This window comes from Anneissia japonica, unplaced genomic scaffold (assembly GCF_011630105.1).
Source record: "Anneissia japonica isolate Jap-2015-1 unplaced genomic scaffold, ASM1163010v1 scaffold4536_len1192065_cov207, whole genome shotgun sequence".
Lineage (NCBI taxonomy): Eukaryota > Metazoa > Echinodermata > Crinoidea > Comatulida > Comatulidae > Anneissia > Anneissia japonica.
This window is the reverse complement of record NW_022703183.1, coordinates 604,269-748,447: the sequence shown is the minus strand read 5'-3', so window position 1 is coordinate 748,447 and position 144,179 is coordinate 604,269. Positions and strand designations below refer to the sequence as shown.

The 144,179-nt window shown below is 32.4% G+C and overlaps 5 protein-coding genes across 8 annotated transcripts in view; all 5 read left to right on the top strand.

Annotated features, from left to right (window-relative positions):
- Positions 1-1,098, top strand: part of LOC117104354 — a 3,335-nt gene extending 2,237 nt beyond the window's left edge. Inside the window, exon 2 of the mRNA XM_033245178.1 lies at positions 1-1,098. This exon is cut by the window's left edge and continues 800 nt beyond it. Coding sequence (XP_033101069.1) covers positions 1-1,090 — 1,090 coding nt within the window. The 3' untranslated portion in view covers positions 1,091-1,098.
- Positions 1,099-28,792: 27,694 nt separating this feature from the next.
- Positions 28,793-51,073, top strand: LOC117104319 (inositol-trisphosphate 3-kinase B-like). 2 transcript variants are annotated; one of them, XM_033245110.1, is made up of 7 exons: positions 28,793-29,731; positions 41,595-41,694; positions 42,254-42,394; positions 43,296-43,423; positions 44,223-44,372; positions 45,443-45,616; positions 46,422-51,073. In XM_033245110.1, the coding sequence occupies exons 1-7, from the start codon at positions 29,597-29,599 to the stop codon at positions 46,659-46,661; spliced, it is 1,068 nt and encodes a 355-aa protein (XP_033101001.1). In that variant the 5' UTR covers positions 28,793-29,596; the 3' UTR covers positions 46,662-51,073. The 2 variants fall into 2 exon arrangements, with proteins under 2 accessions (XP_033101001.1, XP_033101002.1); XM_033245111.1 differs by lacking the exon at positions 28,793-29,731 and adding an exon at positions 38,521-38,658.
- Positions 51,074-54,792: 3,719 nt separating this feature from the next.
- Positions 54,793-72,634, top strand: LOC117104355. The gene is made up of 11 exons (XM_033245179.1): positions 54,793-55,067; positions 59,937-60,074; positions 60,962-60,984; positions 61,638-61,669; positions 64,439-64,496; positions 68,105-68,204; positions 68,332-68,443; positions 68,654-68,696; positions 69,010-69,080; positions 70,874-70,982; positions 71,842-72,634. Exons 1-11 carry the CDS (start codon positions 54,824-54,826, stop codon positions 72,046-72,048), a joined length of 1,137 nt encoding a protein of 378 aa, XP_033101070.1. The 5' UTR covers positions 54,793-54,823; the 3' UTR covers positions 72,049-72,634.
- Positions 72,635-76,286: 3,652 nt separating this feature from the next.
- Positions 76,287-97,408, top strand: LOC117104362 (delta-like protein 1). Of its 3 annotated transcripts, none has more exons than XM_033245191.1 (7): positions 76,287-76,536; positions 79,416-79,760; positions 91,408-91,456; positions 92,207-92,337; positions 93,586-93,752; positions 94,536-94,737; positions 96,656-97,408. In XM_033245191.1, the coding sequence occupies exons 2-7, from the start codon at positions 79,664-79,666 to the stop codon at positions 97,087-97,089; spliced, it is 1,080 nt and encodes a 359-aa protein (XP_033101082.1). In that variant the 5' UTR covers positions 76,287-76,536; positions 79,416-79,663; the 3' UTR covers positions 97,090-97,408. The 3 variants fall into 3 exon arrangements, with proteins under 3 accessions (XP_033101082.1, XP_033101083.1, XP_033101078.1); XM_033245192.1 differs by lacking the exon at positions 76,287-76,536 and adding an exon at positions 76,607-76,961 and having other exon boundaries at positions 79,416-79,754; XM_033245187.1 differs by lacking the exon at positions 76,287-76,536 and adding an exon at positions 76,609-76,961.
- Positions 97,409-100,686: 3,278 nt separating this feature from the next.
- On the top strand, positions 100,687-131,071 carry LOC117104340 (pleckstrin homology domain-containing family D member 1-like). The gene is made up of 10 exons (XM_033245160.1): positions 100,687-100,931; positions 105,092-105,185; positions 109,527-109,616; positions 110,137-110,213; positions 116,870-117,014; positions 122,977-123,071; positions 124,141-124,234; positions 127,344-127,525; positions 130,218-130,308; positions 130,980-131,071. Exons 1-10 carry the CDS (start codon positions 100,822-100,824, stop codon positions 131,031-131,033), a joined length of 1,032 nt encoding a protein of 343 aa, XP_033101051.1. The 5' UTR covers positions 100,687-100,821; the 3' UTR covers positions 131,034-131,071.
- The last annotated feature ends 13,108 nt before the right edge of the window (positions 131,072-144,179 follow it).

The window sequence follows — 144,179 nt, the reverse complement described above, 5'->3', positions numbered from 1 at the left end:
TGAAAAGATTGACCAACATAGCTCCTCTGATATTAGTAGTGTAACTAGGGACATGGGAATGCCACATAGTTTTATATCCAATGAGCAAAAATCATCTAGCGAAGTTTCGGAAAACCAGAACTCATGGGCATTGCCTGTTGGACAATCAAATACAAGTACAAGTAACAATGTGAATTTAAGGAATTGCCTGTCGCCCTGCATTAGTCCAAGCAGTGGTTATGGGAGTGGGCGCTACTCCAGTAGTCCTGTAAACTTAAGTCCACGGTGTCATTCACCTGTCGCACATAGTACCGAGTGCCATGATGGTCTCTCTCAATCTATGCATACTAAAGCATCAAGGACACATAGTGTTGACAGTGGACACCATAGTACAAATTTAGACACTTCCGATTTTCAATTGCCAGAGATGTTTGATCGTAATATTAAATCACCAATATCTCAAAATTTCATGGATTCATCTTCCAGAAGATCTAAACTTCTATCCCGTAGCTCACATGTTTTTGATAGCACTGAACTGGATGTACCGGAGCCTTTAATATATAGACCATCATCACCTGTTGATGAAGGTTTTGAAGAAGGAAACAAAAGTGTGAAGACAAGCTCTGTAAATTCATCAAATAAAATTAAAAGAACGCAATTAACTGTAAGATTAAAAAATATAGGACCAGCAAGTCCAGATCTTCTTGGCTCAAGTCTAAAAACAATGGCATTATCGCCAAAGCCAAGACTCTGTGAGACATCTAACAACACGGTTTGGAGTTCTGCCAGCTTCTCCAGTATGGAGATGCTGCCATCTCCACCTGCTGTCATTGTCACTGATGATTATGGTGTCAGTCAAGACAAAGGCATCTTTCCTTCAAACTCATCAGTTGATCAGAATTCTGTTGGTGTTGCCATTGATGTCCCACAAATTGACATCCTACCTGCAGATGATCTCAAATCACCAAAAAAGAGTTTACTTAATAGGAAACTGTCGAACACTAGTACCTGTTCTTCCTTTAGCCTTGATGAATCGGAACAGGAAGATAACAATGAGGATTGTCAGATACCAACCACAGGCCAGAAAAAGAGGGTAAGTTGTTTTAATTAACCTTTCAATTAATTACACAGCCGTGTTGAATGCGAGACATACAGTAGAGAGCTTTTGATTGAGACGTACTGTAGAACAGATTCACACATCCATGTCTGTCGTCGCGTGCTTTTCTGTGTTCTGCTATAATTCAATTTTGTTTTGTTTTTTAAGACGCGTGCATCTTACGAAGGCAAAGACTGGCGAACCAATCTTTTCTACAGTATAGTCCTCATTCTGGCCTGAACGTAGATTCAGCCAACAACCATTTCAGATTTCAGTAGAGAATGCAGCACACAATGTTCAGACATATGTGTAGTTAAATTAACATGACGTCATTATGTTGTACATTCTATGTCGTGACAAATAAAAACTCCCTATTGAATTTGAATAACTCCGTAGTAATTTCCATTGTCAATATATTTATTTGTTAATAATTATCTTTAGATAACTCCTAACCTTCTGGCTTCTTTGTTGAAAGAACGAGGCTCTAATAGATATTTGCATACTACTGTATACATTGTAAAGGGGGTAGTTTAACAAACACATTTTGTTTATGTGCTAAGATTCATCCTATAAAACTGTAAACATCCTGGAATTGGCTTTAATGCAACATGTAACCTTGGACTAATAGATATCAGTACACTCATTTTGAATAACTCTACAATAAAGTAAACAATTTTGGCACTGCATGAGGCTTTGGGTTTCTTTCTAATTGCAATATTGGGGGTTTGTGAAGTCTGATGATGATTGCTAAATCAACAATTGTCTTTACTCTATCAGTGAGTACCGAGTAGGTTGGAATGCCACTGCTGTGTAGGCCTACATTAAAACAAAATAGTACCCATTACACCCCGGGTGGAGAAAGATAAAAATACCATAAAATTCCTTTTTTTAGGACACAAGAAATTAAAAGCGATCAAGAACTCTACCACAACTGCTGTAACAGCAAACTGCTTCCACATTAAATTCAATGTTTTCTTATAAATACTTTATTTGTTCTTGTTTATTTATTTATAGGAGTACTGATCCTTTGTTGTTTAACACCTTTTAAAATGAAAAACATTTGAATATTAGTTCAGAGAATTTGATAAGCTGAGTATCAAAGTTTTGTGCAGTTAAAACTGACATGTTTTGTTGTTAACCTCAACATTTAAACTACCAAGTTCAGGAAAAAAATTGAGAACCGATTACTTAAGTGTCATTGTACAGGTCTTTGCAACGCATTCTATTATGTAAAAAGCTCTACAAAGGTTTTGTATTCCAAGGCTTACTAATCCAAGGTAACTGTAAAAATGTTTGAATAGTACAGTAATAGAATCTCTAGGCAGTTTTCCTTTTATAGCACCAGGGAGTCAAAATATAATACAGACACCTTGGCAATGTTTTTTTTTTTCATAATTGCATAATTTTCTACTGTTGTGCCAGTCTTAACCGTTAACATCATTGTTATGTTGAGAAATTTTTTTTAGGCACACTTTCATGTAGAAAACCTGAAAGCCATTCCACCTCACCTCAACTCTCTAACACCCTCCTTCCTATCTTCAAAATACCGTCTCACAATACTTGTGGAAGTAGCCTATAGTTGAATCTGCTGTCCATATGTAGGATTTAACATTTAAGTGGATTTAGAGCCTGGCTTACAGGCTGTAAGCCATGTTTTCTCTGAATTAATTTGACTGAGATGAAGAGTAAATATATTAAACCTTGGACAAATCGTACCCCTGATTTATATACAGTACTTTAGATTTTGCGCATGCATGATCACTGTAACAACTAGGTTGCACAAGATTAAGACGGATTTAAATGAACCAGTGTTGTACATTAGCAGAGAACTTAAAAATGTTTAACTTTTCTTTATTTTTTTAAACAATATTATAAAGTTTTATTTTGAACTTTTAAACTCAGATCTTGGCAGCATTGTCCTTGAATTGACGTCATGTAGACAAAGTGAAAACGCTCATTGGACAGAATCTATTTGATCAAATGAATTGTTGAAAAATATTGAAGCAGTTTAGTGATAAAATTATCAGCAACCACCAGATTTTATCTTGAATTTTATACCAACATATTCAACACCGCACATTTTGCATGTTTTTATAACTTGTAAACGATGTACTGTACAGTAGATTAATTTTTAATTTAGATTAATTGATTTGAAAATTATATTTACAGTAGAATTGCTACTACCTTGTAAGAATACTAATAATGTATGTGGCAAAGACAAGGCAAACCGGTCACCCATCGCAAAAATTGATTTTTAGTTATTAATACAGGGTTAAGTGTAAAATAAGAGCTATAAAATGGTAAAAAAAATATTTTAAAGTCAGACTCCGGAGGAAAAACATTTTTTGATATGTTGTAGAACTGATTTTTCCAAGACAGAAAAAAGTTGTTTGACGAAAAACTGGGGAACGGTGAACGAGCTACAGATTTTTGAATATTTAAAATTTAAAAACTGGGGGAAAAAGGGGCGTAACCACCCATTTTTACACCTTTTTCCCCCAGTTTTTAAATATTCAAAAATCTGTATCTCATTCACCGTTGCTCAGTTTTTCGTCAAAAAACTTTTTTCTATCCTAGAAAAATCAGTTCTACAACATATCAAAATGTTTTTTCCCTCCGGAGCCTGACTTTAAAATCCGACATTTCCTTATGAAGTTACAAGCGTTTAAACATACAGCTGTTTAAAGAAAATGAGAAATCAGCCTGCAAAGTTCATGATTTCAGGCAATTCCATGCAGAAACTATCATGAAATCCTTAAAAAGTGTTGTTTTAACATTGAAAATTGGGAAAATAACAGCGTAGCATGATAGTTATATAAAGTTTAGTTTAGTGGAATAAAATAGATTTTTTAAAATTTGACATTCCAACATGTATTGTCTTTGTCACATAATAATATACCAGAAAATCTGCAACACCAGAAATTATGATTTCCCACTGAATTGGAGTGTGTTGAAGGAAGGGGTTCTAATATTTAAAAGTTGCCTCTGATGTACAGTATTACAATTGACATGTCAACAAGGATGCGAAGCCCGCCCACAAAGTCACAAAAACCTTAGACAATGGCGACTAGACTTACCGAGTCGGCGAACATTTTCTTTGCTATAAACCTTCTTTAAGAAAGAGAATTCAGGGTAGGCAGTATGGAAATGAATCATATATTCATAGTGTTAATCTATTTCATGGAACAGGCGGGGAAATTATTGTAAAAGCCTCTGTATTTCTCTCCCAAAGGAAGAGGGAAAAGTCGCATTTAGTCAACCTCGTTGTCGGCCAAGTCCAAGTCACTGATGCGCACTGCTCGTGTAAATCTGGGTATCTATAACCAAGCATAGACATCTAGGCCTAGGCTCACGTATGTTTTGCATTGACAAAAATGTCTGAAAAAAAGTCTTTGATCACGTGACTAAATGACGCTTGCTGATTAGTCGGTTTATCTGTCAATCAAATCTCGTCGAGATGTTAATTGGTTGTCATACTGTACCTTTCTGTGAGATAATTGTGACAACTGAATTCAAATGTAACTTATGTTGCCTTAGAATAGGGAATTATGATTGATAGTTGTTTAATTAAACAAAGGAGGTTGCGAGTGAAGAGAAGTATTTATTTATTTATTTATTTTTTAAAATTATTTATTCAGTATATAATTTACAATCTACAGCAAATAGCTGAATTTGATTGCGATAAAAACATATTAAGAAATAAAGAGACAGTGAGATTAATTGCTGTATCATTAAAATTTAAACAATTCAAAAAACTATTCAAAAAAATCCTTTCAATTGTTGTTATAAAATGAATGTTAAAAAAGCCTAAAATATTTAAACATGTCAAAGTTGCATTTGTTATTTATGTAAAAAAGCAGGAACATTTCTATTTTTAGTAATTGTACAACAATAGTGTTTTAAAATAAAATATTAGTCTTGTGTTCAGAATGTTGAAGCTTGGTTGGAAGTATTAAATGGCGAGTTTTGAAACTACTGTATGGCAAGCATAACTATTTTACCATGATTTAACAAACTATGCCCTGCAGGCTCATAAATCACAAGTAATTTCCAAACCTAAAAATAAAATAAAAAACTCCAAAGTCATCAGAGCTTTTTGTATGTTGTAAAAGTAATTAAATTTGCTTTATGTGTAGGCCTGTGGTAACTATATGAATGTATTGTTAAGTGATCAGGAGATCATATGTCCTCAAATTTTTTTTTGACTAATAACTATGGTATATTGCAATCTGGATTAAAGTACTTTTGTGAATGTTGTAATACCGGTAACTAGTATGTGAAATACTGCTAAGTCATTGTTTCTACTAATGATAATTACATTTCCTACTCTCCACATTGGGGTCTATAGTACTGTACTTTTATAAGAAAAAAAATTAGATTATCATCAAATTAATATTGATACACAATACAGTAACATTTATTGCCACTGTGAGCAACATTGAAATCACAAATAGAAATTGTTGGGAGGTATCCATTGAAAAGATTTAATATTTTAAATTTCAATTTGTGGATATGTATTTTCTCAAAATTAAATGAAAGTTTTTCATAATAAATTATAGGCCTACTATACTGTCATACTTTATACGTACAGTAATGTGCACACTGCATAAACACCTATAAAAGGTGTGTTCACAAATATGACAAAAAAAACTGCCATAGATCCTTTGTTTTATTGTTTGTTGTTAAACACTAGTTGGTTTGTTATACTCATACTTGTGTAGGTATTGATATTCGTACCAAAGCAACAATGGGTTGTGACTGGACTCAAGTCTGTTGTGTATTGTATTGGGGTGTTTCATGATTTTAAATTGTGTGACAAATAAATAATCTATTCTGTCGTTCAGTTGCTGACAACAGAGATTCATATTTGATAATTTATTAAAATTAAAATATCAGAGGTGATCATCTGGCGACAGCAGAAATTCTTTTTGCTTTTTTCTGCTCTTCAACATTCTATTATTTTGTGCTAAATTAAAAGAAGTAATAAAGAAAAAGCTGAATTTTATTCTTAATTGTGGAAATGTTGATGAAAATTATATTGAGACTGGTCTTTAGTATTATGTTTATTAATTCACTGATTGAATAGCTTGACTAACAGTGATAGTATAGCTTTGATAGTGGTGATGGTACTGTATCTTGTTGTAATACAGTACAGTCCTACCCAAGGACGTAATCATGGTAATCACAATTATAGACGACCATCAACGAGAGACTTAGAGCTGGATGATGTCATAATGCATAATTTAAATAATAAAAGTGTTTTTAAAGTGATCATCCAATTGTGTACCTTACTGTAGTGGCGTTTTGTATTTTTCCCAAATGAAGAATTATTAGTTGTAAAAATGTTGTGAAAAAAATGTCCAAAATGTACAGCGTTCATTTTGAAAAGAACCTCCCTCTTTAGTTTCGTAAAATTAATCTTGAAAAGTGGCCCATCTTTAAAAGAAACCCATACCCACCTAAAATACTGTTTCCATGTCATCAGATCTGCTTAAAGATTTTTAAACTAGCATGGATTGAAACTTTTTACCCAATGCAAGAGTTGGTCGACCCATTTTTGGATCTCCACATAGTTTGGGAAGCGTGGTCTTTAATTAATCTGCAACACGCTCCTCCTATGATGCAAACCATTCTATAAAAGTTGATTAACATTTCTTGTGTTATTAATCATAAGTGGGTTGCTTCTTGCTACTTTAATCTATTTTGCAGGATACAAAATGCATTAGCAAATTATTGTAATAAGTTTAAAGCAGGAATTTTTTTTGCTCATCCTACATCTCAATGTATTTCTCATTTCTTAACGATTTTCTTCTGAATAGTGATTAGTTTGTAAGAAGTAAGTATGATGATTCATCAAATTGATTACAGATGATATTGAAAATATAATATAGCTAATGTTAATTGGTGGCTCTTATACTTCTGTACGTATTGTTTGATAACTAATTTTGTTTAATTGCTTAAAATTAGTTTGAGCATAAAAAGTATCAAGGCACAGTAGTTTAGTCTGAAATTTTAGACCTAAGCCAGGCACGCACTGCGTCATACGACGAATCCAACGTGTTAGACGACGCAACGCCGTCTGCTGATTGTCGGTGGCAGTATGAACGGATCATCATTAAACACAATCCGTTCGGTGCGCGTTGTGACCTTGCGTTCTACAGAACGTAGCATTGCGTCGGCCGACGACCGTTGGCCGCATTCAGTTCATGGCTTTAGACTTTCTGATCACAACAATAGTTTATGAAATCTTGTCTACTGTAGCTGCTGCATGATTACAGTATTCTATTTTACAAAATTTGCATTGAGTGCATGGTAGTAACAGTACTGTAGGTAGGCTGTACTTGTGTCTAGTGAATTACTGTTTGGAGTTGAAGAACAATCAGTACTAATATATCTTCAAATAATTTCATTACTGTGAGTTTTACAAATAGTGAAGGTAAATCCATATATTGAAACCAATAATATATACGTACTTGCAACGTTTTGATCTACTACCAGTAGAACATTAGGCACTGACGGGGTGCTGGTGCTAGTTGTTTTGTGAGGCGTTACTAGGTCTTATGTAATGCCCTCTATCTGCTCTTCCATCAGAGTGGTTACCGAGGAGGGGGGAGGGCCCAGCTTTTCGGGGTTTAGGAGTTGGTCGTACATGTACATGTGAGAGAATGAAAGAAACTATAGAAAATTCATACTTGAAAACATATTTTTTTAATAATCTATTTATTACAAAATTTGTTCCTGTATTCTAAATTTGATCAGTTCTGGCTAGTGAGAAATTTTATTTTATGAATTTTTTTCTTGGGATTCCTCCTTTAAATTACTGTAGATTTTGTAATACTGTATTAATAATGTCTAATTCTAAAAACACAGAGAAAGAAAAGAAGGTGTGCACAATACAGGGAGACTAATGCTATACTGTCATACTGTGTATTGTACTGTAGTTTGATAAAATGTTTTCGACTCGTACAAAGTCTTGAAATACAAGCTGAATTCCATTCCTGGTATTGGTAACGTTGAATTTTACAACAAGAATTTGGTATTTTTGAAGTCCTTCTTTTTTGGAATTTCAAAATCATGATTCACAAAATCCCCTGTTATCTTTACATACCTTGATGACGTGCATGGTAGTTGTGTGTCACAACTCATGCATGATTGACAATAAAACTGTGGTTACAGTAAATATCCTTTTTGTAATACCTGTATCTCTATGTTAACAGTACGTCAGCTTCATTGGTACAGTACATACCTACTACAGTATTATAATAGGATTTGCATTAAAAAGTCCTTGTATGGTATTATTAGTTCATGTTGACTAGGATGTCAACTCACGGTAATGGTGACACCAGTTGGGGTCTGGAACACAGGACCCTTGTTGGGGAACCCTAAGCCCCCCTGTTAGCGAAGAAGCCAATTATATAGTAGGCCTATCATTAGGGAAAGGGAATACTGCTTTAAAATGCATTTTGACTTTCTTTGAGAGCACCATTTCTAGGCCTCTATTTATCCAACACAATGGGGCTGAGTGAATTTGGACCCCATCAGCAGCTTGTACCCCCAGTTATGGACCTCGTTATAAAATTTCTGGACCCTCGGTAGCTGCTACTAAAAGCATGTGACACAGAGGGAAAATGTTCAGCTTCCGATCTTATTCATGTTGTCTATTTCTTTCCAGGAATAATGTGTCCTGATTACTGTTACTGTATAATACACCCAGGTAGTTATAATAAAGTTCAATTTGTTACAGTATAGCACAAAATGCTGATGTCAAAATTGACCGCTAGGTGACAATTGGTTTGGTTTATCTTCAGAAGGTGAGTCATCCCAGGCTCGCATTGTGGGACTTGAGCCGACCTTAAAATTCGGTCTAACCAAATTTATTGGTTGTCATCCAAAGTTATCCTTATCTCACTCATTCCCCCAATCCCATCGAACAGCTTAGCACTCCCCCCCCTACCACCCCCCCCCCCCCGTAAATATTATCCTATAGCCGCCACTGTGTCTTGCTTAACCATAGATCTGAGTACGAGTCTATGTACTATATTGCATCAATTTCGTACCTCATTTTCTTAAACCACAACAGTTCATGTTTTGTCTGACTGTCTGATACTAATTCCTGATTACTACTTCTGCAGGTCATATTTGAATAAATCTGTATGAACTGGCATCCTTATCAGTGCTCCACCAATGATACTGCTGATCATCTTATAAATTTATCTGCTTTCTTTGTTCATTATTGTTTACTTTTACGATTGAACTTAATAAAATATGAAATGTTTACATTTCAATCTCAATCGGTGATCTTTTTCAAGTGACTGTGTTGTTATTACAGTTTGGTTGTGACATCATAATGACGCATTGTTAAGGACTACTGTGCGTCACTCAAATATGTATAGTGGCGGATCCAGGGGTGCAAAAGGGGCCCTTACTTCCCTGGCAACAACCAAAATATCACTAACCAATTGTGAATCATTTAGAGATTTGGCTAAATGACTAAAACTACAGTACAGTACATCTACAGTACATAGACAGTACATAGTTTATTACCAGTGGCATAATGCATCTCTTCCTTGAGATTATAAAGCACAGTTCTTTTCCCTAGTCATTTTATTTCATTTCATTTATTTCGTCCAAAAACATTGGGTCTACGTGCTTTAAGTATTGCTGCTAGTAGTCAGTGCAGGGGAGCAGGCAAACCCCACCAGGTACGGTACCCATTTTATACTTCTGTGTGGAGAGAAGCAATGCAGATAAAGTGCCTTGCTCAAGGACACTAAGCAAAATTCACAGCCAGGAATTGAAATCCTGACCTCGAGGTTGCCAACAACAGTTCCCAATGCTCCAAACTACCTCCTATTAGAGTCCTACTGTAGCTCCCTGGACCCCACAATAGGTAAGGGAACACCTCAAAAACCTTCCACTCTTGACTGTAGATTCCGCCCCTTCAATTCAATTGCCACTTGCACACTGGAGCTGATCATCACTCCAAAATAAAGGTGCTGTGACTGTCATGCAACATGAACAAATACCTAACTATATGGATGTAGAAATTCCGGGATTTCTGAGAATATGCAATGTTTTCAAGATAGAAAAACTGTGAATCTACTTTATTATAAAAAGAGAAGATAACAACATGAGCATTAATGAAGGCTCATATTAACTCGTATTAATTTGCTATACTGTACTTCTAAATGCATGCAACAGAAGCAGGTCGGACCCTGGCAAACAATCTGTACACTACGTCAATGGACTGATGACATCACAACCAAATTGAATTAACACAGTATAAGATCTTAGATTAAAGAAGTACTGTACATGCCATTATCCTAATTTCCACAAGTGTGATCGAGATAGTACTACCTATCTCGATCACAAATTTTTGTGTTCTAGACATCCAAAAATAACCTCAGAGGCGTTTTGGGCAATCATTTTTTTTTTCTTTCTTTCTTTTTTTCTTGATTTACTTTCCAAAATGTGGGAGGAGGGGCACTGGGACCCCCCCAAATCTGCCTCTGAGTGGGGAGGGGTTTTTTTTTTCCAATCAGTCTACAGTAATCTATGAATCCCCATTGGATTAGATGCTACTTTATTTTAACAGTGCCATGCCTAGACTACATGTAGGCACAACTTGGATTGCATAGGCTCACACATGTCCACTTAGCATGATCCTATTGTACATCATGAATAAAGTAAATCAAAACCAAGAAATTTGTCAAAAAATTAAATATTGTCAATTTCATTCAGAAAACAATAATGTGTTTTTCCAAGGCTACAATGTTAATATTACCCCTGGTTGGTGAAATCATCATATTGTTTTAATTCACTTAAAATATGTGGCAAAGACCAGCCACACCAGTCACTCGTTGCGAAAATAAAAAAAAAAATAAATTTTTAGTTACTAATTGTTGTTTTAACATTGAAAATGGGGAAAATAACAGAATAACATGATGTATAGATATACTGTGTTAAAGGTAATAATTTAGTGCAATAAAATAGATTTTTAAAAATGTTGACATTACAGCATGTTTGGCCATTATCTGTGAAATAGGATTTGCGACGATTGACTGGTTTGGCTTGTCTTTGCCACATACAGTATTGATTTTGAATAGAATTTCTTGGACATTATTCATTTATTTTCAGTTAAAATAAAATTTCCAACCCCCCCCCCCCCAAATTCAATCCTCATTTTTGTTGAAAGCTTAGCTGAAGGTATGAGAGTGGAGTGTACTGTATGTGGGGGAAGGGGGAGCGCTTAGAGGCTTTGTTAAGGCATTAAGTGCTATATAAGAACGACATATTATTATTTATTATTATTATTATTATGTCCAGTGTTCAGTAGTGTTGCATATCACATTTTATTTAATATAGTATTGTCAGCTCCTTTTGCACTAAATTAAGTTTATCTTAATAACCACAATTAGTTAAAAAAGTTATGTCCACTTCCTTTTCTGTGTTGACTAAACTTTGCATTGGTCAACCCATTTGAATTCTTTTTCTTTCAACCCACACTTTAGTAGAATTTCTTTTTGTTGTGTTCTTGCTAAATGTTACTGTCTAAATATCTTATAATTCAGGATTTAAATTTAAGTCCGTGTTCGTGACTAACTTCATGCATGATTTCATTCACTGGACATGCTCAGGTGGTTACAGCATGTCTCGTACCGGTGGTAGTAGATCTCAAGAGGAAGCGTTTGCACTGTATCCTGTTTGTCGTCAAACATACTGTACACTGAAGGATAGGTTATTGAAGTTCAACTTTGTAACTCATATTAGAATCTTATGTACTATAAGTACTGTATAGTACTGTAGATAAAAAATTGTAGATAGGCCTAAACTACTGTATGTATACATAAAGTATGTACATTTAATAATACTTTTAAACTTATATGCATGGTGTACTGTATGATAGTGAATCACTTGTAATAGATATTCTACTGATCTAAGTAATTGGGTGTCATTAGGGTGTATAAAAGCGTAGATCCTAAGTAGGTATTTTTTTTATGCAAATGAATAATATTATGCCACACAATTCACCTATCTGCCTGCCATTTGATATTTGAATAAAAAAAATAGATGAATTTAATTTTATATTACATTAAGATTTCATTGCTTGGTTGTTTTGTTGTTACTGTATTTACAATATGCTGTGTTTACACTACACACTATATTGTATTTGTGGGCAAACATTTTCGTTTATGCAGCACAATCGCAAAACAAGGTTTTATGGAAAATGTTGCAGTATACGAGTGCACAATGGGGTGGAAAGTTCTATCTCATAAATATGTAACTTCTGGAATATCATGAAGAACAAATGACCCACCGAATTAATGTTTAAATGTAGCTATTCCTTCACCGAATGTTTTATTAGAAATACAGTGTAGTACATAGCCTGCCAAACATTTTATTTTATTACCTCTGCTGCGGAGGTTATTACCTCTGTTTGACTGTTTGCTGGATTATGCAAAAAAACTTATGAATGGATTATCATAAAATTTAATGGAGTCAGTACATGGTATAAGGAAGAAGTAAATAAATTTTAGGGTGAAAAGGTCAAATGTCAAGGTCAAGTTCACAGAATTCGAGGGGATGAGGGCGGACCCACAAAAAACTCTAGTTCTATTCATATCTTATGAACATTGAGGTTCCATGTGTTATAATAGGAAACAAATCCATTTATAGGCCTGTGTACAAGGCCATAACAAATGTAGGCCTACACTAGAACAACATCAAATGTAATTACAATGTGCGATCTCTAGTGGGTTTGAATAACTACTAGAAACTTGCAATTATATTTTTAGAATATAGTCCCTGAAGTCAATAATTACCATCTCAGCATAATTGCTTTTAATGAAAATGTCGTAAGAGATACTTGACTTATCCTAACAAAATACACAATTATTGGCAAAATCCATTATTATAATATTCCTCATTGCCAGCCGTCAACATGGACTGCTACTGTAGGCCTGACGATAGCCAAGATTATGATTGAATATATAGTATTACTATTGCAGTATTATACTTACTATAGAGATTTTATTAAAGTTCAACTAACAAGGAAGTGTATTCCATGTCATTAACATACTGTGTACTATTGTAGCTACAGAACAGTTATAAGAGTGTATTATTATTCATTATTCTGATAATTAAATATTACTTGTATAGTATTTGTTGGTTTTTGCTACTATTTTTTTTTATTATAATAATTATTATATTTATAGTATTGTTTAGTTTGTTTTATTGTTATGTTTTATTATTACGTTCATTGTTATTATTTTATGAAAAAAAAAGTAGTTTTGTTCAGTCAACAGACAGTTATTTGGTACCAATATAGTACATTTGCATAAAAGTCTTAATATTAATAGTGAAAAATATTTGACAATATTTTACAAAATTATTTACAATGATATAATTAAAATGTGTAACCTACAGTATGATCTTACCAAGAATGAGATAAAGTATAAAATACTAATTCACTTTACGTTAAATGTGACATAAGTACATTGTCCTGTTGTATTTGCCATATTTATCCTAAATTTATTGTTTATTGTACACCATTTGTAGTAGTATTGTCTGGTTTACTGAGTTGATCATTTGTAAATTATGCCATAATTCATGTTTAATGCACCCAAGTGTCACTGACACAAATTCTCTTTCAAATATTTTATATATGGATATCCATTCCAAGAAAATGTAATATTCCTAGAAATTATCCTTACCAATTCTAAAAAAGAAAAACATTTGGAATTGACATTAGATAATTTAGCTATATTTTTTGTTGGCATGGTATTTATTCAGTCTCTCTTCCTTTTGTCTGAACCTGCACAAAGGGCTTCCTCTTCAACAGCCTAGGTACAGTACAGCTTCCTCTCTATTTTCAGTATTCTAATCAATTGCATTATTACATGCATATTGGAATGATATGGCTTATGATGAAATCTCAATTTAAATAATTTTGGTAACATTGATTGTTAATGAAAATAATGGTAGCATTAAAAGTGTTACAAATCAATAAAAATTAATAATAATTTGGTTTGGAATATTTTAACTTTAATCATTATCACTATTTTCATTATTATCCTTTAATTGTCATCATCATTATCATGAATAATATTATTGTTATTACTGAATTATTATCATCAGTATTAACACAAAAAAATCATTGTGATTATGGTACCAAACAAATGATATTGAGTTGCATTAAATATTCCATCAATCATTATTTTTGCTGATGTTATTTCATCAGCTTTCTTGAGCTATAATCAGGTCAGCTTTGCTTAGAATAATGATGTCATGTTGATAAGGTAACAAAAGCTTACGTTCAAGTCAACATTTCATCATGTTAGTTCTTACATTGAATAAATTTATTGATGATGATAATAATAATGTTTTATTATTATGTTCATTGTTATTATTTTATGGAGAAAAAAAGTAGTTTTGTTCAGTCATAAAAGTCTTAATATTAATAGACAAATATTTGACAATATTTTACACAATTATTTACAATGATATAATTAAAACGTGTAACCTACATAACAGTATGATCTTACCAAGTATGAGATAAAGTATAAAATACTTATTCACACTTCGTTGAATGTGACAAATACATTGTCCTGTTGTATTTGCCATATTTATCCTAAATTTATTGTTTATTGTACACCATTTCTTGAATAATAATGATAATATTAGCAAATGTTTGATGACAATAATATTTATTTAGATATTGATAAGAATGGTAATGATAAGGATAATGATTTTATGGTTAATGTTTTTCAAAGCAGAATAAAAATTTATTTTGTTTTTTAGAAAAGAAACCCAAAAAAATAATTTCAAAAAGGAACTGTTGATATATAAAAGTACCAATTTTAATGATTAATAATAATTTTATTGTCACATAATTGTAACTTCATTTTAAAAATTGAAAACAACTGTCCCTATTACTGATTATGGAATCACCCAATGAAAATGGATTTTCTCCTTTATGAATTATTAGAGGAAATTGCTTGTTTACCCAGCTCTTATGCATATGACATGTCATATTTGTGTTTTGCATTATTCCTATGCAACGTTATAATGCAGTAAATTGGTAGAGGCATATGTGATTTCAGGTTTAAGTAGGCCCATCTGTATAAAATTAATTCAACAATCTGAAATTTTTTCTATTTGTTAATATAATTTTGAAATAAGAGTAACACAATTTTTTGTAAAAGAAACTAATTTATGTTGATCAGGTCATTGTAATAACAAATATATTAAATTTAATATAAATTATTATTGTTTATAATTTCATCGTCATTGTTGTTAAACAGTAAAAAGTAAATTTTGTTCCAAATTAATTAATTTTTAAATTTGTTGGTAATGATGCTTTCTACAATTTCAATGTTTAGCTACAATGGAAATGTCATTTATTAAAATATGATTAGTTTGAATTAAAGGTACCAATTGTATTGATATACTGTAATAATAGTAAATAATGGTAGCCTTATTGTAGTGTAATAAAATGATATAACCATGTCCCCTTTATTTCCTACTAAATCCCTAATAATGCATTGAAATTAATTTTGTATAGGAAAACCATATGGTAGGATAAAATTAGCAGATAAGTAACAAAAGAACAATGGAGATAATTTTTTGAACAAAGAAAGCTAAAACTACTATATATAGGAACTACCATGTAACATACTGAAAAATGTTAGAAAATAGTGCAGAGATGCGAGGAAACACAATTTTGACAGAATAATTTAACACCCGATTATTAGATATTACAATGTCCTAAAAACCATTAAAAAATTGTTTTAACTACAGGTATGCATGCCAAAACAGTATTTTAGGTCAAAAAAGTGCAATTAATGTTCGTTAGAATGCAACTAGCATTCATTTCCCCATTGCAAGCTGCAAGTTAAGGAATCAATATGCATGTACACAGCCTGCTTATTTTCCCACTTCAGCTCATATACAGGTACTGTATATCCTTTTCTAGTCTACACAGTAGCATATCTTTATTAGATGATTGTTATTAGAGGAGGGAGGAAGGCAGGTTAAGTGGAAGGGTTTAAGTGTTAAGGGAAGTTGATGTATCATGGTTATTCCACTACGGTCCTATTGACTGCACATGTACATCCGTAATAAAACTATACATTATTTTAGAGTAGGGACATTACCCCACTAATGTCTGAAAGACTTCATGGTCAAAGTATTCTGTGGGAAAATATAATTTCTTGCTTTTATTTTCTTCAGTTCTGGATACTTGCCCTGAAACTACTGACTAATGATGGTACTGTAAATTGGCCAGTAGACAAGGTTCTGTTCAATAGATTAAATGTCTCATAACGAGAGTATCATATTCATCATATAGTTTTGATTTTTTTACTTCATAGTTTCTATGTCTTATGTCTAAGCTCATACTGTGCTATGGATTTTGACACTATATATGTGGCAAAGACAAGCCAAACCAGTCACTGGCTGCAGAAAACAATTTTTAGTTATTAATACTGGGTAAAACAGTATAATGAGAGCTATAAAATGGTAAAAGAATCATTTAAATCTGACATTTCCTCATGAAGTTACAAGCATTTTAACATAGAGTTGTTTAAAGAACAATACTTGGGAAATCAGCCTTCAAAGTGTATGATTGCTGGCATTTCTCAAGCAGAGACCATCCCCAAATGTTGAAAATGGGGAAAATAACGGCATGGCATGATGTATAAATATATGAAGGTTAGTTATAGTGCAATAGGTTTAAAAAATGTTGACATTCCAACATGTTTTGGCCATTATCTCTGAAACACAAGAAGGGATCATATGAGTGACTGGTTTGGCCTCTCTTTGCCAAATATAAATATATAGTATGTCTTTCTCAGTCTACAAAATATAGACCATAGAAACTTATTGTTGTTGATTGTTATAGGAAGTAGCTTCAATCATGTCAGTTATAGTTCATCTTTTCTTTCTATTGTATCTATTTTCTTTACCTGTAACATTTGTTGGATATGGTTTCCCGACAGAAGTTTGGGAAGCAGTTTTTCTATGACCTCTGTAGAAACACATCCTGAAAATCATAACATAATAAAAATATTTTGTTTTATTGTATTTTTTTCCCTAATATATGAATACCATTGCTGTTATTTTTGTCTGATTAGTTTCAATGCTTACAGTATAAGTAGGATGATAGGGTAACTAACAAAACTGTAAAAAATGAACTTTGAACCATTTTGGAAATTAGTACATTATATTGAAAGTGTATTTTAGAATTGAAAAGGAATGAATAAATGCATTATTTATTTTTAATGATTTTTGTATTGTTGGAAAATTTAATTCTCTTACCATTATGATGCAATAAAAAGTCTGTCCAGAATAAAATCTGGAAAATCATTCAATATAACCATTAAATTTCACAATACTGTGAATAAACCAGTAAGATATATAAATCAATATACGATTTTACTGATATCAGCAGTAAAGACCCAGATTGAAAAACATTTAGTGTCTGGTGATATTTTACCGTAAAAATTGTTCTCTTCAATTAAGCCAATTTGAGGGTCTTTCCAAAAACCAAAAATTAAAGAAAAAATTCTTAGTTTTGGTTTTTTAATTGTAAATTACTATCTTAAAATAAAAGTACAGTAAAGCAATTTAGAAATACAATTGTACAATATTGTGTCTTCTTTTACAATCCTTGTGTTCTGGTTTCAATAAAAGATTAGTTTATCCCCCCTCCCCCCAAACTTAGCCACATGTTTTTTATTGTACTGACAAAAAAAAAATTAATTTCTTAAAAATTTTTTTTATATTTTTAATAAATTTAGTAGATATTATTTGTTTTATCTCCATCATGTATATTATTTTGAATATCAATGCTCCAGCAAAAACCAAAGTGTGATATTTGGTTGTAAGCAAATTAAAGATAAAAGGCCTCCTTCCCTCATCACTTTTCCAGCCTAGATTGGGCCTTACTGTAGCTCATCACAAACCAAAAACTTTTGTGTCCAATCCTTGCCATTTCCTCTATATCCCAGTAATACTGTAGGTCTTCACAGCTTGTTTATGTCACTTTCTTTATAGTTTATTCAAGGCCGCCTGAATGTATTAGTGTTTTCATTTACGTTAATTGTTTATGTTTCAAGTATCAGTTGTTAAAGCCATTTTCTCATGATATTAACTAGTATAAGCTGTAGCTCACACTATTCCTTTGAATGTTCTAGTGATGTTATAATAATGTTGTTAGTACATGTAGGAGACCAGTCAATCGGTACTAGTACTGTTTGTAATTATTAAATTTCCTGTTTGTCCAGCGAAGATCTTTGTAGTGGTTTTGTTCTTTTTACGGCATCTCTAATAAGAATACATTTTTCACAATCAAATATGTTTTTTAATGGTTTGATTAAATAAGGCCAAGTAAAAAAAAAATTACTTGTTTCTCGTCCCCCCCGTGCATCCATTGCGCTGGCTCACTAATTTTTTTTTTCTTTTTTTTTTTTCTTTATTTATGAAACATTGAAATGTAACTTGCATCAGTAAAATTCCTATCGATCATTTTTGTGGTTGGGGATACATATGGTATGAATCAGGTCTAATGCTGCTTTTATTATCTTTAAATGTGTCTACATGGGTTTTTTTTTTTCTTTATTCAGCATCTCACATAAAAAAATTTCAATTTACATTATCATAAAAACAACACAAGAAAATTTCATTAAAAAGACATGCTTAAAAAATAAAGGAATAAAACAAGGATGTGTGGATAACCCATAAAGTTAAGAAAATTATTTCCAATGGGGTCCATATACAAAGGGAGAAAGTGCAGTAGTAGCTGTTTCGTATCAATTATCTTTAATTTGCCGTCTTTGAGTTTTTAAAAAAAATTGCATTCTTTCTCCTTTTTTCAAAAATATTATAATATTGAAACTACTTTTTTTTTTTTACCTGGTCTAATTCCTTATGCGTGTGATCCAAACAAATTTTGTCATCGGTAGACTGTTATTCATATTTTTATTACACTTTTGTAAAATAATTGTTAAATTTTCCCTACTGTACTGTGTAATAATTATTTGTTACACTTTTGTAACATAGTTGTTAAATTTTCCATACTATACTGCGTAATAATTACTTGTTACACTTTTGTAAAATAATTGTTAAATTTTCCCTTTTGTACTGTGTAATAATTATTTGTTACACTTTTGTATACATTGTTAAATTTTCCATACTATACTGTGTAATAATTATTTGTTACACTTTTGTAACATAGTTGTTAAATTTTCCATACTATACTGTGTAATAATTATTTGTTACACTTTTGTAAAATAATTGTTAAATTTTCCCTACTGTACTGTGTAATAATTATTTGTTACACTTTTGTATACATTGTTAAATTTTCCATACTATACTGTGTAATAATTATTTGTTACACTTTTGTAACATAGTTTGGTAAAATTTCCATACTATATAATTGCTGTCTCTTATACACATCTAGATGTGTATAAGAGACAGATATATATATATATATATAATGTATTTATTATATATTATGCTTAATGATATATTTAGGGTTTAAGGTTAAAATTTATTTGAGATGAAAGATTCACTGTGCATGTGGGAATGACTAGTGTTATTCAAATAACATTTATACAGTGTCCTCTTGATATCTCAAAGATTAACTATCACAGGAATCATGTTACTGTTAGCATTCATTATATTTAGTGATACAATATTCAGGATATAAGATTAACATAGTGTATGAATGGTAAGATTCATTGTACAAACACGACTAACCCTTCTATTAAATCCTTGATAATTACTATTAGTAGCATCGACTTTCATTTCATTACCGTCATGACTATCATTATGACTTTCATTTGATATATTCAAGGTTAAAGATTAACTAACATTACATTATTAAGTGTTATTTTATGCTAACGACGGTGTTATTGTAAAGTAAATTTTTGCCGAGGCTCATATTGGCTGGAGCTTATCTCTAGTTTCAATTAGCGTGAAGGGAATGAGAGTGTGACGTTCCCCCATGGTGGGATGTTGGTCCACCACAGATTAGGCCTACTCCTACAGTAGCAATTTTCTGGTACTCATTGATACAGATTGGTGAAGCAAAATGTAAATGAAGTGCTTTGCTCAAGAGCTCAAACAAAGTGCACAGGGAAAGATCAAAACCCTAACCTCAAGTTTGGGAAACCAAACCATTTCCACTTCGCCAAAACATTTCCACACGGTATTATAATATTAATACTTTATTCATGTATTTTGTTTGTATTTTGAATCGCCATAAGCATCAGATTGGTGGTTACATACATGCGCAATAAATTTTTATATCATTTTATTCAGTTTTTCATTATAGACTGCTAATTCAATATTCAAGTTTGAGGATTAACATTATCAGAATATGCGTGGGTGGATTCATTGTGCATGCGGGGGTGAAATGTGTTGTTTGAATAGTCAATGATAATAATTATCAAATAGTGTCGGAATTCATTTCAAAGGTTAGCCGTTGCAGGTGTCATGTTAACATTCAATATAATGTATTAATGTTTATAATTATAGAATTAATTAGCATTTAGGCAAAGGATATTTTAGCCGGTAGAACAAATTTGCACAACATTTTTTACAGTGGTTTGTGAGGGTGTACACTAATAGTAACATTAAAAATATATTAAGAATATTCTAGTCATTGCTGGTAAAATGTACACTCTGTTACATTAATTAACAACCAATTTTTATATGAATGGAATGATACATTATGTGTAGGGATGACTAGTGTTATATAAATACACAATAATGATAAGTGTTGAAAAATATTATCATCTGCTTTCATTTCAGTGGCTAGTCACCATTGATCATTCTTTCCATTGTGTCAAGACAATGTCTATTTATTTACCATACTTTTTATACAGCCAAAACTATTATTATTTCTATTATTCCTAACCAACAGTGATCAAAACTCAGAAACTATAAATATAGAAATTACAAAGTAAATAATTGTATGTGGAAAAAAGCATTGTGTTTATTTTAATGTACACAAATAGAGTTTTGTAACACAGTACTGTGTTAAGATTACAGTATTTGTAAGAATAAAGATGTAAATCACCAGAGAGTGTCCATTCCTTTTCATTGGCATTTGGGCAAGACTATACATACAATTATCATACAATTAAACATTAACATCTGATCTTAGTATAAACCATACATAAATTATTGTGGGAAACCTCTTAGTTTATGCAAGTACAGTATTTTATTAATCTGGGTTTCAAGCAATGCCGTAGCCAGCTGTTGGGACAGTCCCACACAATTTTCTATTGGGTCCACAAAGAATGGGTCCACATTTTTAAAATGGGTCTAAATTATGTTTTATGCAAAAAAAGAGTCCGCTTTTTGAAAAAAGGGTCCAGGTTTCTTATATTTTTAAGATAATGGGGCCACATTTTTAATTTTTTTTTGCACAGAATGGGTCAACTTTTAAGAAAATGGGTCCACATTATTTGAATTTACACGTAAAGTCGGTCCACTGTGATATTGTCCTGCACTGTTTGAAAATCCTGGCTACAGCATTAGTTTCAAAAACATAAATTTACACAATAAATTGAAAATTTTGTAAATTAGATCAGGTATCAGTTTTCAACATAATGTTGATTCAATATGTTGAAATATTGAATCCCAACATAATTTACTTGGCCTGTATACTGTACCTTTTTCATTAACATATAAATACGTCTTTTATGAAGGCTGTTAGCCAGGATGTGTTCCTACACCTGCAAATAGGCCGGATGATAATTAGGCCAAGAAACATGTGTCGTTTTCCAAGCAGATTGACAATTGAATTAGAATTACAGTACACCAAACAAACATGGCCGTACAGTATATTTTCAAGATTTTAGTGTCGGTCAGTATAGGGCAACAGGAACCTCTTTTTTTTTCTTTTTTTTTTTTGCCATTTTCTTTATCATATTGCTACTGTAAGTTATAAATACTTATTGTCCCTCATGTATTTATAAAAAAAATTTATTATAAAAAATCACATTCCCATAATGATAATTGACCGTTCCGCTAATGCCAACCACCTGGATATTGTTGCTAAGTTTGTACAAAATAACAGTAAAAACGTATGTAAAACTTGTGTGTTTGTTGGACACGTGTATATTCCAGGTCCTGTTCAGAATTAATAGTCAGTTGATAAAAATTTGGTTTTACAATCCGGAATGATGCATTATCCATTCAGGCACGTTATTAGGTGGGGATGTTACTGAACACAATAATATCATTCACCTCTCAGGGTGTTGTTTCAGCCTGCAGTACTTTATTACTTTTCTGTACCAAAGCCTTTCCAATTTGAAAATCAAATTATTTTATAGTATGAATTGGTGTATTGCTGTGAAGTATGATTGCTAGTAAAAAGTTGTCCTTTTGAAAACAGCACAGGTGAAAATAGCCCTGGTTTTGACCCCACTAAACATGAAAGTACTAATATACAAGGCAAAGTCCGGTATACTGTAGGCCAAATAAAATTAATTGTTGAGTTTCACGTCCATGATTTGAAATTATTTTATTAAACCGGTGTCCAAAAGAATTCTACTTGGAATTAGAAAGCATAAATGTATCAATTTCAATTGAATAATAATTGTAATTGTTTCATTTGTAAAGAAACTGTTAATAACATAGGATATTATATAGTAATTGTTATTGTTGTGATGGAATAATAGACAATAACTGGATTTGCGTAAGGAGAAACATGTATAGGTGTAATTTTGGCCTACCTGACGTGGAATTTGCCTGTTGAACAAATTCATACAGGTTAAATGTTTCCAAAAGTAGACAAAATTTCCCCGAAAAATAAATTGGTATGTCCATGTTTAAAGATTAAATTAAAAAAATATTTTTGTTTAGAAAAATTGCCCAGAAAAATAGCACTTGTACATAAAAGGCTCCAATTAACAAGGAATAAGTTTATAATTCACATGTAGCAAAACATATTTTGTCTTGAGAAACGTTATTTGACATTCAATTACAAAGAAGGTCATTGACATAGTAGCCCTACATGTATACTGTTTTCCCCTCAACTTCCGTCAGAGTAGGAGGGATTACTTTAAACACATGTACTGTAAACTACAGTATTCCAGATCCTGGAACTAACTATATACAGTTAACTTAAAGGATTTAGTAAAAGATCTGATGGTAGTAACTTGATCGCTTAACTTTATACAGAATGAGTTCATCGACATTTTTATTAGCATATTAAAATCAGTCCTACATTTACAGTATTGTATTTCAGTCATAAGTTTATATTGATATTTTTTTTATATAAGAACCAATAAATTTTGCCCAGGCTTAGTGGTTTTTTTTTTTTGTTTTTTTTTTTGTTTTTTTTTTTTGCTGATTTCAGTCTCAAAATGTTTTTATTTTGTTCTTATATTTACACACTTATTGTAATTTCACAGTAGTTATACTGTACTATATTATAGAGGGTATTACATATATTATATATATATATATTTTTTTTTTTTTTAAAGCTCATTTGATACTGTATTTTAACTCAGCCTCAATTTGTTCTTAATTTTTAAGCAATTTCAGCCTTGGTGTTCTTATAAAATGTGTTCTTATAAAAAAAAATGCAACAGTAAAATATTACCCAAAGGTTGTAGTATGTTAGCTTTAGGATATTCTATTCCAGAATGCACTTTTTTTAAAAGATTAAATTAAGAACCAGTAGCATTTTGCCCAGGTTCAGTGTTCTTATATGTTTTTGCTAAATTCAGGCTAAAAATTGTTCTTATTTTGTCACTTAATTTTACACACTTTTCAAACATATAAAATTATTATACAGTAAAAAATTATTGTACTGTATTATATAGGTAGAGTGTATTACAGCAGGACTTGAAATTCACACTTAGCAAACTAGCAATTTGCTAGTAGGTTTGTCGTAATTGCTAGGTAAAAATTCACAAACTAGCAAATAAAAAAAAATGGTTGCTAGTTGAAATATCTATACAAAATATCTTGTAATTAGCCTAGTAAGTACAACAAATTAAGTAAAATGAAATATGAAAGAAAAATTAGAAAAACTAATACAAATTTTACACGGAAAACTTAAATCACAGATACAAAATAAAAATTTAATATATTATATACCTAAGTTATTTTAAAAATGAATTAAGTAATATATTATTCAATTTTTATTTTGTATCTGATTTTTTTTTTTTCATATTAAAAATGTTCTGAAACTGCAGTGAATAAATGTACAAGGTATAGAAATCAATTGCTTATACTCATTTGGCTATTTCTTTGTGATATATTGTACTACACTTACCATAAGGCCAAATAAAAAAATATACTTCATCCCCTCAAAAATTTTCAGGGCTAGCCGCCTAGCCTAGGCCTGGTCATTTGGTACTGTAGCAAATAGTTTGCTTTGATGTGTTTGTAATGGAAATTAAACTGAAACCTTAATAAGGTCACATACAGTTCAAGTGACGTACAAATCTCTGATAATAATTATGTTATATAATCCTATTCTAGATGTAATAATATGATAACAGTTCTGAATTGCAGTGAGCCCTCTATGTTATAATTCAATACAATTTTATTAACCTGACCATGTGAGGGCTCACTCAAGTTTAAATAAAACTTTCTTTGTATCTGTAAAATACTTTCATGAATAAAAACATTAATTATAAGAATTCCAATTAATATGAATAAAAACATTAATTATAAGAATTCCAATTAATATCAGTGAAGACCCATGATCATTTATGAGGTAATAATTAGTATGTAAGTAAAACCTATATTTTATCATAATTTACTTAATTCATTCTCAATATTGATGAACCTTTCATTTAATAACTTCTTAATATTTGTAACATCACTATCCTGGCAATCTTCTTGGGCTTCTTATTTTGAATTTCTGGATCTGCATGTACAGAGTAGAAAAATTGCTTCTTTTTTAATTGATATCCCTATAAAGTTAGGACATGCCTGTACTCTCTGAAGATTAAACACTTTTCTGGGGGAAAGTGGATTTCCTGGTTATAAATAAGCCCATTTCCAAATCCCTCCCTAGCCTTTCAAAACTTGGACCAACTTGGTATTACAGTATATCCAAAAACAATGGTTTTGCTGTGCTGAGAAAGAATTGCATTGATGATATTAATGTTCTTAAAACTCCCTGTAAAGTAGGATATCCATTAAGTTTTGCTGTGGATATTTGTATATAATAATATTCTTTTCTGTGTCAATAATTACAATGTCAAATCATTCTGCTGAGATAGTCTCATATACTGTAGTAGGTCAATTTGGTTAAACTGGGCCGGATTGCCATTGAGATTATCTTAAACTGCTAGTACTAACTGATAATAGAAAGCTTTGTCACATGTTCTTACTGTATGATCTTTCAGTTAAAATAGTCATCCCTGTAATACTGTTGCTATAAACAGGCTTAAACTGTTGAAAAACAAATTATTACCAACTATGTTATTTTATAATTAACATGTATAATTATTATGATCAATATTGCTGTATGCTAACCCTTTTGTCAAGCTTCTTTAGCGCATAGGCCTGTATGAAACTATTGAAGGATAATAAAGTTATCTAGGCTTTGTCTTTCTTGTAGCAAATACACTGGTTATGTATGTCATAAATCTTTTCCTCTTTTTAGAATGTTCAATAAATTCTATCATAATAGATTTTTTTCCCCTGCAACAAGCAGTAAGGCACATACAGTAGATCGTAGACAGTAGATCAAAATATAACTAGCAAACTGACCCACTTAAATTTGACTTATTATGTCATGATAGACCACATATTGACTGCTTATCATTCTGGACCAGTTATAATCACTGATGTTGGTGCTGTTTAGAGAGAATATTGTAAAAATTTATCAACATTATCTATTTAAGCCTAGTAAATGTTTTTAAATAGTAAGAATTTGAAGCATAAGAACTTAATACTCAAGCACATGTACTATAGCATGTACATGTATTTATAGCGTATACATTGGTCTACCACCCCCCCTCCCCCGCATAATGATTGTGCACTTGCGAAAATGCTGACATTAGGGAGTGACCCCTTACAAATAACTGCTAGTACTAACTGATAATAGAAAGCTTTGTCACATGTTCTTACTGTATGATCTTTCAGTTAAAATAGTCATCCCTGTAATACTGTTGCTATAAACAGGCTTAAACTGTTGAAAAACAAATTATTACCAACTATGTTATTTTATAATTAACATGTATAATTATTATGATCAATATTGCTGTATGCTAACCCTTTTGTCAAGCTTCTTTAGCGCATAGGCCTGTATGAAACTATTGAAGGATAATAATGTTGTCAAGGCTTTGTCTTTCTTGTAGCAAATACACTGGTTATGTATGTCATAAATCTTTTCCTCTTTTTAGAATGTTCAATAAATTCTATCATAATAGATTTTTTTCCCCTGCAACAAGCAGTAAGGCACATACAGTAGATCGTAGACAGTAGATCAAAATATAACTAGCAAACTGACCCACTTAAATTTGACTTATTATGTCATGATAGACCACATATTGACCGCTTATCATTCTGGACCAGTTGTAATCACTGATGTTGGTGCGTGTTTAGAGAGAATATTGTAAAAATTTATCAACATTATCTATTTAAGCCTAGTAAATGTTTTTAAATAGTAAAGAATTTGAAGCATAAGAACTTAATACTCAAGCACATGTACTATAGCATGTACATGTATTTATAGCGTATACATTGGTCTACCACCCCCCCTCCCCCGCATAATGATTGTGCACTTGCGAAAATGCTGACATTTGGGAGTGACCCCTTACAAATATACAGACAGTATACAGTACAGTATTGTATACTTGTTTAGGAGTATGCCTGTATAAAAATTACTCCATACCTTTAATTTTCAATGGTATAATTTTTTTATTTGTATTGTAGTCTTATTTTGTATGTACAGTTTATTCCGTGTTTATATGTATATTTTATCAATGATTGTGTAGAAGTGTGCTCCATCTTTAATTTATTTTTATATTTTTGTAATTAAAGCTGAACGCACTCTTATGTACGTCATTCCAGAGGCGTATGTTCTCAAAGTAAATAAATAAATAAATATAGCTGAATCACGTCACTTTTTAAATTAAGTTGTTAACTTTCAATAAGCAAATTAAATATGAAAATGCTTTGTTTGTCCAAAGTATAACAGTGTAAATTTGTATAACGGTTGAATTGACTGATATTAATCATTAATTTCAGTATTTTGTTATCAACGAATGTCTGATAAATCAGCGACAACAACTTTTGTTTTGATTCTTATAACAATGATATTTTTTTTCATCCGTGTTTTAATTTAGTGTTTCTCCAGACCATACTCAGGTTCTAAGTCCACCCTCTACTTTATGTCCTGATTTCATATACAGTACCAGCATTTTCTAGGCCAAAGCCCCAGGGTGTCATATAAACGAGTCCTATACTGTAGCTCAGCAGCAGCTGACTACACCTTTTTTAATGGCTTTGAATTTTAAGTTGACATGCAGTGTTGAAATAGCGGCAGTTTGGCACAATGGTTGACGTTTGGGCTTTCAATCGTACGGTCGGAGGTTCGAGTCTCCGCTGTGCAGATTGGCTTGTGTCCTTGGGCAAGGCACTTTAGCTACTACATTGCTTCAGTCCACCCAGCTGTATCAATGGGTACCAGCAAACTGCTGGGGACTAACCTGTGATGGACTAGTATCCCATCCAGGGGAGTACAACTCTCATCCGCTTCACACTATAGAAACTGGGGATAAGCTCCAGCCCTATGAGCCCCAGTGGCTCGGAAAGGATTTAGTTAGTATGCAGTGTTGAAATGCATTTTTTTTTTTTTATTGACCATTTCTATAGAGTTGAAAATATTTTTTTTATTGTACAGGAGATTTCTTAAGTCCACCCAAAAATCAGTCTGATTTCGTGTTCAAAATTGTGAGGAACTACAGTAATTCTTATGCACAAGATTTTCTTTATAGTCATATTTTCATTTTTATAATATTTAATTGGAGGTACCAGTAAGAAAGTGTTAATAACTAAAAGATTTTGCTACAAAATTAATACAATGTGTTGAAACAGATTCTTCAAAAATACCTCGTTGTGGAAGCTCTAGGGATACTGATTTTGAAGGAGTAAATTCTTAAATTATTTAATAGTTTCTCTTTTACCCCACGTGTAGCATCTTTGAAAAAAGTTATATTTAGATAGCACTATTTGATTGGTTTGTTGGTTGATTGATTGATTGATTTTAATATGTCAAGAACTGTTCTTTGTTTTTGTAATTCTTACCTATGAAAAAAAAAATTGAAATGTAAATTTGGGATGTACTTTTAATTCTGAGTAGTGTCATGTTTGTCCTAAAGTTTTTTTTTCTGCTTGAAATAAGTTATATTCTGGAGATGAATGAGAAACAGGTCTTTTCAAACATACTGCCGTGCCGGTATATAATTGACTTACATCAACAAAACTATTCACACTTTTAAAAATTTGCTTATTTTTTTTACCCCCTGGAAGTAATTCTATTGTGTTCTTGTTCCGAACTAAACCAATATGACATTTTAATTCCGATGTTTACTGCTTCCCTAAGAATAATTTCTCCAGGCTACTGATGACCTTTGACCCTACCAGCTTAACTAACAACTTCGGCAGTGTATAAGGCTCTGTTTGTCAGGCTCTGTTGACGTCACACTCAGTGTGATCACTGTTTAGTTTGGTGAGAAAAGAGAATGGATGCCTAGCCTTGGTTGGTGTTGTTCTTGATTTAGCAGTTAGCCAGTGACATTGCAGATAAGTACAGTAGAAGGTTGTGAGACAAGGAGGAGGGATTCCATCTCTGCAATTGATCAATTAGGATTGGAAGCCTAATAGAGCAATTTTCTCTTGGGAAAAATATACATAATATTTTGTATACTGTTTTGATAGAGTCATCTATAAAAAAACACTGACAAATTTTCTGCCTGGATTTGATGTTCTTGATAGTTACCGGTATTCATTCCTGGATATGTTAAATTTGTTCAGCTGGTTAACGATTTTTACTCATTACTGATAATTTCACTTCAGTGCTGTTTCCCTGGTTAGGTACAAGACAGTAGAACAAGGACAATTGTATGCATTGTTTCTCAAGTTGAAAAACTTTTCAGCAGACTGAATACATCTGTTTATTATTTTGAAGGACAACGTTTTTAGATGCTGAACACTAGGAAACCACACAGTTAATAGTTTCAACAGTCAAGTACTACCAACAAGCGATTGAGCCTTCAAATGCTAATTGTTTTGACTTTAGCTGGTAGAAATATAGGTTTATATTGTTTTTCCCACTGATTGCTTTTGTAAGTACATAAAAAGGGAGTGTATGATACAGGATGCTCAACTGATAACCTTACTGGCTTTCTAACAAAATCCTGTAGAGCAGACAACAGAACTAATTTTTGGAAAACATATAGGGTACACTTTAAATGTAACTGTGTAAACCCTCTCATATTAAACTATCGTAATTTGTATGCCTGCAATTTTTGGAACATTATGAAAGATGAGCCAAAAATCAAAACAGCAAGGATGAGATCCCATCGTGATTCTTCAGATGACGATAGCTCAGAGACAGATAGTCTACTTGGCGATTGTATGTGCGATGATTGTCTGCTTGAGGAGAAAACTCCGGTAGGATGTCTTTCGGTTTTTTTCTAGTGTAGGTCTCCTTAGTGGCGGATCCAGGAATTCAAAATAGAGGGGGGCCGGCCAGCCCAGGGAGGGAATTTTACGGATGGAGGGTCTAGCCTACTTCAATCCCACTATATTAGGGGCTCAGGTACAAAATTTTATGTCAATGGCAAAACATTCAGACTACTGTAGTTACAGTAAATTTGAATATAATATGTTTTTTCTCCATTTTAAAAACATGTTCAAAAATTTAGGAATCCCACTTGAATCTCCCTATCATTATCACCTTAACTTTCCATCAATGAAAAAACATTACATATCTAGTCTTTGCTGGTTGCTAAGAACATTAGCATCTCAGCATTGTAAATGATAGATACTAGTAGATAAATGGTATCAATTGATTTTCTATACATATTTCCCCAGAGTTCAATCTCTTGCTAGATTTTTTTAAAATGATTAGATAACATTTTGTTTGAAATCTAAAACAATAGATAGTTCATCATCATTATTTATCACCAGCATTATTTTAGCAAAATATAAATATCTGGTAATTAAATATTAGACTGTGTTGAGACTGTCATTTTTTTTTTTCAAAAACATGTGACATGCCTAAATATGGTCATGATGACATCATATCATGACCATATATAGACACATCATTACTATATATAGGCATACAACAGTGTTTTGTCATAGAAAATGTTATAGGCTCTATAGAGCTTAAGCATTCAAAGACTATTATTGTTAAAAGTGCATCATTACAGTATACCTCTAACCTTCACAATAATGTTCTACCATATATAATTAGATCTATCACTAATATGATAGGTTAATAAATGCTTATAACGCATATTATGCATAAAGTCTCCATTATACTTGATATTTAAGTACAAAGATAACAAAATTTATTATTCATATTCATGTATGAATTTGGATAATTTATATTCAGTACTCCCACCCAGCATTGAAACCTCTTGGTTAACCCTTGTCTATAGAATATTCATACAGTATACTGTATGAATATTGACAGGAGGATTCTTGGGGCCTCAATGATTGTGTGAGAAGGAAGGAACCTTCTAAGGAAGGAACCTTCTATAGTTTGCAATAGAAGGTGATTATTAACTACTTAGCAAAATTGTTTTGCTCAGCAAATTCCCAGTTGTGATGCATTGGGGACTAGAGGTGCTAGATTTTTTTCAAAGGGTTATTTGTTCCCTGCCCTGGCGCGGATGCAAGATTTGCCGTTAGGCGGTGCGTCAGAGTTGACACGAAAATTTTGAGAATGTGGCCTGGAAATTGTACTTGCATAATTTTTTTTTAAAATCTTACCGGTTCTCTGTTCATAATGATAAAAATAATACTGTATATCAACAATACAACTATTTTTTATTCTTAGGGATGTGATCGCACGTGTGCATCTCCTTACAGCAGCCCCACTGTTGTCACCCCACACTGTAGTCAAGTCTCGTGTGGCATACATGTAGCATTGCAGTCTCTCAAATGCCTACTTTCCTAATTTAGACTTATTCAGGTTTAATTCATAACGGCTATGTTCTCACACGGCTCCTAACGGTTAGCAGGATCCGGATCCTGCTAACCGTTAGCTGCCATGCGTCCATACGAGAAAATCCCGATCTGGATACCAAAAATATGACGATCGAATCATTGGTCAATAAGAAACTGGAAATTGTAAATGCGTACGTGTAATTTTTTGATGATAAAAACGCGCTCAACTTGCTAACCGATAGCGCTTGCTAACCGTTAGTGGTATCCGGATACTGTTAACAGTTAGCGCTAACGATCAGGCGTTCTCACGCAGGTGCTAGCGGTTAGCGCTAACGGTTAGCTCCCGATCCGGATACTAGGGCTCTCGTGAGAACCAGGCTAACTAGAATTAAACTAGAAATTGCAAATTGCAAGTGAAGTGCTGCGAAGTACAACTGCATATAAATGTTCTTCGAACAAAATTATTTATGCGAGTCAAGTGAAAATAATGAATAATAAAAATATAACAAATAATATGAGACACGACCCACTGTCTAGACAGATCGATTCGCCAGCAGCGAGTCATCGCCAGCTGCAGTGACATCTCGCTGCTGGCGACTCGCTGCTGCTGGCGATGCTCGCTGCTGGCGAATCGATCTGCGCATGTGTATAAAATGGTATTTATATCCGAAAACACTGTATGCCAGTCTACAACAAGCGTCGCCTAAATGTAATAATTAGCACATTGAAATAGGCTAGTAAATAAGTTTAACTGGGTTCGTAAATAATATTGGCCTCAAAATATTGTGGCTGAGACATGGGCCGATTAAACGTAGAAATAGGAAACCTAGAAATATAGTAAAAATGCTGAATAGTAATACTCCTGCGTCGTGACATGCGGACGTTGGTACGAGTAGGTTAGTCTACAAACGTCGCCTAAAGTAATTAATTTTACCTGGCAGAACCAAAGAAGGAAACTCCGCTTTTCAGTTGTCTTAGGCCCTTGTTTTTTGACAAACAATGACCTTTCAGAGGTCAAATTGCTGTCAAGAATAGGAATTGGCTGCTTCCCAGCAATTAAGGTTTTTTGTGAGTAAAATAAAACACCTGTAGCTTCTGATTGTACTTTTATACATTTATAAAACTAGCTGTTTCAGTTCTCATTGGTCTTGTTTATATGTCATTTGTCATCCAGGTTTAGTAAATTCCTGCTGTGAAGGAATTTGCTTTCTAAATGTCAAAGTTTTTTACCCAGTATATAATAGCTTCTGAATCTATTCACCACATATTGTCATCAGAAAAATAGGTGAAGGAATGTTCCTTAAACATAAAATAATAGTTGGATTTATTGTCTATATTATCATTAAAATCGTTTTCACTTCTATTCCCATGTGTCAAAATCAATTGGTGGTATTTTAAAACATGCCTGGTATTGAAATGGGCTCCAAAAATTTCTAATCACAAATTGTTTGCCAGAAATAGTGTAGTACTGGAATACTAGAATTGTAAAAACATGGGCTCATCGTCACAAAGTGTTAGAGAATTACAGTGAACCCATTCGGTGCACTTTTTGCAGTTCAGGCCTGGGGGGAAAATATTTTGTGCACTTCCAACCATAAAAATTATCTTGATATAATTAATGCCTACAGAACCAAATGTATTCTATACACTGTAAAGCAAAAAATCAGTGGTGTGGAGCGAGAAAAAAACCTGAAAACATGTGAAATACCACTGACCCTAGTCGCACACATTTTTCAGCCATTATCGTGGTCTAGCCCACTATCAGATTCTGTTAGGCTGGTATAAAGCATACATTTATTTCCCAAAACACTATAGGCCTGTCACATGATACAGTACAACCCTGGTAGAAAAAATATATCAATGTACCAGTACCCCTTTTAGCAAACTTTGTGGGATTATTTACATACAATGTAAATATTTTATAACAAAAATAAACAATATAGACATTTTATACCCCCTTTTAGCAAACTTTGTGGGATTATTTACATACAATGGAAATATTTTATAACAAAAATAAACAATATAGACATTTTATAATGCATTAAATTTTTTGATTATTTTCTAAGGCAATAATAATTGTTCTATATAATATTCATATCTGAAAATTATACCTTATAGTTTTGTACCTACTGTATTGTAGTTCTTGTATTCTCTGGTTTTGTATTTCAGTATGTTGCTGGTCTAAAAATTAAAAGGATTTTAGTTTGTTTTTTTTCGCTTCACCAAGCAAGGTATACATTAATCGCCAGCTCTTCTAATTTCAGTATTCATAATTACTGTTTGGGTTGAAGCTTTTGTTGACTGTCAATGAAGGGAATGAGCCGATTTTTGCGTTATATGAAACCTATTGTGTTTGTTTGTTCAAATTTCAAATTCTTTTCTTTGCGTTTGCTTCTTGAGTCAATCAAATTAAAAGCATGTGGTGAATTAGATTTCGTACGTGATTGTGTCGTTACTGTTGAAATTATTAACAATTCCATCTATCTTGATGAATTCGTGGATGAGTTGAGATCTCTGATAATTATACTATTCTCTATTTTGCACCTGCTTCCAAAGTTGTGGAATTACTTACCTGTTCATAATTGAACAACCTGTAAAAAATAGCCAAAAAACACAATTTTTTTACTTAAACCATATTTTATACCGTGGTGGTGCTGGGAGGGGGCGCAAGGGTATTTTCTTCCCTCCCTCCCAATTTCTCCCTCTCCCCCCCCCCAAAAAGAAAACCACAATTTATGGTGAGGGGGGAGAAAGAAAAAATGTATTTTTGGTATGGTAGACAATCTACCTATAAAATCAATTAAGTAAGCCTCTGAAACACCTGGATTGTCATATTTTTTGGGGATTCGTCCCCTGGACCACTTTCAAGGCATTTTGAGCAACTCCCAGCCACACCCACTTTGGGCTACCCCAGCATATTTCTCCTTCCCCCTAAAATTTTACCTTGCCCCTCATTTTTCCCTCCAGATTTCAGATGCTAGTACCACCACTGCAGTCTTCAGTTGGTCAAAAGCCCAGTGTATTTGTGTAGCTTATCTGTCTTACAAATACTCTCAGATTAAATCAAAGATTGACTTTGATTTCCTGAAAAATTACCATTTGATTGAAAAGAAGATTCCATGAATATACACTAGCCCACCCCAAAAACCTGCCAAATTTTGTGTTGAAGGTGGGGGCCTTATAATATTGGAGGAGTTATTTCATTAGGGATCGTATAATATTTGTGCATAATATAATGCGTTATAGCATGAGATACTATTTCTATAAATTATGTTTTTGCGAGGTCAGTTGACCTTCAAGGTGCGAAAGAACAACACAATAGTCCTGATTGCCCTTGGCGCATAACTACTACTTTCTAAGTTCACCCGATTTATTGTTCTTTATGTAATCAATTTTATCAGTACATTTACATTTTTGTACATATAGCACATAAATTGATTGATTAATCTCATGATGTAATTCTTGTACAAGGGCATCATGGTATTTGCTATAGAAAGTGGCTTTGATTGAATCTTGTATGTAGTGTGATTAATACCTTTTAGATTTGATAACACAATTGCTTAATTATTGTGTGTGCATAAGTAGTAATTGCAGTGTTTATGGGATAAACATATTATATACAAAGCAGTGTTTTGGTACAGTAGTAGAAGGTAAAACATAGGCATTGATTTTGAAACATTCTTTATTAAATATTTATTAAAATTGTTTATAGAACTAATAAGAAGAAATAAAGAGTCAATCAGACTCATCCTTCTTGATTCAAGAAAATAATATTTTTATGCATTTTTTCTGATATCAGAAGAGGTCTAGATTTATCAATGCAAACAATGTTTGTGATATAAAAGAGAGATACATGTGTTAAATTCATTTAAAGCTTAACAACTAAAATTTTGTAAATCAAAAATATAAATTCTCTTTGAAAATGCAGTGTCGATGTATTAAATAAAACTTAATAAACAAAGGAAACTAAAATTAAACGAAACCGAAACTTGAAGAGGAGTTATTTTCTGTTGAGAATATACTGTAATCATCCATTGCTCAGACATGGCCCAGGATACAGGGCGATTTGAAGACATAATTACTAATAACATCCCATTTAAAAAGGGAAAAAATCAAATTTGGTCTCAAAGCATGGTACTTAATGTAAAGAATATACACAAAATCTTAATTAATTGTCAGGCTTGAGCCAGCATCATTGATTCAGGATTTTGTATCAGATAATTTTTTTGTAAGTACGATAGGATACGATACAATATATTTTTTTGCATCCAAAATGAAACTAGATGCATTTTGGGGGTCGAGACCAGCCTCTTCAACCCATCAAATCTCAACATGTGTATCCATGTAACTATGGCTATATATGGATTATTTATATTTGCTGGTGCTGTGCTACTTACTCTAAAACTAGTTCTACTTATTGGCTGTTGTTCATCCTTAGTTAGGTGTATCTGGTCTCCTATGCTTTGTGTAGCATGTAATCAAGGATAATTGTGTGGGCTGCTTTGCCTAGCCTGTCACTTTTGAGTTTTTAAAAATTTTTTGTAAAATTTTACATCACAAATACGGAATATGAATAGGCCTAACAGCTTGTGGGGGTAGGGGTGTTACATAGACGTCCTTCATATTATTATACAATACATTGATGTAATAGTACCAGTAGATCGCTATCTTTGACATATACCATATTGAATGCATGCCAAGTTGCGTAGGCCCAACTGAGATTGGTTGAAATGGTGGAACGGGTACAAGGTTATGTGTAGGCGGTTAGTGGGTGTATTGTTCGATGGTGAAATACTATACAGATGGTTGGCTTTTGTAGTTGACATGAAATCTGCACAACTCTGCTAGAATTTGATTATACTATGATTTCAATTCCAGGCACTTGACCTGTTGATGTATTTGCCTGGATTTTTGGTAGCAGTTTGTGTTCATTCTTGTTCAAAAGATATGTTGACTTTTACGACTTTGAAGTGTCATCAGGCCATTGTAATTCATACATTTTAAGTAGATATCCTTAAAATTTGACTTAAGGCCATGTAAAAAAAGTAGTTGATCATCCTTTATTTTTATCTTTTAAATCGGTAGGGTTGGGATTTTTTTTTTTTTTTTAATGAAACCACCCATCGATACATTCAATTCAATTCTTTAAATTCTTTACTTGGCCTATTAAGACTTGCAGATCATTTTGCTGATAACCTTAACTCAAAAATTTTGTCCAGCAAGGGATAGTTTTACCTCTTTTAAAAAAATTGTCAATGTTTTTTTTTTCTTCTGTATTAAGTGCTTAATACAATTCTATTTAATACATAGTAATGCTTAAAGTCTACTTATTATATTTATTATTTTGTTAATGTTTTTACTGTGTTTTTATTATAATTATTATTATTATTATTATTATTATTATTATTGAGTATATCAATTAAAAAGGTGGGGGGGGGGGGGGGAGGGGAACCTGAACAAAGTTCAATACCACTAGCTAGACTATCAACTAACACTAAATGTTTATAATTTTTTTTTTTTTTAGTTTAAGTTTTTAGTCCATTTAAGAAATGTACACAAAAAGGACTCAACTCTAGGACTAATGGTATTATATTAAGACAGTCAGCCAGTATTATTAAAAGGAAAATATATTCATTTTTTTGGTGGGAAAAAGCTTTCAATTCAATATATAAATAGCTGAAACCATCTAGGTTCAAACCTCTTCCACCTCTATAGGGTATGCTTCTACATACAATACTTCTACCAGACCAGATCCTACTCTACGTTGGTAGCCGTAATTCTAACTGTAACACTGATAATAAATATGCTATATTACTGGACAATTAAAATATTGTAACAAAAACCTAATTATTATGATAAGTAATGTTTTTTTGCTCACAAAATGTTGTGTTTTAATATATAAAAATAGAAATTTTGTAATAAAAACTCGGTCTATTTCTGTCACTGTTGTTTATCTCCTTGAAACCTAGTACTTTGTATTATGATAAATCTGAGTGAATGCTGTTTTTTCCCATTGATTGACCAGAATATCTACCATAATGGCAATCAGCATGGGAAACGTTTCTCATAGTTAATTGAAAATACATAACAGTATGTATTGAAATATAAGGCCCAATAAAAAATATGATTAGTTATCATCCTCACCCGCATGTATTGAAAAAGAAAATTGGGAAAAACATTTTTTTTTAAATTTCCTCCGCCAACGAAGTTGGCAATAGGTTATGTTTTTGCGTGGTTTTTTATTTAGTTTATTTATTTATCTGTCAGCATATTTTTTGTAAACAGACTACAGCCCATAGTTTTTATCAGAATTTCGTCAAACTTGGCCACAATGTTCCTTTACCAAGGATCTAGAGCTGATTAAATTTTGAAGGGTCAGGTTCAAAGGTTCACAATCAACAAAAAACTATTTTTTTTATTTACTTGTCTACAGCCCATAGATTTAATCACATTCACAAACTTGTCAAACTTGGTCACTATGTTCCATGACCAAAGATCTCACTACCTCCACCAACGAAGTTGGCAGGACGTTATGTTTTTGGCCCTGTTTATTTATTTATTTATTTATTTGACTGTTGGCATATTTATTGTGAACAGCCTAGAGCCCATAGTTTTTTATCAAGAACTTTGTCAAACCACAATGTTCTTTTACCTAAGATCTAGAGCTGATTAAATTTGGAAGGGTCAGGGTCAAAGGTCAAGGTCACAATTAACAAGAAACTTTTTTTTATTTGTCTACAGCCCATAGTTTTAGTTTTAAGAATTTTCCAATAAAAAGTAGAAAAGTATTTTAAAAAATGAAGAGAAGTATGATCAATAGATTGTCACTTAAAATAGAAAAAGTTTCCATATATAAAATACTTGGTCATTTTTTAGGTTTCAATAAGTCTCCTTGACATAATATGTTAAAAATTCATTTTTTTTTTTTAATCAAAAAGTCTTTAAAAAAATAAAGAAGTATGATCAATAGATTGTCACTTAAAATAGAAAAATGCTCCATATATAAAATACTTAGTCATATGATTATTATTGTATGTCATTTTTTTTTTCAAGTTTCACTAAGTTTCTCCTTATCCATATCCATATCATATGACTGTTTTATTGTTGGGGAATACCCTTTGCATAATAATAGTGTGTGCTGTTGAATGTGGGATGTACTATTGTGATGTCATCACTTGGTGTATGAACTTTATATGGTACTCCGTTACTCACTGGTATATTATGCAGTAGTATTTTTAGCCTTTGCTATCATAGCTAGCAGTGATTGGTGGAATAGGTGCGTTCTATCCCATAGTTTCCTGGTGAGAGTCAGATCAAGGATTTAATTTGTACCGTACCAGACGGATTTTGTTGTTCAGCGGTCTATGGCAGTGAATTGCTAGAGCAAAAACCTAGGCATGGGATATACCTTGAAAAAACAGGTCTGAGTTTTATGAACTTGTTTTGTTTCTTATTAGCATGTTGTAGAAATCAATTCTTGTAAGGAATTAGGCTCTTCCTCGAAGTCGTAGGAATATCTATTTGTATTTTAACTACAAGTAGGAGTAGGAAACTGCAATAACTGTAGGAGTTTCAACTGTCTGGTATGATAGGTGTTCTGGAAAAACACCCCACCACAATTAATTCCTGTGGGAGTAGGCATTATATCCAATAATTGTAAATTATGGACCCTATCCAAAGTAGCGGTATGTCAAATTTAATATGAGAACCCTTGCCATACTGCTTTAAAAACTTTCTATAACTTTTTCTATCTCTTGTGTTTTGTCTTGAGAATTAATTTTGTAAGTGATATTTATCATCTTCATCAGTATTTATCACTTTTGGAATTCCAGATATATGTTTTTTTATTATCTTAACAATTTACACACTTTTCAACGATGTAAAATTTGTTGTTAATATTATGGCAATAAAGATGTACGGTATCGGTAGGCCTATTTTTTTGTATCTAAGTATCTAATACAAAACTTCTATACCACATAAATTTATATTTCACTTTCTTTCATAAATACTGTACTTTGATAAGTTTAATGTTGTAGTAGCATCAAATTGAGTTTTATTTACAAACTTTAGTGGTAAATTATTTGATAATACCGTAATAACAAATATATTTGTGCTATGATATAACCAGTGTGCTCAATATTGTACATGCCATGCGGGAAATCATTTTTAGTTTTGAGTTTTCTGCCAGGTTAAAAATCTCAACCTTTGTCATAACAAGATCCCAGTTTATAATTTTTAAACAAAGAGTTGTTTTTTTTATGCAAATTGTCACTAGGTGCCAACTTCCTGTAATATTAAACTTTCAGCATTTCCTTAGATTATCAGCAGAGTCCTAAACATTTTGGAAAATGTTTGTAGAATATTTTTTACTTGTTTTCAATCTATCATCATGTACCGTAACTATTTTTTTCTGTAGACTGTATGTGTTTTCTAGTCCTGGATTTTTTTTTTTTTGGTATAAAAACACTTAGAAGGCAATAAATTATCTGAATTTAGAATGCAAGTGGAAGAAAAATACAAGACATCAAAAGGTATAATTTATGCCTAAACTAAGGCATCAATTAATATCACAAGAAAATTCAAATTGAATAATCAAAATACAATACAGTATATAGGAACAATGAATTTAAAAAGAATAAAAATTTTATTTAGTTATCAGAGTACTGCAGGCTATGTTTCAGCTGTAGGTGCATGTATTTAACGGCTTATAAATTAAATAAATGTTGTGTGGCCGCCTCTCATCAACATTGATGGTAACATCAGGCCTAATTAACTAAGATATACAAAAGAATATATGTAATTATATATATAAATTTAATCAAATATAATACATGTGTATTAATACATTAGATTGAACAACAAAACTTATACAGTATACAACCAAATTATGAATTCAGTTCTACATCTAATTACTACAAAAATATAAACTTGATCAAATATAATACCAAACAAAAAAATTGTTTGTTTGCCCTCCTCCACCCGCCCCTAACTATTTGAAAAAAAATAGGGGCGAAAAAACTTTTAAGTTTTTTTTTTAGCCTTTTTCTTTCCACCCGTCCCTATTTATCATTTTTAAAGAAAGAAGGGTAAACTAAAAATTTTTTTTTGGCCTAATACATGTGAATTAATTGAACAAACAAAACATGTTTAACTTCATGCTACTTGACCGCACTTAGCCTGGGCCACACCTACACATTACCGGTACATTGTTTCCGACAATATTTAGTCTATATGGATTGTTGAACATAAACTGGTATATTAATTGAAAACATTAAGTGCTCATTAAAAGGAATTGAATAAGCTCTCAACTCCCACTCCCAAATAGATTGAATGATTTTTCCTCTCATATGCCACTACAAAATATATTAACTTTTCGTTTTTCCTCATTGTGTTTTTCTACCCATCTTATATAATATTTCGGTGCTGAGGAGTAATATTCTTTCATTTTCATTTCATTTTTCATTTTGTTCATATATCAACATGGCAGCCAGGGGCGGATCCAGAATTTTTCAAACTGGGGGGGGGGGTACAACATATTCAGAATAGATAAGTGAGATTTCATTAAATGCCTTGAAATTTTAAAATATAGTGTGCAAAATTTGGATACTGGATCCGCCCCTGGCGCCAACGGTACATAGCTGAGTTGCGTGACATTTACAGTATAATTGTCAAATAGTAGAATTAATGTTGAAATATTGAATCCCGACACGATGGCGTGCATTTCAATACTGGAGTATGTATTATACTATCTGATATAATCAACAACGGTACTTGTTACTTGCTGTTGTTCTGGCTATCCCCTTCTGAGACTTACACTTTGCCGTTATTTTATTCGTGTGTGTTTATAACCAAGTTACAAAACATTCTACAAAAATTTTATGGAGTAGAGTTTCTGAGAAACTGTTCTTACAATAAGAAGTTATAAAAAAGTTATAAACTAAAACACAGTAGGCCTTCATCCGCATCTAATGAATTCATTTTTGCATTTCTAGTCTCACCAGTATTACAGATAACCCAGATATACAATGGTATTGGCCTATCAATGCTCTATTATTGCAGCACAAGCTAAGATTTGTTTATTGGACTTGTGGGCGGTCCTAAAAATAGCATTTATCTGATTGGTCATATAGTTTGGCTTGTTTGACCCTTTGGAGAGTTTACTTATTGTACATTATGTAGGAAATGTACTAATAATTAAGGGTGGGAGTTTACTTCCGGGTATCTATGTAAATAGAATGTGAGATTAATAAATATTTACAGAGGTCCTTAATACTGTACCTGCTGTGTATAATAGTAGTTTTACATTGTGATAATTATGATATGTCCTTTGACAGTGTTGTGCTTGTTATATTTTCAGTTAATGCAATGGAAGAAAATCCGGACACTGGTACATTGGTCTCCATTCGTGCAGTCTTATAAGCGACGGTATCCATGGGTTCAGTTAGCAGGCCATCAAGGTATGCTCTCAATTCTTCCAAATATTGTTATTTATCATGACAGTTATTATTACTACCATAAATGATCAAATAAGCACCTTGAATGGTTTAGCTTTAACACAAGCATTATAATAATAATAGTAATAATAATAATATTTTGGATGATCAGCACATCACAGTGTCAGGTTATTATCATCAGTGTTTTATTATCATTTAGAATCTTTACTTACAATAACTATTGCCTGCTACATACAATATCATAGGAACCCATTTACAGACGTCTGGTTATTATTATCATTATTATTATTATTATTAATGCTTCTCTTTGTAAAGTAGAATCTTCTGGTCTTTATTGTACCCAAAAATGAGGGATTTTTGTTAGTCAAAAGGATGTAACAGTGTTTATAATAAGGAATGAATTTCTTAGATCAATTGTTCCTCATAGAAGAAATTATAAAATGTAATTATTACTTGGTTGTTGAGCTTTTACTTCTTTATAGTCAATAGGGGTTATAAACTGTAACCAAGTGTGCTGAAGTATTTTCTTGTTGTTGCAGTAAGGTTTTATTTATTATTCTAGGTAACTTTGAATGCGCTGAGGATGGCGACATTCTAAAGAAACACTGCCCTCGTGAGCAGGAGGCGTTGCAGGCATTGATGAACGATGTTCTACGACCATACATTCCAAAATACAAGGGAGAAGCTGAAAAAAATGGAGAAAGTATCCTTAATTGTGATTTTTTTTTTAATTTTTAATTTTAAGTTCAAATGATAATTAAGGAAGAATCCACCATTATCCTTTATGGCCTTTTCTAAGATGAAACTTCATTAACTCCTCCTCCTATCATGCACTTTGATGATTCATATCTAGAGATGTAACTGTAACAATAAATGCAATACAACTTGATAATATAAAAAAAAAGTAAGAATATTTTAAGATAATATAACATTGAAATACACACCATCGTGTTGGGTTTCAGTATTTCTACATTAATTTATACCATGATCAACATCATCATTTCTGATGATGACGTAATTAATTTCGAAATATTGAATCCCAACACAATGGCGTGTATTTCAATACTTGGAAGTATGTATTATACTTTCTTATCTGAGATTAATCAGTTGATCTTGCGGATAATATAACATAATAATATAATAAAAACATTAAAAATGTGTAACAACTAAATATTAATAATAAAATGTAATATAAAGTATATACTGTAACTTTTTGAAATGAATTGAAATTTATTCATTCATGAAATAAAACTTGTTCAACAAGCAACATTGAAACAACAGGAAACAAAACAGGCAGAAGTACAACAAACAACCCTGATTAATGGGATAGGCCATAAAAAGTAGCCACTACTTATTTCTGTATGGGTCCCAATAAAAATGATTTCAAATTGCACAGTCATTAATATAACATAATAAACACTATAACAATAACATTCTGAGTAACAATTAAATAATAATAAAATATAACATAAAATAATATGTTAAAAATTATAGAAATAATAGTAACTAATACTAATGACAATAACAAATGATCCATATTAAACAATAATATAAAAAATGATAAAATACACAAGTTTTGTTCCTTAATTATATTTCAATATCAGAATACATACAAATGCAGGATTTGTTATTAGATTTTGAGAACCCATGCGTAATGGATTGTAAACTTGGAACACGTACATATATAGAAGAAGAATTGAAAAAAGCACGGGAAAAACCTAAACTCAGGAAGGTAAGACACAATTTTCTTATTTTAAATGCGAAATCTGAAATTCACCAGTTGGGATTCCTGCAATAGCCATTATTTTCTTTGAGTTTCATTTTAATATCCTGTTTTATAGTAGTTTCGATAATTGGGAATTAATATGCTGGAATCAATGTATACCAGCTGTTCTATAAATAGAATTTATGGAGATTTCCTGGAAAACATTACTTAGCATCTCGTGTTCTTAGGACAGACAGTGGTTTTTTTCCCCCCAAAATTAGGATAGAAATGAGAAGTTAGTCCAAATGCACATGTTGTGATGTCCAATTACAATGATATTTGGAATCAGAATCAGCCAGTTTTATGTGCAAATATTTAAAAAAAATTACATGGAGCTATCTAAAATGATGGTTTTTATACTGCGGATTCCAATAGTGGCCTAATTCAAGCTGTTTGAATCTCGGTCTCAATTTCATTTTATTTTTGTATTGGCGATTAGCCATTGCATTTTTGTGTCTATTGGCTGCTTGCAGGCAACTTTCCTATCTACCTGCTGGGATCCTATATTTCTGTTTTTCTCCCCAAAGAATAAGTTGTACAAAAATAAATTCTGTAATGGAAAACTACTGTAGACAAAACAAGGAAGTAGTCGCTAATTGTTGGGTAACTTGAAGACTGGTTTCCGTAAAGCTTTTTGGTCGGTATATAATTAAAACCACGCTTTGCTCACCTTCTCCATTCCTCTGCTTTTTTAGATTTGTTTTTGAAACATAAATGAATTTTAAATATATAATTAATGATACTAAATGATGTCATTCTTTTCTAGGATATGTATCAAAAGATGATAGAGATTGACCCTGATGAACCAACAGAAGAGGAAAGGGCGCAAGAAGCAATCATCAAACCACGTTACATGCAGTGGCGCGAGAACGTTAGCTCATCAGCCAGCCTGGGATTCAGAATCGAGGGTATTAAGGTAAGCATGCAGGGTTGGAGTAAGGGTGGTACAAAGTAGATGCAGAGTTCTCAAATTCTATGTATTCCCATATTTGCTACGGAAATTTGACCTAATTACAGATATACACTAATAGGGAATAATAATAAGGTAATTTTAAATATTAGACCAATAAATAAACCTTGATGATGTTCAGTGTACATGACATAAGGTTTTACATCACAGTTTTGCTCAAAGTGTTCTTGTACAACCTAAATTTATCAGATTGCTGATAAATTATTTTGAAGATCCATCAATCTTTATCTGGCATGCTGTTGTATAGAACCTCCCTGGTTCAGTCAAACTCACCTAAGTCGAATGTAAAGTGCCACTGAAATATAGTTTGACTTAGATTAAATTTCGACTAAAGCAAAGCTGAATTTTATTCCGAGTTATATTGCAATAGAGTCTTTCCATATGTTTTTAACACACTTTTTTGCTCGACCCCCTTGAAATCGCCCAATATTTTGCCTGTTGGTGGGGTGGGGGGAGTGTACATGAGATAACCCCACAGTAAAATGTTTGGCTCCGCGCCAGCATTTTCTGGTGAGTTAGAGCAATTTGAATGATTCTGTAAATGCTAGTGTATAGAGAACTGTGAAGTGTTTTTATCAGGCTTAAAGATAGAACTAACTGTTTTATCTTGTGAGAAAACCATAATGGTGTTCTGCAGGAATTGTACCTAGAACCCCTGGGATTGGAAAGCAAATATCTTGGGTAACATCTAACATATTCAATTATATGTTCCCTTTTATTTTTGTGTGGATCTATAGAGCAAATTCATTCTTAAGAGAGAACAGAACAGGTGGCCAGCACCTGTGTGTAACTGTCCTGCGGCGGGAGATAAATCAAATTCAAATGCTTAACATTATATCAATCTTCCTGTACACCTATTATGCAAGTATAAAAAAAAGTTGTGTAAACATTAATGACTGCAAAAATCTAGTATAGTAGGTTGAATCCAATTTAGTATTTTCTTTTCAACTCTATAATCTATTTTCATTTCTATTGGTCTTTTAGATTGTTAAACATTTTTTTGTTTTTTTACACAGAAAGCAGATGGAACATCAAGTCGTAATTTCAAAACGACGAAAGACAGGCAAGAAATTCAAGAGCATTTCACATCATTTGCCGATGCCGATCGTAAGACCGCAGAGAAATATGTGTCAACGCTTAAAGCAATAAGAGCAACGCTGGAAAGCTCCACATTCTTTGCTCTGCACGAGGTATGTGCTTATCTAGCTTGGTACATATTGGTGAAGAAGTACTACTAATTCCGGTGCTCCTTCATAGCAGCAAATACCTTGATGGAATCTCAAGATGTTTACATTTTTTATGATGAATTGAACTTGTCAAATCATGACAAGAGATTGATGTGTTGATTTGTTCGTATTTGTTGAGTTGAGCTAACAATTTAGTACTCAATAATGATTTTATTTATATTGATTTTCTGATATAATTTCAATAACAAAGGCACTTGTTACCAGAATTTTTCTACAAGATTAGCAAGAGTCATACTCAAATACAGTTTCATGATCTGGTTTATATACCAACAATATATGTTTGTTTTTCATTCTGTTTTGGCGAAATATTCACTGTTGCAACTTTTTATCATCAAATCGTATATTTATTAGTTACCATAATGAAAAAATATATAAATTAATTTAATGAAACATATATATAAAAAACAAATACCAGTTGTAAATAAGAAATAATTATCAATTTTAATTAGTTTGTAAATGCAAATCATCATTTTCAAATCATTTATTTATTTGTTACTATAATAAAAAAAAATATATAGATTATATTAATTTTTTTTAAATTGTTCAGTTCAGTTTTTTTTTATTCACAAATATAAAAGTGCACTATACATAAAAATTCAGAAATTACGAGCACAAACACTAAAATGAATTCAGAGCAATATAAAACATCAAAATATGAAAAATATAACTTTGGAACAAATAAAAATAAAGTAGCAAAAATATAATAGTAAATAAGAAATAATAATGAATTTAATTTGTTTTCATACAGGTAATAGGAAGCTCATTGCTTTTTATTCATGACAAAAGCGGCAAGACCGGGATATGGATAATTGACTTCGGCAAGACCATTCCATTACCCGACTCATTGACAAACGATCATAGAACACCGTGGGTTGAGGGAAATCACGAGGACGGATATTTATTCGGTGTTGATAATCTCATAAACATCTGGACCAGCGTCTGTGAATCATTGCCCTCAAACGATTCATCGTCCTCGTCATCTGTATGATGTGCTGCATGTTTCAAATCATCCCTGTTCTTAAACACTGTGAGATATGTTTAGTTTTAAACTTGAAGCGTAGAGGAAAATATTTCTGGTACACATGAAAGTAGGAAGGGACCGTTCACAGTTATAAACTTTTTTAAAGATTGCTCTTTTTTGTGATCCCGTTTTATAAAAAATGTTGATATAGGAACACCGTATGTGTCGATTAGTTATGAAGAGATTTTAATTAATTGGAAGCATGTTATTCAACCTCTATTATCCTACATACCTGTACTTGAAAAAAATTTTTTAGTTGTGAATGACCCCTTTATATAGTGTTGCAATATAAGGGGTTTTTTTATCGAACATATGTATATATACAAAGATACATATATACAAAGTTATATACAAGTCAACATTTTTAAATAGAGCTCTGTCCAAACTATTTAGTCATGATGTGCCTATATAAAAATTGATATCATATTCAGCGCCTTGAGACGATTTTATTGTTGAAGGCGTTCTACAAACATTATACCATTACCATATAAATAATATCAGATGTGATGATATTAGACGTGATGATATCAGATGTGATGTCATCATGACCATATTTAGGTCTGGACAGAGCTTTACACAGTGGTGATTACCAATTGATTGACAGTGTTATAAGCTGATGTTGAAGACTCGATGTCAAACAACTTGACGTCATGTTTATTTAATCCGAATCCATCAAAGAAGTATTAGCTCGTTTAATCTAATCCTCAATTGACATCAATACCCTTTAAATATCATATGCCCAAAATTAATCGAAGATAATTATCTGAGAGTTAAGATGTTATAACCAAAAATGGGTTGTTTATAAGAACAGATTCTATTTTTAATGGGTTTTTTTTTCATTCCTATTAAAAATAGATTACAACATTTTGAAAAAAAAATATGATGGGAAATTGGTAGTCTGATAGAGAAAGAACCTTTTGCCAAATCGCTAATTATTTAGATAATGGCACTTTACATGAACGTATAATTATTGTAACTATTATTATTTATCATCCTGTAAAAAAATACATCTTTAATATAATTTCTTTTTCATTAACTTTTGTAGCCTTGATTACATTCATGATTAGATTTAATTATTACCATGTATATATTATACCTAATAGGTTTTACACTATAACATTCCTGGTTGTTATTGTTTGTTATAATTATTATGTAATATTGTTGAATGAAACGAAGGTTAAACATTTGTTCTAACATGGGATTATCTTTTACCATAACATTTTAAACTAATAACTATGACCCTTCGCTGCATACTTATTGTAATATGGCTAAAGATTCACAGCACACAATCTTATAAAACAGTGGAGCGTAAATATATATATATATACACTTCACTCTCAAATATATATATATATATATATACACTTCACTCTCCAATTCGAGACCACTATAATTTAAGACAACTCCTCCAAATTACCAAGTAACATACTTCAATCTTTTAGCACAAAGCTAAACCCCTAATTTGAGACCGAACGACGAGACCACCTTTAATTTTGAGGTCTGAAAGGTTGTCTAAAATTGCAGTGTGAACTCTATATCAATTAAATCTTGTTTTAAGAATAAAAGTTCAACCTTTGTTATATTTTTGAACACAAGTAAGCTATTATTCCATTATTTATTATACTATTCTGGAAAAAGACTTGAAACTAATACTATTTAAGGTTTTGTACCATTCTGTTGTCCCATTAATTGTATATATTTTTAACATTGGGGAATACTCTGCTTGTTGTATGTTGCATTTACGACAGTACAAATGATCAGATGCTAACTGTATCTGATAAGAACATTGGTAGCTATCATTGGCTGGATTCTACAATATACAAATAATGAATGTTTATGAGTGCTATGGGAGGAATATTTTCATGAAACGAATGGAATATTCTTTCCATTGCACGAATAAAACACATTCATTAATTGTTTTATAACATACCTAGAATTGATATTTGTCATTTAATAATTTATGAAAAAAAATAGTGTGAGGTAAATCCGTCTTTCGCCTGAATGGAACAGTTTATTGTCTTTTAGCCAATGAAAAGATTGTATTAGGTTGAGGAGTGTAATGGGACAAAACGAATGGAACAAAAAAATGCACGGAACTAAATTTTCATGATGAGTGATTAAATGGTGTAAATAACCAGTGTCACGACATGATACAAAATCCGCCAATCAAATGACAACGATCCAATTAGGTGTGTTATAATTGTGGTCTATATCCTTTGAAAGCCTATTTATTAGATCTTAAGAGTCTGAGGAGTTCAGCTAATGGAGAAAACTGTATTATGCGCCTTATATATCTAATGATTGATTGGTTAATATCTGAGTAAAACCTCAGATTAAAAAAACTATTTATACTCTGCCAATTCTAATTATATATGTTCAAAGGCACATACAGTATAACAATTAATGTACATCCAATAATTATCCAATAGAAAATTGCAATCCTGCATGAAATTTTTGTTTATTTGGTGCAAATTACATTTTAAGTATTACAGAATACGGCCTTCTTCGTGTTTTATCAAGATCTCAATTAATGTTTGTATAAAATGGTGTTTTTTCTAAAATTCTTGTTTACATGGTTTTATTTACAAAATGCATTTTATTACATTTTTATTTGAATTGTTTTAACACTACTTTTATAGTTATCCCTTATTACAATGGTATTGCATATTCGAAAAATGTATTTAACCAGATTGTTTTGGTTATTTTGGTGCTGAAGTCAGTGTATCACCAACTGTAAATGTAAGAACTAAAATTGTCGCTAGTTGTAAATTTTTATTTATGGTTTCTGAAGTAACTTTTAGAGAATGTGGTTTTTCAGATTGTTATGTAAATATAATATTGATTTCAAAGTCCTGTTGTATTATAATAATTAAAATTGAAAATAATGTTATAATTTAATAAGAACATGGATTGAACAAGTCCATATTAGCTTTGTCAAATAGGGAATAGTGCAGATAAAAATACCTCTTCAAAGTAATTGTTTGGAGTATTATGAAGGGAAAAAACACTCATTTTGTAAGGTCTGGATACACTCACTATTGATTCACCAACATAAATTTTATGCAAATTATTTCTACAAATTGCCAACATTATAAAGGCAATAGAATTATGTTAAATTTTTAGTCTCATTATTGGAAGGTGTACTGTCTGCATTTTGATGGGCATTAAATAAATTTACCAGAAATCAAATGTGACATGAAAGTTGTTGTTCCATGTGATGTGATGGTCATGTGATTATTATAGAATGGGTGTGGAAAGTATTACATGATAGTCATGTGTGGAAATCACATAGTAGTCGTGTGGAAATTACATGGTAGTCATGTGTGGGAATCACATGGTAGTTGTGTGTGGCAATCACATGATAGTCCTGTGTGGAAATCACATGATAGTCATGTGATGATCATGTAATGTGAAATAGTCATGTGGCAGTCATGTGAATATCATATGATGCAAGGTGATGATCATGTGATGACCATGTGATTCTATGTGATCTATCATGTGATGATCATGTGAAGATAATATGATATAACATGTGATTCAGCGCATATAAATGAGGCTGCATCACGGCAATATATACTGTACCTCAGGATGTTTACTTTTCATGCACTGCATTATAATTAATGCACATTGATTAATGCCTATCTTTTATAAATACAGAATACATAATAAATGAAGTAAGAAGAGTTTTTGGTAGCAACTAAAATTGATTTTTTAACTTAAAATTTCTTATAAATTTTGGTAGACAGTACATCTTTGAAAATGTTGATGAATCAAAGCTTGAAAGTATCCCAGAAAATACACGCAAATGAGTTATTTAATCTAAAGTCCTGTTCACACTTGTTGAATTTCATTTGACAGAAACATATGACATGCCTAAATATGGTCATGTTAACATCACATCATTACTATATTTTGGCATACAACATTTTTTCTCAACGAAAAATTTGATAATTTGGAAAAAGCTTTCGTTGCCGTCTCCATGAGCGCACAGATAAATACAGTACATGTGAAATAATCATGTTTATCAAAGTCTGTGAACGTGGCTGTAATTAGATGAATCTCAAGTGTTAATAGCGAGGCTGAAGGCTGATGTATTATATTGAAAATAGGTTAGCTAAACAGACATTAATTTCTGTGATAAGTTTTATTACATTTTCTTCTTGGTGTTCATCTCAATTTAATCTTCTAGGCATCATTCACCAAAACAATATGAAGTGAAATACAATCTGTTCCAATTCCTCATCTAGGAATAATATTTCAGCGTTATTCTTTGATATAAAGTGATTGTAGCAAAACACAATCAATGCCCATTCCAAGTGTACCATTTTAAGGTGAATACACAGTATTTGATGAAAATTAAAATGAAAAATTTAAATTTATTAATTTTATCGTTTGTCTTTTTGATGAAGATCATTGTTGTCATCACCATAATCATTGCTGTCTGTCACCTGATGTGACTTGCACATGCCCATCTTTTAATTTATCATATTACATTAATTTGTCACAATTCAAATCATTTCAATTACAGTAGAACCATTATTAAGGGAACAACTTTCGAGACCAAAAAAGGTCCCCCTTATAATAGTTGTGTCTTATTAACAGCAGTTGGCCGTAGTATTAACAGATATTTTCTACTCCCTTCACAGACCAAAAAGTGTCTCCTTATGGTTGTCCCAAATGAGAGGTTCTACTGTATTTCATCAATTTAATACAAAATACAAAAACATACAATTGTCGGTGATAAGATATACAAATGCAAATTCAGTTTTTCCACCAACAAGTGTAATGCAACAAATATTCCGATGGTGTTTTGCTTCAGAAGATAAGTAATAGGATTGAGTACATTCCCAAAGACACCAGGCTAGTTGTCTGGATGTCGTGAGTTCGATTCCCACTGGAATCACTTTAAAGATTTTTGTTGCAAGAATATGGGAACATACTGAGCAATCAGTACGTTAACACATCAGGTAGGGCAAAATCATCATTCCAATTACTAATCTTCTAAAGCAAAACATCGGAATAGCATTGCAGTACTTAACTGCTACTTGGAAGTCTGATTCAACTCTAGCCACTAAGCGCCAGCTCTGTGGTCTACTGAGCTCTCAATACGATAACACATCAGGTAGGGCAAAAACATTCTTATTACGACAAATATTGACAGCATCTACTAGGTGAATCTGTAGCATGGTGGTTGAGATGCTCGTCACCTAGTCCTACCTTTTATTTTCTTGTGAATAAAGTAATTCCACACAGCACTGATTTCACAATTGAATCGCAACGAAAACATAACAAAGATGCATATCGGAAATACATAACAGTAATAATAAAGAAAAATGTACCGTATATTATACGTATATACAAACGTATATATAAAAGAAAAGAACCAGTTTAATCTGGGTCAAGGCAAGAGAACAAAACATTGCAATGGAAAAAATATGAATATTACGGATTTTTAAAAAGTTATCAGTTTATTCTAACTTTAATTAGGAGTTCATTCTCCAGGCCTTTGCACCATATAAAAATGTTCCATTGAATTGCCAAAAAGCTTGTATATCTGCTCCATCAAGGTGTTTGATTTATTTCAGTACCTATATCTAAGAAAAGGGAATCGCAGTATTTTTCGGGTTCAAATTTTGATGATGGGGAAAATTTACCTCAAAATATAAAATTCATATCACTGTACTGTTACAGAGATGTTGATTCGTTCCAAACAACTTTATGTTATAGACTCAAATCTATTACGGTTGTCAAAGGAGGTTTCTTAGGTTAAAATAACTGTAAAAACAACAGCCCTACATTTCTCTTTAATATATATATATACTGTATTTCATCTTTACATAATTACTGATCGATTTTGTGTGTGTGTGTGTGTGTACCAAATAATGTAGGCATTGCTTGATTACTTGAACATTTATCAGGGTTGCGTCAGGATTTGCCAGACGGGGGTCCAATATCACGTCACGGGGAGTGGGTGGAGGCGGCGATGTCCCCGACGTGAGTGTAAATGGGCGTGGTAAGGCGTCGCTCAAAATCTCTCTGAAGTGGTCCCGGAAACTTTGACAATTTAGGAGTTTTAAAGGCTTATTTCCGATTTCAGAAACTACAAATATGTTTAAAATACATATTAATTTTTTCTCCACGACGAATTGTGTCTTTCTTTCCCCAAGACTGCAGCGGTGGCACCATAAATTTAAGGGGTGGACGTGAGGGGTCCTAGACTAGGGGCCGACGAAGCCTCGGCCGACAGGGAGTCCAGGCCTGTCCGACGGAAGGGGAATGCCCACCCTGCCCCCCTCCCCCTCGCTGGCGCCACCGCTTTGCTCGAGGAACCTCCCCGATTCCCTTCCCTCTGGCGCAACCCTTGATATTTAATATAACATCAGATTCACGAGGATGGTATAAGTGAAGGTTTGAATCTCGGTTAGAATAATATGTTTTCTCAAAAACTAACTTTAGTATTTATTTTATGGAAGTGCTTCCAATTTTATAAATTCAACTTCGCAAAATAATTACGCGCTTCTAGGTTTGGAAAGCAATGATTAATTAATAATAATTAATTATTCTCCATGCCAAAAATGTTTGATGTATCAATTAATTTGGCTCTGAATAGATTAAGACGGTATTCTGTGTCTTGAATACACATCACAGCTAGCTCTGATATAGTATGACAATTGTTGAGTGGAGACACTAACGTTTCGGGGACATTTCAATTTATCACCTAACAAAATGTCTTTAGTATACCTGTCTAAGATATTTTATTAAAGTCTATATATATGCTAAGTAGCCTCTACATTTGACCACGATTGGGAAGATTTTGCTCTTTTATTTTAGATTTCAAAATACACTTTAAAAGACACACTATAAAAGAGGAAATGAACTAACAAACAAATCATACTGTATGTCGAGGCCTAATCTTTCAATGTAACTAAGTTACACTGTCACTGTCGATCTGATTTTATTAGCTCCTTGTCTTATATTTATTGAAACCTGATTATTGGTGTTTCTTAACACTGTTGGGTGTTTGAATAAATAAAAAATATGTAAGCTTATATTCTTGCGCTTTTAGAATGAAAACCTATTTTTTCAAGTGGAAGAAGGAACCCCTATGTAACAATGTGAAACTTAACTGAGTCGCTACCTGGTACTATGGCATATCAAATGAATCTGAATTCTTTCAGTCATAAATACAATATAATGACGTCCATGATCTAGTGTATAGGGACCTATTAGTCATCCAGTCTGATTTGACAATAAACATTGTGATTCCGAAGTGAATCACAATTTTTCAGGCGTCATCGAACACCTTATGACGTCATTACCACTGGTGTCATTTTGAAAGAATTTTTTTAAAGATTTTAATCATACTTTCTTAAATAGAGATCACACGACAATTTCTGATGTGTGCAGTTCATATTTATAGTCGTGGTATTACTTAATATGGATACAGATTTGTTTGGATTTTTTTGGGCATGTTGAATTTTTAACATTCGAACTCAAGACTGTACAATATAGCCTATTATTATTTAGAAATAGAATTTACATTAAACAATGTAATTTTAACACTGAATAACTCTCTTAATGCATCAATAAGGCATCTACTTTCAATCACAGATCAATAAGTGTTTGAGTAACAAACTTTTTATCAGTTATGAACATTTTAAACCGTCAATGTAGGCCTACCACCAGCCAAAAAAATGAAACCGGGTCTATTAGTAGGATATGCGTCAGCTGATTGACAAAATATTTGTTTTATTCTAATTTTCGACTTAAATCTAACGATTTATTTAAATATACAGAATAAACAGTTAAAATATAAAATTTTAAAGCCATTAAAGAAACACAAAAGTGTAGATTGTCTTTCTGTGTTCGATTGGTAAGCCTAACTTGTAATAGTGCAATTTTTGAAACTTGGATGATTCCCCTGATGATTCTTCCAAATAATAATATAGTAAATTTACTACCTTAATGCTAGTTGCTATTAAAAATTTAAAAATGTGTTGAAAAAGTTCGGACAGCATCGCACTTTTTCCTTGGATTTGTAAATCTAAATTCTTGCTTGCTCGCAAAACTTTAATCGAATACACTGAAACTAATCCAACCAAGAGAGGGGTTTTTAAAAACAGGAGGTCATGGGGCCTCCTCTGTTCCTACGATTTGCTTTTATATTTTGGTTGTTTTTGTTATTGTTAGTCGAACATGAAACGTATGTACTTTGTAATGTAAACTATTCCAAAAATGATACTGTTTGTAAGAAATTACCTAAACCAAAATCTTACGTTGTTTATAAACTGCAAGCTAGCCAGAAAATCTCAATTGATGGTAAACTGAATGAAGACGTGTGGGGCGAAACTGCCCGTACAGAAGATTTCGTTGGTGCGTACCCAACAATTTAGTTGGCCTAGGATAGAAGGCCCTAAATAAAGTCAGCAGGGCTTTCTAGACAGCCCGGCCTAGGCTAGTCTAGGACCGTTAATTTGATATAGTTATTGGCCTAACTATAGCTTATATTGCATAGCTAGTGCAGGCTATGTAGCAGTAAATCTAGGCTAGGATTAGGCCTAGTAAAAGGGCGAAGGAAAGCCCTGGTACTAGGCTAGTTGGCCTATCTTGTTGGTTTGGGTGACAGACGATCGGGGTCAACGCAACAGGCGTGGAAGATCGGGCCCACACCTAGACGGTCGGGTCCACTAGTGTGGACTGTTGGGCCCACCTTCATTCTGATTAATTTTTGCATTCTAATTTTATTTAACATACAGATATTAAGAATGATGTTTAAGTCTAGGCCTATTAATTATTTATTGATTTTGGTATAGCAAACATCAACATTAATTCAAATGACAGCCATTGGCTGAAATGATTTTGCCTACAGATCGGGCCCAGGACAATCAGATCCATATCCAGACGTCGTCCTGAAAATGGGCCTGATTGTCCCAGGCCCGATAGTCTGTAATTCACCATTTTTAGTTTAACTGAACTTGGCCTCGGTTTTAAGCAAAATCATGATTGTGAATTTATTTATCTCTTTTTTGCTCCAGTTGGTTTTATTATTGGTGTTGCTTTCCATAACTCTGAAATGATCAAGTACGGTATATAAAATAATAATTTTAAAAAGTTTTCATAAATTTTAAAGAGAGCAACTATTGTTGCGGCACTACTGTAGGCAAATCGATTGGACTAGCAGTAAGGATGGGACGCCTGTAATAGGTGCTGTATGGCCTTCAGTGGCGAATCTAGGGGGTGAATAGGGTGGCTAGCCATCCCCCTTCGTTTACCGTGAAAAATAAAACGATGGTCATTCGTCTTGTTTGTGTGGTCCTCGTGTACTCTGGTAAAACATACACTTTCGAATTTAAGCTTACTAGCAGTCTACTAATTTTAAAAAAATCTCAATTGTGAGGAAATGCCCCTCCCAAAACCACCCCTCCCCGCTTGTGCCTTCTCACCTCCCATTATCAAGAAGAATAGGGGTGGTATCCCAGTGCTTTGGTTGACTTCTGCAAATGTCGATGTGAAAACAATGCTACTGAGATCCTCTATGGTTGTTACAGTAGTTATGGGCCATGTGCAGTTCAGCTTAGTGATGCTCCAAGGTTCTGCCCTTCCTTTACCTTTAGAACAAGTAAAATGGTAAAAAAAACTATAAAATTTTTCACATTAGAAACATGTTCTTTGCTACTGAAATATGTTGGTTTCCTGCGATATTTTAGTGTATGATTTTTAACTGTCACTGAGATTATATTTCACCTGACAGAATAAACTTAAATTTGTATAATCATTGATTTTAGTGGTAAAAAAAGAAGCATAAAAATGTATCTGAAAGCCTTCATTTGAGCACATAAAACCATTGGGATTCAGTACTTAAATTCTGAATGTTCAGAATCAGGATTATGCTTAATATTAGTGATAATGGTAATTTTATCCCCTTACATTCAATATGTAGTGTTTGTATAATCATCTCCTTTTAGTATTTGATTTTGTTCTCGGGTAAACACACATAGCTTTTTGTTCAATCTTTTACCCCACCTGTTTGTTCTTCCTCTCACAGGTAATGAAATATTGATGGATTCTTCTTTGCATTAGTCGTGGACGGACTAAATGTAATCATGTATTATGGCAATCAGGCTTTTCTGTTGTGTAAACTCTGTGTTAAATGGATTAAGGCAAACTAATTATTAATATTACTGGATCAAATTGTGTTTGTCATCCTGAATTTATTAACTCATTTTTTCAAAATTACTACTCAAATAATGAAGGGCGTTTTTTTTTCCCCTTTTGGAAAATTTAAAAAAAAAGTATTAAAAAAAAGAAGGAAGGAAAAAGAAATAATTGATTGCTCAAAACGCCTGAGAGGTTATTTTCGGGCGTCATTTCTCCCCCTACAGTAGTGTTGTCTCAAAAGGGGAGGGGCCCCCCTTTTCGGACGTCCCTGGATCCGCCCCTGAGAATTAGTTTATTTTACTTAGTAACATCAAGCCAGTAACCAGGTGGGTTTTGGGGTTCAGCTGATCCCCTACCCTTTTTGAGCAGTTTACTACTGTAGTACAGTATTTATAATCACTTTAATTTATTAAAGAAACACTTCTGAGTTAAACTTGGCTTATAGAAATCCCCCCTTCCTGTGAACCTGGTTACGGGCCTGAACTTGATAAAATCAAATTAAACTTTTTTTTTTGTATTATTTTTTCCACCCAGGAGTATAAATGGGGTACAGGTTGCCTGCTATTGCGCCAATATGTCAGTAACACATAAGCATGTAGAACCAATGATCAGGAAAAACAGAGTACTTAATTTTTGGCACTCCTCCCCATGCCAAACCCAGCCTATGCCCCTGCATTTAAATGTGCAGTCCATTGGTATGATAATCAAATTTTTTGTATATAATTTTTTTTCTAAATTTTATCAAAAGAAATTAATGATTCTAGATACAATTTTTATTTTATCATGTTTTTCTATACTATTTCATTTTCGAATGCATGATACGTATTTACTCTACACTGTCAAACCGGCCTTGATAAAAGCTTTTTTTTCCTTTTAAAAATAAGGTTGTTATTATATTATTGAATGATCAATTTCTGATCTAAAAAATTAGTTTAGATTATGTTGACGGCTAAAGAATTTCATAATACATAATCCTAAATTAGTTTCAGCCTTGAATGTGGGAATATACATCTTTTAACAACACATCTACAAACAAATTGATATTACATGTCCCGTAATTTGTATTACAAGGCCGTAGAATGTTTTGAACAGTATCTTCCACATTATTTTCATTGCCACTAATGTAAAATAGCTACGGGGCTTTGGTTATTATTATAGAACATTGGTGTCTGCTACCTTTTATGGGCATGAACTGCTTTCTCAAGATTTCTAGCTGTTCCAAATATTTAAAGTACGAACTAAAGAAGCTTGTATTATTGTTGGGATCTATGATGTAAATTTTTCTTAAAAAGTTTCTACCGGATGAGATAATAGTTGACAGTCCACCCTAGAATTAAAATAAGCCTTTAGTTAAAAAGTTAAAAAAAAAAAAAATTAAATTCTTATAAATCTTGCTATCCAACTTTGATTTTTGGATTCCTGTCGTGTGATTAGGCAACAAAATGGGCGTATTCGACTGGTTCATTTTCTTGACTACGATTTTTTGTTGACTTATTTTCATTTGACTGGTATGTAAAATAGACTTTGTTGACAATGAAAATTAACGTAAACCAGAGTGTGTTAATCAGCGGTAAGTTATCCATGTGACCAAAACAGACATGGCCGATTGGTCAGTTTAGAAACAACATTTGCGTTAATATAATTTAGATTAAATTTCAGAAAATAAAAATTTTAATATCTACATACATGAAGTCAAAAAAATAATTGTAAGCTAACAGAATTAAAAAACTGGATGAAAGCATTTTTTTACAAAAAAATCCATACTGCTACAATCTGAAGCAATTTTAATTACGCAGCATATATATCGCGGTAACTATGCAGCCATTTTGTTGTGTCGAATATTTACCAGTTTTCTATTCGACTGGTCATCTTCGTTAAGTAGGATTCTACCACTGCGCGGGTTGGCGTGGTTAAAGGAAGAACGACCAGTCGAATATGACCGTTGTTTTCTGGTAATTCGCAGACATTTATAAGTATGCAAATTTTAATTAGTCTCACTGCTTTTGTTGTTTTTTTTGTACTGTATTGGATTTTACCGCTAAGCCCTGCCCCTTGGGATGTTGTTGCTACGGTCCTACAGAACCATGTTACTTGATATTCATATTTCATTTAGTGTTTGAATTTGGAATAAATTTTAATTGATACTTTTAAAAAATGACAGTGTTAAAACATACGAAGGTATATGTGTATGTGAATACTGCCCTAGAAGTTTTGACCTTGTGAAAAATATTTTTAGCACCATGGAGATTGGCTCGGTGGTTAATACTGTAGGATGCTCTCCTTCCAGTCCTGGGCAGGGGTGGCACCAGCCTTTCCCTGACAGGTGGTCCATCGTTCCCTAACAGATGGGCCAGAGTCCACACCTACCATACCCCCACCATCCCTGCATCAGCTGAGCCCAGGCCTTTCTGATGGCCTACCCACTGGTGTCACCCCTGATCCTAGGGTGTTGGTTCAAATCTTGTGATAACAAGGATTGTTTCTCATGGTTACAAACAAAAGCACTCACCACACATTCTAATTAGACTTGGTTTTTAAAGCACCAAATTAGTTCATTTATTTAAGAGGCCCATTATCAGCTTACCTTTTTCTAGGGTTGTAAACAAATTTAGTTCTAACTTCTTAAATGTTATTTTGAATCAATAAAAAAAAGCAGTCTTTATTATAGTTGTAGGCTTTTTTATTTAATTTCTTCTTATAACAACAATCATTGTGATCAAATTAAAATAGAAATTCTATATAATCTTACACACAAATTATTATATTTAGTTAGAAGTTAGTGATATTTATCATGCCTGTAACCAGAGGGGGTTCGGACGAACCCTGCTGTTTGCTAGCTGGCTCTGCTTGGATGGCTAAAAAAAAAAATCTCGAAAGAAGATTGCTTAAACTTCAAAGCAACTTTTAATACAAGTTTCAAGATGGAACTCTTATTTATGTGGTCAGCACAATTGGTTGGTCGTAACATCTTCAAAAGGCTCCACTTTTTCCAAATTTGAACCCCCCCCCCAAAAAAAAAATCCTAGTTACGGGCCTGTTTATATGAGAATTATAATGCTAAAAACTCAATCTATTGTATTTCAGACATCCAAGGAGACACATTTCCAAAGCCCCGTTTCCAAACCTGGGCTAAGTTGCGATGGGATGACCGATTCTTGTACATCGGGGCATTTCTTGAAGAAACAGATGTGTTTGCAAACCAGACTATGCATAATTCAGTTGGTATGACACAAATCCTTATATTTTTGCTACTTTTATGGTCAATTCATGTTTAAAATTTGGTAAATATACTTTGCAGTTCAACCATTAGTTGATATGGCTATAATACTCTTGGTGTGTTTTTAATAATAGTTCTTATATTTTGTGTTGTGTTTCCTGTAATTGAAAATCTTAGAGATGCCATTCACTTGATATCAACACAAGATTTACAAGCATCTAAAAGCCATTAATATACTTGCAATTTTAAATAAATGCGTAATTAGTAAATTGTTTGATTGACTTTATTCGATACTATACTGTATAAACATATTGACATACAGTACTTAAAACAGTACATATAACTCATTAAGTTGCCTTTTTAAAGAGGTTAACACAACCAAAACCACCAACAAAAACATTACGAAACTATCGGTTAGTACTTAATACTCTTCAATCCCTATTTTAGACAGGGCTGTTACATTAACATTTTGAAATCAGCTATTGACAATTCCGTATCATGTCTATTTGATGGGAATTGAGGAGCAGATTGGATAATTATTGGGTAGAAGTTTCCATTCACCAGAATTTTAAACAATGTAATACCATTAGACAACTTTGACATACAATATGATCATATGATTTTGACCTTTTTTTTTTGTATTGATACTTTATATTCATTTTAATTGTTTAAAATTAAATTTATGCTCCAAAAGACACTATACTGTAGGCCCCTAGTGTTCAAATTTTGCTTTTTGTAAATATGATAGAAGAAAGTGTTGGGGTGGGAGAGTTTTTCAAGGAAGTAAGGATTCCGTCTAACTGTGGTACAACCAACTTATAGATCTATATTTTTTTCATTGTACTTTATTTTACTATTCAAACACTTAGCTATGCGATTTTTTTCCTTCCAGTTTTCAAAGATAATGACTTTGAGGTAAATATACAAAAAAGATTTATCATATATTTCTAATGGTAAACATCTACATGAATAATAATAATAATTGTAATAATAATAATAATAATAATAACAATAATAATATAACAATTTTGGCTTCTGGCTCTCTGGTGTGATGATCTGTTCCTTACACCACATTCGCAATACCATCTGTGCATGCATGCTTTACTCATCAATATTGAGGTCCAGTGCAGTTATCCATACAGATTCAGATACAGATAATTATAATAGTATAGTAATAATAATAATAATAATAATAATAATAATAATAATAATAACAATTTTGGCTTCTGGTTCTCTGGTGTGATGATCTGTTCCTTACACCACATTGAGGTAAAGTGGAGTTATATAAAGATACAGATAATTATAATAGTATATTATTATAATTAACATTAACAACACTAGTAGCAGCAGAGCTGCGCAACAATAGTAATATGAAATTGGATATTTGATTTTTGTAAGCTTATTTGTAAGGGGACTTCCCCAAAAATAAGCAATGCCAAGTGGGTCATCCTGGTTAAATATTACTAAAGAGAGAAGAAATGATCAACTAGTACTAGTCAATTACATTTTATGTTATTAATACTATAGATTGTTACTCTACAGAAAGTATATATTTATTTGTTTTTCAGGTGTTTATAAACCCAGACTGGAGCACACATTGGTATGTATATTTATATACGTCATGCACGTCAATCAAATTATAAATGTATCATTAGTCATTTAATATACAGAGACGGTGCATTTAACTAGCTTTGAAGTGGCATTAAGATATTAACCCTTTTGCTGCGTGCCCCGGTACTCCGGGGGGCATGAAAATAATTCTTTTTAAAATTGTTCCTGTACTGCAGCGCCCTCTGTAGTTGTTTCTATGAACTGGAGGTGATTTCTACTGAATTATATGGAGTAATGACTAATTGTTGCGAAAAACTCATCTTGCAGCGATTTTTTTGAATTTCTTTTTCACGATTCTGCCGACAAACATGGATTTTTGTCTGTTTTAGAATGGAATGAAGAAAGTAATTCAAACTATTGATTTTTTTTTTATTCATTTTATGTATCTTCACCATTATCCAGTGAAAAAAAAAACACCATCCCATAAGAATTTCTATCTTTTTTTACAGATTTATGAAAATAGGCATTTCCAATATGGGCACTCCAAGGTCACAATGCCACCTAATTAAAAATTCCAATTTCAATTTTTTCCCATAGACCAAACTTTTCCCCACCCCAACACACAAAAACAATTTCAAAATAACCTCTTTTAGTCTTTTTTTTTGGCATTTATTTAAAAATAACCTTCTTCCTAAAATGACCCAGCAGTGAAAGGGTTAAGCAGAAATATTTATATAAAATAAAAATAGGCTAAGGATCTCAAAGCAGCATTATCAAACTCAAAGATACATTGGCGCCTTCATCATTGGCTGTATTCGACTGGTTCACGATTTTTCGTGTATTATTTTCATTCAGCTGCTTCGTAAAATCGACTTCATTGACAAAAGAAATTAACGTAAACCAGAGTGCATTAATTTTCAATAAAGTTATCCACATGACCAAAACAAACATGGCTGATTGGTCAGTTTAGCAACAAAATTTGCGTTAACATAATTTAGATTAAATTTCAGAAAATAATAATTATAATATTTATCCACATAAAGTAACAAAACAATTGTATGCTAACAGAATTCAAAAACTGCATGAAAACATTTTTTTACAAAAAGCCCATGCTGCCACAAGCGGAAGTAACCTTGATTACGCTATCATGTATCGCGGTAACTACTCAGCCATTTTGTTTTGTTGAGCATTTGTCAGTTTTCTATTTGTCTGGTCGTCTTCGTTAAGTATGATTTCACCGCTGTGCAGGCATGCATGGTTAAATGAAGAATGACCAGTTGAAAACAGCCGTTGTTATACTCCTCAGGCATGTTCTTACCTTTGCTCTATCCTTCACCCTTGCCCATAACATTTTTGTGTTGTCGCATCCTCATTAACTTCCTTGATTATTCTCATCGTCATACTCATCATTCTTCCTTTCATCATCCCTGTGATCATTCCTGTCTCTCTTAATACACAGTGCCTCTGTTTTAAAAAAGAAGTTCCAATGAATACATTTAATTTTTAGAATCAACTTGAAATATTGTATCTCTCAATTTCATACAAAGAAAAGAAGATAACACTTTTTTGGTTGCACAAGTCAGTGTAAAAAAATACCCTACCAAATGCTCTGTGAAATTGGGATATGGGAATAATCTAAACATAATTTCCTGAGATTTTTTTTATGATAGCAGTTCTGCTTAATCCTTGTTAAATTTAAACAATATATTTTTAGTGGAATTGAATTGATTATTAATTAAATAATTAAATTTATAAGTAATATATTCATCATTTATTATTGATTTATAATCAGCTCAAGTGGTTGTCACCTGCTTGTTTCAGATTATTGTATTTAATTCTTTTGAAGACATGGCCGTCGTTGACAGGGTAGTGCTGATAAGAACTATTGTGTGTTTGTACTGTACATATTTTATCTTCTGTATATTGCACTTTTATGCTCTTACACATCAAACAATAGAAGTTCACCAGAATATATTATATTTCATTATGAGATCTGTTTTTATATTATTTTTTTCTTCTTTTGTCATCCTGAAGCACTCAGTACGTATAAATAAATAAAGACTCACCATAATAATTTTAATATACAGCTCGATTATTATTGGCATTCCCATTTAATTTTTTTCCTTATAAATTAACTTATTGTGTTGGTGATAAAGCATAATAATGTGGTTTTTTAATTCAACTTATTTTTATTACTTTATGTATATCCAACAACAAGTAAAATTTCCAATCATAGGATAGAATGATGGTTATATACAAGACAAACATGCACACAAGATGCCTTATAAATGAATTTCTTTTATGAGTCTAGTTTTGTCATTAGAAAAAATCCTATACCTTGGTAGGCGAGTCGAATGGTACGGATTATGATGTCCTTTGCAGGATGTTAACGTAAGGAATTACTGGGGCTGGACAGGGTACATTTTGATAGATCCCTGCTCAGCAATGAGGGCGTATCCCCATACTGCAGTTTGGGTCCTAGCTTGGATTTTCTTTTTTATTTTCCATCTGCTCACTTGTTCTGCGCATAGAGACTCTTGTATTTTGTGCAATATAAATGAATAACCTCTAACCTTTAATTGAACACAGGACCATGGGATTGGAAGGCAAGCATCATATCCATTCTCAAACTAGCATTCTTTCTAAATTTTAGGATGGTACACAATAATTAATTTGTCTATTGGGGTTTTTTTTTATTGGGTTTATTATAGTCTTTTATCTTAATACTTGAGCTGATTTAATTATGGATTTATTTATATTCTCTTTTGTACAATAATAATTTTTTCAGTAATGTTTCGTTATGTTTTTGGCTTTAAAGGTACAAAGAATTTGAGATTAATGCCATCAACACAACATGGGATCTAGAACTTAGCAAGGTGAGTTCACATAGTGATACTAATAATAGTAAATAATTGAGCAGTACTTGTATAACACCACCTGTTAAAACGAAAATGATATTGATAGTTATAGCAAAAATGGCCACAACAGCGTCTAATAGGTCCATGTTCTGATAGTGACTGCAACACCAAAAGCGACTGCGACAGCAGCAGGCAAAACAATACATCAAGTCACATAGTACATGATGCCAATAACCTCTGCACTTTTATATATTATTATTATTTCCCCAGTCATTGGGTTACACACCAATAGAACACTTAATTAGTTCCTTGCCTATTTTATAGGGCCTTCCATACCTGTGAATTTTGGTTTGTTTTATTCATTATCACACAGTTTGAATAAAAATTAAAAGCAGTAGAAAGTGTGTTTATTGCTTAAAACCAAAAACAAAACTGAAATAGAGGAAGTAAACTATTGTTCATGTTTTGTATAACCTACAAATCCTTGTTAAGATTTATTTATGAAAAATATTTAAGTTTTATTTTCTATTATAATGATGCATATATGTCAATAAAGATATACACGTTTTAAGATACATTCAGATTCTGATTGATTTTATTGTCATAATACTGTATAAATTTGTACACGAAGTTTAAAGTCTTGCGTGTATGTAGATTTAGTTGTATATTTAAAAGAAAATTAATTTAAACTTAAGATGAATATTTTTATTTCTCTGGTGTTTTGTTTGTGTTCATAATATGTTCTAAAGCATCATTATAACAGGTTGAAATAGCTAAAATTTTCTGTTTGTCTGGGCTTCAGGTGGCTTGACCCCCAGTGCCACTAGGGTTAGGTCAAGGTATTTGTCAGATGCCCTCTCAAAACAGCCTAGCTTCTTCGGAATGTATATCTTCTACCCACCAATTCCCATTAGTATATCACAACCAATATAAGATTACTGTATATTCTCACGTATAAGACAGGCTTTAAATATATAATTACGATCGCAAAAACAGGGGTTCATTTTATACGTGCAACACATATACAAATTTTAAATTCAAATCATATTCGTCTTATGTGCAGATTGTCCACAATAAAAAAAAATTTACTACTGAAATGAAGCTACTAAACTGGTAACAGTGATTGAAGAATTACAGTAGCCCAAGGGAGGTCATGTTATATGCCCAACCTACAAAAATCGCCCAAGAATCGTTTTCAAACTTGGGAGTCGTCTTATATGCAGATCGTCTTACACACAAGAATATACGGTAACGTTTTTAGGATGGTTACATTTAAGAATGCATAGAAGGTAAAATGCAGGCTCACTAATGTCGTGTTGTAACTGTCGCTTTAAGCAATGAAATATATATCAGCTAGAAAGAGCTCAATAAACCTACCAATACAAAGACAGTTAATGTACCCTGACACTTTGCAGGTGCTCTTCCTCTGATCTCTCAGGCTCTGTTAATAGAGCTTTTATGCTCATATTTCCTTTTGAATTCAGCCGCCATTTATACTTATTCATATTGAGCTGTATTTTGCTAGCTGTAATGATTTTCTTCCAATACTATGCTTCTGGGTTCTAGTCCTTTGAAGTTGTAGAGTTTTTGTCTTGTAAACTAATACAGCTTCACTCCCTGAAGCCTGATATACAAGTGAGCTATCATTTATTCTTTTATTTATTTATTTATTTATTTATTCAATTTATAAATTTAAAAAAATTTATTCAATATATAAATTTTAAAAACTACAAAAGGCATTAATATCTCATTGAGTATATCTTCATTCTTGATATACAATTTTCTTTATATTGATAATAATAATGATAATTATTGTATCATAATTATATTTCAATCAGTCAATCAATCTGCTATTTATAAGGTGTCTATGAGAAGATTCTGTACCTCTATCTCAAATTTACTTTATCAGCAATCGCAAAAAAAAGGAATAAAAAGGACTAACAAAATGAAATAGGAGGGCAGATGAAAAACTATTTACAGTATGAATCAAAATGAAAACTACCCAACTGATTAAAGTGCTCTTCCGCTAATAAATTTTTAAATATCTCCATCACACTATCATTTTATGAATATATTATATATCGTGTATGAAACAACTCAATACACGTATCTATGCAAAAGATGGCTAATGTCCCCGACACCATTCCAGGTGCCTGTCGTGTGTTCCTTCACTCTCTTTTAATTGAAGTTATTATGCTCATATTTCCTTTTGTGTTCAGTTACGATAATACAGGTATTCAGTGAATTCAAGGTGTGGCAGAGATTTACAATTCAACAAATTTGCAGGCATGGGATTTGTTCTGAAAACTCCTTCCCTAGTGAATCCAGGCATGCCCCCAGGAAACTTTTTTCCTAGATCACACTGGCACGAGCTGAGCCATGTGCAAGGCAGCTGGCAGCGTGTACGTGTTCTTTTGATCTTACCCGACATATTCACAGTGTTAATGCAACTTTGATCTGATCAATGTGTAAACTTATAAGGGAGGTTTTCAAAGTTTTACCAACACTCATTAAAATGTATTTATACTAAAGATTAGATATTATTTAAAAAATGTAAAAATTGAATAACAATAATGAACAATGAAAGACAAACATCAGAAAGATGTTACTCAACCCAAGTTTAGTGCCATTATTTATTTTCCAATTTGTGACAACTATTCTTATTTTCACTACTGTAGATGATGAATGTTTATTATTCAAAAGTTGTAGAAATTGTACAATCTCTATTTAATTCCTGCATGTTATGTATATTAACAAATTCATTAATGATTTTTTACTGCATTTAAAGAAAAACTGACGTTCTTAATGTAAAGATAAACTAAATCATTAAAATTTTGTAACAAAAAAACCAAGGTCAAATAGATCCTTTTTAACAAAAGAGAGCAATTTTTTTTTTGCGGCCTATCAACGCATGCTTTAAATTCGTTTTCTCTCCCAAGTGCAAAAACCATTGCAGTGAAAGCAGGAGAATTTTCTTTAGTGAGCTACAGAGGTCGCAAATAGTATTCACATTTTTTAGTATACAAATATTGCATTTATGTGTGAGATTTTGGTCCTGAAGCATGAGAGTGTAAGACAGACCATGAATGTGTGCATCTCGCGCCGATTGCAAGAGACTTGGTAGGTCTGGTGTGGGCTTGCAATAATGAGAATTATCTATCACTCATATATTTATTAATTTATTCATTCTTTTTTCATTGATTCAGATATAAAAAACACTATAGAAATTTGATGAAAGAACTAATTGAACATATCACCATTATTTTGTATAGGGATTGTAATAATAATAATGTCATATTTGTAGCTATTCCCATGATACTAATAATGATGTTATTGAAAGTTTGGTTTTAAATTGAAGTGGATTTTCCAGAGCATATTAGTACACTGCCCTCTAACATATATTGTGAACATTGCTCCTTATCTAAGTTAACCTATGGAAAATTAATTTCCTTTTTATGTGGATAAGCCTTACCGTGATTTTCATAACATAATGTTGTTTTTTATATATTATTTCCCTTTTTTAGTTTTATAATGTGTGTCTGCTTTTGGTAACTGTATGCTAAAATTGTGGATAACAATTTTGTTTTTAATTTTGATTAATTTGTTTATTGTATTTCTGATTGCAGCCATATATGAATGGAGGAACACCAAACAACAGTTTTGAAATGCCGTCAATGAAGACTGCAATTTATGTGGATGGCCCAATTAATGATCCCAAAGTTAAAAGTGAGTTTTTTTCTGCCTATGCTAAGCTAATACAAATTTTTTGAATATTACATTTACTTATTTTTTGTAATACTTTTCATACTCATTTTTAATTTGAGTTTTTTTTTATACTGTATATGTAATGCAGATAAGTACTGGACTGTTGAATTGGCTCTGCCTTTCTCAGATTTGATTCGAGAAAATGTTAAAGTTACAGCTCCGCCTAAAAATAGAGACCAGTGGCGAATTAATTTTAGCAGGTAAGCTACATCTGATAGTGGTAAATTGTTGTTGGTGTGTTGTTTTTGATAGTGGTTTTAGTGGTGGTGGTAGTTCTATTGCCTTTTGATTTGTCATCTTCTATAATATGATATTTGAGACAGTATAATTATGTTGATAATAATAATATTTTTTCAAGCTGTTTTGGTGATTGTTTTACAAAAACGTTTTCAAATGCGTTTATTTTTCAGGGTTGAATGGCATGTAAAAAACGTCAATGGTCATTATGAAAAGGTTTCTAGTGCTTTTTGTTTTATTTATTTAGACTTTTATGATAATTACCATCCTAGGAATTATTATTATGATATTATAATTGTTATAATAATTAAATTATTGCCATTGTCACTGCCATCATTATTATTAACAATTATTATTATTAGTGATAAGTAATATTTAATAATAATATTATTAATATTGACATTAATTATTATAGCATTAGTAAATTTCATACTGATAATGTTAATAGTATGTATTTTCATTATTGATTGACTGTGTTATTGGCTAATTAGTTGATAAAATATAATCTTCTTTATTCTTTGTATGGTAGGTGCCTGGTGTGCCAGAAGATAATTGGGTGTGGTCACCCCAACATGCCATTAATATGCATTTGCCTGAACGGTGAGTTACATTGCAATAAATGACCTTGCTTTCCCAATTCCCCACCAACTCCTCACACGCGTGTCTTTGAAGATAAGAAAATGTGAGCCAGATTATCTTTGGATCTTACTTTTGCAAGTGTATGAACATTGACATCAATTTTAAAGTTGTGGCCATGACTCTTGGGCATCCAACGGAAATGTGTGAATGTTTATAAATAAATTGAATGAGCATGAGACTGAATGTTAATCGGTCTAAAAGGATGACACCTTAAAAGTGACTTAATTTGTGTTGATACTAGAAACGTTTTTTTTTTTTCACAAACTATGCAGATATGGCCCACAGTCACTCCATCATTTGTTGTGATGTATAAAAACTACATGTACAGTTCTTTTTATTAAACCACCAGGAAAGTACGGCTTTGAATTAGAATTAAATACAAACAAGATTATATGTGAAATGTCTGTAAATAGTGAAAGCTACCTAAATGTATCCATGTAAAAATGTTCATTCCATCTATTTAATTGCTCAGAATTAGTTCAGTTCAAATTAATATGCTCCGCTTCTCTCGTGCCTTGTCTTATAGTAGGGGCTGACATATTCTTAATCAGTTTGACATTTTTAATCAAAATGAAAACCATCTCCAAAAATAGAGGTTGGGTCGCCAATGTAGTCCTTTAGCTAGTTTAACATTTGCATCAGTTTAAGAATATTGGTCTGTTTATGTCTATGAGTGAAGGAGAGGAGCTGTCTCCTAGAGTTAAGAAGCTTGCCTTCCAATCCCAGTTCCAGGCCTGGGAAAAAAATGTTTGTGCCTCCGACCATGAAAATTGTCCTGATAAAATGACTCCAGCACCAAATGTTACCTGTACACTATAGGTCCCTATAGCCCAACATTTTATGTTTTAAATTTTTTTTCCCAAAAAATGCCTCCGGGAAATTCCTGATGTCTCCGACTGCCGGTCGCCCAGTCGCACACTTTTTCCAGCCCTGCCCAGGTCTGTAGATCCAAATACTGTGACAGAATTTTTCTATCACAAACAAAAACTTTAGTCCCAAGCTTCATAAAAACACTTGGTTTTTAGAGCATCAATTTCATTTTTGTATTTCTCTTTCCACTAAGCCCCACTCCTTGGATATTGTTGCTGTGGCCCAAAAAATGACAACATAAATGTATGTAAACTTGCACCTATTTGCTAATTCTGATTGGACAGTAATTGGTTGCTTTACACTCTGAAAAGTTCCATTGCATGTGCCACTGATACAAAAGTGTATATTCATTAAAGACAGTTGTGCCAAGTCACATGTTAGATGAGAATTAATTGAATTCTAAGATATTTTAATATCGTTTTCATCTAACAAAGAGGGAATTTCCATTAAAAATAAGCTTTGTAATATTCTGTATTGAATATGCACTTTTGTATCAGTAGCTTTTCTGTCTACAATTTTCATTCAGAAACACAATATATTTGTTGGTATTGAGAATCTAATAATTAATTTCGAATTAATTGGTTATACCAAAATGCATTTCTTGTTGAATAATAGATAAGATAGAAAAAAGCTACAGATACGAAAGTGTAATTTCAATAAAGATCATTACAAAGATTTTGTTTGTGTTGTGCCGCTCGCTGTTAGATGAAAATGAAATTTTTAAAAAACTTGGAATTATTGATTGAATTTATGATTATCAAAAAAGATGCTTTGAATGTGGCTCATGGTTGAATATGAGAGAAAAAAAATAATCAGTATTATTTTTAATAATTTATTATGCTATGCTCTCATTTCTAATAGTAGATTCATGTTTTTCTGCTCAGGTGGGGTATCATACAGTTTAGTTCAGATGCTGTAAATCAAACAGTATTCACTCCAAGTCCTGATTGGCCTGTGTATGATAGTCTTGTTCATGTTTATAATGCAGAAAAGGTAGGAATATGTCAAAGAGTATCGTAAATCCTCTAATAAGCGCTGCTCTCGGATAAGAACCGCTCTTGAATAATCACCGCACCAAATATGATTTTTTTTCACTAAGCACCGCTCTAGAATATGCGCTGCAGCAGGCAGATTTATGAAGGACCATAAATTTTTAATTTTAGAAAAATTTGGGTAATTTAAAATAAAATTGCATTCCAAGTTAAGTTTAAGAGAGACATATAACCATAGCCATTAGCTTTTCTATCTCAGTCCCAATGATTTTGGGGCTGAGGTAGTCTGGACCCTGCATCCATGAAAGTCCCTCCCGGAGACTATTTTGAATCTGGCATCTCACTCTCTGTAACCTTGGTGTAAAATTAGACAATACTCTGTGTATGAAAGTACATGTGAACTCCATTTGCAAATCCTCCCTTGAATCAATGCAGCATTAGTTTTATTAGGAAATATTTAGATGAAAGGAAATATTTAGATCAATTCACATCATTAAAACTCATTTATGTCTCTGTAACATCATGTGAAATACCTAAATATGGTCATGATGACATCACAACATGACCATATACAGGCACATCGTAAGTACATATGGGCATATTCTGGACAGAGTTTAATATTGTCTTGTATGGTCTTTCAAAATCAGAGGTTAGTAACTCCACAATAATACAAATTATGTCTTCAAGGCTGGTTAGAAAAACCAGGTGGCTTGAGCACATGTTCTCAGGTCATAATGCACACAATTGGGTGCCTGTTCATATGAAACTCATTACATCGCAAAACTCAATGCAAGATCATTCCACCCAATATACAATACTTTAATGTTTTTAACTGACATTAAATTTTCTTAAAATTTCAGAAGTTCTTTGCTGTGCAAGGCTACTACACAACCAGGTTGAACCAACTTGAGTTGCCCGCATATGTTGCGGATGGAGAGTGCGCAAGTAAACCTTACGTGGTCGTTGATAATAATTATTCCTTCAATGCAACTGTTGAACCGCTATTTAAGGAATATCATACGGGTCATGTACGTGACGATAGGCTTATCTGGTTCACAGGCCCATAATCAGGGAAAGGTTTATTTTCCAGCCAAACTATCTGTTTGAGTGACCTTCTTCCAGATAAACCGAACAATTCCCTACTTATATAAAAAATATCAACATGATATAATTTACTATTTACATGCTGCAATGTTTCAGCCTTCGAGGGCTTTGTTCCCCCAGATTTCAACAGCAGCTCTGCCCCTGGACCCACCAGTGCCTTGGGTAACCCCTTTCCTGGTTACAGGGCTGGTTTACTTGATGGTGCCAAGTGTATTTTAATATCATTATGATGTTCCCTTATGGTCATGTAGGAACAATCAGCATATTACTTCAGTACTATGTTTTGCAATAATAATTATAATAATAATTTGCAATTTATATTAGCTATTTTTCTATTATTATCCAGTTTAATGGGGAGGAAGTTTGTCTCTTTACTGGGACTTATGGGAACATTCCCAGCCTTACATGATGTACCATTTTATCACTACAATAATTTGTAATAAGTGCTACTCTCAAATAAGTTATGCACTTAGCCTTTAAATGTTATAGGCACTAATGCTTATTGCATCATTTAAATTAGTTATTTAAAATAAAATGCATGTACTTAAAGCACCAGTGTATCCTGAGATATAATACATACTCCAAGTATCAAAATGCATACCATCGTGTCAGGATTCAATATTTCGACATTAATTATGTCATCATCAGGAATGTATCCTCAGTCTAGCAGGCAGAACAAGAGCGATGATAACAGGGGCCAAGGATATGCCAAATGTGGCAGTAGCTTAAAAAAACAAACATACAGGAGTGGAATTAGGGCCTGGTCCCCCTTTTGGAAAGTCAAAAAAAAAAAGAAAGAAAAAAAAAAGAAATTATTAACCACCCAAAACGCCTAAGAGCTTACTTCCGGGCATCTAGAAAAAAAAAAAAAAAATCCCAGAATGATGGTATATTCTAATATTAGGAAGAACACTTTGTCGTCTACAATGGTTCAGACCCATATACATTTATGTTTCCTTAGGCTTAAGTTATAAGGAAGTCCGCTCTATATCCAAATTTCAGGAAATTATACGTTTTATGCATGCACCGACGTGAACATTTAGTTTTAAGTTGTTTGTTGAATGGTCTTCTTTAAAAATGTTAGTCTAATATGACCACAACATAAGGAAGTTCATTCTTGAAATGTTTAATAGATAGTAGGCCTACAGAGAATTTTGATTGTTTATCAAAATCATTTTACACATGTTAAATCCAATTTAAAAAAATAATGCGGTTGTAAAATTAATCTTATGACCACAACTTTTAAGCTGTAACTTCAGGAAAAATAATAATGCATTTTTATTGTACCGCCACCAGCTGGAAAAGTAATTAAATATGCATAAATATCTTCTGTGATTGGTTGATTGCCAACATTTCAATGCTTAGTGGTTGAACGTTCGGATATAATGCGTAACTCTCATAATAATTTCATATTTTTAAAAATTGTTTGGAGTATATGATCACGTTTCATGATAGATTACATCCACAGAGTGCCCCTAAGCCAAAATTTCAAAATTAAATAAATTGCGTTTTTCCAAATCACGACAGACTGAGTAGATTAGGCCTACTGGTTAAAATTTTAAAATTTAAGATTTTATTTTTGAATCACAGAAAATCACAAATTCAGTACGTTCTCGACTGTCTTGGAAATGTGGACCTTATCAGATTCTGTGTTCATTTTCAGTCTAAGTGGTCATTTTTTACTTTCTTTTTAGATGTACTGTATAATGTGTTTGTACTGTATGTCTACAATTAGGCTATCAACTCCATTAAAGACTCGTTTTTTGGGGGGGGTTTTTTTGTTTTTTTTTTTTTTGGTTTGGTTTTTTTTTTTTTTTTTTTTTTTTGGTTTGCTTTTTTTTTTTTTTTTTTTTTATCGAACAGCATTCGTTAAAATAATGAAATAATAATTCATTAATCAAAAGTAATAATTAAAATAATATGTTTTCGCATTGGTGTAATTTTGGAATAACAAAATATAATAAAATTGTATATACTTTTCAATAAGGTTATAAGAATCAATGCACATGTATAGCCTATCATCCCTGTGATTGATTTTGTAGTACCCATACATTGTGACATAAATCATAAAAATAATAAAAGAACTCAACAGTGTACTGTACGTTATCGCGCAGCCGATTTAATTACAGTCCCTCTTTGATTAATACTTAGACAATGCAAAAAGTTTATTTAGTCTATATATTTTTGTCTTTGGTTGAGGTAGGTGGCATTTCTGACAGAAAGAGTTGGAATTCGCCAGACTACCAGGCACTGCTATCACTTTATTTTTGCGAACGGTGCGAAGTGGTCTGGATCCGCGTCTGCCTCTAGGTGCCCGGAAATTGCACTCTCATACCTTACAACAATACAATACAACAATACAATACAACAATTATTTATCTTAATAGAATTTAAGGGGTTGCGACCGCACCCTCTGCACCCCCTCTGTATCTGCCCCAGCCACAATCTGTTCGTGAATCTCCATCTGTGGATTTCCAAAACGAGACACATTTTCAGCTCTATTTAATCTTTCCTTTCTGTCGCTTGCTTTTGGTTATATTTTTTTCTCCTTGTATACTGTTTTCTCCCCTTGTTCCTTTCGTACTCCCTCAAATTGGCACATTGAGACTTTGTAAAATGCAACTTATAAGTTAAAATTGTGATTGGATTGGTACTGTAACCTCCCAAACGTCTTGCTTGTAAAAGAAAGATTGCTGTTTAAAACCACATTCATTTACAATTGAAAATTTCTAATCCATACGAAACAAGGTTAATGTATTAGCGACTTTTTTTCTGATGTTTCAAATAACTGCTTTATAGTTGCATGGAATGACTTCTCTTTCCAGTGATTACTTGCATGGTACCTGATGTACAATAAAGCGTATGTGTGTGTTTGGTACTGAAAATAATGTAATCGCTTTCGTGAGTAGCGCCCTCTATTTTACTAGAGATTTGAAAACTTTTTGACCGTATAAAACAACTTGTACGCACCGTTCTCGAATAACACCAGGTGTGGCGCCAGACATTTTCCCACAGGGGGGGGATTGACAATTCCGACGGGGGGTCCGAACCAATGGGCCATTTACAGCCTTGGGCTGGGTCCTGCAATAAAAAAAAAATCCGTCTGGGGAATTATGGCCGAAAGTCATTAATTGGGTGGCGAGTGTGGAATTCCAACACGCTCGAATACAGTATGAGACTACCGCTTTAGTTACTCATCATTAATTATGGTGGCCGTCATCACGTACCATGAACTCTTTCTGAACTCACTCATGTTATGTCCGTTGCTGGTGTTTGATTGGCGTTATTCATACCAGTCTGAGACAGTAGACAATTATTGCAGAGAATTACTTTGATCACCGATTGGTTAGTTCGCCTTTAACCTGCGATATTGATATTGTTGACATAAGATGATGGGCTACCAAATTGAGCGTGATGGCCAATTAATTGAAATAGTAATCCACCCTGCAAGACGTTCGATTCGTTGCAGACGATTGGGGACATGTCAACGTCGTATTTGGATCAAAGTAGGCCTATTTAATTTGATCGCTTATCTCCATGCTTATCTCAACTTACCGACTCACAGAGCGTTTTCAATGTGGCAACATTTTATTCTGTAATAATTATTTTGTAATACTAATTATGCTAATGGTGGTGGTGGTGGCTGTCTCTTATTCCGCTAAGCCCCGCCCCTTGGATATTGTTGCTAAGGTCCCACAAGGCGACAGTGTTAAAACATACGCAAACACGTGCGTTTGTGGGACAACACGTGTGTTTGTGAGACGCGTGCGTATTCCTAGCGTTGTTCTGATTAGTCAGTTGTTAAGTTTGATTGACACTCCGGAAAGGTCTATTATAACAATAATAAGGATGATGATGAAGATGTAGATGATATTGATGTAGATGAAATAATGATGCCGATGATGATGATGTTGAGGATAACGATGTAGATGAAAATTATGTTAAATGATGATGCTGATAATCACGCGTAACAAATTATAATAACGGTACTTAAAGACAAACAAACATTAATACTTTATTGTGATTAGTATTCACAATGCTCAACCACGCCAAGGTTAACTGCACAATTTGTTTCAAATCAATTTTTAAACGGATCGTTGATTGGCTAATATCATGAAATCCGGAAAACGACATGAAGAATTTATTGTTAATTGTGTTGCGTGAGCCGAATTCGCCTTACAGGCTTCCAATCTAGCCCAGCTGGACGATCAAACTTTTCATTAACCAACCGATGTGCGGAAATTAATTTTCACTGAGCAACCCTAATGATCCATGCACGACAATCGGTCTGTAGTCGAATCGACGATTCGATATATTTATTTCCCGCGCGAAAAATATCGTCTGATTGTTCGTGAAATACATGATTATTCAGAGCATGGAAAATCGATTGTTGTTTCTACTCGCTTGTGTCTTAATTCTTTCAAACGACATTATAAGGGCCATTCGATAAGGTATGTATTAATCAAACCATGTCGTAACATATGATTCGGAGTTTGTTATGCGGCGGTGACCCTGATTATTAAATTGCTGAGAGATTCAAATTCAAAGGAGGCCGATTGATGATTATTCGTCCCCTCAGCTCCAGGATGTAGGTCAACATGGGCTAATATGATAGTTATCTTACAATATTGTAGAATTGAAATGCATTAAGCGAGTGTGCACGGTCTATAGAGTGTGACATTACGTCTCCACTGAGTTCTCCATCGCATTACTCGTACGTCGTCGATCTTTAATGCCTTCTGGGAGAGTGCGTCCAAACGAGAACTCGATAACCATTACAGGGTTGAAAGAGCTTGGCACGTGTATAGTCCGATGCACGTACAACGAGCGCAAGATCAATGAAAACCGCAACGTGTCGTGAATCTACGGGCTTAACGTGAGTTACAAATTTTGTAGACCTAGGAAGTGTATTCATTACTTTTGTTTTTAATTTTGCTGCTATATAGCCCAAATTATTTAATTTTGATAATATAATAATGATACCAGTAGCCTGCTCATCTTTACAACAGCCGGTAGGCCTATAGTACTTAACCATTGGTTTAACAATACTGAGCTGTGATTTTTTTTATTATCATTATCAATAGCCCAATGTGGTTTAAGTTTATAATTTGAAAGGAAAACCGCGAAGAAATAATTACAGTACCCCGGGGCGTTTATTCCAACAAAGACGGTAAATAATTTATTTATTTAGTTATTAATGGTATAAATCCTAAATATCCTCTGACAATAATATTCAATATGGTGAATCATAAATCATATGTAAATTTATAGATACAATAACTCGAATGTAAATAACCAGGTCGATTTGTATATTTATTTTCTTTGTATTTTCTATATCTTTAATATTTCAAATCACTGTTAATAATATTAATGATAATAAATAATTTAAAATGAATAATATAATATTAATATTTATAATAATGTTAATAATATGATTAATAATTATATGAATATGAATAATAGGCCTAATAATAATAATATTAATAATAACAATTTTGCGCAATTTAATATAATATTAATATGTATAATAATATTATTAATAATTAATAATAAAAAATATTCATAAATATAAATAATAGACCTAATAATAATAATAATAAAAAGAGCCTAATAATAATAATCACAATTTTACGCAGTTTAAGTAAATAAAATGAAAAGTTCAGTCTTGAGGTAACCAAAATTCTATAGTGGCCCGCCCTTCAAACATGTGTACTTATTAGGCGTTCCCCTCCATTGTAAATTGTACAACATAGCAAAGCATGCTTTTTTTTTCTTCCGGAGCTGCCTTTAATATAAATTCGTGTAGCCGGTAAATTATACACTGTTAAAATTAATGTCCTTTTTGCAAACGCACCCGACTGGTCCGTTTAGAATATATTAGTCGAGGTACAGGAAGTCGTGAGAACATTTTACTGTCCCTTTAAGATTATTATTATTTTACTAAGACAAACTAGTGAGTTTATTATATTAAAGGTGTTGTAAACCCATGTGTCACCATAGTTATCATACACGCTTGTATAAACGAATGAAAATCGTAGGCCTACAGGAATTAACCAAATAGTTTAGAGATAACTCCCCGGCGTTCACAGCATATCAGCATCAGACAATTAAAGTCAGAATATTGATTTCGTTTATTACAAATTACCTTACTATTCATACGACCGATACAGTATTCGCTGGATGATTCATTTCATCTTTAAGATGTTATAATGTGCTACCAATGTATACAAATCAGAGGCTTGCGTAAGCCTGGTGCACGTACACGGAGGCCGACGAATTCGCCGCGCTTTGTGTGATTGCTTGCTCCTGACGGAGTCCAGTCCGCTGACTGTCGATTAATGCCAACGTATGATCAAACGATGATCATTTTGCAAGCGGAATGCTCTGCATCAGTTATAATAATGACGAATCCAACTTAAGGCTATTGTTATTTTATTTATAAGGGGCCTACCCCGAAATAACTTTCACCTAGCTCTTTCGATTTACCATATACGCCACTATCCTTGAAAATTAGATTTTTGGATGATAGACATGTCGTGTAAACTCTATAGCCTAAGCAGTTGTTACGGTATTTTATATTGAATGTTTCTATAGTCTTGCACAAGAAAATATCTTGATAAAAAGAAAATACCACACATTGTTATACTCAAACACTTTCTAGTATACAGAAATAAAATAGCAAATGAAATCTTTAATAAATATTATAAATTCCACTGTTATAACATATTTTTTCGCATATTGTATGATTGTTAAAAAACAATTGGCTTTTCTTTACATTTCGTTTTTGTTGCACTTCTCATTGTGAATCGTGTCTCTGTTTCAAAAGAAAGACAATAACGTTATTTATTACTGTTGTATTGGCACATCGCGATGAAATCGGTTAATATAGGCTGTTCATTATAATTAAAACAATTTTAACATCTGAGAAGTGGGCAGTCCTCTTAATGCCAAATGAGATCTTTTTAAAAACATTTTGTTTTAAAGTGATTTTATTTCTTAGAAACAGCCGCGTTATATTTTATTGTTTCTTCAGTTTAAGCTCAAAATTCGTTTTAAAGCGTTTCCGCATTTTAATGCAGTTTAAATTCAAGCCTGAAGATTATGCCATTAGTTGACAAGTGTTAAATTTTCAGCAATTCATTGACACGTTATAATACTCACTGTGCGTTTCTGTCTTAATGTCTATGCGCTTCATCGACTTCTATAGCGTCAATTATTTCAGTAACTCGTTGACATTACTCATAATGCGTTTGTTATTATGAGGAATTGTGAGAATTTTTCATGTATTAATGGACGCTTGTAATAGTGCACTTATTGTTTAACTCCCCAGAAAAAACCGGCTTCTACTAGACTTGTCACTGCAGATTTTGCACACACTCATTTAACGACAGAGATTAAAGCATAAAGCGCTCGTCAACTGAAAATCTTATCGTGTAATCGCCAGTTTTCTAGGTGGTCAGATCGAATCATCGGCTACGTTACAAGACTGGCCTAGGTACAGCAGTTGAGTGAATCACATGGAATACGTACGTGCTATGATTGGTTGCAAACGGGGTTTAAAGTTTTTCACAAGAAACAATGAATTGTTGTTCAACGCAATCTAACGTTACGTTGTATCTCGTTCTTCTATTTGTAATTATGGTTCTGATGGCTTTAACCTTTGCAAAAGGTAAAGGTAAGTGAAATTTATTGGTAGGCTAATTTATAATCAGGAACAGACGAGAGTTGTAATGTATTTTAAGTTTTACATAATTAGGCCTAATATGTTACTTTGTTTCCGTTGTACTTGTAATAAACGTTTCTTTGTACGCTTCGGGGCTGTTTTTAGGCAAAGATATAATGTTACAGGTAATGGTTACCTCGATTGCACTTTCGATTTTGGTTTAAAAGTTCAATAAACGGACATATACTACGGCAGAATTGCATGCTCCATGAAAAGATTCTCTCTATGATAATTTATTTTTCATTTGATTTTTTTTTTTTCATTATCATACTTCACTTCCTCGTTCCATCCGTCAACTTAACGCGTATTTTCCTTTCCAGTCATGCTAGTTAATTTTCTCGGGTTTTTTCCTCATTTCCTCGCCGTCCTTGTTTCGCTTCTTCTTGGCTGAACCATCTTAATTGTCACTCTCCCATTCCGCCCCCCACCCCCTTACTTTGAGATTTAGCTCTCCTGTCACTTATATTATTGTGGTCATCTGTGTTTCATATTTTCTGTTCTCTCTTTTCTATTTTCTCTTTTTTTTTCTTCAATTCAATTTAAATATTGATTGATATAATCTAGCGTGATGAGCGTAATGAAACTGATATACGTAAGATGTTGACTTTAGAAACACATTTTTGGAAGCGCATATTTCGGCTACTCCTGTAGTCTTTGTCAATGCTTGTACATTACCGTTTAACTCTCTCAGAATGTTAATTTTATGTCAAGCGTTGAACAAGACTATAGGAGTAGCCGAAATATTCGCATCAATAAATTTTAGTGTTTCTAAAGTCAACATCTTACGTATTTAAGTTTCATTACCGTTACGCTATATTATATATATAGGCCTATATAATATGCCTATATATATATTTAGGCATATATATAATATTATATTAACAAATAGATAAATGATAATAACTACTCAAATAGGAACACGATGTTACAATCGTATCAAGCATAGGCCTTCAACTAAAAGTTATTCTGTTGTATGAAAATAGGTGTCTTTGGCGGGATTCGAACCTACAACCCTTTGCAATCAAGGCGATTGTCACCCGTTACAGGGACCTATAGATATACGTGCAGATCTACCACCACCCCCTGTGCTTTCTCTCATACAGCTGACTGTTACGCTTACACATAGTGGAGCTATAGAAGCTAGAAGAGCTTATAGGTCGCACAGCTTCATAAACCATAGAAAATAATACTCTATTCAAATTAGTTATGGTATATATTCCGTATAGTAAGTATATGTGTATATAGGCGTTTTTTACTCACATGTCTGGAAACATGCAGAGCAAAAAAAAACCTCATGTAGCTAAAAATGTTTTCATATTAAACCATAATATATTTCCAACACCCCCCCCCTAAGAGACAACTACCTTTCCTTCACCGCCCCATCATCCCTTCCCCATGTGAAGTACCCCTTGATACGCCACTATCCCCAGTGGCCTGGTTTTCTGCATAGCATTACTGTTTGGAGGAGTTACCTCATTTACCTATTCCAATATCATCATCATTTTAGCTGCGAATTCATGATCAACTCTATGTAGATGATCCTGTAAGACGCCATTAACCTTTTTACACTTTAACTGCACTATCGGTCACTCGCTTCGCCGTATTTCAACATCACCTAACAGGTTCTACTGTGATAAATATCTTTTCATGTCGCATTATTGATTAATAATAAACTGTTATCATTATTTATGTCACATCTGTGAAGCTATCTCTCGTCGTATTATATTACCAATTAAATAGTACAACCCTAAAGTACTGTAATTATTTTATAGTAAAGTAGCTGACAACTGCTTGTGCGTTTAAAATGGATCTTCACTTTCACCAAAGAGTGGATCATACTTTAAGCTTTGTCCACACTTTATGCCCATATATAGTCATGATATGCCTATATATGGTAATGATGTGATGCCATCATGACCATATTTAGGCATGTAATGTTTTTTGTCAAAATGTTATAGTCTTGACAGGGCTTTAGAGGTGTTAATGTGCGTACAATACTTTTTTAATGTTTTGGTTTTGTATGTGTATAAGGTATTTGTTCAATAAATATTATTAGTATATTATTAAAGCTTCTTTTATTATATTTTTCTGTCTATTTATGATACATATTTCCAATTTAAATTATCCAAACTGGAACTGCTTTATGTATGCAGATGATTTAAGGAATTTGTTTTCAGAAAACCATTAGTTTACAAATGATAGAAATAATATTATGAATAGCGGTTGGTTTTTTTCTCATTGTTTTTAATATAAATACAATAATTTTGTTGTTACCAGGTATTTCTGTGCTTTTTTATTCTTTTCGTATAAAGCAGTAATTGTGTTTTACAAGACAGCTAAAATGTTAATCCCTGTACAGAATACGTGACATGCCTAAATATGGTCATGATGACATCATATCATGAGCATATATAGGCATATCATGACTATATATAGACATATCATGACTATATATGGGCATACTACAGGTTTTTTTTTTGTCAAATGAAATTTGATGGTCTGAACAGAGCTTTATATAACTTAAATTCCTTTTAACGCTTAATTCGCTCGAATCACAAATTAGTGCATAGCTCCTGGACACTCCACGATAGGTAAAGAAACATCCCTATTACCCAACCCCTTGGACCATTGGTGCTCAATTGTCACGTGCGCACTCGGGCAAAATATCTGGATTCGCCACTGGATGAAGTGTAAGATAAGGCAGCCTTTTGTGAACTGTAAATTGTGCATGACGTCATGAGTACTTCCAAATCTAACTTTTGCGTTAAACTTCAGTGCGCGAACAATACAACCATTGATATTAATTTTAAACTTTTTTTAAACATTTTGTAAATTAGAAATTTAAAGAGTAGGTGTGTATAGTGTACATTATTCGATCAATTAATTCATTAGTCTGTTATATTGTCGAAAATATAAACAGCATAAACAATATTGGTTGGCGTTAAGGAGGATGTCAATGCATAACATTTTTTGAATGTGTACCAGTCAAATAAATTTGATGCCAGTTTTAAGTAAATTTCTTGCTTGCATTTTAATGTGCACGCCATCGTTAAGCTCGCAAAACCATTCACAGTTACGTGAGAAATTCCGAGGTAACATCAACAAAATAGCAAGACAATACTACGTTGTATTAAAAGTTATATTAAATTATATTTATTTTCGAATTAAAATAGCTATTGCACAATTATCAATCATTATAATTGCTATAAATTTTGTTCAATGATTTATAAAAAAGATTATTGTTTTATAATTCGTAATAGTTATAAATAATGGCATTATATTTTGTGTTTGCTAAATTGGAGTGCAAGATAATGTTTTCTTCCTACCTTTCAATCAAAAGCCGACATATTTAATTACACAAGGTAAGTAATTCAGCGATTAAATTTACTGTTCGCATTCTTTGCTCAATAATCAGACATTAAATGTTTAATGAAGTAAAAGCACAGTGAACTACTGTTCCTAAAGCAAGCCAATTAGGCCGGATCTTTGCTCTTTTACCTGTACAGGTCTAATGTTAATTATCTTTTGAGGGAATAATGTTTCGTCATTATGCTTTCTGAAATTCGACATTACACAATTATTCGATCATATAGGCCTAACGATGATTAAAAAAAAAAAACATGATGCTTACTTTTGTGACGTCATAACTAGTTTTGGCCCAGTACTAATCCTTTCTTGTTTATTGAAATGATACATCCTGAACTCACGACTGTTATTGGCTGTCGTGGTTCGCACGTGATGTGCCAATGCACGTTTTTTTCTCTATGCTAGGTCGTGCCACTTTGTAACAAATTAATGAAACAAGTAATGTGTTCACATGTCAGTGTTGTATAGAGGCCGCTGTTAGGTATTATGTTAAAAGAGCTGATATTTAACTGCTAATGTCACTGAATGTTTTGTTCTACATAAACATTTAGGACAAATGTGATGATGAATGATGATAATCATGTTATTTTTATTATATTCTTTTTAGTTCGAAACCAACGTTTAAAACAGGTTGTAACTAGACGTAATAAAATATGAGATAATAATTACGATGATAATGAAGATGATGGTCATGATGATACTATGAATTATGATGATAATGATGAGATAATGATAAAGATGATAAGGAAGATAATGATAAGGAAGAGGATAACAAAAGCAATGGGAATGGTGAAATATTAAAATATCTACAATTGATGTGGTACTACCTCATATTAGGGTCCGGTATATTTGCACTAAGCATGCCTATGTATAATAGTAAATAGTAATAATGATAATAACGATAATGATAATGATGGTGATAATAGTACTGTTAATGATAATAATTACAATGGCAATGACAATGATAGGAATAATGGTAATGGGGATGATGATGGTGATATGATGATGATTTTTAGGAAAATATAGGCGCTATTAAATGCTTGCGTAGGAGATGGTTCTGAAAAGAACTGTTGTGTGTTAGATAGGCCCTATGTGATGTTAGGATGATGTTGAGAATGACGATGTAAATGATGACGGAATGGTAGTGGTGGTGATGATGATGATGATGATGCTAAATGAAGATAATGACAATCTACAATTTATGCGGTATACCACATTTGAGTAGGCCTACGTGGTATATTTGCGCCTAATATGTTTTTCTTAAACCGGCTTCGCGTGGCATTACCTGAGTCATCAACAACGTGGCCGAAATTAAATTTTAAATTGTGAGCAAATGCATTGTGTTCGTATCTAGGTCTATCTAAGGTTCACGTCAATAGTACAGTATCGATCTGAGCAAGACACCGTCTCGTCGTTACAAAGCTCCCCTCGATGAAGGTGTTTAAGAGAAATTATACGACTAGGCCTGTGATTTAAGAGGTTCCACTAACGCCGATGCAAATCGATTAAATGCCAAATTATCCACTATTCTAATGCATAATGCTAGGCTAACATCTTCCAATCTTTAAACACGATATGTTTTCTAACACATCGGGATATCAGCCGACAAGTCTGACATGCTGTTTCTATGGTTAGATGGCCTACGGTGGAAGTATTTAGCTACGCGACGTTCACACCTTGGGGACGCCTTAAGCAACATCATAGCTGTGGAAACGCCTTTTTGTGAAACATCAGTCGCAAAATGCGTATCAGTTTCGCCACCCGATCGCGCTGAAATTCAGCTATGACGTTGTGAGTAGAAGTATATCTGCATGTATCGGATGGTGGCTAGCTCCGTTCAATAATTATTGTTGATAAAATTGACTTAAGTACAATACATTATATAAGTATAGGTCTAATTATAGGTCTTAAATAGGCCTAATATACAAATGGTAATGTTAATGTAATGATGATTATGATTATTATAGTGATGATGATAATGATGATTTAGAAATAACGATATTTCAAAATAAGAGGCAAACATCTTACACTTTGCAAAAAATACCGGAAGGTCTACCAAAAAACTACTTGAAAATAACCTATAATGATAATATTATAGAATCGTAGTATCCTAATAAAATATGTTGTTAAATTTAAAAAAATATATAGGCCTATATACATTTTGAATATGTCGACATATAAAGCTTAACATTATGTGCAAAAGTGGTAAGAATCCGTTAGAACCAATATGCTAATGATTTTAATCCCAAAGACATGTAGAACTGTTAACTTTGAAACAAATCAATAAACAATAACAGAAAGGAAACCTTCAATACAAGTGAAAATATAGTCAACGAAATTGTAGATTTATTCAAAGTCATCTAAAGTAAATTCTTATGGTAAAATCTGAATCAACTCAGGAGTTCAGGATAGCGTGCTATTTTGAAAGTCACTGAGTTTAAAGGTGCCTCTAATTGAATGATAAAATATCTGACAGTTTTAATTGCAGTCCCTCCAGACTGGAAATTGTATATACTAGTAATCATACAAACGATAAAAATGTGGATTATAATATGAAAATTAGTTCAATAATGAGTTATAAAAATTGTATATCAATATTTTGTTTTTGGACTTTCGAATTTTAAGGTCAGATAATGAGAAGCAGTTTAACTACATGGAAATATATGGCTCGTTTGAAATTTTAAAAAAGCAATTTAATCTAAAGCTTTTACTGTAGAAATTATAACTGGAAAATGATGAATTCAGATATTGTTTTTTGTTTCTTCAACTTTGATGGAAGACTTTAATTTTTAGAGTCTTGGGATACACTGTTTGCCTATTTAATTTTTAAAATGTGATTAAAAAGTAATGCACAAAGAAGCGAAAATGTTTCCACGAAATGTTTATTGATGAAATATCAGTTGTATGCTGGCTATAGATTTGTTTTTGAAGACAAAACTATTATTCAGAATTTAGTGATTTTTTTTTTTTGCGCGGCCTTACTTTTCGCATTCGTCGTTTTATCGCGAAAATAAGGGCGCGCGAAAATAAAGGACTTTAACAGCTAGTATTTGTTTAGATGTTTTGCTATACATGCTCTACATGTCGTACATAACAAACAGAACATTATACAGTATTAAACAAATGTTGTTATTTTCTGGTACTATCGCTATAAGAACCTAAGGTATTATGCTACTACGACCGAATTACGACATGTTAAAGGTTTAATGGGTGACATGATGTCTAATAATTCCTTACTTTGTATCGGTCGATTTATGAGCTGCCGAATATTAATAGATCCATGGATCTGAAAAGTGCTAAGAGATTTTTAAGATTACTATTTTCATTGCGTTAACGACATAGATTGATATCGATTCTACTACTCCATAGCAATTGATAGTAGATATTGATTAATAACGTTCGAATCGTCTTTTTAGAATTCTAGTCCAATGTATTGCAGGTCATGACTTAGCTGAGCCCGTACGTATAAATCACTGGAAATCTCAACGTAACAGCCCCTTTTTAACAATTACATGTAGAATAATAATGTAATCACTACTATGACGTCACATGTTATTCAGATTATAATGTGATGACGTTGAACGCAGGGGACCGCATTTTAACATGCCCTAATAATTCCTACATCGCTTTATGATCCAATATTCATATTTATTCGGGAAATGGTTTGTAACTACAATGGCATATTAACCTATATTCTTCGATATTGATGTTTATTAATAGTCGGCCTAACCTACTTATTAAATACAAGGTAATACTTAAATACCAATAAGCATGTTAAGAAGCAAATTACCTATAACTGTTGAAACCATTCCGATATCTTCATCACGAGATTGGTTGACGTACGTACATTGTGCAGCCTCGTGTTTTTCAGGCAAACATCCCCGTTAATTACTTTATTTAGTCTGACAGATTTCTTTTTTTTTTAAATATTCCTATGAAGTAATTCTACTACAACGATTTATAATTTTATAAAAATTAATTGGTTTCAGTGCGGTGTTCCGAAATCATATTCGATGTAGTTCCCCCTCAAGATGTCCAATATTGTACAGTGATAACAAAGCTACAAATTTTACATACGGAATTATTTCACTGTCAGAGACTAATAATTATAATAATGTCTTCACGTTTTTTGTGATAATTCGATGTATTTCCCCCTAACAAGATGTCCAATCATTGTACAGTGATTAACATAGCTACAATTCTACATACGGAATTATTTCACTGTCAGAGGCTACAGTATTAATTATAATAATGTGCTCACGCTTTGTGTGTAATCGTTACATGTGTTTCCCCCTAACAATGTGTCAAATGTTGTAGTGATTAACATAGCTACAATTTTACAAACGGAATTATGTCACTGAGAAACTATTAATCATAATAATATGCTCTGTTTCTGTAATAGTTCGATGTAATCCCTCACCCCCAACAAGATTGTACTAATAGTGAACAGTGATTAATAGCTACAATTTAATTTCAATTTATTTATTATTATTATTATTATTATTATTATTATTATTATTATTATTATTATTATTATTAATAATAATAATAATAATACTATTATTGCTATCTATGGTGGCCCACAACTCTCACGCACAATTTAATTATGCTTAATGATAATATAACTATAAGTATTGGCATTATATTCTTACTATTATTATTATTATTATTATTATTAAAATTATTATATTATTATTATTATTATTATTATTATTATTATTATTATTATTATTATTATTATGGAAAGTAGAAATATTGCTTAAAATAAAATTTTAAAAAACATAGCTACAATTTACATACTTATATCACTGACAGATTATTAATTATAATAATGCGCCCCATCTTTTGAAATCATTTGATGTATTCCCCCTAACAAGATATTCAATATTGTAAAGCGATTAGCATAACATATGTTTTGAGATATTCAATACGATTCAGCATTATTTTTTCATTATCCGTCGTTTGACGTACTTACGGGTTTGTTGACTTAATCATGTAAACTTGTAGACAAAATCTAGATTTACGATATGGTGGCATAATACATTATCACACCCACGTTCATTTAAAGCAATATTTCTACTCTCCATATCACAATACACATTATTACACTACAATATAGTAATAATAATAATAATAATAAAACATTTCTAATCCGTCGAAAATAATCATCCTGATAGTTTTCCCGTCCTTGATTGGATGTGATGCGACGCGTTGGTACCTATACATGCCGCCGGTTTTACTGTACGTGCGCGTAAAATAGTTTGCGAGAACCACTTTTAACTTATTCAGGAAATACCATTGCTTTTTATTATTTTGTGGCACCGATTAAATGAAAGCAGATTCAAACTAAAGCAAACGCACGAAGGTCTGAGGTATCGAAACTCGTAACCTAGTCCAAGAATGGCAAATGGGAATATTCGCTATAGTAGGCTATAGTATCATATTATTTATTTTATTATGGCTTCAATGGAAAGGTTGTGAGTCCGAGATCCCGACAAGGGCAAAGTGATCGTGGTCAAGCGTCACCTTAACGTTTTTCAAAGTAATAACCCAGACGTAAGCCGACGAATTGATATTTTTTCCCAACCGACGATTATTATTATTACAGTTATTAAATATTTCGTAATAAAATGGTCACATTTGGTAAAATATGAATGTTATTGAATATGTTGCGAGGCCAGCAAAACACGCGGTTGCCCGCTATGTTTACGTCTTCTGCCTCCATTCTTTATTTGTGCCATAGTTAGCGCTTCGGGAGGCCGATCATACCCGTTGATTTCCATTCTCTACACCTCTGAACGTTTAAATCTTACTGTGTTATAATTACAGTACTTCTTAACAGCATATTCTCTTGTGTGTTGTGCCACGAAACACAATACTTTTACACAGTTGTTTTGTTGAAGTCATTTCAAATTGCTTATAATGTGTTTACGTGTCATGTGATATTAATTTAATGCAAGGTATACCTACAGTATATAATTATATAGTCACTGTATAGTAGTAGACCTATAAATAAATATATACAATAATGTGATTAAATATTACATAATTACATAGGCCTACAATAATTACATAGGCATAATTACATATATAATAATTATTATTTTTATTGATATTATTATTATTTATTAATATTATCTAAAATATCATTAATATGAATATACAGTAATATGATTTATTTATAGAGACTTTATCACATAAAAAATCCTTCGAAATAAATCATGCCCTCCCTAGACACCCCCGGGCCTTCGAAGGATTCTGTGCGGCCTCTGGCCCGCCACGTACGCTCCGCGTCGAGAATAAAACCCCCGCCCGCCACTGCCTTTTTTTTAACTCTACATTGCTTTTCTATTTTTCAATGTGATATCTATCTATCTATCTATCTATCTATCTATCTATTTATCTATCTATCTATCTATCTATCTATCTATCTATCTATCTATCTATCTATCTATCTATCTATCTATCTATCTATCTATCTATCTATATTTATCTATCTATCTATCTATTTATCTATCTATCTATCTATCTATCTATCTATCTATCTATCTATCTATCTATCTATCTATCTATCTATCTATCTATCTATCTATCTATCTATCTATCTATCTATCTATCTATCTATCTATCTATCTATCTATCTATCTATCTATCTATCTATCTATCTATCTATCTATCTATCTATCTATCTATCTATCTATCTATCTATCTATCTATCTATCTATCTATCTATCTATCTATCTATCTATCTATCTATCTATCTATCTATCTATCTATCTATCTATCTATCTATCTATCTATCTATCTATCTATCTATCTATCTATCTATCTATCTATCTATCTATCTATCTATCTATCTATCTATCTATCTATCTATCTATCTATCTATCTATCTATCTATCTATCTATCTATCTATCTATCTATCTATCTATCTATCTATCTATCTATCTATCTATCTATCTATCTATCTATCTATCTATCTATCTATCTATCTATCTATCTATCTATCTATCTATCTATCTATCTATCTATCTATCTATCTATCTATCTATCTATCTATCTATCTATCTATCTATCTATCTATCTATCTATCTATCTATCTATCTATCTATCTATCTATCTATCTATCTATCTATCTATCTATCTATCTATCTATCTATCTATCTATCTATCTATCTATCTATCTATCTATCTATCTATCTATCTATCTATCTATCTATCTATCTATCTATCTATCTATCTATCTATCTATCTATCTATCTATCTATCTATCTATCTATCTATCTATCTATCTATCTATCTATCTATCTATCTATCTATCTATCTATCTATCTATCTATCTATCTATCTATCTATCTATCTATCTATCTATCTATCTATCTATCTATCTATCTATCTATCTATCTATCTATCTATCTATCTATCTATCTATCTATCTATCTATCTATCTATCTATCTATCTATCTATCTATCTATCTATCTATCTATCTATCTATCTATCTATCTATCTATCTATCTATCTATCTATCTATCTATCTATCTATCTATCTATCTATCTATCTATCTATCTATCTATCTATCTATCTATCTATCTATCTATCTATCTATCTATCTATCTATCTATCTATCTATCTATCTATCTATCTATCTATCTATCTATCTATCTATCTATCTATCTATCTATCTATCTATCTATCTATCTATCTATCTATCTATCTATCTATCTATCTATCTATCTATCTATCTATCTATCTATCTATCTATCTATCTATCTATCTATCTATCTATCTATCTATCTATCTATCTATCTATCTATCTATCTATCTATCTATCTATCTATCTATCTATCTATCTATCTATCTATCTATCTATCTATCTATCTATCTATCTATCTATCTATCTATCTATCTATCTATCTATCTATCTATCTATCTATCTATCTATCTATCTATCTATCTATCTATCTATCTATCTATCTATCTATCTATCTATCTATCTAAATTTATATATATATATATATATATATATATATATATATATATATATATATATATATATATGCTACATGAAATCAACCAATATTTTCATCTGTTGGATTTTTATTCACTAAAATCTCTCGTTTTTATTCATAAAATGAGAGTTGTTTCCACTAATGTAATCGAAGAAGACATTATAATTTCTAAGCATGACGTTTGTATAATTATTAATTAATATGTTTTGACTTGATTTCAGACATATGCTTGCCTTGCGTTCATGGAATTTGTGATGGTGATACATGCAGGTTGGTTCAATACGAGTATAACATATAACATTGACTTTAAATAGACATTTTACGGAAGCCCGTTAGTGCCACCAGTGAATTAAAATTTCAGATCCGTTAACTTAATAAGTGGTGGCACTAACGGGCTTCCGTAACATTTCACTGAAACATACGGTAATAATAATTATAATTTACAAGTGCAGAGTACAGTACTAACAAAATGTGGAACCTCCTTTGTGCAAAAAAGTGCTCCATTTTATCCTAAATGGACCTTTCATAAGTGTCAATAAAACATTTAACCGGTCCAGAAACACGCGCACAGTGGCGGCGCCACCGTTTGAAATATGAGGAGGGAGGGGAAGTGGGGGGTAGGAAGGTGAATTTTTTGGGTGGCGATATATTAATATATTTTCCCATAGCACATATTAACGAGTAACGCTTATTTACATGTGATTGTTATTTATATTTAAATGCTCAGTATATTTATTACAAATGTAAAAAGTTTGTTAAATGCATTGTTTTTATCCTTGAAATGACAGACAAACCGATTAGAGCAATTAATTTTGTTGGCAAATCTTACAATTAAAAGTTCATTTGTCCGGCAAAGCTTAGTCTGTCTCTTATACACTGTGGGGAAAGAAAATAGTAGGCCGCCTAGATTATTTGAAATTTATAAAAGAAAATCTTGTTCGGAGCGTGGCTCTGCAAGTGACGTTTCGGAAAGCACTTCTTGCGTAGGGAATGTTTAAACCCCGATGTTGTTTACTTCAGGTGTTATGCAGGATACGGTGGCGAGCTGTGCGACGAATGTATTACGCATGGCTTTTGCGTCCATGGATACTGCATCAATCCCGGTGGATGCAAATGCAAACCAGGTTGGCGTGGTATGTTTTGTGACATCGGTATGTACTGGTATCGATCAATACGTATATATTTATCTATTCGTTTATTATCCGTCCTCGGACATCCACCAACCCACTATGTCCACCAAACAGACACCCATCTACTGTTACCCATCCGCCCATCCGTATACCCATCATCCATCCATTCGTTTACCCACCCATTTATGCACATATTTACCAATCACACTGCCATTAAAAAATCTGCCCACTTATCCATCTATTCACCCATTTGCTCATTCATCCAAGCTATATCCAACACTCCTCCATCCACCTACCCATCCACCAATCAACCCGCCCTGTCGTGGGAGTACTTTTTAACGTTTCATTGCCTGTATACAAAATAAGGGCAGTCGGACCTCTTGCAGTTTTATACTATTTGATTTCATCATTAAAACATGATAAACTCTGCTGGAAAGAGATAATTTCTTCCTTATAACTTATTCAACTTTCACAAAATTTTCATTCAGATCAGTTGATTAGCTTTTGAAATATCTTGGCTGGGACGTTTCCATTTGAATGGTGCTCCTATCCGCATCCGACTCCGGATCGTCACCAAAATGTAAAAATTTTGTCATTGAAACATGACAAACTATACTGGAAAGTTTTATTTAGATTCAACGATACGTTTTTAGAGATATTTAGGTCTGGGACCTTAGCACCTTAAACGACCCTCAAATTCACACCCGAATTTGGATCGTCACCAAAACTTTAAAAATTTCTTCCTTGTAACTTGGTTAAACTTTCACGAAAGTTTCATTCAGGTCAGCTGGAACGTTTTCCTAAGAATGGTCCTCATATCCACACCCTACTCCGGATCGTCACCAAAATTTAATCACATCATCCTTTGGTTATACCTTACACTCCTTGCAACTTCATTTAGATCTGTGCAGCCGAGATATTGTGAACACAAACACACGCACACACCCACCCACACACACATATATACTTACACGACTGAAAACATGTCTCCTGGCGGAGATAATAAAAGTAATTGAGAGTTTTCAGAATCTTACGAAAACCATAACGAATACGGTTACGTCATAACATTTTTAGACAATCCTCCACCTAGTGTAGCATACCGTATATGTCACAGCGTAGGCGATTCATGTCTTTTTCATCGTACATTATATATTGTCAAGAATGTTTAAGGCACGAAAGACGATAATGATTATGACGTATTCATAGTCGTTATCGTTTTCGTAAGGTTGCGAAATCTCCCTAATATTTGTACTATTATTTCACTATTAGATTCGAAGGGCTACTGTAATTACCACACTCCGTGTAAGAATGGAGGTACTTGTTCTAGTCTAGGAAGGGATGGCTTTACTTGCAATTGCGCGGAGGATTTTTCAGGAATAACTTGCCAAAACTGGTTAAAGGGACCGTGCTCCTGCAAAAATAATGGCACCTGCGTGGTAAGGTCACGAATGGAATATTGGACTTACATTAATAGGGAGCATTCGGTTGTATGACCACGGTAAATTCTAGGACATAATGACTGATGGATGGATTGGTGTGTGGGTGATGAATGCCGTAGCCTGCTGTTGGGACAGCCCACACAATTTTTCTAATGGGTCCCGAAGAATGGGTCCACATTTTAAAAATGGGTCCAATTTATGAAATTTCATGCATAAAATGAATCCACTTTTTGAAAAATGGGTCCAGTTTCTCATATTTAGCCTAAAAAAGGGTAAAAATGTAAGAAAGTGGGGCCAGATTTTTCATGTTTTTGAGTAAAATGGGTCAACTTTTAAGAAAATGGGTCCACGTTATTTAAATTTACGCGTAAAGTGGGTTCACACTGATATTGTCCCGCACAGTTTGAAAATCTTGGCTACGGCATCCGGGCATTGTGGGTGATGGAGTGGATTAGAGGGCTGGGTAGTGCTGTCTGATGTGAATAATGAATGAATGGGTGGGTGCATTGGGCGAACTGCATTAGCCAACGCGAGTCAATGGAGATCGCATTTTGACGAATGAACGCAAAACTGACATTTTTTAACGACGATCCGTTTAGACTGTTCGACAATCAGTTGATGGTGAACCGTCGTAAAAATGCTAACATTTATAGGATGTTGATTCAAAAGAAACCTCAGTATTGACGCTTTGTTAGCCAAAAACAAAAACCTAACAACTTCACCACACTCCCTTAAATTGTTTATAACCACCAGTTTTAAAGTCTTGTGGTTTTCTTACAGAAATCAAGGTCTGGTCGAGGATGTCTCTGTCCAATCAACTACTACGGTGAACATTGTGAAAGCTATATAGACCGTTGTGCCACTAATCCATGTCCCGCCAATAGCACATGTGTCCACACGGCAGTGGGTTACAGATGTGATTGCAAACAGGACCAGTGCGAAAAGAGCCTTATGGTTTGCACCGAATCAACGTGCAAACAGGGTAAGTTGGCTACCTTGTGAGATAGCCTATAAAGCAACGAAAATCTTTATGCCTCCACGGCACACACTGCGTCGAACGGCGGTTGTCTGCACAAGTCCATAGAGTAACGCCAAAAGAGGCGCGCGGAATGGATAATTTTTTAATTGTTTAAGGCCCAAGACAAAGGATATGTGCCCAGCATGCAGCGAGCTTATTACTTTTCTAAATGGTATAATACCTTTACATGACAAACATAAGCCCACGGATGCTAACAGAAACTTAAGCCTTGCACTCACTGCCCTCGACGGTCGTTGGCCGACGCGATTCTATGGAGAGCGCAATGCCACGACGCGCGCACAAACGGATCGTTTTTAATGACGATCTGTTCAGACTGCTACCTACAATCACCAGACGGCGTTGCGTCGTCTAGCGGTCACAGCGGAGTTGGATTCGTCGTACGATACGTGGAGTGCCAGGCTTGTGGCACGAATTGAACCCAGAGTCCTGAGATTGAAAGGCAAGCATCTTAACATCTTACCATCAAGCTATTTTATTCCACTCCATTTTTAACACTCAACTGTTAGACTGCCCACCGACAATCAGCAGACCTCGTCGTAGACAAATTTCTCGGCCGACCATAGTGTGTCCGGCTTTAAGGTCGTTTAGAAGCCTCGTAAATTGCGCGGCGTAACTCATATTAACACATCTTACCATACCACCAGAGTTTTACAGGTGCGAGATGTAAACATTTATCTCTGTCAGGTGTTACAGGAGATTGAGTTTCTATGTCCCGTTGGCGGTAGAAATAACGTGATTATGAATTGGAATATATATTACCGGTATGATGCGGATACGATAACAAATTGGCAAATTATTAAAAGAAGGCGATAGGAAAACTGCAACCTACTTATAGATTACATCCACATATTATATAGTCATGGATGAACTAATTCCTCCATGATATAATCATGTCGGAACATATCCATCAAAAATTGATGTTTCACGCTCTCAATAATAATAATAATAATAATAATAATAATAATAATAATAATAATAATAATAATAATAATAATAATAATAATAATATTCACCCTCCTAACAGTATGATCTATCTTATTTATTCCTGAAGAATCTACTATAAAAATAAACTTAATTCTATTTGACATCATCTACTTGCATAGCTACGCGAATTATTAACTAAATTGTATCGTCTCGCAGTGGTGCTGTTGAGTGCGCTTGCGCGAGTTGGCTCTGTATGACTGTGAATTAATTCAATTGCGGGCCTGGTAGTACATTTTAATGTCCGAAAGAAATCATCCATTCTAGTTAGCTTGATTGATAACCGAAGAGGCAATTATTGAAACACACTCAGCAGCTGTCGGATCTTCAGATTGACTGAAGGAAAGTTTTCTTGGTAGTAGTCCCATGTGGAGGCGTCATATGGTAATAGTTGTACATATGCATAATGTATTATAGGCCAATATTATAGTTGAAACTATAACTACAATTGTATATATATATATATATATATATATATATATATATAATATATATATATATTGAAACGAGGAATTTGACAAAGAAAGAGAAAGCTCAGCCTCAACCGCGACTCGAACCCGGGAATTTTCGCATGGCGTACGTCATAACCATTTGACCATGAAGGCATTGTGGTGATTCAAGCGCCAGGTAGAATTTGAATTCATTTCATTCTTTTAATGTGTCTACGTCACGATTATATATACCGTACTATAACAGTGGAATTTGGAGAGGATTTCCTTAACAGTCCAAATATGCACTCACCCATCCAAAGGCTTTCTGATGGATAAATTTCAACCAACTGTAGGCCGGGCCGTATGAAATCCTCTTTCCCTCATTTTTTCAAATAAAAAACTGAATTCTACCATTGTTAATTAATCATTTTTTAAATTGTTTTACATAGGGTTGCTGTGTTCGAAGAAGCCAGGTCAGTTTGGTTACACATGTCATTGTCAAAGGGGCACCGCAGGACGAGGCTGCCTTATGAGACCGCTTTGCATTGCGAACACATGCATGAACGGTGGCAAATGTTTTGAGACGCTTGAAAATGTAATGTGCGTGTGCAAAGAAGGTTACACGGGCATGCAGTGTGAAACAAAGTTGGAAAAGTGCGAGTATAACCCTTGCGCCAACAATGGGACGTGTATAGTTAGCATACACGGACATTCGTGCCAATGTTCTATTGGCTATGCGGGAAAATATTGCGATTGTATAAAAACTGCAGATGAAAACTGCGGACTAGAAGACCCTAAAAGTAGCAGTTGTACTCTGAAAAATTTGAATAATTGGAACCAAAGAATTTTTACAATTTTTCTTGTAATTTATATCTACTTATAGTAATCAATTAATAATCGATTTTGTAAGTTAAAAAAACATTCTTCTGCTAATTAAATTTTATTTTTAAAAAATCTGAAGATATTTCACTATTTTATAACTTAAATTAGTCTATTGAAATTTGTCATCTTTAGAATGAATGTTGATTGTCATTCACCCAAAATGTAAATATTCACCATTTTACAAAAATGTAGCTAAAAACATAATAGAGTAGTGGGTCAAGTTACCAGTAAGCAGCTATATAATATACCGTACTAATTAGGAAAACCTCTTGTTAAATGTACTGTTTGTGTTATCAAATAAATCTGAACTATGAAATAAATTTGTGGGTTTTCTTAGGACTAATATGTATATTTAAGTAAGATTTTTACCTTTCTTGATTAAAATGAGAACAAGATAAGCCAATCCCACCGCTCTTATACTATACTATCTAATTATTCATTTAATCTGGAAAAAATTTGTAAATCTATGAAAACTAGGTCTAAGTTATTTGTATAGTATATGGATTAAAGCTGATTAAAAAAAATGATCTTATTATATCTGATTCACAGACAATATAATCTAGGCCAACATCTAGACTTGCATTTTATTGATAGCAAGTATTAGTAATGCAACGATCCAGTTAGAGGAGGCTCATGTTCTGGTGATAGATTGGTGTGTACCATTAAAATTCTAATATTTATTTATTTATTCAACTGAACATACACTTTTGTTTCAGTGGCACACAACATTTCGGTGCGTTCAATGAGAAAGAAAAAAACAACTAAACTAATATAAACCCTGGTCGCTATTCTTTTGTGTGGTGTTGTAGGTGGGTTAAAATTAGAGTATTGGCTACCGGTAATAAGTACTGGATCACTAATATTGAGCATAAATCCAATACAACCAAATTAGGCATTGACAAAAATACAGTAACCCAGTCATGCCTCTTCAGGGGTGGCGCCAGGATTTGCCCGACGGGGGTCTAAGGCGATTTCCCGACGAGGAGGAAGATTTCCCCGACGAGAGCAAATTGGGCGTGGTCGAGCGTCGCTTTCAAAAGTGGTCCAGGCGGCGAATTTTAACAATTTAGGGGTTCCAAAGGCTTACTTAATCGGTTGTAGAGTCTAATATTGTGCCCCCCCCCCCCCCCTTCTGGCGCCACCCCAGTACTTCTTGTGTCGACAACTCACACAAAGATCAAATTAGATTGTTGACTATTTTTGTATTATACAATACAGTACTCAAAACAAATCGCATATGGTAGGCATTCACAGTTTTACATGTTTATACTAAAAGAAAAATGTAAGGCAATATGTTGATACGGTTCTAATTTGTAGGCCTATTGTGTGTGAATTCAGTGTCCTGTGGTATAACTGAGTTTACTGACTTTCCAGTAGGCTCAGTTAGCAACCAAAATTCTGAGGTTTTGTGTCCGGATCCAAGCGCATGTTTTCTTAAAAAAAATCTTTTCCAAAATATTAAATATTTTAGTAAGAAATAAAGTTTTTATCACATGTGTATTAGTCCCAGTTTTTTTAAATATATTGTTTTATTGGATAAAATGTAATTTAGACTTAGGTGCTGCATACTAATAAGTGGCGGAGATTCAATTGTTTAAAGGGGATGGTGGGGGCGCAATAGCTTGAATTGACCGTTAGTAATACCGGTGACAATAAAAGAAATCCCAATTATAACAACGCGTATTTTCTCAAATTAAATCTGTCATATTTTTGTATGTTGCTATTATTATCTAAAGATTGTGTAAACTATGTAAAAATGTAAACATATATCAATAGATTATTACTCTTGTAGAAATATGACTTTTGCTGAAATTATATCAGATTCGTTTGATTTTACGAATCCTTATTTATGTACCATGGTATTCCACCTACAAGATGGGTTCATACAAAATATTGCATAATTTATTCAATAGGTCAACAACTTCAGCAAATTATCTTTAATCTTGATATTTCAAATACTCCTGAAAGTCTTCAATGTGTTTGATCATTTGACACATAAATGCAGACGTTCGGTTGACGTTAAAAAAAAATCAAAAATATATATCTTTATTGAGAGAATACTGATGTCTGTGTGGTTTAGTTTAGATCAAACAATTTCAAGTTAGTTTAAACTGTGGTTCAGGTACTCGCTGTAGACCGATATTTTGTAGTTTGTATCGCATCTATGAATTTAATTCAAAGTAAATTAAGTATTTATAAAGCACGATGTGGACTTTCCGTAATAGGCTTACAATTGTTAATGATTGTGGTAAAGTATCTTCAAATTGTTTCGAAGGAACTTTATACAATGCAACCTCGAAATAATAGTTATGCTAAAGTTTCAGCCGAAATCTAATACATACTAAACTAATTTATGGTTAAGGATGTATTTGCATATTATATTTTATGAGTTTCAGTACACATCCATCAATTAACCAACAGATTTTAGCATATTGGGAAATTCTTTCTTGATATTGACGTCAGCGACTCTTTGTCTTTATGAGTGTTTGCTGCTCGATATCAGACTCTAACCTGGTGATGCTCTTTTTTGTAAATTGCATAATAAATTACAACCGTTATATTGATGTTTATTGAATGTCTTTCATTTACAGTATTTCATTTTTAAGGGCGCCCTCACATCATCACAAGTCGCTAAACCATGGTATAGGGCTATTCTATCAACAATGTTGATAATAGGCCTATACCGTGGTTTAGTAACTTGTGATGGTGTGAGGGCGCCCTTTGATCAATACAGTCAGAATACAGTCCAATCAGACTGTCTTGAAGGGAGGTACACAATAAATCTGTGCCAATGTTGATAAGTAAAACACTATGAAGGTCAAATATACAATACAGTAATAAGACATCTAATTAAATGAAAATGAATGGATGGTCGAAAAAATAGGCTTACAAATAATATTTATCCACCCATGCTAGGGCATATATAATGCTCTAATAAATTTTTATACATAGGCCTACTCTTACTTATATACATATTATATATACACTACACTATTTTATTCAGACTTACAAACTTTTTTATTAGGAAAATCTTTAAATTAATTACTACTATTATAGGATCGATGTTAATAGGCATGCCTATGTTAATTGCACGAAGAAAATGTTTGCTCATTCCAATTGGGCCTGTATATTGAAAGGTAATAACTTACCTGACCAGAGGTCAAAACAATTCGTATTTTGCTAATTTTATGGGTTTAGGCTTTTCAAAGTATATTCTTTATTAATGCGTCTTTCTTAATTAGAAAAAAAAATCTTTTGCTGCTCTAATTATTTAACACCTTAAATAAATTACAAAGTAAGCAATGATCGTAATCGATGTTTGTTTGGCTCTACAGTCATGTAACTTACCTGGAAAAATGTAAAATTATAATTACATAGTTCGAAATAGTCAAAATGAAATTACTGTTAAATAGATTAAAATGTACGTAATAATCTTGGAGCACCTTTTCGCTGACTTCTGTCCTTTGGACTACTCGTCGGTCGACACAGGGTAAAGTTAGAGGAAAATTCAGAGCATGGTTTTGTTTTCACTTTTTGTAGTATACCGCCACCAAACTTGTTTATATTTATCCCGGAAGTTTTATGAGTTGCTGCGAACTTAGCAGACGACGACGGTAGTGACTGAGTTGTGAGCAAAGTGTGGTTTAGGGTTGTATTATAATACATGTTTATGAATGAAGACAGACTAAATTCACAGGATCTGCAATAGAACTTTGATTATATTCGTGTAATTATGAGTGACGACTACGATAATGGCGAGATGACTTCTCGAGTGCAACTTTGGGGTGTGTTGTGGAAGAAGCCTTTTGGGCAAAGTAGCACAAGCAACAAGTGGACCAAACGGTGAGTGGTATAGCATAGCTGGCCTAAACTAATAATACTAAATAGGCGTGTGTCTAAGTCCCTACGCAAATATTTTGAGAGTCACCGGGGGATATTGACACAGACGTTCTTTAAAGTTTCTCTTTAAGTCGATTTGGTCAAATTGCATTGTAGAATCCACACGACCAGGAGAACTTGATGTTCTTGCATGCGCAGATGAAACATTGTCACGTCATTGCATTCTAGTTCTAGGCCTACTGCGTAAGATAGCTCTTAATTGTCTTGTGATGCCAAATCAATACTGTGGTTTTAACATAAACCCTTGAAATGTGGAAATAATATGGGCCACAGGAGAATGTTCTTTGTTTTACTAAAATTTGAAAGTTCCCTAATAACTTGGGATCGTTGTGGAGTTCGGGCGATGTGGGACCATGCACCATGCATTTTCCGATGAAGTATTTCCCCGAAAACAGCTGGCCCTGCCACTGTCTTGGGGCTGTGTGAAATAGCTTAAAAATAATTATTGTTACTAAATAATTGCTAAATGATTTTAATAAAAACTTTTTGCAGAACATATTTTTTATTATTAGTATGAATAAACAAATTACAGTAAACAAAAAACCTGCAAAGCCTATTGTTAATAATAGTAGTTAATAATAATAGTACCTCATGAATATGTTTTTATGGCAAAATATCTGATTTCCTGCTACACTCTACTACTTGCTGGGATATAATAATAATATACTCACTACTGTGTATTTAATATTGAAGTGTATCAAGGACCTATGCAAATAACCTAAAGTTAGAATGCACAAATTATTATTATCTGAAAGCAAATGTTGTATAATTATTTTTTTTATCTCTTACTTAAAAGCGCTAATTAAAACCAACAAACTGAGGTCTGTTTTTTTCCATTGATCTAAGTCTATTCTTATCAATTACTACCTGCTTCTCGTTCAGGAACTTAATAGAATTGAAGGGAATAAAGCTTTCATACATTTTTATTCAAGGATTTGAGGTCAAGTACAGTATGACACTGGTCAATGGTTGTGTCCAAGGCAATCATCAATTGTCTGCCTCTTCCCAGGGTTATGTATAAATGCCAGTGTTCTCTGCTCGAATGATTAGTTTAAAAAAAGCAAACAACCAAAAAAAAAAAGACTTCTTGTCCTTTTCTCAGAAAAGCATGACAATCTGGTTCACGTCGAACTTATATCTAGATACATCCACTTACCTAGAACCAGCCAATTATGTCTAGATAAAGGCTTGGGTCGCCTATCATTGGCGACTTAACTTCACTAGATTGACGGTAAATTAACCTGCCTAACGGTAAAGTCCACTTGGATTACAAGGATACGATTATGTAATGTAGGCATCTAAGGCCAGGGCTAAGGCAGTGTTGTTGTACCACCGTTATCATCATCCTCTGGCTGGAAACAACGTACTCCAACAATGCTAACAACAGCAGCAAAGTAGTCTCTTCAGTCTGGTTTTCAGAAATTATTTGTAATATTATGTGTAAAAAACCAGTATGAATAGTCGATTTTACAAGTGACTTTTGCCCTTTGCATCATTGACCAAGTAATAACGTCAGAAAAGTCCGATTGCCTACGTTTTTCAAAGTGATAATGTATATTTTTCTTAATAATAAAATGAGGTTTGTTGTATTTATTTATTGACAGTTCAATCTTTTCCATTTCCGCTATAATAATCACTATAATTCAGTTTCAACGAACTACCACCAACGCCAGTTGTTGAAATAAGCGCACATGTAAAATAAAAAAGTGTGTTGTGGTCAGCAACTTATTTAACACTGTGAAGCTTGATTTTCGCGAAGTGCAGAGAAAGGTCCATAAAGTATACAGACGTTTTATTATGAATTAAAACAATATTTTGTTAAATGGTAGAAAGCTAGTGATTAAAATAATTTGGTTTTTATCGAAGGTAAATTTAGCTAGGGCCTAGTAGACCACGCTACTGCACTGTCTGTTGGTTCGTACTACTACTAGGGTACTATAATAGACCTGGTCGCCGTCAGCCTATACTGTATATTAATGGCAGAGGAAAGCTAGGCTAGGTAGTGGAAAATGACACCTGATCTACACAAATTTGTCAGTTTTTTACGAATATCCCTTGGTACTAATGGGTTCGTAAAATAAACATTAAGTCTTTCCACCGCGCGGATGACGCGTTTGTAATGTACTTTGAATCATAACTTAAATGGAAATAGTATGCCATTTGTTTTAATTGTTGGAGTGGAGTGTGAAATACATTAAGAAACCTATAAAAGAGACTTGCTTCCATGGAGTCAAAGTGGTAAATTAAGTAGTACACCAGGAGACAATTTCCTGCTCTTTTCTTAAGAGTTTCTACGTTCACATTGCCAGTGGCGTCGAGAGGGGGGGGGTCACTGCCCCGGGGCCCGGGTCTACTGGGAGGCCCCGACCAAGATGAACAATTTTCTTGGTAAGAACAAAATCTCCATAGGGCCCGAGCCCAAGCCAGGATGAAAACATTTGTTGTCAGAACAAACTCTTAGGAGGAGACTATGATTTGGGGAGCGGCCAAGTGGGGGTCCCAAGTGAAGGGGGGGCCAATGTGAGGTGTTGCCCCAGGGCCCTTATTGGCCACTGCACATTGCCCATATAGTAATCTTCCGAAAGACTGATTGTAACTTGCATTTAAGCCAGCTGAAACACAAGGGGGCAGCTTTCGAATTGAAACAGGCACCAAACATGTGAATTAATCATTATGGTGCAGCGTACCCACATAATTAAATAGCGTGGTACAAAATCGGTATTTTGTACCACGCTGTCAAACAAAAAAATTTGCCAAGTCAACTATTATTCGACTGTTAAACAAAGATTAATTTGGATAATTGGCAATGTACTTCCTGAATTGAACTGGTTTTGTTTTGTTTATTGATTTTTTATTGTGTAATGTAATTGTTCGAATAGGGCTATGACTGTTAACTGTTTTTAATGAAATTTGTATATATTAATAACTTAAAATTCTAATTAATTGATTTAATTAATCAATTTATGCTGATTGAAATTTTAATATTAATTGTAAATAATAAATAATTAAATTTTTTTGTAATTTGGAATTTTTCTCAAATGTTAATTGCTGATTTTATATTTCTGTATTTTTCTTCACTGATTTTATGTAAGCTCTTCATTTCAATCTTGAATTGTATTTTGAGCCTTTTTATACCTGAATAAATAAATTTAAAAAAATAAATAAAAATGCCACCAATTTAAATATACTATAGCTTTGCTTACTTACGATATAAATATAGACAACAACATTATATAAAATACAAGTTCACAAACAGTTACTGTAAGCTATGGATGAATGCTTATATTTTTCTGTGGACTTTACAGTTGTAAACTAGGATACCATTTATTCTATAGACCTATTTTTCATATTTGCTGCGAAGCAGCCAATTCATATTCTTGACAGCAATTTGACCTCTGAAACCTGAATTGAACTGGTTTTATTTTGTTTATTGATTTTTTTAATGTGTAATGTAATTGTTCGAATAGGGCTATGACTGTTAACTGTTTTTAATGAAATTTGTATATATTAATAGCTTAAAATTCTAATTAATTGATTTAATTAATCAATTTATGCTGATTGAAATTTTAATATTAATTGTAAATAATAAATAATTAAATTTTTTTGTAATTTGGAATTTTTCTCAAATGTTAATTGCTGATTTTATATTTCTGTATTTTTCTTCACTGATTTTATGTAAGCTCTTCATTTCAATCTTGAATTGTATTTTGAGCCTTTTTATACCTGAATAAATAAATTTAAAAAAATAAATAAAAATGCCACCAATTTAAATATACTATAGCTTTGCTTACTTACGATATAAATATAGACAACAACATTATATAAAATACAAGTTCACAAACAGTTACTATAAGCTATGGATGAATGCTTATATTTTTCTGTGGACTTTACAGTTGTAAACTAGGATACCATTTATTCTATAGACCTATTTTTCATATTTTTAGATAATAGTTTTAGAGGGAGTTTTCTTGAATACTGTATACATGGTAACACAAAAATTCTTGTTATTTGAACCAAAGATAAACTTAAAAAAAAAATATCAATAAATAAATTAATAAAATAGAAATCATTTCAATCTTGTAATCTCTTTATATTTAATTTAGATTTTTCATCATCAAAGAAGGCTTTCTGCTCTATTATCCGGAAAATGAAAAACGTGAATTTGAGAAAAGACGATACTTTAACATGCATCCTAAGGTAAGTTATGCCTCACTGACCTTTGAACTCTCATAAACGTCAATTGAAAATTGTGTCTCATATCTGTCAGGAACTTGTGCTTGTCTAATTTACCAATTGTCAGGCTAGCAGATTGTAAAGTAATCGCAAGACCTTTTTAAATGTAGCCGGCCCTGCCCTAATTTTACAGTAGTTACAATGCCTTATTGGTAAAATGTAGAATCAAAATAGTAATCATAGTGTTTTTACAATAAAATTGAACATATTAAAATTAAGTCAGAGTGTTAATTATGTCATCGGATGACATAATGTCGAAATATTGAATCCTGACACGATGGCGTTCATTTCGATACTTGGAGTATCTATTATACTATCTCAGGTAAGATAGTATAATACGTACTTGGAGTATGTATTATATTATCTTATCTGAGATTAATCTTTCCATTTTATTATTGCATGTTGCACAATAAATACAGTTTAATAATACTTTCCTTTTTTTAGATTTATTAACTTTTAATTGACTGATCATTAATAGGTTGATCAATTATTATTGATCATTCAGTTGATCGATCAATGATTGATTTATTGATCGATAAATCAATTAATACTCTACAATTAATATAAAAATCTATTAAAACAAAAACAATTACAATGAATCAAGCAAACAAACAATAATTTCATGGTAACCAAATTATAGTACATTTACATATTAAAAGCCTAGTTGGCATGAAGATGAAGTACAAATAACTGCAATTCTTTGTACAGACCATAATGTTTTCTTAAAATCAGTTGAATAACAAATTAATTCAGTTTATTATCATTCATTCTTTACCTCCGAGTATGCTTGATTGCACTCATGCAGTGACTGGTGTTAGACTGTGAGTCAGCTAGAAATCTTCAAACATGTATTAAATAAACATTTACCAACAGAATAGAGCAGCATAGCCCAGTCGGCTATACTAGTGGTACCTACTGTGTCTGCGCTGACCCATGGAGATCCTTTTATCCAGAGTTAAATTCAGCTCCGCTGCTTTCCTTGTATTTCAGCTAAAAAGCTGATATGACAAGTTATGATAGTGCACTGTCTTTTGCATAGAGCTATTTAAGCCATTGGTTCCATTTGCATTATGGCCTAAGTGCATGTTAAAGAACGCAGTACACACTTCGGAATGGGGATTGTCTTCTGGTGTACTGCCCTATTCACCACCGGAAGGACCCCACTAGAAACAAGTCTTCGGACTTAGTGGGATATCCTTGGTGTGGTTAACATCAATACTCAAGATACTCCAGAATACTGTACTGTAGTTGTTTGCGATATTTTTTACTCCACTATTTCATTCAGAAGTTTTGACTGTAGTTCCTGATCATTGAGTGTCGTCTCATTTGGCCGTTTTCGCAAGCTTACCAAATTTTGAATTGAATTAAATTGAATTGAAAACAGTAGCATCTGTCACAAAATAGGCAATCCATGACTTATAAATGAATCAATGATCATATTCATCTCTATGTATTCCTAAAAATGCTCTAGGCACGAATGACGATAATGAAGATGACGTATTAGTATTCGTTATCGTTTTCAGAAGTTTGAGAAATCTCCATATTGTTGATTTAAACCTGACTTATATTGTCTTACAGTATCATTGGGTATATATTCTTCTTCTTTTTTTTTTTTTAATTTTAAATTCAAAAACAATCACACCAATACAAACATACAATATCATTCACAGAATTCTGGGATAATAAAACTCAATAATGTGGCCAAAAGGCTGACTTACTTCCATTGTGGCCCCTGAAACAATAAACTAACACAAACACAAAAAATATATGAAAAATTTAAACGCCGTATTAAACCATCATCTCTGTATTTTGATAGTGCTAAAAATATCCTAACAGTTGACTGTAGGATTTAGATGTAAATGTTGGTCAGAATTGCTACAGATACTACAGGATATCTAATTATTCATTGCTGAAATATCTCTATTTGACTATCAGTACCGTAAGCTGGTATCCTCCAAGTATCTGAAGTTTTCTCAGCTGGTGTGCTAAAAAAAATCTCTTAGTCATAAAAGAACACAAATGTATTATTTCCCGATTGCATTTCCTATATGTTTGTTTTTACCTTCTACTAAAATTGTATAGTTTAAGGTATAATTGAAACAAAATGGTTGATATATAAGTCATACTGACTAATAAACTGAAGGAAACATGTTTTGATTAAAAAGATATTGGAGACGTTTTAGCATTGAAAAAAGTAGTAAAAGAAAAAATAGTAAAATGTGAGAAATTTAAGAATTAACTAGCACTAAATGTTAATGCAAAAGTTTCATAAACTGAAACAGAAGTCAATCACTTTCTTTTATTATTTAGAACAATAGAGAAACCAACATTTTTGAAAATTTTACTCTAATAAATCAATATTGTTATTAGCTAATATGAATATGTTTTATCAATTTCCAATTGGACGCAGATTGAACAATTACAGTTTTTCCAAATTTACCAAGTTGTGGAAGTCCTTTACCAGAATATAGTGTCAAAAATATTAATGGATACTAGTATTTGAGTGGCATCTTAATTAGTAAGTAAAATATTTTCCTATTAAGTGTGTACTGGTCCATTCAGCCCCTGTTGTGGACGAGAGTACAATAACTGGTACTGATTTACTGGGTAGCCTAGACACGAAAAAACCCCTGGGAGAAGCAAGTTACTAAGAGCTAGGCCACACCTCCAGCGCTTTGAGACCATTTCGGTAGAAAGCCCTATATAAATCTAACTACATAACATTCTAATTTTTTTAAATTTAAAACTAATAACTTATAATGTAAACAATCATATTATTGAATATTCCTAAAATGTATTAGTTGACAATAAACAATCCAAAAAACTTGACAACTGATTATGAGCCCACTTTATACTCAAGGAACTTATAATATTTGGTGAACAAAGAAATACTGTACGCTATATATAATATACAGTACAGGTACAGTATGTGACTGCCAATTTTAATTTCTGTCATTCTGCCAACAGGAAATACTTAAGATGCTATTTTAAGTATGTACATTTGTACTTGTATTTTGGCCACAATTGCCATTGCTTCCGAGTGACTTTCTCCTGTGAGTTAGTCAATTGTAAACTATTTTCAAATACAAAAGTTATTTAATCATACTATCATTCATTTTAAAGATTTGTGTTTGTTACTTTGTATAGTACAGTAAATTAATGGGATATGAAATAAAGTTTGTTCAAACAATGCAAGTGTCCTAAACATATTTAGATCCTATACACTGAATTGCTTAAATGTATAAAGTTGTAAGTTCAGTGAGATAAAGATCATAAAAACTATCTTTTCAGGTTCACTGATTTAATTGATATTACCATGGACTGATGATATTACCAACCAAATTTTAAAGGGTTTATGCAAAAATACAGAGTATAGTTTTTGCATCAAAGGTCTCTCTCTAATTAAGTAACCCTCCAATTATAGGTAAAGACCATATTTATGTGGTCCTAATGTCTTGTATCTTATTTTTATAATTACAAACCAAAGCTGCTAAAGACCATGGAAATACTGGTCCCACAAATGGTCTTTACTTGGAGGAAGATCTGTAATTGAGAACAATTTTGTTAAAAGTTAGAAATTAAATAATACAAAGTATGTACTTATTATTATTAAAAAGCATTTATATAGCGATAGCATTAATGTTACTAATAATAAATGTTTATTAATATATTTATATAAAATAATTGAGTTTTTGAGAGTTTTTTTCAGATTTTACCATAGAGACTACATTATCATTATTAACCAGTAGCCTTGACATTCAAAAGATAATAATTCTAATGCTAATTTGCATACAGGTATTATTCATTACTTCCGCCATAGGTCCCTATTTCAGACTTTAAGTAGCTTCATGGTTGATTACACTTCTTGTTTCACTGAATGTCAATCACTCAGGTTAAATTTTATGAAGTTTAGAGATACCAGTACATGTATTTTAAATGCACTAATTACCATTCTTTGAAAAAAAAGGACAATTAGAATTTATTCTGTTTTTGTATTCAATGAGGATTGAAATCTATAAATAAACCAGAATCTGCAATGATTAAAGGTCTAATGCAGTACTGTGTTTTTAAAACGTGAATAAATTTGAACAAAACCAGAATTCTATTCATGGGCATCACCGAGGAAAGAGCTTTGTAGGCAATATTTGTTTATTTATTCGTTCTTTATTCTAAAATACACTTTTAATACGATATACTGATTTCTAAAGTGGTTCAGTTAAATACAAAAAAAGTAACAGTAGATGTAATTAATAAAAATCATTATAATAAATACTAAATACCCAGCAATTTTTTTTTTTCCTCCAGGGTGTTATTCCTCTGGGAGGCTGCAATGTTGTCAGTTATGATGATTCCTGTAAAAGCTGGGCTTTTCGCATCGAAAATGATGAACTAAACGTAAGTAAAAAAAAGTATGCAGCATATGCAATTTGAGTATCTGACAGTGGCCATCACTGATTCTGTGACGAACAATTCATGGTCTCCGAAACGTCCCCAAATCTCTCTTAGCCCTCACCATGGTAGGGGCAGGTTTTAAGAATAATGATCCCTATATGCTGGAAATGGCACTCTCAGGCTGTAAAAATGCTTTTCCAGAGCAGTGTTCCCAATAAAATTAATAGCTTCTTTCCTGTCAGGGGGTCCAAGGTGCCTGCACCTAGGGGGTCCTGGGTCCTTGGCCTCCCTGCTGATGCTGGGGTCCTGGGTCTTGGACTCACTGCTGATGCTGGTGGTCCTGGGTCCTTGGACTCCCTGTTGATGCTGGGGGTCCTGGGTCCTTGGACTCCCTGCTGATGCTGCCACTGGTGTCTTATATATGGCATGTATCTCTATATTCTTGGAGATTGCATCTTTTGAATATAAAGCCTGAACAAAATTTATAACTAACGCAGCACTTATTTTTTAATTTCATTTTAAGGGCGATATATTTTTAGCTACTGAAACAGAAAATGAGAGAGAACGTTGGTGTGAAATGATGTGCAAATCAGCTCGAATGTGAGTATTGCTCTTAATTTCTATCATTCATGTTACTAAATGTAGACACACTGTAGTAGTTATTCAATTTATAATAATTCAACATATTAATAAATTATTGACTAATAAGCATTAATTATATACTGTATATATATTTGAATGTCACTCCAAAAATTGACAAGGCCATTTTATTTAAGCATCATCAGGAATATTTTTGGAGTGACTTTCATATTTACTTAAACTCAATGCACATCCTAATGGTATTTAAATAACCCATGTTACTAATAGAAACAGTTAATTTTCCATATGATTGTTGGAATAGGGTAATCTGTTCTACTATCAAGTAAACTATAGAGCAATTTAACCAGAAGAAAAGAGGCTTATTAGTACAGTATACTCTTTCTTATGCTTTCTCCAAGTCACGTAATAGCATAGTTGTTTATTTTTTACATTTTTTTAAATTTTGATAATTAATTTTTTTGCTCTTTGAGCAGAACTTTGTAGAATATGGTGTAATAGAAATATCAGCAATTGATTAATTAATTCATTCATTTATTGAATGATTAATGTTTCATTTCATTACAATAATATTTTTTTAGTTTAGTTTTGGGTTTACTTGTAGATAGCTTGTTTGGATAGCTTGTTTGAATTTCTATATAACTATTTGTATATTATACTGTAAATAGAATCAACAACAAAAATACCAAATAAGGTCACTATAAATAAGGTACACTTTTTACAAGCAGATTATTTTGAAGAATGGTTTCCAATTAAACATTTTTCCTTGACCTAAGCAGATATTTCTTATATCTGGATTTTCTGATTTTATGGGATTATTTAACTGTTACCCAAAAGTCAGCATTTTCTAACAATTAACTGTATATTTTTGCTTTTCATATTTAAAGTAATTACATCTTTTTTTGTATCTAAACAAAGCAAGATCTATAATTCTTTTAATTTTTATTTTTGCTTCCCGAAAGTCTTAAATTGAACTTCTGGTCTATAAAGTCCTATCTAGACTAACAAAACATGTGACATGCCTAAATATGGTCATGATAACATCACATTATGACCATATACAGGCACATGACTATATATGGGCATACTGCAGTTTTTGTCAAAGAAAATTTGAAGGTGTGGACAGAGCTTTAAATTGATGATCTGGTCCATGTAGATAAAGATAGAGCCAATCACAAGATAAAGAGATCAGGATGTTACATTTTCAACAGGATGATATTACTGAGTTTTTGAAACAATGTGACTGCATTCAATTCCTCTATCTTCTTCATTTAATATTACTATCTCCATTTGATCTTGGAAATGAGTTAATGATAGATTTGAAACATTTACAAGATAATTTTTATATATAATATAATATTATGTAGTAGAAATTTGGCGCAGCGAAAATGCTTAGGTTTCCCAAAATGGAGTTCAGGGTTTCAATTCCTCGCTCTGCATTTGTCTGTGTCCTTGAGATAAATTGTTTACACTGATGGGGTTGCCAGCTTCTGCGCTGATTACAACAGCAACACTTAAGCATTTGGACCCAATGATCAGGGACACTGGCAGAAATGCTTCTTATCTGAAAAGAAAAGTGTTATATAAATAACAGTAATGGTAATTGTTGGAGACATATAGGGCAAAGTACATGGTCTCTATATGCGCAGAACAAGAAAAAAAAAAAAATAAATAAATTACGCTACTTAAATCATCTGCTAATTAAAATGTTCTTATATTACATAAACCATAAACTAAAAACAAAAGATTATGCTATTTCATCATGATCATCAATATGTTTTTTTGGTCTATAGCATTTAATATTTAATATTTGTAATTTATATGTAATTTATATCTTTCCTCTTTAATCACACAGGATTTCTGTTCCATAATTCTCTTATGTATTTTCTTATCAACTACAACAATTTTGTACAAATTTGCAACACTCATCTTTCAGTGTACATAGCTGTATGTAGTAAAGTATGATAAGAAATTAATGCAATAAAAATATATTACTAACTATGGAATCATAGATCCAAACCCTGTTTTTTTTTTTGTTTTTTTTTTGTCTGTGTGTTTTTGTTTTTTTGTTTTATACAGCAAAACCATCTCCTTTGAGATACTTTTTGTGCATGGAATAAAGGAAAGTATATCTTTTAACACTATGGCCAATCCCTAGTCAGGGGACACTTTTTTTGGTCCCAAGGGTGTCCCTAATGGGACTCTACTGCATCTGCATTGTCTCTGGAACTCACTACTACTGCCATCTCAACATTTAGTGTCACAGTTTTCAATAGGGCAATAGAACCACCACAGCTTTTTGTTACATATTATTTTGGTTTTTTTTTTTGTAACTTGATGATCCTCACTTCAGAGAGGCAGTGTACTCACCAGAATATATATAGATAGATATAATATTTTTTTCAATATATGTAGTGAATATGATTAGATACCTAAATATTGTGAATTAATGAACTTTCTGTTTCAACATACTTAAATTGTAAGCGGGAGTTAATAAAAGTAGAGCATTTATGTTTAAAAAAATTATAGGTATTAAAAAGTTGGTGTTAAGGCCAAAAAAATTGTGTTACCACGTGCTGTGATTTTCAAAATCAGGCCTGGTGAGTTGGCTGGAAGGCCTAATATTAGGGTTCATTGCCAACTCTGATTCTTGCCATGCCATGCATTTTATTTGGTAAAATGATAAAAAAAAAATATCAGAAAGTATCAAAGTCACTCAAACTGTCAATGTATTTGTAGTAAAAATTCAATAATGAAATAAAAAGACAATCCTAGATATCCAGACTTTTGGGTCAATCATGAATGGGCCGCACACAGTTTTTCTCTAGTTCCTTAGAACCAATTAAATTACTTTACTTTCATTTCACCTGTATGAATCATTACTCATATTAATTATAAAATATTGTACTCAGTTTTTTTTTATCGTATTAGGAAGTATACAGAAAACCTTGTTCAAGCATCTGTGTGTTTAAATATTCTCTATATATCAACTGTTATGACGACTATCCAATGATATTTCAAATTACAGAATTTATCAATATTCTTATGTTGAATTGCAAACACATAATTAATAGTTTCCACGCATATCCGCATAAAGATCTCAAAATCTATCTCTATGGAGTGTCTGCGAATGATTTCCGACATAGACCAGTTTTGCGCTCTCGCCACATGTCGTCGTACAACTTTTAATTGGTGTTCTTGCCCGTATAAATTCTGAAGTCTAACAAGGAAGGAACAGGTTCTGAAAACATCCTTGCGTGTCATCAGTAATCGTGGGATGTTTTCTACCCAAGAGCTCCGTAGGGAGGGGAGGTGTAGCTTAGTGTAGTGGTTGTCAGTATGAATCAAATGGAGATAGATAGTAAATACATTTATAGAATGTAGATTTTTTTTTATCAACATTAAACACAATCTGGAGTAGTTCAAAACCAACAGTAAATAAATTGTATTAACTCCTAAATAACACCCAGAGATAGAGAGGTATCGAATGTCTTCAAAGTCTGTTTTAATTGGAATTTCGTTATTTTATTTGTTTCATTCAATCCCCAACCAACAGAGATAGAAACCTCCACTAACAGGTAAAAGGCTTTTGTGTATCTGAAAATAAAATAAATAAATTAGTTTAGTCATATTATATTTGTTATTAAGTACTGAAAATCAGTAAAAAGAATAATGCACTACAAACTGTATGCTAAACTTATTAATATGCTCCTTCTAATCGCAGCACAAAAAAATAGGCCTGTTGTTCATGGGAGGACTGGGGATACTACTAGGCTATAAGCCATGTTACTTTTTTAATGTTGCATCTTTTATTAATCAATTAATTCATTATTTTATTAATCAATCATTTTATTATTTCTCAGGAGAACATAAAATTCAATATACATAATATAAAATATAAATTATAAGAAACGGCAAAATATTAATAAAACGTATTTGGGTAAATTTATTCTCGTCTACTCAGATTCCTTTCTGTAAATTCTGGACATATTTGTTCTCCTTCTATTATGAAGATATCTACCAAGAACATTTAAACAATGTGCCTGTTATTAGACGAGAACAATGAGGTGTGACAACAATATCCAATGATCTGAACTCTTTATTCACATCATGCTCCAGGACCATGCTGGTCGTCTTGCAACTCATAGAGGGTGGTTTTACATTATAGCCTTACAAAAGTGCCAAATAGTGTGCTCAGTTCTCTGACTGGCACTCACAACAGCTGACTCACAACCCTATGAGAGTGAGACAAAGCTTCTCTGGTGTACCACATCCACAAATTCTTCCTCTTATCGCAGGTATACTGCCACAAATCTTACATTGAGATAGCATGTGTAGCATCCTCTAATTTGAATGTAGTGCAACGGTAGCAGCAGGTGTTTGCTACACCTGTGGGGTTCTGTCTCGCAGGTGCCTTTACAAGGCCCCAGGTGGTTTGTGACCCTCAAGGGATATTGTAACTTGAGGATGTTAGTGGCATATTTAATTTGTTGCATTAACAACAATAAGCTGTAGACATTGAAAATCTGGGTAGGGGCTATGCTGTGTCTGTGACGCACTGAGTAGGGGTTGAGGTGGTGGTTGAGGCAGTAGTGTTTAAGATTTTTGTTCAGAAATGCCTGACAATAGACAAAAGTATATGGAATTTAAATAAAAAAGAAAAAACTTGTTTTACAGTAAAGTGCTCCCCTTTTTCTCCTCTCTTTTTCCACTTTTTTGGGGTCATATCCTTTGTTTCCTCCCCATTGGGTCTGCCCCTATTGGCAAAACACACAAACGGTTAAAAAGATGAATATGTCACTGGTTTGATATTTAAAAAAAGTATAGTATATATTTCCTCAATACAATATTCTTTCTGTTTCAGATTATCTAACAAATATATAAAAAGTAAATTAGTTCCTGTGATTCATATAAATTATAAATTAATTCTACTACTGTTTCTTTCTCTACGAGCTAATATATATTTACACAGAAATCATTAAATTTTCTTTCATTTAATCTGTATTTTTAGGAAACAAGTGAATCTAGTAGGCCTATATCTAAATTTCCTTGACTCAGTAATTTCATGATCAGACAGGGCTCTAGTGCTTGTCTTCTTTGCTTCCTCATATAGCAGAACCTACTAAGTATTTTATAGAGATTAAATCCCAACTTGCCATATTCTCTGTGCCCCACATTATTCCCTATACACAACTTATGTTATCACACATTACCCAATAGTATCATGCCCTCCCTCTAGGGTAGACTTTATATTCAGTGATTCTGCATAAAATTTACTGTGTCGTTATGAATTTAACTCACAGTGGAAGTGTATGATCAGAGTATATATTTGAACCTAAAGGAAAGGAAATTTTCTGATAACATTCAACGCTGTTTTGGCCTAAATAAATTAAAAGTTGCTCTACTGTGTTTACATTAATATTCAGTTAATATTTACCTAGTAGCGGCATGTGGGGCAGTGGTTAATGAAGAGGATGATGTACAGCAAAAAAAAATGTTGCTTTCCCAGGCCTTCTGACACTGAAAAATTCCTGAGCAAAAATAATTACACCATATCCCAGAGCTCCCTTTACATCTCCCTCGAACCCTCTCCTTGCTAATACTTTTGGATATGCCACTGATCTGGGCCAGGTTCTGTACACCATAGGAAAATTTCCCCCTTCTTCACACACACAATTTCCAATCCTCAATATTAAATACTTTTTTGATATGCTTATCAACTTGGGATGATTTTGACTCACATTTTTTTTTTTTTTTTATAACCAGACAACCACAAACTGTACACGGCAATGTGACATTACCATAATAACTTGTATATGTCAATTTCTATTCAAATCATATATTAAAGTGAATTTATGTGTTCTTTCTATCCATACAAATTTCGAAACATACATAAAATATCTTGTTAATGTACTCTCTAAGACAGACATACTGTACGTACATTATCAGATTTTGTTTCACTGTGTGTATTGAGGGTCCCAAATGATCAGCTTTGGCTGGATTTACCACCATCATTAAAGATTGTTGAAATAACAAATGAATATATAAATAAATAAATAACAAATAATTTACAATATTTAGAGCCTCTATTCAGGCATATCTAAATTAATTGTTTAAATATATTGTATGCTAGTATGCTAGTTTTTTTTTCTTTCGGTACTTTAGCAGTTAAGTAAAACCTTTTTTTTTTTATTTATATGTTTGTTTGATTATTGATAAATTCTTCTTTTAAGAGCTTAGGATAAGTTTGTTCAGACATCTGAAATAAGAAATTTTAATGTAAAAAAAGAACTGTTGTATGCTAATATATAGAGTAGTTACGATGTGCCTATATTCATGATGTGATATCATCATGACCATATTTACATGTTACATGATTTTGTCATACAATTTGATAGTGTGGATAGGCTTAAGAAAATCTGATCAAACATTGTTACATGCTGGGATTATTATCATACTTCAACTATTTACAGAATGATATTAAATCAATTAATTCACATATTCCTTATTTCAAAATTTCACCATCATTGATCACCAAGGGATGAGAACTGACCTCCATTGCAAAATCTAGAACCTTTTTAAGCTTTAGTTTAGTACTAAAAAAGACAGTTAATTGCTCTTGAAGACTGTTAAACATCAACTTTAACTTGTATATTCAGAACATGGAAGAATGCTGAACTTGGAGATAGTATGATTCAGACACTAGAAAAACAGAGTCTGGAGCTAGCGAAAGACGGCCAGAAGTACAGAGACCATTGGCACTCCGAAGCCGTTGCACTTCGCGACGAGATGGACAGGAATGAGGTGAGTCACATGTTCCCACAGTGGACTAGTGGTGGATCCAGGAATTTAAAATAGAGGGGGCCCTGGGAGGGATTTTTAACAGAGGGAGGGTCTAGATGGGGGAGTGGTGGGGGCTTAGATCATCACTGTAGTTGGGGCTGAGGTAAGAAAATTTATTATTATAGCACTGGCACTCTCAGACTTAAATTTGAATATAATTTTCTTTTTTTCTCCATTAAAAAAAATAATTTTTAAAACTTGGTGGGGAAGAGAAAGCTGCCTCCCCCTTGAATCAACCACTGTGGACATACTATTAACAAATGTAAATTGTACACACACCACCCTGAACCTGATTGTATTTCCTGGTCTGCATTATATACATTTACCTTGATATTTCATGCATAGCAATAATTTTATTGAATGTACCATATAAATTTATTGCTATAGGAAATTCAGACCTTAATTAGCAATAGCTGCCATCAAATTACAGACCTAGATCGACTGCAAATAACAGACAGGCAATAAACTAAACAAATGCTTTGCACGTTGTGAGTGTACTCATTTTTTTAATTCAATAATTTCTATGCTAAAGTTAATAATTTGTATGTTACTTCAAAATGAGCAAGTTAATTTCAAAATTATTTTTTTACGATTTTTCGAGTGACAGTATATCTTTAATTCTTCATCTCCACCATTTAAAAAAATATTGACATCCAAATTTAAACAAAAGTCATTTGAATTTATTTTGAAACTTCTGACTTTTAGTTCACTTTTATTTAGCTATAAAAAATTGACTAGGATGAGTTTATTGGATTAAGTTATTTCCTGCTGCCCTGTCCTTAAAACCTTAAAATCCGGCTGTCACTTCATTGAATAATTTTGGTGTGTTTTAATTGATTGAGAAAGATGGCAAACCTAGTTGATGTGCCATGAGCAGTTTGTGAAGCATTTGTCATGAATGCGGGCATCTTTGTTGTCTGGTGTTTAATCCAGTTCATCTCAGTGACGCAAGATGAGAATAAGGAAATTAGTAAGTGTCATGATGAAGGAACTGGTCAGTGATTCAGTTTAGGCTGCAGTTCTCAGAAAAAAAAAAGTATGAAGTTAGTATGAGTGAATTGTCATAGTTTCAGATGTAGGTTCATTGACAATGAAAATGTCACTATCATATATATATTTTTTAAATTTTTTATTTAAAGTGCATACAAAGTGCCTGTAGTGTATACATGCAATGGAATGATATAAACCACAAAAATGCACAGAATTGGAACTTAATGTTCATGAAGAATAACACAATTGAAAAAATGGATTATTGTCCCATTAGTCATAATAATAAATCCACCAATCAAATGACAAGGATCTATTTAATAGGTGGGTTATGAAAAGGGGTGCCGCTAACTGCAGCCTTAACATTGGCGCTGGTTGGAGCCGCTTCTCATCTAGGGTTCGATTGGTAGAGCTACGTTTTCTTGGATAAGGACTTAAAATGGATGTCTAGTGTAGAAATCTGGCTTGTGAACCTATTGCATCTTACATGGAAGATCCCTATACAATGGTCAATACGCAATCCAACACAATATAGCTGCAAGTTATGGTTTATTCTGCTTTCTGTACATTTAACTTTTTAACCTATAGGACAAAAATATAATCATACAATAATTTATTAGAATCTTTTTACATTACAAAGGACAAACACATGTCATTAGGACAAACAGATCATCCAAAGTTATTTATACAACTCACACAATTAATATAAAGGTTCACAACAACTCTTAAACTTAGAGCCATAAATTTATCACTGTACTGTATGTAGGAATAGACTACCAAACATAATCTAGAGTGTAGCACTTATTCCAGAGTGACACAATCCTTACAAATTATTAGAGAATCAAAAATGGCACCATGTTTATTGAAAATAGAATATCATTAATTTGAGTACAAAATTTATTTTTTTTAATTTTCATAGAGTGCATTTCAAGAGAGAGGAATTATTTAAATCATTTATGGTATTGCAAATATCTTATTCACTTTCATATACACACACAGAACAATGATGCAATTGAGTTCTACAGTTGTAGTTACTAAAATGGCTCCCAGAATCATCTTACAGGAATTTACACAAGTACTCACATGGATTATGTATTATCTTACTCACCATTATTGTTTAATCCGGAGAGATACACTATATAAAGGTTTGGTTGTTTTTCAATGTTTTGCATAAGCTATTCACCATTGTTGTTTGAGTTTACTGCTTAACAGTTCAGTTGTTTCTTGGAGCTATTAAATTCACAATTGTTGCTTTCTTTACTGAATAATATTCAGTATCGGGAGGATTTTTTAAAAAAAAGAAAGACAGAAAGAGAAATAATTCATCATCCAAAACACCTCAGAGGTCATTTTCAGGAATCTAGAAAACAACGATTTTGCAGGGGAATGCCACCGGATCCCCTAGGGTAGTGTTGTCTTGATTGACTCCACTTTCAGCCCCCTTTTTAACCTCCTTTCAGACATCTCTGGATCCACCCCTGAATATACTTGTCCTTCAAGTTTGTTCCTATTCTTCAAATGTTTTTGATTACATGAGCATCCAGGGAGTAGATTTGTCTGTTTTGTTTTGTTTTTTTTCTTGGGTGGGGGGGGGGGTGCTTTGGTCTGTCCATTCCTGTCACGTCACACCACTGTTCTCTTTTGTGTGTGTATTGTGTTTGTTTCTTGTTTGGGGAATCCCTCCACTCCTTGCTTTTGGGGTTTTTGCCCCTCTTATATTTGTTTAATTTAAGAAATGTTATTTATTAAACAAAAGAGAAATAGATATTATTTTTGAATTTTAAACTTTGTACTTTCTTTTTGTCAAATGAAGGTTTTTGACACTTTTATGGTGTATTAAAGTCAGATTGGGAAAGGGGGAGGGGGAAGCTTCCATTTTATTGTTTTAACTATTATTTTTAAAAGATTTACAGTTATTCAAGGTATTGAAGAAATAGTGTTCTGTGTTTGAATATATTTTATTTTCAAATAACTAAATTTGTTTATCTTTTATAATGTAAATCATGATATTCAGTTATGTTTGGTGTATAATATATCTGACCTTCCGTATGTCCATGTATTGTGAAGCCCTTTTGTGGCTAACTATAAAGTCAGTGTGATCTGTCTTGTTAGCATAATGAATGACTCAGTACATTTTAGAGCTTCTTGTCTTTTAGTTTCCTTGTCAGCGTCTTCCAAGGAAAGGGGAAAATTACTGTTGAGGGGAGGATTATTGGGTTCAATCAAATGAGGGCATTGTTTCTACAGGTAAAATTAATATTATCTGACCACATTTTTCCCGAATATACTCAATCAACGGCCGTTCCGTGGCAAAACAACATAACTTGATATTTTCACTTTTGGAGAAAAATAGAGTTAAAGTTTGCATGTTCATAACTTCGCAATAAATTTTAATTACAACCATTTGTTTATTGCAAAGTTATTAGCGATAATTACAGATACATTGTTTTGCCACGGAAACATGTCAGGCTTCGTATTGTTGCACGTGTGACATATTTTTGGAATTTATCACGTTTGGGGCAACCTTATGCATTACCTAGCTTGTTCATACATTACTGTTTAAGATTATTGATATAAAAACAACCATTTGATTTTGCCTTGCCAATCTCCATCGGCTCAAGATCATTTTTGAATACCATTCTGTGGCAAAACAATGTATCTTCATCACAGATACATTGTTTTGCCACATACTTTTGTAGTTACGTTGTTTTGCCACGGAAAATAAATAGATTTTAAGTTTTGTCCTTAAAGATAGGTGGTGCTATCTCCAAAACGAATCATTATTGAGACCTGAAAGTTTCACAGGTAATTCAGACGTGTTTAATTTAATCCCAAATGATATTATCTCAAATCGACAAAAATATCAGTTACGTTGTTTTGCCTCGGGACGGCCGAGTGGATTTGAACATGACTGTTAGCTTTGTAATAGTAAACTTTGAAAACTTTTTAAATTGAAATTTGATCAGTATATCAAATATATAAAATTTCCCCCTCCCCTTAGCTTCACTGGTGCAACTCTTGATTTACCATTTACAAGACACAATCCCCCCCCCCCCTCCAACTGGTATTTGCATTTTTGTGTGGAACAAATTATTTCTTAATAATTTAATGAAGAGTTAATTTGAAAGCAAGATGCCCCAATTAATATCTTCACATTGTTTCACTTTTCTTTTCTAAAATTCCGTGAACCATCATAGAAAGAGAAGCTAATTGCATATACAGGTACAGTATGCAAAGTATAGGAATGTGCTTCTATTTAATTCATAATTAAAATTTTGTAAAGTTTAAATTTTTTTTTATTTTAGAAGTAAATACATTTTAAGAAATAATGAAATTATTTTTCTGATTTGTAGTCCAGACACTTCTCCAAACAAAAATAAGCATTATAGACAAAAATGTTTCACATTTTGGGGGGTTTTTTCACTTTTTTTATAGTTTATTTTTCAAAAAATATAATGATAATATCTCAATATTTTTAAAAATCCTACTGGATTAAAGCTAAAACCTTTTCATTGAGTCTGGGAAATATTAGAAGATAAATAAGAAGAAGGATTGTTGAAATTGATCAGTCTCTCAGTTATAGTCAGTACTGGTTAAAATATAATTTTTTTACCTTTTTTGTTTTAGTTTTGTGATCTTAAAATGAAAAATAATATTAATAGATATTGTAATTGTTCAACCGTAAGTGTTCTTATGTTAGGGGCAGAATATTATAAATTTACAAATCTATATAAATTGGTAAGTCTGAAATTCTCTGAAGCTATTAAAGCATTCAGTTAGAAAAAAATCTGATTGTCTGAATAATAGGATACAATTCCATACATTTATTATTGTTATTATTAATTAATGTCAGAATTAATATTAGTGTACTTTTCATCTAGCAAAATTGAAGTTCACAGTATAAAAAGCCTGATATGTAGTTAAATGCCAGTTATTGCATAGGAAACTTTCAATTAGCAATCTTGGAACCCAACTTTAAAAACTGTCTGATTCAGGCACGTAACCAATCACCAGCTTGTATTGCAAACTCATGTAACCCGTTGATGTATTAGTCACTCTAACCAGGGAAATGTCTATATGTTAAGTATAGTGCAATATATTACCATTATGCTCAAATGCCAAGTGAAATTGTCTCAGTATATTTCTACAATTGCTCATGTTGCCTAGTAAATTGCTCATAATGCTCATAAATCTAATTGTGACCACCAAATATAATGCTCATTCACATCAGTAAATACTAGTAAGCCTCACATTGCCTAGTGCACTTTACATTACCATGTAGGCTACAATGCTCATCTGTTTTAATTAAAATGCTCACTAGTCACTTGTTTATTTCAAGTAATGCTCACATTGTTCACATAAGATTCAGTGCGTGTACACGTTGCCAAGTAAAATGCTCACATGTTTTGTCACCCAGTGCAATGCTCACTGTTACCTGCTAACAAAACCATGAGCAATTAGCATTTTGCAAGCAAAATGCTCGCAGATATTGTGACCTAGTGCACAGGGGAAGATCCTGGGAGGGGGTAATAGGGACTAGGCCTCCTACAAAAAAAATTAGGAAAAAAAAGAGAGGATAAAAGAAAGAAAAAAGAGGTAACTTACATAATATTAAATGTTAGCTCAATTTATTGGTAATATTAGTACCATCCATATGTGAACACCAAGAAATACTATCTGTATAGTTACAGTATTGAAAGTGGATATATTTCAATATTTATTGGTCATAAATGCAGTAGTAACTTTTAATCAGTTATTTCTTTCTGTCCACTGGACATAGATAAATTTAAAACTGAATTCATTATATAATTTTAATTACAATAAGATGAAATTATTGATTACTTAAATGTGTATAATAAAATATAGATTACAAATGAAATGACTTTTGGTATTGATATTTAATAGAAAAGTATTTTTTTCTTCTCATATTTTTTAGGAACTTGAGAGAATGGCTGCAGAATTAGAGAAAGAGAAAGCAAAGATTGAAGAAACAGCAAGAGAACTACAAGATGAACATGAACGCACACGATTGTGAGTACAGCTTATTTTTAAAAATAATATTGGTAACAAGTTTTATGGAATTATTATTTTTTTATATTAGTAATGTTTGCTGATGGAGTTACAGAGAATCTTATGTGTATGAATAACTTTTTGATTTTAAGTGTGGAAAAAAATTTTAACTACAAATTTCATTCTACTATGCAAATCATATCAAATTAATTATCTACTGGTATATATATTTTTCAAAATTGTGTTTTTACGATACTCTTATACAATAATGTTACATATTTTAGTTTCATATTAATGTGATTTTATGCTATGAGACATGTGTTTAGTACTCTGACCTTTTAACAGTATATCATATGGTATATAATAAAACTGAAATAATTTGAAAACAAAAGCCTTTATATGTAAGCCTAACTCTCTCCGACATTTTCAACATTATTAAAGGAATTTAGTTATTATAGATATTTTATTCTATGTGAGTGAGATAGTACATAATAATTGTTATGTTGATGATCCTGACAAAAGCAACAATGATGACTGATAATAACAATTTATAATAACAGTAATAACTTCATTCACATATTCTCATTGTCAATTTTGTTTTTGTTTTTTTTTGTTTGTTTTTTGTTTTTTTTACAAAGAGGTAGTGCCCCTAAAGTATAACAACAATTTATGTGAAGCAAAGAAGTTAATAATTTCCATGAGAAATCCAACCTAAAACCAAGTAAACTAACTGCAAACTCATATTACTTCTGTTTTTAGCCTATCTTTATCCGATCAACACCAAATTTAAGGGGGAACCGAGGTAAATGTCACATTGTCAATGTGTGGAAATTTAAAGTAAATTGGTCTACTAGTAGTCTATAAAAAATAAAACTATAGCAAATATAAAACACATTCACATTGTATTTGTTTGACCCTTGCACTTATAATATTAAACAGGAAAGGACATGACAGGCCAAGTGGTAATGGTTGGAGAATGTGGTAATGGCAGTGGCTGGGGACACTATATACTGTAGTATGAATGATGCCTTTGTATTAATATTGCAGTTAAATACTGTACATTATTATCTTGTATTTGTTCCATTCTTAGGGAATTAGAGGAAACAATACGTGCCATGAGCCAGGTTGCACATGACAAGGAGGAGTTAAGCCGAGCGTCACATGACTACCATACCGATCTTGTCGTAAGTCAAATGTCAATGCAGATTTTTTAAAATTTCAATTAGTTGTGGTATAACAAATATTAAGAATGACAAGAAAGAATTTATCCCCATACAGCAGTTTGCTTGCTGGCTTGAATGTGCATATAAAAAAAAAATCAACTCAATGATCTTCTATGTGCCTGTGATTCTGAGGTCGATTCTCAGTGAGTTCATTGTCAATTAGCTTTACAGTAGATCGTGCTGAGGTCTACATGAAAATTGGACATCAGGTGGTATGAAACGTAATAAACAGCATGAATTTTAATATAGTAGTTATAAGTTTAATATATATTTTTATAAGCATCATATATGTTCAAATTTGTAGATGAGTTGTCTAATTAATTGTTATTAGTGGTCGTATATTGCATAGCAGCACGACCATTCTCCCAGGCAGCAGAAAAACTTGCACTTGATATACTAATTTGTTACTTGTGAATACAATGACCCAGATAATAGTAGGCCTAATGTTGCCTAGTCTCCTGTGCGCTTCATAAGACCTTTTTTCTTTTTTTTTTTGGAAAATAGCTATTAACTTTCTTTAATGTTCATTTTCACTTCAGATTTAGAATCTATTAGTTAATCTTTTTCACTTTGAACCTGAATGTACAAGGTCTGGCTTGTTATGTTATCAGTCAGTTAGGTGTTCACAAGTATATTTATACATCCTTGTCCTTGCCATCCTTTCTTCCTTTTTCCTTGGGACCCCTCCCATTCCTATCTAAATTATCACAATTTTCAGCTGCAATAAAATTTAATGTTGTTAAACTCGTCAAATAAAAAAATCAGGTCATTTTTATCCCTTGTTAATGAACTTTATTTTTGAAATTGATGAATAAAAATGTTCAGGTTTGTGAGAATTAAAAATGTTATACATGACATCCATAGGTTGTGGATGTCTCAGTTTATGGTGGTTGAACTACTTTTTGTTTTATAATACAAATAATATAGCAAACAATACAAATAATATTCCATGCTGTTATCATATACCAAATAAAAATGAAGTAGAGTACAGGTATAACCACATCAGCTTCATAGACTAAAAAAATAACTGAACCTACTAAAATCAATGACTTGTTTATGTAAATTTAAATGAAATACATCATCATCATCATCAGGAACGCTAAATGTCTTGCGACATAGAGTACCACGGTCGTGTGGTCAGACACCAGGTAGTGCTCTCTGTTGTCAACAGAAGTTGGTTACCGTTCATTACGCCTGAAAGACTTCATAGGCTTTGGAATAGGCATTTTAAAATCTAATATTTTACCATCGAAATGTACTAAAAACACAAAAGCTCGCTTTGTATTAGGTATCGACCACACATTTAATCATCAATTAAAATTTACAAGGAAAAAGTGAGATACAACATCTTAATAATTACGTTAGATATTGGGATCAATGGTTTGTCAGTAGAGAAAATGGTTGTTAGGATCACTAGTCAAAGTGAGTGCACTTAACAAAAATTGTTGTTTACTTCGCATGATTAAGAGTTGCACTTAAAACATCTTTAGCTAATTATCAGCTGCAAAATGTCTAAATTACAGTTTTCAATAAATTTTATATCAATCATAAAAACACCGACATAATTCCGAAATATGAAGGCTGTATAAATTAAAAGATTTACATAAAGTTCAATAACTATAAACAGCTTGTAAACTGTATAAACATCGCTATAGAAGCCGGCATATAGGAATATCTGTAATGACATCTGAGTTTTGATCTCGGAAACGATGGCTTCAAACTGTCATCTACTCCTGGATTCAAACGAAGCAGTTACAAATCTCTTCCTGTTATTTTCATTCGCACTAGATCATGAATTAGAAACATCTGAGTCTGGTACAAGGCTACACTTGAAAAAGACTTAATTCAAAAAACAATTACCGAGTAAATTTGTAGAACTTGGTTTGTAATAATATAACCCTTAGCAGTTTCCGGGTAAATATCTAGACTTACGATGTCCTTGTCACTAACAATAAGTGCTAATGTTTTTAAAGCTTGAAGCATTGTGACATCATACTTTGTAAACATGCATTGGGTGTGGACAGGTGGCATCTATTTTTATTTCTAATAAATCTTTCCTAATTGAATTTGCGAAAGCATTTTTACAAACTTTATCAACTGTTAATTAAAACAAGTAAAAATTTGCTTTAGTTTCTCAGGTATTAGCCCATCCCCCTTCCCTTTGAACTCAACATTTTTTTTTCTATGAAAAATTTTACTTTATTGGGATGGCCAATCAAAATGCAAATTTTCAGCATTGTATGCCATATTAAAGACAATCTTGATATTTTTTTTAAATGTATTTGTAAAAGTCAGATCAAACTATACCCTGGGCTTTTGTTTGGGCAAATGCTGGTACATGAAACCAACCATAAGGTAGAGCGTGGGTGTATATACGAGTTGGCTTATATCCAAAGTTCTATGATTGGGCACAATTGGAAACAAGTTCCCACTTGGCGACTTTTATGGGTTATCCCGGCGATCTGCTGTATTTTTTCTTGTCATGTTGCTCCGTGTTTATTGTTTGCTGAATAAAGAAATAGAAATAAAACTACGATATTTAAAGTATAAAATGACAATTCAAAAAGAAAATTTAAATTTCCTGTTTTGTTTTAATGATAATAATAATATCAGTATTAATAATAATAATAATAATAATAATAATAATAATAATAATAATAATTTAATAATAAATGATAATATCACATTTCTATAGTGCCTGTTAAAGCCAAAAAAGAAGAAATACTGGCTTGTCATCAGTGCTGGAAGATGTTAAAAAAAAGTTTACCATTTTAAAGAGGAAGGATTTAAGATTAGATTTGAAAAATTCTGGGTCAGAGATAAAAACATAAAAAAAGAAAAATTAATTTTAAAAAAATTGTTTGGTATGCAAGTGACGGGAATCCATTTCCAATTGTTGAAACTCATATCAAACTGAATTTGTGGTGAAAGTGTGTCATTATTTTCTAGTGGTTTATATCTCCACTATTACTAGATGTTAATGAAAATGAGAATTATAGTTTTGACTGTATTGCCAAATAAATGAAATAAAATATTTAAATTTAAAAATATCATTATTGGTTGTTTTCAGAGTCTTGCTATGGAGCGTGAGAAGACTATGAATGAGTTGACGAAACGAGAGCAAACGATGCAACAACTGACTACAGAGAATGAATCGCTGACGTGGGAAACACAACAATTAAAATCTAATTTAGGACTTATTGAGAGAAAAACCAAAGAATTGGAGGAATTTATGAAACTAACAGAGAGCAGGTAGGAAGTTGTTTTTTTTGTGTTTGTTTATCTTTTTAGTATCTAATCATTGAAAAAGGTAGTATGAGACCAAGACCAAAATATTCCAGCAAATAGAAGAATTCTGTGAACAACTCTAACACAATGATTATAAGGCATGGAGGAGTGCATCAAAACAACAATATCGGAACCAAAGTACACCAGTACTTTGGATGTGGATCACCACCATGGCATCAAAATAGTTCCACTAAGAGGGTTAAAGTTCTAAAAATGACCATTAAGTTTTTATTGGATTATGGAATTATTAAGTTCTAAGCGAGTTCAAATTCTCAAAAATTACCAATTAGTTTTCATCTGGATAAGGTTTTTGTTCTGCATTCGGAATTTTCAACCCTTTCCCCCACCCCCCACTTCCAGGCAGAAACCCTTGTATACCCCTGAGTTGCTTGGGTGAGTTAATTAGTAAGTGGTACGTCAGTGACCATAGCCTGTCTCTGGTTTGAGACCCTCCTAGTTTAATTAATGATTCTAAATTGGAGGCCCAGCTTTTACATGTTGTGTGTGTGACTGTTGTGGTAACTGACTTCCTCAGAAGACACATGGCCGCCATTGACAGAACCACTCCTGGTGTTCACTTAAGATTAAGAATCTACCATTATGTTTTCTAATGCATTCAGTTATTTTTGTATTATTTTATGTTTTTTTTAAATTTATTTTTTAAAATTTTGTTTTATTGGTTAAAAGACTAACTTTCCACAACCCAGATTGGGACCCTGACAGATACTCTCCCTTTGACTCAGAAGGATCCTGGAGCTCATCATGGGCAAGGGGCGCTCATATCCCTGGATAGACCACCCACAGCTTAATGCTCAGAATGCCTTAACGATTACCCATCTGATAACTTATTATTAGCTAGAGTATTTCATATTAAACAATAATATAAATATAATGTAAATTGTATAGTATAAAAATAGGTACAATATGGACAAAGAGGAAACAGTTCCAAAAAGGCTTGCCAAATTATTGATAGCATACATAAAACACGGACAAGTACCAGTACCTCAAAAATGGAAAGAAGCCAAGTATGATTTGCTCCACATGAGAGGTGAAAAACAAGACCTATAAAATTATTGTCCATTACCTTTTACTTTTTACCACAAAATACTTCACATTTTTATTATGTCTATTGAAATTGAAAATGTTTTTAGCATAACACATATAGTGTACATTAATTTATTAGTCATAGAGATACTCTCATAAGTAACTAAGACATTTGTATTATTCATTATGTTTTTTTTTATTCCCTATATGGTATGTTGTAGAATTCTTAAAGAAAGATCGAAAGAAAGTAATTGTCAGTGATTTTGAGCTTAGTAATTGTTATACTTTCATATTGACTAATTGTTATACTTTCATATTGACTCTTTGTTGCAAAGGGAATTCCCCTAAAGCTTTGTAAACCAAATGACACAATGACACCCACCTATGTACATGTCGACATTAAGATAACCATTGAACCTATGGTAATTTAGGAGTTTGATATATTTACATACATATTCACATATTTCAACTTTTAGTCAAATAAAAATATAGCTAGTTTCTAGTCCTCTAGCGCATCCATTTTCTCTACCTCACCAATTTTTTTTTTAATTTCCTTTATTTTACAAAATGTACAAAAATCTTGCTAACTCACATCATTAATTTTCCTATCAATTGTTCATGGTTGAGGAGACACAGTATGAATCATGTCTGGTACTTGCTTTCAATGTGTTTAGTAAAAGTGAGAAAGTAATACTCTGTTTCCCATTGATCTTGGATTTACCATCTCCTTTTTTCAAAAAAATATTAAGATGAGAAACTACTTTTTTTTTTAATTTGGCCTTAACTATTTAGTATGGAAATACTATCTAATTTTGTCATGCAGACTTGAAATGCTTATTAATGTGAAATATTTAAAAGAAAATTGATTTAAAAAAAGAATTTAATAGAAAATTGATTCTCCTCCCCTTCTAAAAATGCATCCAGAGAGATACAGTATGTGATGCCTATGTGAACATGAAAATGTTGATTTATTGTCCCATTATGAGTCAATAGCAATATGCACTATATTATAATTATTACATTTTGAGAAACTAGAAAATTTGGGCTGCCCTCCAAAGGACTATATCAGATGCAATACAGTACCACCCCCTCGCCATCTCCCTCCCCCTGCCTCCTATACAGAATTGGTCACTGCACTGGTAAAATCTTCTATTCTTTTCTGAAGCGTGTTTTGCATTCTTTAACATGAAACAACACATTATTGTACTTATAATATATTCTAAATATATCTTCTGGACGAGCTGTATTTCACATAGCTTATAAATTGCCTGCGCCAAACCTGTACACAATTACACAATGTAGTGCTTACCAAAAGCCAAATTAACTAATTAAGTATATAGATTTAACAATAGAATTTATAGGAAAATCAATTTCCCTCCCCTTCTAAAAATGCATGTGGGGAGTGCATACTGCCTCTGACAAACCAGTCTTGCATTTGTGCACATTTTCCAGCCTTGGTAAGTCCACTATGGTGATTTTCATAGAAACCTGTTGTCATGAAATAGTATATTGGAGACAAACATATTCAATTATGTCGCATTTTATTGAATTATATTTTTTAATCTTTGTAGTTCTTCATTATGTATTGTTTTATTTTTGTATTTGTTTATAGATTAGATGAAAAGAAAAGGGAAGCACAATTGTTGGAAGAGGAGAAACTGGCATTTAGCAAGCATGCTCAGGAGCTTCAATGTTCACTTAATGTAAGTCAAAGATAAAATTATTTTTATCAGTCATCTTTTATTTCAAAATTAATGCCATATTGTACAAAATTGGAAAAAAAAATGCAGCTTGAACTACATATTACATAGGCCTACCAAGAGAAACAAAAAACAAAAACAAAAACAAATATTTTGCTCAGGAGCTTCAATGTTCACTTAATGTAAGTCAAAGATAAAATTATTTTTATCAGTCATCTTTTATTTCAAAATTAATGCCATATTGTACAAAATTGGGAAAAAAAATGCAGCTTGAACTACATATTACATAGGCCTACCAAGAGAAACAAAAAACAAAAACAAAAACAAATATTTTTTTAAAGCAAATTGTCTCCACCAAGAGGTCCTTGGCTTAAAGCCAAAACACATCAATATGATTTAGTTGTACTACCTGTTGAGCTGTGATTTCCAGCTGGTATATTCTCTTTTCCCATTAAGTGAACATTTTTTTTAAGTTTATTGCATCATATGCAAGGTATGGAAAAAAAATCACCTGATAATAATCAAACTATTGAGAAACACCACTATTTTGTAAATTTGATTGAGAAAAACAATATTGAGATATAACCCATTGAACCAAAGACTTATGTTAAGATCATTAAATATTATTTGTTATATTTATTTTTTTAATATTCATAATATTTTACCGTACCTAGGTGGCCAATCGCTTTAAGATTCGTCTTCCTAAAGTCCAGCTTACTTATTCGTGACATTGAAGTATAAATATAATAAAGAGATAAAAACCAGGTACATTTTTACTTCAACATTATCATTTAATATAAATAAATTTGCAATTATCATCATCACTGCCTTTAGCATTTATATAAACTAATATGACCCTCCTAAACATCTAAATACTGTACACTTTTCTTCTCTATACAGTTTCTGTGTTTCTACAGTTTATTTGAAATTTTTAAAGAGAGACATTTTTAAGACACTGTGCCTTGAGCACCCAAATTTGTGGTAGAGATACATGTTCAGAACATACTTACTATTTTTATTATTTACTTCAGTAAAAATGCTAATATTAATATGATATTATAATACAATATTAATCATGATAATGACAAAAATTAATGATTTTGGTATGTTTTTTAAAGTAAAATATACAAAAATTTGACAAAACATTTTGACAACACATTTTGACAACAGTAAATTTTAGCAAGATGATTTAATCAGTATATTCTCATGTTTTTAAAGACAAGGCATCAAATAGCAAATTGCAATAAAAAAAAAAAAGTACAGGGGGTCGTCTTGTATGTGCAACACATAAAAATTTTTGATTAAATTGTGTTCGTCTTATGCGTGGATCATCCTTAACATGCACATTTACTACTAAAATGAAGCTACTAACTGTTAGTATGAATAACTGCAATTTTAAATGCAGGGAAATAAGATTTTGATGAACATTTAAAAGCCAATAAAATAGTATTATTTGGAAGATTAGCCCTATATTTGGCTCTGTTTTTAGCCAGGCCGATGCAGTTATCAAGACCAAAAGAGCAGTAAAAATTGAGAATTTAGAAGGTTAAATAGGGGGTGGGGGAGTCATCTTATATACCTGGAAAATATTGTCAAAAGATCTTCTCAAACTCAGTGGTCGTCTTATATATGGATCGCCTTATATGCCAGAATATATGGTAATTCTATAAATTATAATGTTGACATTCTTTAGAGGTGGCTGTGTGTATTTCCATATAACTATATAACTTTATAAATGCAGATATAAATATAAACACAAGTGACCATGAAGTATAATTAACTTGATTGTAAAGGAAAACTATTAATTATGACAGAAGCCAACGCCTATATGCATATATACAGTCGGCCATTGCAAGATGTATTCAATGGCAAGTATCAATACACTACTGTAACTACTAAAGGTCATTAATAACTATAGAAATGATTGATTAAATAAGTGGATTGTTTAATTAAAAATTACTCTATAATAAAGAATAAAAAAAAAAAAATACACATATACACCTGTTTTTAATAAAGAATAAAACAAAAAATTGTATAAATGTAGCTCTTTTAAATGTTTATGCTTGTTTGAACTATAATATTTAGATATTTTCTTTCGAGTTTCATCATTGTGTTCTAAACATTTTTTTTTTTGCATTATTGGTAAAATATATACGATATGATATGAGAAGATGTAACATAAATACTAACTACTGTGTTAATAGATACAGAAATTTCAGAATATTTTTAAAAGTAAATTTTAAGTTAAAAATATTAATTCCTTATATTATAAGTTATTGAAATGTATGAAAAGATAGCAACCAATATCAGTGTGTAGGTGTAGTAGTTAAATTTGATAAAGAAATGATTCAGAAATGTAACTAATAAATAAAAACTGGATTATTTAATTCCATTATGTAAAGAATATATTATATATATGTGTACAGACCCCAGTGGACAAATAAAGAAATGAATCAGAACATTAAAGAAATAAATGAATAGATTATTCAATTTAAAAACTAATTAAATGAAGAATAGGAAAAGATTTATCAAGGGATATCTATTATGAAAGGTTGTTGTATACAAAGACATGAATCAGACAATTAAATTAATAAATTATTTAATTAAAATTTGTAGTAATAAGAGTAAGAAAAAATTATTTAATGCCTCAATGTGATATCAAGGGCTATTAAAATATGTTTTAAATAAGGAAATAGATTATTTAATTCAAAATCATTACTAAATTCCATATAAGATTCTATCAACTAAGTAATGTATAATATTATACTATTGAAAAAGAAAAGAAACACAGTATTTGATTAAAAAGGCCTATTTATAAGACAGTACTGATTACAGGCAGTGCATTAAAAAAAAAAAAAAAAACTTTGCCTGCAGGCTAACTCAGGCAAAAATTACAATGCCTGTGATTTTACGTCAATCATCTGTTACATATTAAATAATTGGTTCCAAATACTGTTATGTACTTTTATTGAATACAGTATTATCTCTTCTAATATATTGCTATGGAGGGCAAACCTATGCTGGAGAATGGTGCAGTTTTACTGGTTCCAGGGTCTGTCTCTTATACACATCTAGATGTGTATAAGAGACAGTATAATAAAGAGATAAAAACCAGGTACATTTTTACTTCAACATTATCATTTAATATAAATAAATTTGCAATTATCATCATCACTGCCTTTAGCATTTATATAAACTAATATGACCCTCCTAAACATCTAAATACTGTACACTTTTCTTCTCTATACAGTTTCTGTGTTTCTACAGTTTATTTGAAATTTTTAAAGAGAGACATTTTTAAGACACTGTGCCTTGAGCACCCAAATTTGTGGTAGAGATACATGTTCAGAACATACTTACTATTTTTATTATTTACTTCAGTAAAAATGCTAATATTAATATGATATTATAATACAATATTAATCATGATAATGACAAAAATTAATGATTTTGGTATGTTTTTTAAAGTAAAATATACAAAAATTTGACAAAACATTTTGACAACACATTTTGACAACAGTAAATTTTAGCAAGATGATTTAATCAGTATATTCTCATGTTTTTAAAGACAAGGCATCAAATAGCAAATTGCAATAAAAAAAAAAAAGTACAGGGGGTCGTCTTGTATGTGCAACACATAAAAATTTTTGATTAAATTGTGTTCGTCTTATGCGTGGATCATCCTTAACATGCACATTTACTACTAAAATGAAGCTACTAACTGTTAGTATGAATAACTGCAATTTTAAATGCAGGGAAATAAGATTTTGATGAACATTTAAAAGCCAATAAAATAGTATTATTTGGAAGATTAGCCCTATATTTGGCTCTGTTTTTAGCCAGGCCGATGCAGTTATCAAGACCAAAAGAGCAGTAAAAATTGAGAATTTAGAAGGTTAAATAGGGGGTGGGGGAGTCATCTTATATACCTGGAAAATATTGTCAAAAGATCTTCTCAAACTCAGTGGTCGTCTTATATATGGATCGCCTTATATGCCAGAATATATGGTAATTCTATAAATTATAATGTTGACATTCTTTAGAGGTGGCTGTGTGTATTTCCATATAACTATATAACTTTATAAATGCAGATATAAATATAAACACAAGTGACCATGAAGTATAATTAACTTGATTGTAAAGGAAAACTATTAATTATGACAGAAGCCAACGCCTATATGCATATATACAGTCGGCCATTGCAAGATGTATTCAATGGCAAGTATCAATACACTACTGTAACTACTAAAGGTCATTAATAACTATAGAAATGATTGATTAAATAAGTGGATTGTTTAATTAAAAATTACTCTATAATAAAGAATTAAAAAAAAAAAAAATACACATATACACCTGTTTTTAATAAAGAATAAAACAAAAAATTGTATAAATGTAGCTCTTTTAAATGTTTATGCTTGTTTGAACTATAATATTTAGATATTTTCTTTCGAGTTTCATCATTGTGTTCTAAACATTTTTTTTTTTGCATTATTGGTAAAATATATACGATATGATATGAGAAGATGTAACATAAATACTAACTACTGTGTTAATAGATACAGAAATTTCAGAATATTTTTAAAAGTAAATTTTAAGTTAAAAATATTAATTCCTTATATTATAAGTTATTGAAATGTATGAAAAGATAGCAACCAATATCAGTGTGTAGGCGTAGTAGTTAAATTTGATAAAGAAATGATTCAGAAATGTAACTAATAAATAAAAACTGGATTATTTAATTCCATTATGTAAAGAATATATTATATATATGTGTACAGACCCCAGTGGACAAATAAAGAAATGAATCAGAACATTAAAGAAATAAATGAATAGATTATTCAATTTAAAAACTAATTAAATGAAGAATAGGAAAAGATTTATCAAGGGATATCTATTATGAAAGGTTGTTGTATACAAAGACATGAATCAGACAATTAAATTAATAAATTATTTAATTAAAATTTGTAGTAATAAGAGTAAGAAAAAATTATTTAATGCCTCAATGTGATATCAAGGGCTATTAAAATATGTTTTAAATAAGGAAATAGATTATTTAATTCAAAATCATTACTAAATTCCATATAAGATTCTATCAACTAAGTAATGTATAATATTATACTATTGAAAAAGAAAAGAAACACAGTATTTGATTAAAAAGGCCTATTTATAAGACAGTACTGATTACAGGCAGTGCATTAAAAAAAAAAAAAAAAACTTTGCCTGCAGGCTAACTCAGGCAAAAATTACAATGCCTGTGATTTTACGTCAATCATCTGTTACATATTAAATAATTGGTTCCAAATACTGTTATGTACTTTTATTGAATACAGTATTATCTCTTCTAATATATTGCTATGGAGGGCAAACCTATGCTGGAGAATGGTGCAGTTTTACTGGTTCCAGGGTCTGTCTCTTATACACATCTAGATGTGTATAAGAGACAGTATAATAAAGAGATAAAAACCAGGTACATTTTTACTTCAACATTATCATTTAATATAAATAAATTTGCAATTATCATCATCACTGCCTTTAGCATTTATATAAACTAATATGACCCTCCTAAACATCTAAATACTGTACACTTTTCTTCTCTATACAGTTTCTGTGTTTCTACAGTTTATTTGAAATTTTTAAAGAGAGACATTTTTAAGACACTGTGCCTTGAGCACCCAAATTTGTGGTAGAGATACATGTTCAGAACATACTTACTATTTTTATTATTTACTTCAGTAAAAATGCTAATATTAATATGATATTATAATACAATATTAATCATGATAATGACAAAAATTAATGATTTTGGTATGTTTTTTAAAGTAAAATATACAAAAATTTGACAAAACATTTTGACAACACATTTTGACAACAGTAAATTTTAGCAAGATGATTTAATCAGTATATTCTCATGTTTTTAAAGACAAGGCATCAAATAGCAAATTGCAATAAAAAAAAAAAAGTACAGGGGGTCGTCTTGTATGTGCAACACATAAAAATTTTTGATTAAATTGTGTTCGTCTTATGCGTGGATCATCCTTAACATGCACATTTACTACTAAAATGAAGCTACTAACTGTTAGTATGAATAACTGCAATTTTAAATGCAGGGAAATAAGATTTTGATGAACATTTAAAAGCCAATAAAATAGTATTATTTGGAAGATTAGCCCTATATTTGGCTCTGTTTTTAGCCAGGCCGATGCAGTTATCAAGACCAAAAGAGCAGTAAAAATTGAGAATTTAGAAGGTTAAATAGGGGGTGGGGGAGTCATCTTATATACCTGGAAAATATTGTCAAAAGATCTTCTCAAACTCAGTGGTCGTCTTATATATGGATCGCCTTATATGCCAGAATATATGGTAATTCTATAAATTATAATGTTGACATTCTTTAGAGGTGGCTGTGTGTATTTCCATATAACTATATAACTTTATAAATGCAGATATAAATATAAACACAAGTGACCATGAAGTATAATTAACTTGATTGTAAAGGAAAACTATTAATTATGACAGAAGCCAACGCCTATATGCATATATACAGTCGGCCATTGCAAGATGTATTCAATGGCAAGTATCAATACACTACTGTAACTACTAAAGGTCATTAATAACTATAGAAATGATTGATTAAATAAGTGGATTGTTTAATTAAAAATTACTCTATAATAAAGAATTAAAAAAAAAAAAAATACACATATACACCTGTTTTTAATAAAGAATAAAACAAAAAATTGTATAAATGTAGCTCTTTTAAATGTTTATGCTTGTTTGAACTATAATATTTAGATATTTTCTTTCGAGTTTCATCATTGTGTTCTAAACATTTTTTTTTTTGCATTATTGGTAAAATATATACGATATGATATGAGAAGATGTAACATAAATACTAACTACTGTGTTAATAGATACAGAAATTTCAGAATATTTTTAAAAGTAAATTTTAAGTTAAAAATATTAATTCCTTATATTATAAGTTATTGAAATGTATGAAAAGATAGCAACCAATATCAGTGTGTAGGCGTAGTAGTTAAATTTGATAAAGAAATGATTCAGAAATGTAACTAATAAATAAAAACTGGATTATTTAATTCCATTATGTAAAGAATATATTATATATATGTGTACAGACCCCAGTGGCGTATGCCTACAAGATGTGTATAAGAGACAGCCATTTTACTGGAAGTGTTTCTATCATTTTTCTTTGTAAAATGACGGGTAAACATTTTTTAAATACACTAATCTCTATGTTTAAATTGATAATTTTTATATTACTTGAAAATGGGCAAATTAATTTCGGAAATGATTTTTATTTATTTTTTTTTTTTTTGGTATTTTGCTTGGGACAATACATCTTTAAGCGATAGGACTCTGTAATACCAACCGCATTCAACAACATTGTGCCCTTCTGCACTCACAAACTGGATCGCCCTAATGTTATTACTCTATTATGTCTTTTCCACTAGAGTAGATCTCTCCATGGAAGTATACATGTAGGGTCTGTCTGCCATGAATATACCAAGGATTGACTAAAATTAATGTGTAATCGGTATAGGCCTAAGGTCTACCAGAAGCAAACACAGCACATACTTTTTTTTTACAATTCAAGTGATAGTATAGTACATCTTAGAGCGTGATAAATAATTTATTAATGTTCCAGGCTGAACTTTGCAAGAAAATTAAAATTGTAGGAGCAGTATGTTCATTAACGTGTAGGCATAGGAGGCCCATTTGGATAGCATATAGTATCCTGTGATATACTCATTGCATGTTTATATTTCACAGCTGAGTATCCTCCACACCGTGTAAATACAATTAAAATATGCTATAGTCATCTTTGTTTTATGTATTATATATGTGTTCGTATTTCTTGCACTTTGGAGAAATAAGCAACTGAATTCATCTAGTTATGGCAATGATAAGAAATTTAATTTTTTTAAATATTATTTTCTACAGCTTTACCAGCTGCTATTTACCGGCATTCAGAGGTGCTACATTTCCCACATATACTCTATATCCATGCTAACTTTAAATATTGTGGCTGCCCCTATGGATAGTGGCTCTAGGTTGCCAGCATCTATTCCCGGACATTCATAGGTGCCAAACATTGTTTACCAACTAAAATTGGAGCTGGAGTGAATAATGCTCTCAGACCTCACTAACTTCAAAATCCTGTATCCGTAGGTAGAGATAGCGGGTCTCCACTCTTCAGTTACTACCAAATTTGTCAAGTTCCCCCCCCCCCTGCTCTCACTATAGTTTAGGAACTGAAATTTCATTAATATATTAGGCGTATTATTATGCATGGCATGTTGTCTACTATTATACAGTCTTAATTATTAGGTCTAGGTCTGAATTTTGGGCCATCCAAGTACCGTAAAACCTCGAATTGAAGCCAGTGGGCTTAATCTCGAGATGAAGCCCATCTCGAATTGAAGCCCCCTCGTTAGTTTGTAAAATTAGCCTCAAAAAGAAGTCCATCTTGAAAAGGAGACCAAGGGCTTCTTTTCAAGATAGAATAGGCTTCTTTTCGAAATAGTACAGTACATATATCACTGTACATGAATTTCAGGAAAAAAACTAATTAAATACAAGCTTGGTTTATACAGTAGTTTAGGTGATTTAATGCCAGTTAAATACACTCCATGATACAGATTGATATTACATGGCCTTATTTATTGGTTTTGGAAAAAAAGTCACAAAATTTACAGCACTCATTTTGCAAAAAAAAAAACAAAAAAACAAAAGAAGCAGCCCTGGGCTTCAATTTGAGGTTTTATGGTATGTTAATGTATCTGATGTTTATAATTGAAAAAACAATTAATAAGATAAACATTAACAATTAATGTAACCTTTCAACTTTGGAACATACAGCATAATGGAAGTTCCCAAGATAGTCTTGTGGGCCGCCCGATAGGACTAGACTAGGGGAGACGAGTCTCCGAGGAGTACCGGCGTGGACAAACTGCGTCTTGTGGTCACGCATTTGACGAACAAACCCTTTTATATTCAGCTTTACTTTCAGGACTCTCACTGTATCTCTCCAACATAGTAGTGTTACACTGGTACCAGTGACCAGTCGTTATCTCCATCTACCGTAGAAAACTTTCGATCGAGCCGCATCTCTATCAGCATCAGCTGGTTGTAGCTAGCCGACCAGATCAAGCGACTTTTTTTTGGAGTGAAGATTATTTGATTTTCAGTACAGTAGGCCTATACCTAGAAACTGAATAGGCCTATGTATGCTATTTGTAACTACAACGAAGTGATTAACCAAGTCTGTCAGTGTCACGTAATAAAAGTGTTTTTGGTTGGGAAGAAAAATCACAATTCGTCCTGGGGAGAAAACAAATAGACCTATATAGTATTTTCTATATATATTAATAGACTGTAAAATTGATTAAAAAGCCTTTGAAACCCTCAAATTGTAATACTTATGTGGGACTTTCCCTCGACCAATTTCGAAAGTTTTTGAGCGACGCCCCACCACGCCAACTTTGTTCTCGTCGGGGACATCAGCCCCGAGTCAAGCAAATCCTGGCGCCACCCCTGAGTAGGGCCTAGGACTTGTATTTGTCCCATATAAATAGTAACTCGGTAAGCATTTCTCTATACTTTCAAGCGTGCGTTCGTTGGCCTAGAAAACACTGTGCGGTGAGAGTAACACACTGCAAGGCGCGACTGATCGGGAAACAAGAAAAAGGGCTGCCTAGGTTAGGACCTAGAACAAATTTGAGAAGTTTTACAGGCCTAGCTAGATTTTACAATACCATTTGCCTAAGTCATAAATAGAACTGCTCTGGTATGTTTTGCAAAAAATCTTTAATCAATCATAAACAAGACATTTTTGAAAACCACAGTACGCATCGTGTTGAAGTCTACTGATATATAGTGCTACACTTTTGGTCATAAAAATCACCTTTGTGTTGGTCCCACATTGGTAAACTTTATTATGTTGTTTAACACATAATTAGGTAAAATGATTTGTTGCAATTTTGTCCAATGGAATCCGTATAGAATATACGCCTCGCTTATGTTTGGTTTACACATAAGAAACACTCGCCAACGCGCAAAGCGATCCCATTGAATTTTCATGGTATAACTACTAACTCAAACTTAAGAAAAAGTAGACGTACGCAAAGCTAAATTATTTTGCTAGAGGGGAATCAGAAAATTGCAGCTAGTGTTTGCGTCAACTATTTTTCCTTTGCGTTTGAAGCAAGCTAGTGTGAGCCAAGCTTAATAATTATAATGTGCCGTAGTACAAACCATAGAGATTATAATAACTCTTTGTATGAACTTAACAACAGGTCGTAAAACCCATTTTAACTGCCTGTATTTGCTTCTTGTAGTCTCATCCCTAGTCTATTTTAATTGATTAAATGCACTTTTTGGTGATTACTGGAAGAACGCATTCGTAATTTTAAATCGACTTTTGGTATTTGTACACGTCACCCATTATCTACCATCAATATTTCGTCGGCTTTATCTTGTCAAAGTCATATCTTAAATAATGTAAACTAAATTGGATGATGACTTAGGCATATTATTAAACTCTGTAAAAATGATCAAAATTTCATTGGAATTGCCATTAATTGTGGTTTAAATGCATTTCTATTTTACGTTAATTCAACGTTACCAAGATCTGTTGCTCAACATTATGTCGATTCATTGTTTCCATTTTGAATACAAATGAAAAATAATAATCAATATCAGAGGAGGATTCACGGTCATCACAATCTCTTGTTAGAAAACGTGTTTTTCCCTTACTTAATTCAGTTTTACGACCAATACACATAGACAAAATGTCAATACATACAATGATAATATGAGACAGCTAGACCAAATAATAATTTTTTCGTGTATAGCTGCTTCGCTTATTCTATTAAATTATGTAGACCTTATAATAACATTAGGAGTATCGTAAAATCGCAGTGTTTACATTTTATTTTATGATGGAAATGATAGTGTGAAATTTTAGCACATTGCTAAAAAGGGTATGTGGTGGTAGTAGTGATGACTGACGATAAAGATGATGAGGAATCGGATGATAATAACCACTCAATCAATCAATCAATCAGTCAATCAATAATCAAATTGTTTCCATGTGCTGATGATGAAATATAAAGAATATAAAAAATAAAGGGCAGCGGTAGAGTATAGAAGCCAATGAGCTGCGATATTTCCTCACATTCATTCGTTGAATTGTTCCTGTGCTTGTTTTGGCATCCTGCATTATGTGACAAAATTGATGACGTTGAGCGTAGCTGTCTGGATTGATCCAGTGACAAATTTATCTGAAGAGTATATCCTTGCTCTCAATGTGCACACATAGCAATCAGTCATTCTCCTTTATAATTTGACTCTCATGATCAACATCAACCGTATTACATCGCCAAACATATGGTGATGTTACGGAAATTACCACATTCTATTATGACTGTCTCTTATACACATCTAGATGTGTATAAGAGACAGATTAATGCTGTCTGTGCAGGTAACCATCTAAAGCAAGTGGTTAATTTTTCCACCAGAGGAGATGCTGTATTAGATCTCATTCTAACTAACATGCATGCATTGTACTTACCACCTAGTGTATCAGCGCCTCTTGGGTCTAGTGACCATAATGGAATAATATACAAACCTAAGCGGTCCAAATCCTGTAATACCATACATAAGAAACTGATTCAACCAATCATAAATTCTCAGCTAAATGCATTTGGAAGGTGGCTTCAATCTGTCTCATGGAACAGTGTTCTAGAAGCACAGGACGTCCAATCTAAAACTGACCTATTTTACTAAATCCTAGGTATAGGTATTGATACATTCTTTCCCAAAAAGATGGTCAAATTACACAATGCTGACAAATTTTGGATGACTGATAAAATCAAAAATTAATAAAGGAACGGCAAAAAGCTTTCTTAAATAACAACTATGTACTTTATAAAAAAAATTAGGAATAAGGTTAATCATGAAATTCAAAAAGCCAAAACTAGACACAATGTTAATAAAGTAAGATACCTCCAGCAATCAGATATTGGTAAATGGCATCAACATATTCGCTCTTTGGCTGGAATTAAAAGAACTGAGCCTACATTTAATATCCCTGGTTTTGATCCTGCTCACCATAGTTCTAAAGCTAATAAAATAAATGAGCAGCTAGCTAGTTTCTCCAAAATGCAGCAACCTATTGCCCTGCATAGCTTACCAGCGTATCTCCCCAGTGCTCAACCGCCACCCCAGTTTAACACTTGGAATGTTCTGAAAGAGCTTAATAAAATATCAGTCATGAAATCCTCTGGATCGGACATGATACCTAACAAAATTCTCAAAGAGTTTTCATATGAAATTTGTGACCCTATTACTGACATTATCAATGAATCAATAAGGTCTGGTAAGGTACCATCCCAGTGGAAATGTGCCAATGTTGTGCCACTTCCTAAAAGAAAACCCACCTTCAGTTCAAGCGTTTAAGACCCACCTCTTTAACTTCTTCGTTAGCCAAAATATCTGAGAAGCTTATATCACGTCACATAATTTATTCAATTAAGCCCAATATTGATAGTAGGCAATTTGGAAACCAAAAAGGCAAGTCAACCACCCACTGCCTCATTGACGTTTATCACAAATTAATATCCCATGCTGAGAAGTCAGGCAGCTTTAGCACACTGGTGCTGACTGACTTCTCAAAGGCATTTGATATGTTCGATCACACCATTGCATTTCATTGTCTCTTAAAAATGGGGGTACCATCATCCATTGTGCAGTGGGTGGTTGACTTCATATCAGGTAGAAAGCAACGTATCAGCTACAGAAACACATTTTCAAGATGGCAAACATTAAATGACAGTGTACCACAGGGCACCATCTTACACCAATAATTTTTTTTTTTCACAATAAACTCTGCTTTTGAATTTGATAGCTGCAATGGTTCTGATAATGTGTGGAAGTATGTTGATGACCTGACTTTAGGAGAATGCAGACATATAAAAAATCCTAGTAAACTGCAAACAAGCCTCGATTCCCTTCAAAAATGGAGCGAGGATAACTTGTTAAAACTGAACCCTAAAAAATGTAAGGTATTAAATGTACATTTTGTCCAGCAGGCTGTTCCCAACCCTCAATACATGATAGGCAACCACCAACTAGAAGTTGTTAGTAGTACCAAGCTCTTAGGTATTACATTTCAATCTGATCTCAAATGGGATGCGCATGTGAGTGATTTATGTAACAGAGCCAGTAAAAAAAATTTTCATGATTAGAAAACTTAAAAGAGCTGGACTTAATAAATTTGAAAAAACCTGTGTTTATAAGAATTATTTAAGACCAATACTCGAATATGCAACCCCGGTATGGAATGCTGGTTTAAGTATACACCAATCAAACGAAATTGAAAGAATCCAAAAAAGAGTAGTTAAATGTATTTTAGGAAATGAATCATACAGTAATGCTCTTAGTATACTTGGTATCACCTCCCTTAAGGATCGGAGAGAAACTCTATGTAGAAACTATGCCCATAAGATGTACAAAAACACAGAATTCAGAACAAAATGGTTCCAAGAAAACAGTAATAACTCTACCATGAAGCTTAGAAAAAAGCGAGTCTTGAACTACGTTAACTGTTCAACTAGTAGGTACTACGCAAGTCCTTTTCCCTATATAATTAATTGGTTTTTTATTTCTTTTTAAATTTCTATTCATGTAGATGAAATTACTGATTGATTGATTAACTAAATAATAATCTTCCAGTTCACCATAATATATAATTATTTGATAAAAATTTTACTGTGTTGGTCCAAGCTATGGTGATCAATATCTAACTGCCCTTGTTTATATTTTTCATAATGTTCATAATTTCAAAGTCTCAATCTTTT

What these genes read in the sequence shown, in the direction of transcription:
- LOC117104355 (XM_033245179.1), top strand. Translation starts at nt 54,824, where the DNA reads ATGGGGCCTCCTCTGTTCCTACGATTTGCTTTTATATTTTGGTTGTTT. An exon ending in TCAAAGATAATGACTTTGAG is followed by an intron (nt 60,985 to 61,637) that starts GTAAATATACAA and finishes TTTGTTTTTCAG; the next exon opens with GTGTTTATAAACCCAGACTG. An exon ending in TAATGATCCCAAAGTTAAAA is followed by an intron (nt 68,205 to 68,331) that starts GTGAGTTTTTTT and finishes TATGTAATGCAG; the next exon opens with ATAAGTACTGGACTGTTGAA.
- LOC117104319 (XM_033245110.1), top strand. Translation starts at nt 29,597, where the DNA reads ATGAAAGATGAGCCAAAAATCAAAACAGCAAGGATGAGATCCCATCGT. An exon ending in AGCTGAAAAAAATGGAGAAA is followed by an intron (nt 42,395 to 43,295) that starts GTATCCTTAATT and finishes TTTCAATATCAG; the next exon opens with AATACATACAAATGCAGGAT. An exon ending in CATTCTTTGCTCTGCACGAG is followed by an intron (nt 45,617 to 46,421) that starts GTATGTGCTTAT and finishes GTTTTCATACAG; the next exon opens with GTAATAGGAAGCTCATTGCT.
- LOC117104340 (XM_033245160.1), top strand. Translation starts at nt 100,822, where the DNA reads ATGAGTGACGACTACGATAATGGCGAGATGACTTCTCGAGTGCAACTT. An exon ending in TCGAAAATGATGAACTAAAC is followed by an intron (nt 109,617 to 110,136) that starts GTAAGTAAAAAA and finishes TTTCATTTTAAG; the next exon opens with GGCGATATATTTTTAGCTAC. An exon ending in ATGAAACTAACAGAGAGCAG is followed by an intron (nt 127,526 to 130,217) that starts GTAGGAAGTTGT and finishes ATTTGTTTATAG; the next exon opens with ATTAGATGAAAAGAAAAGGG.
- LOC117104362 (XM_033245191.1), top strand. Translation starts at nt 79,664, where the DNA reads ATGAATTGTTGTTCAACGCAATCTAACGTTACGTTGTATCTCGTTCTT. An exon ending in AACCTTTGCAAAAGGTAAAG is followed by an intron (nt 79,761 to 91,407) that starts GTAAGTGAAATT and finishes ACTTGATTTCAG; the next exon opens with ACATATGCTTGCCTTGCGTT. An exon ending in AAAATAATGGCACCTGCGTG is followed by an intron (nt 93,753 to 94,535) that starts GTAAGGTCACGA and finishes GTTTTCTTACAG; the next exon opens with AAATCAAGGTCTGGTCGAGG.